Source organism: Prunus persica, chromosome G3, assembly GCF_000346465.2.
Source record: "Prunus persica cultivar Lovell chromosome G3, Prunus_persica_NCBIv2, whole genome shotgun sequence".
In the NCBI taxonomy this organism is placed as follows: domain Eukaryota; kingdom Viridiplantae; phylum Streptophyta; class Magnoliopsida; order Rosales; family Rosaceae; genus Prunus; species Prunus persica.
The window spans coordinates 1,446,952-1,572,347 of NC_034011.1; the positions used below are offsets into that span (position 1 = coordinate 1,446,952).

The following is a 125,396-nucleotide window of genomic DNA, read 5'->3' on the forward strand; positions in this document are numbered from 1 at the left end:
CTTGGACGGAGAGGATGTTCTTGCTGTGTGTTTAAACAATGCATATAAAAATAAAACAATTCTGTATAAAAGACCAGTAAGTTTCTTTTCTACAGCTATTTTTGACACCCAAGGGAAGTCTAGCTGACCAATCAAGCCACTTTTTCAAAGTAATGGACTTATTTTTGCTTCTTTTTGGATAACAGTGAGTTGAGGAGCAGAAGAGTCCGGAAAAAAGAGGGGGGGGGGGGGTCCCCACCTTTGCGGCTATACTATTTCTTTTTGAAAAATTAGGAAAAATACCGAGGACATACTTATTTTTGAAAGAAGGGTAATAGCTATTTCTTTATAAAATAAAAAAATAGAAAAAGGGGTATAGCCGGGTGGCTATATTCTTTTAAAAAAATTCAAAAAAATCCTAGTATCTTTTTAAAAAATTGGGAAAAATACGAGTATATCGGCACAGCGATACTATTTCTTTTAAAAAACTTGAAAAAATCGAGTATGGCCGCCTGGCAATACTATTTTAAAAAAGAAATTAGAAAACAACCGAGTATACCCTTTCTTTTAAAAAAATTGGGAAAAAAACTCATTATAGCCTCGCGGCTATACTATTTCTTTTTCAAAAAATGAAAAATCCGAGTATAACCGCGCGGCTATACGATTCCTTAAAAAAAAAATCCGATTATAGCCGCTCGGCCCTATGCTTTCTGTTAAAAAATTGGAAGAAACCCAGTATAGCCGGCCGGCTATACTATGTCTTTAAAAAAAAAATGGAAAAAACCCAGCATAGACGTGTGGCGGGGAGATACCTTTCCTGGCGAATTCCACCGTCGAAATTTTCAGGTTCTTTTTCGACATCATAAATATTGATAATCTCATCCGTGAAAATTTGGTTTTTTTTATTAGCGATATTATCGAATTTTGTCGAAAAACTCTTTCCTATTTTTTCTTCTTATTTTTGCTCGCAACAAAATTGTCTTTTTTCTTCTGCAGACAACAAAATACTTTTCTTGGTCTTCAGTCTTTCTCTTCCACAATCTCTCTCTCTCTCTCTCTCTCTCTCTCTCTCTCTCTCTGTGTGTGTGCATATTAAACTTCCACGGATCGACAAAATTCAGGGGGGGGGGAAACCCTCTCCTTCCTTTCTACACCGTTTCGTCCTGGGTACCGAAACACGCCCCTTTGGGGGGGGAGATCGCATCCTCTCGGATATACCATCAAACCCCATTCCGCGTCTTTCATTGCAGCTCGAAACGTTTCTAATTACCCACCGTGGGCTTTCCAGCTCTTCGTTTCTGGAAAATTATTTAGATGCCGGATCTGTATATACAGATCGAGGATAGATTTCTCGCTGTGTTTTCGGTGTTGGGGCTTTGAATCCGTAGGGTTAGTGTTTGTGTGATAGGATGGCTAGGACCAGATCGTCGTCCCGCACATTGACGTACTGTCACCCATCTGATTACTTGTAGAGACCGAAACGCTCGCCCTTGCTTGTCATAGCGTGTGTGTGCGTCACTCTGATTGTTTGGGACCGTCAGGGGGGGGCTCAGAGAGCACGAGTTGGTCTCACTTTGAGTGTTTTACTTTTTGTGATTTTGATTTGGTAGGTGTATGGTCTGTGTGATTGCTGAAAAATGCTCGCAAATGGAGGTGAAATTTGAACTTTATATTAGCATCTTTTACCCTGGATGAAAAAAAATGGTTGATCTCATTATAGGGGAGTTTCAAGTTTACTAAGTGCTCTCACGAGATATATTTATATGTTTGGTGCCTTCGATGTGCGTTTCTTTTAATAGGATTTAAAATTTCAGAGCAAGTGTTTGATTGGGCATGTAGCAAATGATAGGCTGATTGTTACAATTATGAGAGGAGGAGCACTAAGTTTTGTCTAATGGAAACCATCACAAATGTTATGGATGGTGGAAGCGTTTTAGATTTGAAGTATAACCCTGGGCTATTGTGAATTGGAAAAATGGTGAATAAATTTCTCATGGGATGCCATTTAGGAGTAACTAGATTCCCCAAAAGAGATCCTGGTTATCTGTAGTCATCCATCTTTTATTTGACTGTTTTTATCGAACCTTTTGCATTGAAAAGTGAACTCTATTGCATACCTGAGGTGTAAGAGTTGTACCTTTTTTTATTTGTTATAATTTCATGCATCTAATGATCTTGTTCATGACTTGCAGGAAGAAGTTTCTAAGTTAAATGAACAATTGCACCATTTGAAAAGTTTGGTAAGCGTTTAAATACTTATGCCTTGGTTCATCTTTAAGCTTGAGCTACTTCTCGTCTGTGGTCTTTAATTGCCTTCATTTTCATCCTTTTACTTGGGATGGGGTAGTGCCATTGCAGGCATAATTAACATTTCATAGTTTTTATGCCAGTTCCCACCACCTGACTGTGTAAAGCCACTATAAACATGTTTTCAAATAAAACATTTATAATTTATTAAAGAGCTTTAAGGTCCCCTTATCGGGCTGCAAATATTCCTTGAACCTGAACAGATTATGTTGTATGTAACCTGATTTGATTAAATATTTATGCCTAGAGATGAACATATATATTTTGGAATGCCCTGCAGCATTCTTTTTGTCTATTTTTTAAGGGTAGATATGTGTCAAGTGTCAACTAATGGTATACTGTACACGCAGGTGGAAGACTCGGAAAATGTGCAAGGTGATGCAACTAAAAAGAACATATTCAAGGGCAGGGATGGTGAGAAAGAGGTTGTTCCAGATGACCCGATTGACATTCAAAGACAAGAAAAAGTGAAAGAAGCTATGATTCATGCATGGAGTTCATATGAGAAGTATGCATGGGGCCAAGATGAACTTCAGGTATAATGGACCTTTCAAGTATATCATTATCTATTTCATTTTTAGAAGTTGTATCTCAAAGCATGTACACTGCATTATGGCCTTTTTTTACCCACGTATTCCTTTTGTGCTGTTTGCTGAAATGAGTCCTACAAGGTTTTATTTTCCTTCTGGTGTACCTTTTTTTTTTTTTTTTGGGGTCAAGCTGGTGTATCTTAAGTTGATCATTGGTAGTTTGCCGAAGTTTGACTTTGGCAAGGTTTTCAAGCATTGGTCTAACTTTCAGCCAGTATGTAACTAATTAGAAAAGTTATTACATATTGGGTTTCTGAAATTAGACTGTAATAAGCAAAATTATTTAGTGGATGGCACTGTACATACTCCCTTTAATACTTAAGTTATGGTCTTTTTAAGCAAAAAATATTTGTCTGTACTGATCTATTTATTATCATCTCTTTAAAGAGATTGTGCTAGGATCCTTTTGTATCGGGTCCTATATATTGTATGGTATTCAAACGTTATGTAAGCTCTTAAGCAGCAGTAAAATTTTAGTATCACTCGCTACTTCCAAATTTTTAGACTCATTTAGTGTTGTGAAGAATTATTTGTCCTTAGAAAATCTTTGGCCAAAGGTTGGAGAGTAGTGGCAAAGAACATAAAAGTGCAAGAGTCCAGGAGGACGTAAGGGATGGATTTTTGTTGGAACAATGTTGAAGTCCACATGTTAGGTTCAATTGACTTTATCGATGGATCTTAATGGTGGAGACTCATTGATCAATATTCTGTTGGGCATAGGAGAGCTGGAGCTCTTATGATGTGTTGTGGAGGATAAATGATGCACTAGTGGAGAATTAGTCAGAGAAATCAACAGTAAATTTAAAAAAAAATCAACAGTAAAATTTAAAAATTTCCTACACATTAAAAAGCAGATGATATGTATACAGACTTTGTATCTGCCTGATTAATCTCAGCATGTGTCTTACATATTGTTCAACAAAATAAATGTAGGTGCTAATGTCTCTAATCTGATACACTGCATTCCTTTTCCTGTGCTTGATAAACAATCCAAGGAGCATTAAAGTTGCCTGGGTGCACTGACAGTTCTATTTGTAATGACCACAAACTTAATATCTTTACCAAGTTATTTTTTATTTTTTACTTTCCATATGTTATTGATGATGTTGTTCTGTTTAGTACAAATTTCTAACATAAAAATTGTTTTCCATGTACCAGCCACAATCAAAGAATGGTGTTAATGGCTTTGGTGGTCTTGGAGCAACAATAGTAGACTCTCTTGATACGTTGTATATAATGGGTCTTCACGAGCAGTTCCAGAAAGCTAGAGAGTGAGTTGAAGTTTCTATTTTTTATTTTCTGTGGTAGCATATTCTGTGGATAGGTATTTGAACCCTTATTGCATTACTCTCTTCTTTAACCACCAAAGGCTCTAAACGCTTTTCTAATTTTTACTAGAATTTTTCTTGGAAGTTTTCTTTTATTCCTAGTTTGTAATATAAGCTATTCTCCTCGTCTTTTCGTATGGATCACATTTTCTTTGTGGGTTAAACTCACGCGCTTACCTTAAAAGCAAGTAAATAAGAGAAAAGAAGTCATGCTACTAATTATACATGGTTATAGTGTGTCCAGTGCCCTCACTTAATTATGTCAAAGTCCAAATTATTTGGGGATTGATACCTGGGCTATATTGTCTCATTGCTCCTATGTCGGGCCATATTTATGTTAACTATCAAGTCCTATGTATATATCTATGAATGTTGTTTCAGCTTCTTGTCACTTATCTCCTTCAGCTTGAACCAAAATTAATCTTTGCACAGCGATTTGACAGATTTTCATTGCACTGTGTAAACCATCTTAGATCACCTTTTCTTTTGCGCCTTCAGCATGCCTGGATAACACCTAAACGGAATTCCACCCTGCGTTGAGCGCTCTGATGTGTTTCCTCAGCGCCTCGTGGCGAGGCGCGCTTTTTAAACCATTGATTCTTACTTATTCATTTATTTTTCCCATCTATTTTTTTTTTGTTCTTTTTGCTCACAACCTCATTCTACAACTTTACACATTACATCTAATGTTTTATAACTAATATCTTTTCTGTGGCAGGTGGGTTGCAAACTCTTTCGATTTTAACTAAATATCTTTTCTGTGGCAGGTGGGTTGCAAACTCTTTGGATTTTAACAAGGATTATGAGGCTAGTGTTTTTGAGACAACCATAAGGTTGCATTATAAGGTTTAATATATAGTTGATTTTAATTATTTTCTCCCTTTTATAACAGGCTGTTTGGGCTTTCACTTTATTTTTCATGCTTTTTTGGTTTCCAAAAGCAGCTTTTCTGATGTATCATGTCTATCGTTTTTTCTGAAAACCCAGAGTTGTAGGTGGCCTTCTCAGTGCATATGATCTTTCAGAAGATAAAGTTTTCCTTGATAAGGCTAGAGATATTGCAGACAGATTGCTGCCTGCATGGGATTCACCTAGTGGAATCCCTTACAACATTATCAACTTGGCACATGGAAGACCGCACAATCCTTCTTGGACTGGAGTAAGTGGTGAAGAAAAAATACAATTTTCAGATTGTCTCTTGTTATAATATCACATTACCCTAAGTTGTGTTTATGCTTATTGATATTGTTGCATGTGCAGATCTCTTTTGTAATTTTTCTGAAACATTTTGAACAATTACAAGTAGTGTTTTGGAATTTGATTAATATTTCTGATATTTGAATTCATCATGCTCTTAGGGTGAAAGTATCTTGGCAGATTCCGGCACAGAGCAGGTGGAGTTTATTGCTCTTTCTGAGAGGACAGGAGACCCGAAATATCAGCAGAAGGTACATTTACTACCATGTGTACTAGTGTTTTCTTTACCCTGGTCAAATAGCGCATTTACAGGAACATTTTGTTTGATTTAACTCATGATGCCTGGTATATTATGACTTGTTGCTCATAGTATGTGTGTAAACTATATTCAGAACATAACTTGTATATCTGTCTAGGTTATATAAGAAAGGCATAGATCAGTGACTTTTTATTTTAGTGATGTTAAACTAATTGCTTGAATGTTGATTGCCAGGCTGAGAATGTTATAGTGCAGCTTAACAAAACTTTCCCTGATGATGGCTTGCTTCCTATTTATATTGACCCTGAAAGAGGAACGTCAGCGTACTCCGTTATAACCTTTGGCGCTATGGGTGACAGGTAAGCATAAAATTATGATATGAATTACGTAATTCTCTGAGTTTCAGGTTTCATAAGGTATACTGGTGCGATTGGCTTAAAACAATGGTGTAATCAACTTGAAACAATCCATTGCAGCTTCTATGAATATTTGCTCAAAGTTTGGATACAGGGGAATAGAACTACAGCTGTAAAGCCTTATAGGTAAGACGGTTGTCATTTTCTTTAGATGGTTATAGTCACTTTCCCACAACAAAATTCTGGTTGGTTTAAAGAGCTATGAGAAGCATGTCTGCTTGAAAGACCAATTTTGTCGTAGAACTTAATGTTAGAAATCATAAAGGGCATCAAGTGACTTTTGCTCTGGTACTAGGAAGAATCTGTATTCTTTGAGGCTACAAAATCTTGTAGTTCTTTAAGGTCAAAAAGTCCTGTAGTCCCTTTTTTTTTTTTTACCTTTTCTTTTTCTGAACTCTATTTTGAAGTGGATATGTGGTCATGGTCTTCTTTAAATGTATCTTGATGTCAAAATTCTTTTGTGGAATTTTGGAAGCAGAGATATGTGGGAGAAATCAATGAACGGTCTGTTGAGCTTGATCCGGAAAACAACACCATCATCTTTTACATATATATGCGAGAAGAATGGGAGAACTCTGACAAATAAGGTAAAGTATCGTTTGCAGCATCATAATGCTATGTCAATAAATTACCGTGTTTCATTTTGAGTGGCATTTTCCAATGCAGATGGACGAACTAGCGTGCTTTGCTCCAGGAATGCTGGCTTTAGGATCATCTGGTTATGGTCCTGACGACTCTAAGAAATTCTTGTCACTTGCAGAAGAGGTATTACTTTGAGATATAGGGCCTCTTTTGAACCCATATTTCATGTCAGTTGGACAGGCTCTATTAACTGAGATGCTCTGTGTGTGTGTGATTTGGCACACAAATTTTCCTATGTACAAGTTTTGTGGAAGCAACTGTAGTTGTCACAATTCTGTTGCATCCAAACCATGCCCACAATTTTGTGCTAGAGAGTACCATGTGTATACTAAAAATGTCAGGACATTGTAGAAACTTGTGATGTTACTTTTCAGCACTAAATCTGATATAGAACAGTAAGAACTGGTTTGTGTTAGGGCCTTTTGGTGGTTTATATGATAGATTAAAGCTTGTGAAATTTATGTTTTTAGGTTTAAATGTGACTCAAACGGCTTATATTGCTCAAGTAGAAGTTGGAAGGCAATTAGGTAGTCTTATATAACTGTTTTAGTGTGAATACTGTTGGGCAGAATAAGGGTGAAGAATGAGTTTGGGGGTTGAATCTCTGGTGGGTAGTTTGCCTAGCCAAAAAGGGGAAAAAGACAAAAGAAGCTATATTTCATTGGTTCTTTATGTAGAGAGAATTTTCATGAGTTGTGAATATTGTTGGGCCTATTGTGAATCTGTGTTGTTTTAGATGTTGTTGGTTGAGAGCATAAATAGACATCTTGTCTGACTTTTATTGTAATTCAATTTTCTTTTATTTATTATAAGTTCATGTTTCCTGATAGAAAAAAGTACAAATAAAGCTCGTAATTTTTTTAATAATAGTCAGCTTCCAAACAGTGTACCCTTTTAGCGTTTGACTGGATACTGTAAGCCTATTTTTCAGCTTGCTTGGACATGCTATAATTTCTACCAGTCTACACCAACAAAATTAGCTGGAGAGAACTATTTCTTTCGTGCTGGCGAGGTTAGTTATCCTGATTTTTGTTTATTCGATGCCACGTACTTAATATTTTTTCACATGGTGTCTATGTTTGATATTTCCAGGACTTGAGTGTGGGTACGTCATGGAATATATTGAGACCAGAGACAATTGAATCACTTTTTTACCTCTGGCGTTTGACTGGCAACAAGACATACCAAGAGTGGGGCTGGAATATATTTCAAGCATTTGAAAAGAACTCCCGCATAGAGTCAGGATATGTTGGACTGAAAGATGTATGCACTTCTCAAACTCATAACTACCATTGCGCCTCCATTCAAGTTTTCTTATGCATTTAAATTCCATGACCTTTTGTTCACGGTTGAATCTCGTGTTGGTGATGCTTTTTCTAGAGGTTGGGTGTTAACTGAAAAACATTTTTCTTTTGACCAATAATCTTTTGGGGCTGCAATATTTTATCGTATCCATTATTGCTTTCATCTCATGAATATTTGAACTAATCAAATATACTTGCTCCTTAGTAGACTGAAGATTCGAGCCGGTGGAATAATTTTTATGTTTTTTTACTGGTAACATATGGTTTCTCATTTATGCGGGCTGTTGGTGGTTATCAGGTTAACACTGGTGACAAAGACAATATGATGCAAAGCTTCTTTCTTGCGGAGACTCTCAAATATCTCTATCTTCTTTTTTCACCCTCCTCAGTCATCTCACTAGATGAATGGGTTTTCAACACGGAAGCTCACCCGCTAAGAATTGTGGCAAGGCATGATGAAGCAAATTCTGGAAGAGCAAATGGGGATGATAGACCAAAGATTAGATTGCGTGGCAGGAAGGAGGGCCGAGATTAATAGGATTTATTTTCTGTTCATTATTTTGTAATTCTAGGGTCCAAGTAGATGAAGGGCCAAATAGTAAAAATACATTAGTCCTTGAAATTTAATGTCAGCTTTTGTATGAGGAAACTATGCGGCTTTACAAATTTCACCTGCTGGTGGAAGTTGTATTCTATGGTGAGACATGTGTGCCCTTCTTTCACAGTGATGGATTTGTAACATAGGATATACAGATTATTTGTCAGTCGTCACCTCTCTCCCGTAGGAAAATGAATATTTCCTCTTAGCCATTTGGGAATGGATGAGCCTTTGTAATTTCATGGAGGAATGTTTTGTTTTTTCTTTTCCCCCCTCTATTTGACATGTCAATGACACTTATGATTTGTAAGCCCATTTGAATAAATGACTTCATGGGCAGAAATTACTTATTGAATATTTCCAGACCATAAGTGCTCTCTCTCTCTCTCTCTCTCTCCCTCTCCCTCTCTCTGTGCATGGGTTCTCTTGCTGCTGAAGTTGCAAGTTTTTTTAAAGGGAGTTGTTATTGATAGTTAAATAAAGTCATCTAGTACTCAGAATGCAATTTCTCCGTCATATTTTTGGAGTGCTAAGAACAACTTCCCTTTTTTATAGTTAACAGGTGGATCGTGTGGTAGTCATATTGTTCTTAGGATCATATATCCACCAAATGGGCTTTGCTTCAGTTGTTCTGTTGAGATTTTGGTTGACATAGGAGAGGTGAAGATAGAACTTGGTTTTAAATCTCCCTACATGCACGGCTCTAGAAGTTGAACCAGCCTTCGTCTACAATCGTAGTGTCATTTGGACGAGTAAGGTATTTGACACATATGCTAACACATCATTTCATGAACATATTTGGTTATCCTAGGTCAATAACATTCTACAGTGTTTTAATGTTAATGATTAGTTACATATTTCTAATCTTGACTGTTGGATTACATGTATGTTGCATATTAAATTTACTAACACATCTAATGAATGCAATCCAACGACTGAGATTAGAAATATATAACCAATCTTTAACGTCCATTTCACACATTAGCTAACACATCATTTGATGAACATATTGGTTATCCGAGGGTCGAAGACATTTTACAGTTTTATTAAGATAGAATAAGGTATTTGACACATTTGCTAACACATTATTTGGTAAACAAATTTAGTTATCCAAAGTCTTGTATTCGACCTTGCCGTATCCCAAAATAGGTCAGTTTATTAAATTCTTACCTTTATGAAAAAAGTCACAAGTCAGTTTTTTATTATTATTATTATTATTTTAAAAGAGAAGCCAGTATTCTAATGCTATATAAACATGCTATTTCTTTAAGAAACCCTAAATCAAATTGAGGACAAATCTTCAATTCTCGAAATACCTGACAACAGAAGGCCTCCGCACGATCCCACCGTTGATCATAAAAGGCGCTCACTTCAATCCAACGGCCACACATCTTCGTTCTTCTTCTCTACCCGAATTTTCAAGTTTCTCGTGTTCTGTTTTTTCTGCTGTACATCGTTTGGAATCACAAACCGGAATCGGAATTAATTATTCCATTCTCAGATATCGCTATCCCAGTTCTGAATTATCTTACCCTCGAATGGTAATTCCGATGATGTAAAATTTCCTTTTTTTTTTCTCCATTTCGCATTGAAATTTCTGTTTGCTTGCCCAGAAACGGGAGGAAAATTATGGAAATGTTCAATTACTAACTTCAACTAAGCAAATCACTCTCACTTATACATGCCACTCCATTTCGTACAATTCTGTCAAGACTTCCTATTATTTTTTCTTAATTTTCCTGCATTTTCCAGGCAATCAAACACAGTAATACTACCATGAGCTAAATACATCATTTGCGTGTATTAGCACAGTTCTCTGTAATTTTTATTATAATTTTGTTTCCCTGCATTTTCCTGGCAACCAAACAGAGCACTGAACCATTTGATCTTTGAATTGATAGCTTTAGCATTGACATGAAGGTGAAAAGCAGTAAATTTACACAAGTTTGTACAAAAGAGTAGTGATCTTGGAATAGTGTGATACAAATTGAGTAGTGCGCAATGGATGACATCTGTGGCAGCGATGAACCCATGCATATGAATGATAATCTGCATTTGCAATACATGCAAGATCATGAGCATCATCACGGGTTGGACCAAATAAGCAATGTAGATGGGGTGGCTGATGATCATGAAAATGGAAATGGTGGAGCTGAACTTGTCCAAGCCGATGTCCCATCTGACCCCATGAATCTTTCTGATACGCGTGATGGGATGATGGACCATGGCCCCGAAAATGGGGACCAGCTCACATTGTCGTTTCAGGGTCAGGTTTTCGTGTTCGATTCTGTGTCACCTGAGAAGGTGATTTGATTGATTATCCTGAAGTTTTATACTGCCAGTTGTTATTGTTTTGTCTACATGGGATATTTGATTTATGCTTGTGTGGCTTGTTACTGGAATTAGCTCTATTGGCGTGTTTTATTAACACATTATGCGCTTGTTGCAGTGTTTGTTTAAGCTTTGATTGATAATGGTTGTGCTCGAGATGAATTGCTTCAAGTATTTGGTTTATTGTACATTCTATGAATGTCTTTTGATTGTCTAATAGAATTCTTATGAACATGATGTTTCACATGACTGGCGAAAATGTTTGATTTTTACAAGAAAACTGATCTGGGAAGTGTAGTTTTTCTAGTTACTTAAGTAATATTGAAAATGCATCTGCATACTGAATTTTTGGCATCGAAGACTTATACAGACCTTAGAGAATTTGGAATGTAATATAAATATGGATAATGGTAAGATGGGAGAACTATTCTTGGCCGCTTGCATAGTAAATGGAGTGTTCCTAGAGTTCTAGATAATATTGTGGACCATGTAGATTTGTAAATATAACTGTAAACACAAATGAGTGAAAAATGGTAAAATGGGAGCCTATTGGCGGACATGGCCATACATAATAAATGGAGTGTTACTAGCGTTCTATATAAAACTGGGGAGCATGTAGATATGTAAACAATTACGTTGGATCCTAAACTTAGATTGAGTTATATCTGTACACATTACAGAAAGTAAAAGTAGTAAAAGACTGCCATGCTTGTTACTTTCTGGCACATGTTTCAAAAGTGTGCATATGGAAAACTGCAGTCTTTCGAATGTTCTTTTGGTACTTTGAAATCTATAATTTGTTTACTTGTGGCTATTTTGTCTTCTTAGTAGCTTAATAAAGAGAAAGCCTTCTGATTTATTTGAATTACCTTCCTCAGGTTCAAGCTGTGTTGTTACTATTGGGGGGCCGTGAAGTACCTCCAAGTATGCCTGCTGTCCCAGTAACCACGCAGCATAATAATCAGGTATCTGAACTTGGTCTCAAGTGATTTCTTAACAGTTATTTGTATTCTAGTATCTTGCTAACAAAGAATTCAACCAGGGCCTTACTAGTACTCCACAACGGTTGAGTGTCCCTCAAAGATTGGCTTCACTAATTAGATTCCGTGAAAAACGGAAAGAACGAAATTTTGACAAGAAGATTCGTTATACTGTTCGAAAAGAGGTAGCACTTAGGTATGGCATCTGCATTTGTCATAATAACCAATGAATTATGAGGTAAACTAGTTCAATTTTTGCAGGAATACTTGTTCTTTGTTGTATTTTATGACTTCAATCTAAGATTAGTGATGGAAAACCAATAAATTGTTCCAATGATATATAGTTTCAAATAGTAAGTAGTTCATGAACCAGTAGCTATAGCATGCTAGCATATAGCTTTATTCATTTCTAGGGAAGCTTGCTAGGGATGTTGCTTATGTACACTAATTCCATTGGCTGAATCTGACTTCACTTTAGGCAGAATATAGGTAATAAGGTACTTTTCTCACTGCTGGGGATGTTATTAATTGATTTACTTTATGATTCAATGTTCTAAAGTTAATTCAACATTGATACTTCTGTCAATCAGAATCAACCGAGATTTCCACCAACATCGACATTTTCAACCTTGTGTTAGATATGCTTTTTCCCTTCTGCTGTTGCCTTGTTTCACTTTGAGGGATTTCCTCATTCTAAATAGCTGTCATTAATAAATGAATTATGATGCTTTATTAGCCTTTGACAAATTTGAGTGACGTTCATGATTACTGCTGTAGGATGCAACGAAAGAAAGGTCAATTCACATCTTCTAAACCCAATAATGATGATTCTGCATCAGCCGTCACAAGTTCGGGCTCAAACGAGAGCTGGAGTCAGGATGGTAATGGATCGCAACATCAAGAGGCTGTGTAAGTTAACATGTTTTATTCAAACTTCTTAATGTCTGCAATCTGTGAATTTTACATAAGAAATTAAAAATTTATAACAAATTATTAAGTAGACCTTCATGGATGTAGGAACAATTTGGACAAGGCAGGCTTGGAAGAAAGATATTTATAGATTTTAAGGAAAGCAAAGAAGTCGATCCAGTAGCTCTTATATATTTTTAGAAATGCATATAGCTTTATTAAAACCCTGAACTATGAGAAACCAAAACAAGTATACAGAACTGTCATGTGGTTAGTGAAGTTGTCCGGTGGTTGTTGATGAAGCACCACTATTGAAGACTTGTTCAATTGTACTGTTAAATGTAAAGAATATGCAAATTGAATGGAGTCAATGGACTTCATTTAAATTGAATGAGTCATGAAATAGGACAATACATTAATGTGGAATAACAAGGTAATTCAGCTGTATAGAAGATATTGTAGAGGAACAAGCATATTTTTGTAATTAATGCATTTGAAGGTTGTAATTTTATACTAGGTTTAAATTTGGAAAGGATATAGCTGTAAGAAATTGAGCTTGTGGTGACCTGCTGAAGTACACTGCTCTGCTCATGATATGCTATCTCATCTCTGATGGCCAAGGATATTTTGGGTTTTGGGGCAGAAAAGGCTATTACGCTTTGGCAATGTTTAGCTTTGGCTTTTATTTGGACTGGTTGCTTTGAAAGAAATGAAAAGAATTTTGATGATAGGGTGCGGAGGAGGTGGATTCTGTCTAGGATAGAATCAGATATCTAGCCTTGATTATCTAAGAAATCAAAGGTTTTTTCCTTTTTTTCCTTTTTTTCCTTTTAACCTGACTTACGTTTTCTTCTTTCATTAAATGAAATTTTAAGTTTCCCATAAAATATGACATATAATCTTTGAGAGTAGAATAATTGTGGTGTGATACTTGTGCAAGTAGGGTTATATTTTCTCGGCTTCTCTTCGTCAAATTTTACACGTGTGAGCACCTTGAACTGAGACCCTAGTTTTATTGCTTTCCATGAGCATACATTGAAAAGAGCATTTACCCCTACGCCCAAGGTCTCAAGTTCGAATCCCTCCTCTCCGACGATAGTTTGATAAAAAGTTTGATAGCAGTAGGATCTTTCTCTTTGAACTCATTTTTGTAATCTTATTATTGCTATGTACTGTGGATTTATTGCCAGCTGTCGACACTGTGGCATCAATGAGAAGTGTACACCAATGATGCGACGTGGACCTGATGGACCAAGAACCCTTTGCAATGCATGTGGACTTATGTGGGCAAACAAGGTAAATACAAGTGGCATGTTTCTTCACTATTTAGTTCTGGTGGTTTGTATAATGATTGTGCTTGGTACCATATTGCATATTGTACATTTCTATCATGGTAAATGGAAGTCTGTCTTAAATACCATTGTGAATATGATTATTAAGATGCAATTGCATTCACTGCATTTGCAGTTGCCTTTAGGGTCAATACTCAGTTTTCGTTTGGATTAATCTCTAAGGTGGTCTTACAAGGAAATATCTGTTACGAAAACAGCGTGTCTTTCTGTTCAGTAATTTCATTGAAATTTCCACTGCTTTATTTTTATTTTTTTTTCTTTGCACTCTGTGAACCATAGGGTACTCTGAGGGACCTCTCCAAGGCAGCAGCAGCAGCAGCACCCCAAGCAGGACAAAACCCTTCCGTAAGCAAGAACGAAGATATCAAACCTGATTTATAAAGCATGCTTCATTCTTATGAAGATTTTGAAGTATAGAATTGTATTCTATTCTGCTATTTCTTGACTTCTTTTCCTCTCTTCTACTTCCGTTTGTTTTCCAGAACTGAAATTTGGCGGCCGACCAGGTCTTTAGAATTACGGGAAGCGGTAGTGGTCTTCGTTATAGCTTTTAGCTCGGGCCAGCCATTGTATAGAGGAGCTTTAGATGATTAGAAGTAATTTTGAAATGCTCCTTTTATCTCTCTTTTAGACGAGTTGAGTTTGGTCTCACCGCACTGCATAATATGCCAATAGGATTTTCCTGCACTTGAATTAACTAAACATTTCGGCATCGGGTTCCATCTTCTATCTCCTTGACATTTTACTTGAACAAAGTAGTTATGTCTGTAAAACTGAGCTTGAGCTTTCTATCTGATGGTGAAACAGCTGTTGTGAAAGGGTTGTGTTGGGAGGATTTACTAACACTTTCTAGCTCCAATCAATAGAATATACACAAAGCCTCCTCTTTTTGCTCCTCAACTCCAAGAGCAATATTATTCCTCTACTATGAAGCATCGAGGTTTCTCTAAAACTGTTGTGTTTATGTCGCTAACACTACCTGCTGCCATTTGTTTAAAACTCTTACTCCACACTTGATAATGATGACATTTTTATCGAAGACAAAAAATGGAAGAATAAATTCTGGGTTTTGAAGACCTGGTTTCTTTCTTCGGTATATTAATTGTTGATTTAAAACCTAATTTATTTTATACTACTGTTTGATCAAATAAAGGCTTAATTAGTATTGTGTCACCAAAATTATGGATCAAATCTTACTTTACACTCTGAAACTCGTTTTATCTCATTTAAAGCTCGTTTAGAAGTGATTCTAGATAGGTTAAAAATCACTTTAAATGGTTTTAAGTAATTTTATAGGAAAGCATATGGTGATATTTCTTCTCATAATCACTAAAAATCACTTAAAATAATAAATAAAAATATATATATCTAAAAATGATTCCGACGTATCCATAATCACTCCTACGAACCATCTTATTGTCTTCATGTCTCACTTTTTCCATTTCTGTCAACTTGCTTCGTCAAGGAGTCAAAGAATCAGTTACGTTTACCGATGCGGCATGAATCAAGTCTTACTTTACCCTATAAAAACTCATCTTTAGAGGGTCACTTTGTACATTTCTGTCAACTTGCTTCGTTTTTTTTTTTTTGGGTCGAATCAACTTGCTCCGTTAAAGAGTCAAAACAATCAGTTACATTCGACCTTTGCTTGCCGATGTGGCATGTGCGGGTCCACGTAGCGCCAACTCAGACGTAAGCAAAAACAGTGGACCGCACACATCTCTTTCTCCTCTTTCTTTTCCCCCTCTTTCTTATTAAAAAGGGAATATCCAACCTCCAGATTCTAAAATTAAACCTTTCTCCCTCACCGTCACTCACTCACTCACTCACTCACTCACTCCAACTCACTGCTTTCTGTATGATTTTTGCCTTCCCTTCTCAGACGTTCGCTCCTCACATCAACAGAAACCCAATTTCATTTCCCCAGCCTTCAATTCCAGAGCAAGCACTCCTTCTCCCTTACCCCAAGTTTCAGCGCAAATGACCACCACCACCACCATCCTCACCAAACCCAAGATGATCCATCAAAACCAAAACCTACCACCAAACCCGACCCGGCTCCCACCAAAGCGGCTTGTTCGGATCATTCTCGCAGACGCCGACGCCACCGACTCCTCCAGCGACGAAGACAGTGTTGTACCCGGAGTCAAACGGCATGTCAGAAAGATCAGCCGTGAGCTCTCCTCGCCTTCGAATTGTTCCTGTCATTCTAAGCTGTCCAAGCGACGCAACCAGCCGGAACCCGACCCGACCAGCCGGGAAAAGTTCATAGGCGTCCGGAAGCGGCCTTGGGGCCGATATGCCGCAGAGATTCGGGACCCGACTCAGAGAAAACGGGTCTGGTTGGGAACCTACGACACTGCCGAGGAAGCTGCCGCTGTCTACGACAGAGCAGCGCTGAAGCTGAAGGGTCCTCACGCCGTCACTAACTTTACCATCCCCGTTATAGCGGAGGAGACGGTTGCTGATGAGGTGGTCCCCGCTGTGGGTTCGAGCCATGTGAGTGAGGTTGGGGGAGAGGGAGGAGCTGCTGGTTGTGTTTCGCTTTGAATTTAAATCTTTTTGTGTATCTTGTCTTAGGAAATAAAAAACAAAAAAAAGCTCTTTTGTTTTTTAACTTGAATGTTAAGCCTTAATTAGTTTTTTTTTTTCTCTTCTTATTATTATTTTGTGTCACATCACATGTAAAAAAAACGTTCACACACGCCATGCCATGTTAACAAACTTAACGAATTATAACAATTTTTTTGAGAGAGAGATGATGGAAATGGAAATGTATGGAGTAATCCGTGTGTCATGTCAACATACTTAACGAACTGATAGGGACGGTGAAGATAGAAATGCGAGGGGGCACTGTTTGACTCAACAGAAACCAAGAATGATGGAAAATTGAACTAAACTAAATAATGGAATTTGGATTTACAATGGAATTGCATGTAGAATTTACGCTTTGATGTGATGAATTCATTTACACTCTCTTTGAGGGACAAAATTCATATCCACACACTCCCATTCTTCATTCAAATGGGTGCCACTAAAACAGATTTAACAGATTGTCAAAGTTGTGTCTGCCCACAAAGGATGAAAGCTTGAATGAGGCTCTGAGCAGTACGCATTTTATCTGGGGTTCCGGACACTACAACTTGGGTTTCCAAAGATCCAGACTTTGAATCATGAACAACCAAATTTGCGCCTGAGATCTGTGGATGAAATATCCATGAAAAAGGATCCCCATCAACACATTGCCAATTTTGAATGCAAAACCATTGAACTAATAACAGGACAGATAAACCCACCTGCCGGATCTGATTCAGATTACTGTTGTTCTCTCCATAAACGTGACAAATCAATGTCTGAGGAATCATGATCTCAACGGTTGTGCTGCTTAAGTAAGGCGGTTGACTTCCGCTGCTCAAATAAAATTTGCAGAAAAAGGTTAGAATGGCAGCAACAGCATTGAAGTTGTTTGCATGGATTAAAAATTAGGGAACTGTTATTGACAATCCAAAATACTCATCCTGCACTCGTCTAAGTGCATTTTCTCTTATGTTTATACAATGCACAGTTAAAGGATGAGTTTTTTTGGAGTGTCAATAACAACTCCCTAACATTATAGAGAGAAACAAGGATATATTCAAGCTCACTAAATACTTTAATCAGATTATGCGCCCATTCAGGTTTATCCAAACAGTATTACTTATCACAATCATGTTTGAATTTAGCAAATTACCACAACCATAATAGGTGAATTCACGAGATAAATAACATGGCCAGAAGTGTCAACATGTGGTGCCACTTTAATAAGTAACAAAAAATTTACCTCTATCTAATCATAAATACTTGGGAGTTCAATAGCATATAACAAATGTCATTTCCAGAGGATACGAAATATTACCTTCGTAGAGACCCATTTCTTGGAGCCATGCCCAAACCAACATCAGCAGTTCCCCTAGGAGTCCCACAGCTTACTCCCTAGAAGCATCCAACAGACCGGAAAAAGAGGTTTAACAAAAATATTAGAAATTGACAGTGATAGGTTATTCTCCCCATGATAGATCAAAATATAAAAGTCTACGGTTTTTTAAAAGTATAAGGCACCAACCTGGGGAGTCCATGCTCTTGGAGAAGGACTCTCATATGTTGGACCATGTCCTGGTCGCTCATTGCCAAAAGAATAGGGAACTCGGTCCATGTGAGATGGGCCATTGTGATCCATACTATGTGAAAATGAAGGCTGATGATCGGAAGGTTGGGATGGAAAGGCAGAATGATCAATTCCATGATGGAATCTACCAGGTGAAGGATAGGGACCGGGGGAGGCTGGGTTATGCCTTGGTCTAAAGGAGGGTGGAGGCATCTCGGGAAATGGAGACATGTAGGGTGGGCCACTGAAATTAGCATAAGGAGGTTTCATTGGGAATATGCTCTCCCGAATCCTACTTGTTATATGAAAGAGCGCATCCTGTACAGACTGCAAGCCACCAATAACCTGCCATAAAGCACCAAGTGAATATCCTGATAATGTATTTAGCAAGAATAGGATACTCAAGTCCAGAAAAAGAACCCGTGGACCAACAGAAAAATAGGGAGGAATGATATTTATATATTTTAGATCAAACAAATAACTGTGTTACTAGTTATACTTAGGAACCAAAACATGCATCCAATCCCATAAATCAACCCAATGTCCATGTAAGGCTAACAGCAACTTTCTTTATCCAGTATGGCCACATCATACTTAATTATATAATTGAAGATTAAGCCACATGACATACAGCAGGCATGTGCAGTATTATAATATTACCTGTACAACTTCATCATTGTGGAAGCCACCCTTCTGAACTTGTTCCTTTGGAAAAATCCGTATACTAGCACCAGTAGCTCTTCTCATTTCAGTAATAATGAAACCTCCTTTACCCAATAAACAACCTATATGCTGTGGATGTACAAGAAGCCTAGCCACTACTGCAGCTCCAGGTTCAAATCCAATCTCCGCAATTCGATGATGTACACGAATAACGGCTTCCTGTGCTGGGGAATATTTTTGCTCTGGATTCTGCAATGAACTTCCGACATCAAGCTTGAACATCCTTTTGTTTTGTTTTGTTTTATTTTAACTTTATAGCGTGAGTAACCAAACATGTATAAAGCCTAATATAAAGAAAATTAATGTTTCCAGTAAGTACTAATAAAATGTAAAGGCACACACAGTTGAGCTCTAGTACCTCTTGTGCAGATATGATAACAACCCGCTCATCTGAATCAGGTGCACAATCAGCTATCTTGATTGATGCACCAGTTTCACTTTGCAAAATCCGGATAATGGAGCCACCCTTCCCTATCAGACTACCAACCTTATCAACTTGGCATAACAACTTGAATACCACCTCTTCTTCCATAAGCATCCTGTGACCGCTTCCAACATTTTCAGGCCCAGGAGTAGAAGAGTAATTCCTCGAGTGATAATCTGCAGCATTAAAGCCAGACACAAAACCCCGATGAGGAATAGGGTCAACTTGCGCAGGCATACCAGTTCCATGAATCAATCCCCCTGAAATTTTGGTAGCACCAGAGTTAGCTGCATCTACCTTAGGGTTATCCTGAAGACACCCTGAAACAGACAGTAGTGCTTTCTTCACAGCTTGAAAGTCTCCTGTTATCTGCATATCAAACCCACACAAATATAGCCCTAAGAAATACATTAGCACAACAAAAACAAAACATGTTATTTGCACCCCACATAGGTGCAGCATGCTTTCCTTTTTTGTGTTAGCAAGCATCGTCCTATTTTGTCTTTATTTACCCTTTTTATCTACTGTTGAATCTTTTTCTCTTGGGTCCCTATCATCTTTCACTTGAACAAAACAGAAAAAGAGAAGGTAATTGAAATTCATGTCTGCCTAGTTTTACCAAAAAAATCATCATGTGGTCTTCTTCATTTGCCTGTGTGCAAATGTTTTAGCAAGCAGTGAAGTGCACTCACTGACATTTATGAAACATATACTTAGCAAAAGAAAGAAAATCAATCAATCAATCCATCAATCAATCAAATTTTACAAACTTAGCATATAAATAATGAAATACAGAACTCACTGCACTTGCTTGTCGCACAAAGCAATTCAGGAAACAACATGTCACACCAACACAAAATATGCGTGGTCACATGGTTTAGGTAACCCACGAATATCTAGCACTTTATTTTGTTGAGAAAAACTTCGGTGGGACTATCATGGCACGTCATTATGCTAATTGTTGAAAGAAAGTCATTTCTTCTTATAAGATCATAAACTAATAAGATTTGATATTTTGTTCCTAAGTTTATGCATTCTTTTCAGTTTTAACACACGACGTTGTTTGAGTGGTTTGTCATACCACATTAGCACAATGACGTGGTATGAGCGCTCTACATAAGTTTTTCCAGTGTTAATGCAGTTCCTCATAACTGTTATACCATTTAAGAAATCACACAAAGTTATCACTTACATCATTCAATAGAATCGTAGTAAAAGCAACAAATAAATAACCATAAAATCTCGACAATTGCACATCGATCACCAAAACAAAGCACTCAGAACACACAAAAAAGGGAACAAGCTTACAGAAACAGCAGAACAATTACAAAGTATCCACATTTTACAATCTCCATGCAATGCAACTAGAAAAAATATAAATAAAAAAAAGAATTCATTACCTGAATCAACTCATCTCCAGGAGATGCACACGGCGGAATCTGGTCTCTGGGCAAAACCCTAACGTGAGCCCCACTCTCATGCCTAATCTTCTCCACAATCTTGCCCCCTCTCCCAAGCACACACCCAACTTGACTAGTCGCCGCCAACAGCCTACAACACACCAAACCTCCGCCATTATTGCCCTTCTCTGCTTCACCGGCCTCATCCACCACAGCTCTCCTGAAAACCCTAACCAGGGCCTGCTGGGCGGGGGACCCTTCAGGCTTGTCTAGGGTTTGGGTTGTGTTATTGGGGGATTGGGCATTTGGGTCGGCGAAGATGAAGATAACGCACTCGTCACTGCCATGGGTCGGGTGTTCGATGCGGACCTTGGAGCCGGGGGTGGGGCCCAGTTTGGGGATGAGGGCGTTGGTTTTGGAGGATGGCAGGAGCAGGCGGAAGAGGGCGCCTTCCATTGATGATCGAAGCTACTCTCTATTCTCTAGTGAGCACACAGTGGATGGATACAAGTGTCTCTTTCTAAAAAAAGTGGGGTGTTCTGAGTAAATCTTTGGGTTTGGATAGACTCATCCCAGAAGCAAATATCATATGTGGGCTTTGTTCTTCAAATCCAATCTCTCTCTTTTGGACCAAAACAAAAAAAATGCAAATTTTTTCTAAGTCCACCAATCCCCCATATGTCATCTCAGTTTGTTGATATTGAGGTAGGTTATGAGTTTGTTTCTTTTTGTGATATTTGTGCGTTTAAACCAATTTCGATGGCTTAGATATGATAATAAATTTTGAAAAGCAGATCGAAGATGCAATTCTTTTCAAAAAAAACATTTGGGTGAAAGGGAAAAAAAGGCTAATAGAAAATGTCAAATTCAAAGCAAGAAATACACACGTTCGGTACGGTCTAATACCTTGTTAGAAAATAGCACGTTTTATATTTAGATATCGTCAATGTAGCTAAATTATTGGGTGCAACACATGAAAACGTTGTTTTTATACTTAATATGCTGGGGGCAATTTATATGTATAACCAGGGGCAGCCCTGGGGTAGCGCAAGTGGTGCCACCGCACAGGGCCCCCTGAAAAAAAAAATTTCTTTATATTATATATATTAATATTATAGGAATTGTATATATAGTATAGCGTGCTAGACATTTGCACAAGGGCGTGTTTGGTGGAGTTGGCTCCAGCACTTCTCCATTTAACGTAGTGCCAAAGTTGATTCTTGCTGAAGTCGGTCTATATGCTGTTTTTATATTATTTTTGCATTATAACTAAAAACTTTATAGAATTAATAAACCAAAAACCCTTGAAATAAAAGGAAACATCGAAGCTAACCATAGGAGGAGTATATATATATATATATATATATATATATATATATATCCCCCAAACACTTTCTACTCCGATCATTCTTTTTTAAAATTAAAAAAAAAAATTCTCATCTAAGAAAAGTACTTTTTTCATTCAAAACAAAACAAAAAAAACTTCATGGCTTCTTCTTTTCTTTTAAACTCTGATTTTCTGGTAAGTAATCATCATCATTCATCAATCTCTCTTTGGTTCTTTTTTCAATCCTTTGACAATTTTAGTTATTCTTTCAATTTCAGGAATTTCAACACCAAAAAGAGAAAACCCTAATTCCTATATTCATAAAGAACACTCAAAATCAAATAGTCAAATTCAAATTTCATGAATTTGTGTGCAACTACTCTTTAATTTGTGATTGCTAATTTTTTTTCCTATTAAACACAAATTCCTTATTGGAGGCAGCAAAGGACCTTGTAGGGGCACAATGAGCTTATTTTTGTACCAAACATTTAGTTTTATCAAATAGAAACATTTAAATTTTTATGAATTTGATTTCTGATTGTCATTACATATTTATTCATGACTTTTAGTTATAAAAAAATTGTTTATGACATTAAGTTATGCCAAATTTTTATTTATAGTATTTCGTATTAGATTATGTGAAGTCCAAATTTAAGTTCGCACAAGGCCCTCAAAATCTCAGGGACGGCCCTGTGTATAACCGTTCCGTAACATCGTCACAGAGAGTTATTAATTCATGTATTGTAATACGAATGGACGACAAGTTAGATGATAGTATTAATAAATAAAACATGTGCTATAAAAATTATAACACACATGTTGGTATTAAGATCACACCAAAACTCTCTCGTGCGTTAAATGTATGGAGAAACTTGCAACATGTGCATGTGAGAAAAGAGAATAGAGATGTCTATATTTGGCATGGGTGATCAAACGGAGCAGTGTCATCATGGTAATGTTTCAACTCCTAGACCTTAAACCCAACCACATGGTCATGTTGTCTCAAGACATCGCCATTGTATTACTTTGCATTCCTATATTGCACATTGTTCGCGTGCAAAAATAAAAAAATAAAATTAGCTAGTAGGGTTCTAATTGTGGTTGTTAAGAAACTTCGTCCACCTCCTAAAAGCCTAACACGATTGAAATAGCCATCTCTTGAATGAAGGAAAACTTGAGGGGATGCAATTTAAGAAGAATATGCTTTTTTTTTCTCTTTAATTAGGCTTTATTTTGGTCACAACATGTGGGTATAGCTCTTTGGCGAGGGAATTGTGCGTATGTCTTAATTTCATGGTTGATTTGGGGGCTAGGTTGGTATGAGGGAATAATGGTATATTCAATGGACTTCTGTTAGATTTGCACTTGAGAGATGGTGATAGGTTGATAAGTTTTGAATTAATCCTATTACAGTGGTGGATATTAAGTATGATTTCTCTTGTTATATTTCTCAACGAAGAATGTTAATGATAATCGTCTACGTGTGTATGAGCATTTATCAATTGTTGAGTCATACCTTGTAAGGCCCACTGTAATCAATAACTCATGTGCACACGAAGCACATCTCAATTTCCAATATATATTATAGCATGACATTCAAATCACACGTATTGAGTAACTTATTTTTTAAAGAAAGATACACCCTATTTATTTTAGAATTCACCAACAAATATACATCTTGTGGCTCTCATTGCTCCATTCTCTTCAACCAACACACAACCATTCTTGACCTAGTATTAGATTTCACAAAGAAGAATGATTCTTTTCTCTCAAAGAAAGCTTTCCCGCAATGCTTTTTGCACCATAGATTTTGTGCACACAAAAGACTTGAATGATTTATGGCCCGAATTCAAAAAGGAGAAAGAAAGCTCCAATTCAGGGACAATTTTCCTGGCCCACCCATAAGTAAATCATTCCAATCACGCCAAACTTGTGCTCAACCACCGCTTCTACTGCGTGGTTTTGTATCAACCGCCAGCTATAACTCACACGCGTCACTCATCCGCTGGGCCTGTGCCCCATTCAAATTATTATTATTATTTTTGTTTTTTAAGAGAAAATTTTCTTGTGGTGGATCAGTTGTGGTTGATTCATTTGCGTGGTTGAAATTAGAATGGTAAAGTAGCTGTCCGCTCAGATTTTGCCACGTCGTCAGTTACCGTATGGTGGGTTTGAGGAGCTTTCTTTAAAGCAACGAAGGCAATGAAGCCGCTCTTAATATGCCTTCGTCACTCTAATTTTTTTTCTTCCAATTTTATTATCTTTTTATTTTATTTTGTAATTATTTTTTTAATAATTCTTTTAACGATAAGATATACGTTTACAACCTTATGCGTCCTTTGTACCTAAGAGAATTAATCTCGATCAAATCATGCTATAATGGGAATACAAGACAAATTATAGCTCCTCGACAAAAAAAAAAAAAAGAAGACACAAATTATATTACATGTTATTCAATTATAACTCCAAATATGTCATTGTGGTTTGATTTGATGTCTGTAACTCCACCGACATTGAGTATTTATATTCTTATTCAAGGCGAAACTTCGAACATTTTGACTGTTCTAAGCCAAAAGTCAAGATTTACTTACTCAAAAATAAAAAATTCATCGTATAAGTAAATTGGGGAAAAAGAAACCATCAAATAAATATGTTTTAATGTGCTAGACAAAGCACAATATATTTTATTTTTTAAGTAAAAGACTTCAATTAGTAATTTTAACATTTTTAAACCTTGTAAAATTTTAAATATTTCTGAATACTCAAAACATTATATATAAATAAATAAATAAAAAGTTATACTTTAAAATTGGGAACAACGCAGAAGAAGCCGAGGGGTATATTTGGAAACTCAAGAACTTCCAAATTTTGCAAGGTGTTTTGGAGGTTAGGATTTGAATGATGGTGACGTAGTCAAGTAGTGCCACGTGTTTCGACAGAAAAAAAAGAAAGTAGTGCCAGGTGTTGATTCTCTGAAATGCCGCTCCAACTTCTGGTAGAGAATTAGTTGTCGTTGGGGCTCACTTCGCGCCATAGTTGGTAGCAACCAGATATTTTCCAGACGACCCTCACATTTATTATTTAATATTACTCGTCCACGTACCCTTCTTCAATAAAAACAAAATTTCTTCAACACTATTTTCATTTTTTGCCCCTTCTTTTAATCATTTTACTGGATTCACCCTAAACATCAAATAATTGCCACAATATTTTTTATTTATTTAAAAAGGAGGATTATTTGGAGAAATTATAAAATACTATAAAGTCATAGTTATGATATACATAAATATTATTATTGAAATTATACCTTTAATGGTACAATTAGTCATCCCCATTTTCATGATTGTATCTAGTGAAAAAAGGAATACAAGTGATCATTTTAACTCCACAATTAAAATTTGAACTTAGGCTTAAAGCTTGTAGTTATATATAAAGAGCATTTACCTACATACTAAGTTATAGTTCAAAAATTCTCTTCTATCACACTCTTGACCTTCTTTCTGGAAATGACTATGCTAGTGCCACAAAAAAATTTCATTCATCCAAAATATAGACGCGTTGTTGATTTCTCACAATTGATGTATCATGTACAATGATATTCTCCAAATTAGTACCTCATTCGTATCTATTAAATTTTTTTTTTATCTATATCCTTAAATTTTAAAAAAGTAACGGAACATAGAGGGGAGGGAAAAAGCAAAAATTTTCAAGTTACATGAATAATTTGTGGTGATTGCATATATCAATAATTTACTTTGTAAGAGGCTTGTAGTTTAAGTGGTTTAGAGCATTTATCATTGCCCTAAAAATGCATGGTTCAATTCTCCTCTCTCCCGATGTCGCTTGAATTAAAACATAAAAAAATAAAAAGAAATTTACTTTAAAAGCTTTCCTAATCAATAAAAAATGAAAAATAAATTTGAAGTTAGTAAAGATGTAAGATAAAAAGAAAAGAAAAGGCTAGTTGGGACTTAGATGCAATAAACCAAAAGTAGGAGGAGTAAAGGTTGCCAAAAAAACCAAAAAGTAGGGTGAGTTTATGAGTAGTTTCGAGGGGAACGAGGTTTATGTGGACAGAGACTGAGATTTCGAGAGTCCAAGGCAAAGCCAAATACAGACACATGAACACACACCCTTATTTTTCTTCTTCTCTCCTCTCTCTCATTTGTTTTGTTCTCCTCCATAATTTTATTTCTATTTTATGTTATTTTTATTATAAATTCAAACAGCCCTCCACAGCCTCCTCCACTCAAACACACACAAAAACACAAGGCTCCTTCTCCTCCTCATTATCAACCATAAAAAAAAGACAACTCAAACTCTCTCTCTCCCTCTCTCTCTCTCTCTACCTCTCTGTCACTACCTACACCATTTCATTCCCCACCGCCTTTCTCTCCATTTAATCCCCCCACACCCTCAAAACACCTCACCACCTTTCAAACCCACAACCCAAATCCTCCAGCTCTCTCGCCTTCTCCACCATGAAAGCTAGGGTTTGCGAGCTCTGCGACCAAGAAGCTTCGCTCTACTGCCCCTCCGATTCCGCCTTCCTCTGCTCCCGCTGCGACGCTAGGGTCCACCAGGCCAACTTCCTCGTCGCTCGCCACATCCGCCAATATATCTGCTACAATTGCAAGGGTCTTACCGGAAGTCGGAATATCCGGTCATTCTGCTCGTCATGCTCGCCGGATAATTTTTCTGGTCATGGTAACGGCGACGGGGACACCCAGTCCTCTTCCTCGGCTTGTTCCGCCTGCGTCTCTAGCACTGATTCCTTTGGCGGAACTGCGGCGACGAAGGCTGGGTTTGATAACTTGAAATCTGAGAGCTCCGTAACTCAGGTTTCCGGCAAGTTGTCGAATATTCCGGCGAGATTCTCCGGCGCAAAGAGGAAGTGCGTACAGAGGGCGCAAGCGCGAACTTCGACGAGCGCGGATGCAAAAGCGAAAGGTAGTTTCATAAATTGGTGCAGTCAGCTGGGGCTGAATGGTAATTATACCGCGGCGGTGGTGTCGACGGCGTCGAATGCGTTGGGATTTTGCTTGGGGCGGTTGGCGGGCGTGCCCCTGAGAGTGTGCCTGGCGGCGTCGTTTTGGTTCGCATTGAGATTCTGTGGGGGCAGGTCGGTGTCCACGCGTCAGAATCTGAGACGGATTGAGGAGTTGTCGGGAGTGCCGGCTAAGCTGATCCTGGCCGTTGAAGCGAAGCTCGGGCGGGAGCTGAGAATTAGGCGCGCACGGCGTGATGATCTAGAGGAGGGGTGGGCCGAGTGTTGAGTGTTGAGTGTCAGTGTGGGATGAATCTGGCACGTGCGAGTGCAATGTAGGAGTGTGAACTGAAGTGATTTTAGTTATTAATTAGTCAACAACAGAAGATTAGGGTTCAACTGAGAAAAAAAATTTAAATTAACTTTGTAAGTTTTCGGTTTTTAGTTTTTGTTTTCGGGTATTATTTTTAAAAATTTTATTTTGCAAAATCATGGTCCATGGATGGTTCTTTTTCTGGTTGTTGTTTGGGACAGTTGAAACAGTACAAAACTAGGAATTATTGAAAGTGGATCAATCTTGGCCACATTTTCATGATTTCTGGTTCTTAAGGTGTTTAGACCAGTATTAGGTCTTGACCATTTCTTGGTTACTAATGCTCTAAAATATTGTGTAGGCATAAATTCTCATAACAGATTATTTTACTTTACATTCGTGACTAGAGTTTGATTATCATATTCTCGTTTAATATGACGTGAACGTGAAAAATTAAAATGCTAAATTGATCTTCCCTACTGCCGGAATAATGGGCCAGTGGTTATGACCGTTTGGTCTTCACGCTGTTGGAGTAATTCCTGAGCTTATACACGAAATTTTATTGTACAATTGAACTTCCAAAAAAATAAAAAAAGGGTAATGGATTACCCATACTGCCCAACTAGGAAAGTGTTTTTGTTGTTGTTCTAAGACCAACTCTTATAGTTATTAAAGCGTTATATTAGAGCATTTTACTTCACATTCACGACAAGAGTTTGACTCTCATACGCATCTTTTTAATACGAAAAGAAAAAATAAACGTGGTTAATCGTCTATCATGTTATTCTCAACATTTCTTGGTATAAAAGAAATAGATTCCTCATGCTCCTTATCATATGTGGTACAAGATATTAAGATGTGTTACCACAGAATAAGATGGTGTGTGTGTGGTGAGTGCAATTTGGTTGACATTTCTGAAAATACATTGAACACATCTCTTGAAAGTTATCATTCATCAGGTTAACTTGCTCACCTGAACAAGCAAAACAAGCAAACTTTCAAATCATGTCTAGGAAAAAAATCCTTTTTAGACAGTGTGGTAGTGGTAGTAAATTTGCCAGGTCTCATCATATAAAGCAACCAAACGACAGCAGAGGATACTAAAAGGGAAAGTTGGGATGACATAATGGAATTAATAAAAGAGGTTGATACTTTGAGTACAAAGAAAGGTCATAATAAGTAAGGCAGATATTTATTTAAAAAATTATAAATGTGAGGACTGAAATGTGATTCTGATTGAGGCATTTCAGAAAAAAAAGGTTTGGTGGTGGAAAATTAAGAACAATAATAAGTTCTGGTTGTGGCTGCAGTTTGAAAGTTGTTGCAAAGAATCCAATGAACAGATAGAGTAGTGGGAAATTTGTTGCATCATCAAAACCAATAATAGTCACTCATTTTCTTAATAAGTGGTAAGGAAAATGCTAGGGAGACTATTTTTAGAGATCAATTTGCGTACGATCTCTTTAATAGAGGCGGGATCCATTATATTGGTGGACTCCATTTCTATTTGAGAGATGATACACGAATTGCTCTCTAAAAATGATCACCCTAACAAGTGGTAATGATTTAAGCTTTTATGTTTCCATCTTTGTTCTTCTACCCCTCATCTATAATTATCTGTCTAAACTAATTGCTTATGTGTAAAGATGTTGATCCTGAATCACATCTTTGGTTGGTTGGCTGGTTGGTTGGTTGGATATTAATTTACTTCTACATCCAAGACCAATGAAATTTGCAGGTTTTCTTTTTCTGTGGCCAGTTGATGGAGAGAAGAAATATATGACCACATGTTGGGAATCCAAAAAGCTAAGCAACCTTTAGAGACATCAGAATAATTGTGTAAGTATCACTTCTATAAGACCTTCACCTATTACTTCTACAAATACCCACATCCCAAGAAATTAGGTGAAGATTTTGGTTGAAATGCATGGGAAGAAAATTTGTCTAAATTATTGAAAGTGCTATTAGGAATCAGATTCACAATATTAATGTCCATGTTTTAATTAGAGGGGTATTTGGATTTTACTAAAATGGCCTCTCAGGCTTGGCAGTTTGAGGTCTTTAAGGTGTGTGACTAAAATCTCAAACTGTCAACAAGAATGTGAAACTCAGGCTCACAATAGATTACTTTTTCAGTTTTTCTCACTTATAAGACTTTGAATAATCAAAGATGATCATCAGCTTGCAACATTGACAGCTCTTTCAAATTCAGGCTCAAAGGCAATTAAAAATGTGGTAAAAACCCAGTACCAGAATATATCTCTCATCAAATGCATTCAAAAACAGTGCAGATCTAACCTTCCTATTTTACCAACCATACAATGCCTAGTTCAATCAAGATGGGGCAAGCAGAAAGCCAAGCATTCTTGTCAAATGTGGTTGGAAGTGTTATTTTGGAAAGAGAAAAATCAAATTTAAAAGATTTCATCACCATTTGGTTCTAGAAAAGTTACTAATGTATGTATCAGTGTTCTTGGCAGTGACTGGTTGTAAATCTCCCTTCTACAGCAAGCTTAGGCAATAGTTCTCTAAGACTAATGCCACGAGGACCCGGCTTGACACTGTTAATGTTGTCCCAAGCTGGACACAACTCCTCCTGAGCTGTTGAATTCTCTAGGCTCTTACTTATTCCTAGGTCAGGGCACCATTCTCCGGGAACCAACCCTTTGGAACTTCGGTTTAAAACATTCTCATCGATCTTGTTTAGTACCGGATCATCTGCTTGAAATGGTCTTGCAAAAGCTGCTCCACTTGCTAGCATTTGATCATAGTGTGACATGCTTAGGACTTGAGATTCCCCGAGCGCATTCGAGTCCCACACAATGTACCTCAGATCATTGTTCACTACAGAGTTTTGGAACTCAGTGGAGCTGCAGATGACTGTGTGGAAGTAGGACTCAAGAGGGTAAGGCACATTGCTGATGTACATCAGTAACTTTCTAGGAAAGTTGTCCCATCCTTTGACACAATACTCCATGAAATCTCTGGTTAAAATCATCCAAGGTGAACCTACACGACAAGATTACAATAAAACTGAGAATTTTGCCAACTTATAGAAATCATAATCTTGTAACTTGTTGAATGCACATTTAGAGCAACTGACCTCCAAATATTTTGAAAGCATCTGGCATGGATCTGTTCTCTACAGCATACATAAGTGGAGTGCTCTCCTGAAGATATAAACTAGGATCTACAACGATTCGATCCATATTTTTCTGCCTGCACCCAATCAACTTCCATTTAGAAAATTCAGGACAAGGCAAATTTTGACTTAAAACTTATGGCCTAAATGCAATTCAAGAGGATATATGCAGGCTAGTTGGGTTGATCATTTATGTCCTAAAACCTGCCTCATCAGTTAATAATTCTTATATGTGAAAGTTCATGACCTGGAGAATTTAAGTTCAGTCCTATAACTTTGCCTTTATCCATGTCACATTGTAATAAAAGAGAAAAAGAAAAATTCTGTGAAAAAATTCCGTAAGAGAAACAAAGTATTGGGAACATCAAAAGGCTATTGCTTACTCTTTCCAGCCAGTCTTGTTTGTAAAATGTATAAAATTGGTATTCCTTGGCAATAAAGTGAAAGCATGGAGCAGATCTGAACAAAAAATAAATAAATATATTCCTAGTCAGCACAAGCAAAGTCATAAAAGTTCCTAAGTATACATAATCCTATAAAATTTTGTAATTGGAAGTAGTTTAAGGTAATGAAATCCAATAATTTTTAGCATTAAGTGACAGTGACAATAATTTCTAGTTCCCAAACAATTTCAAGGACAATTATTTTGATTTGATATCACTTACCATCCTGAGGGATGAGTGGATAGTCAGAAGCACTTAAAGTGATGAACCAGTCCCAATCTGCACTGAGCTTTAGAAGCAATGCTGCAGCATGAAGTGTGGCAGCAAGAGCAGAAGACCCCATCTGGTTGAGGGCATAACTTTTTCCAACAACATTAACATTTCCAAAGGCCTGAAACACCTTCTCAGATTGAACATAGAGAGCTAGCTGTCCTCTATCATAATCTGAAGAACCAGCATCAAGTTGCAGCAGATACTGGTTTCTTGGATGATATATTGCCTTCAACAGCCTCAATATTTTCTCACTTTCTCCATTAGTACCACATATCCAATAAGCAAACACAGGGGGGTAGCCACTCCCTTTTAATGGGGTTTTCATTGAAAGTTGGTACTTGCTGCCCTCCATAGAAAACACTTTGTGAGATGATCTTGATAAAGCTCCCAACAACACTAAACAAGCTGCAAATGCAAGAAGCCATAGATGACAACCCGAGAACCATCCAAAAGTGTTTGATACTCTCATTGGGGAAAGCTTAATGTCAATTAGCTTGAAATGTTTCTGATAAATAAACTGTCAGCCACCAATGCCAAGCTTTAAAATCATTCAAATCCAAGAAACCAAACTTTTCCTAACCAGTATGAGATGCGTTTGTGTAAATGAAGCTAACCACAGTTGCAACATTACAATACCCTTGAAAGGAGAAAAAATGCATCCATGACCTTGAAACAAAACCGTACATTTGGTAAGGAGTTCATGTGAATAAGGTAAAGCATCTGTGTTGGGCCAACAAAAAAAAGAAAAGAAAAGAAAAGGGCATCTGTGAAACCAAGGTGAGGTTGGGAGCTTGATATTGAAGAAAACAAGGAGGAGAAAATTGTCCAAGTTAGAATACGTTCAACACAAGGAAACGGATTGTCCATGATGGCAGGCCTTTTGAAAGGGACTTGGAGAAAAAAAAAAGAGAGAGTTGAGAGGTGGCTGTTTTATGCTGGTTAAGATGTTAGTTTAATTATAGAGGTGGGGTTTCAAGGTCGGTTGAAAGCTTTGAAACGCAAGTTTTTTCTTCTTTTTTATTTTATTTTATTTTGCACAGTGACAGGTTTATTTTATTTTATTTTTTAATCCATGCAGCAGGTTTATGCAAGTTAATTTTTAATTCTTTGGCACTTGGCACCTAGAAAGTTTACTAAAAACCAAATCAGTGTATTCTTTCTGTGGGGGTTTTCTAGTTCCATTGACATGTTGGGGTTTTCCTTCTCTCAAAAAATTGAATAAAAAGTATATTTTTGACCAATTTGTAGTTCTGTTAGGAAATTAAATATAAGAAATTTGTCGAGGGGGGTTACCACAGTGGTTGTGACCCTCTCCCTTCCCAGTATGTTTGGCACCGAGGATCGAAACCCCAGGGTTTCTTTCCTCTTAATGTAACCAAAATAAAAAATAAAAAAGAAATTTGAAAATTTTCATACCACAGAGAACGGGTCTGGGCCAATTGGGCCAGTGAATGGATCCAAGAACTGAAGCAAAGTGTCCAAGGTTTAAGTTTGGATCCAAATCCTAGCCCACTTATATGGTTGTGATGGAGTTTCATCGCAGGCGGGTCAAACTGCATCCGACCCGTTTGCAGCTTCTCCGACTTTGCAATATGAAACAAGCAGCAAATGCTTAGTGAAAAGATTGCTAGGAGGATATTCATTTTTAGATCCTAAGCTAACATGGAACAACCAACAACAGCATATCATTATCACGTAAGCTTCGAGACCACTTTCAACTTCACACTAAACTCATTAGGATGAATCACGAGTTTGAACTCAAGTTCAATTCATTAGGCTTTTCAATTTTTTGAAAAAGAGACAATGAACAAGAAAATACCGTGACATTCAAATTAGACAAAAAAGTACCGGAATATTACATTTCAGATTCAAGTATTTTAAAAATAACCACAACAGACCAACATTCACTTCCACAACTCATATATATATACATGAACAAATGGAGAAATAACAGATACAAAACAAATTCATAGTCATATGTTATTGCTATTGAATGTTTAATCATGATGCAATTCACAAGCGTAACAGACACATGCCTCCTTGCCACAGCCCCATCTGCTTGCCCACTTTGAGTATTTCTCACCAGGTGGAGCTTCATTTTCACCTCCACAGATCATTATGGCTGATCCATTCGACTTAACAACCCCTTGCTTGTGCAAAAGGAAAAAAAAAGTTGAGAAATAATTATTAACAACCCCTTGCCGACTTGCATTCACAAAGCATGCTAATATGAAAAACAGAACTAGAGCAAGGAAGTAATTGGACATATTAATGAAAAAATTTCCATTTTCTTCACACACTTATTTTCCATTTCATTACAGTAGTGTCAGCAGCACAAGACTTGAAAATTTGCAATATGAAACAAGCAATCCTTAATGAAAAGATTGCCTGGTGGATTTTTATCGATCTTTTTAGATCTTAAGCTGAACTTACACAAGAAACAACCAACACCAGAATATTACTTTACCTTCGGCTGAGCACTTTCAGGTGCACACCAACTCATTCAAATAAATACCCACCATGAAACTTTTAAAACTCATCAAGGTGTTACACATTACCCATTGCCATACCTCCATCTGTCTACAAAGCTTGAGCAATTCTCCGCAGGTTTAGCTTCCTTATTGCCTTTACAGACCATTATCACTGATCTGTTATCCATTTTAACACCTTGCTTCTACAAACACAAAATGACAATAATTATCCTTTGACGCGCTGGATTTTTCTGTAGGTTTATCTTTTGAGGTGCTCTTTGTGAAAATCCCACATCGATAATCCGCACTCCTATAAATGTGTTTATAAACAAAGCACCTTCATGCTTTGGTAAGTGTGGTTAACATTGGAGAGTGGGACTAATGGGCTTGATAGGGTCGGCTTTGGATTTGGTTTCGATTAATAATTATATTAATCAAAGACTTGGGATTTAATTGAGACACCCAAACAAAAATAATACACCCTTATCTAGGGATGGCGAAAATTCCTGTAGGGGCGGGTCCCCGTCGAGTCCCCGACCATAACGGGGGGAGATTTCGGGGCTAAATGGGTATCGTGTACGGGAATCCCTGAACTTAAAAAATCCCCGACGGATATGGAGAGGGGATGGTATTGGCGTCCCCATCCCCGAACCTGACCCGAAAATATATATGTTTATATTTAAATAAATATATATATAATTATAATATTTATGTTTAACCCTAAGTTAACTTCCCTCTCCTAATTCTTCCTAATTTTCTATGGAATTTCATATTGATGTGATTTTGAATAGTTGAGTTGAACTTTATAGTTAATTTGGATGTGTTGAATGATAATTTAACATGAAACTTAATGTTAAAATGTATTATAAATATTTTTTTATGCAAAAAAATCGGGGATTCGGGGCGGGTATGGGGATAGTCCCCCGATGGGGACGGGGACGGGGATTCCCCGAAACCTAATAAACGGGGATGGGTTTGAGGACGGGGGCGGGGATGGAGAGAGAGGATGGGGATGGTATTGTCACACCCGGCCCCTACCCGATCCGTTGTCATCCCTACGCTTATCCCATTACTCCCACAAGAGAAATCTTCAATCCAGTGGTTAGTTTCGCTACTCTTAATGCCAAGAAAAACCTCAGTTTCAACCAAATTATCAAACTTCAAATGCCCCTTAAGGCTATCATCAAAATCAAATGAATAACAACACTCGACCTTATTTTTTAGCTCAATGATTTCTCTCACTCTTTCGTCAACCTGACGCCTTTCACCTAAAACCATGGCTTCTCTCTGTTCCACATTTGAATAGAAAAGGCCTGAATTTACTCCAATATGCTTCTTCTTGCTTCTTATCTCTTCTTTATATATTTTATCTTTTATTAAATTTTTGTGGAAATTAGGTTATGAATTTTTCCTTTTTGACATTTTTTTAATTGAATATTTTCTTTGTCTCATTAACCGTTTCAGACATATAAAATGTAAATTCGTACCCCCATTTCTTGCTCTCTCTTGTTCTTTAAATGAAGGTAACATGGGGGGATTCAATTTTTGCACTTCAACAGTTTTAAGTTTCTGGGATTGCGCTTGAAGTTGGATGCTTTTATGGTGATGGGTTATGCTCAAATCACCGTTTTTTTATTTATCAGGGACCATCTAGGCAGTGGCGGAGCCAGGATTTCATATTTGATGGGGTCCTTCATAAAACGTGTATTCTCTTTATAAATTAATTATCATGCATTTCATATTTTAAATTGGTTAAATACTAATTTCATCATCTATACTATTAAAGACTTCAAAATTAATCATTTATATTCCAACAGAGAAAAGAAATGAAAAACAAAAGGAGTTCATAAAGCGCAATATTAAGGTACCCATCTCATACATGAAAAAAATGAGAAAAATAAAAAATTCACAAAGCTTTAAACAAAAGAGGAAGAGAAAAAAAGGTTAAAACTTTAGGAGTTTATATTGCAAATATCATAAACTAACCCAGAAGATTTAAGTGAGATGAGTAGAAGAGAGATGAAGAAATGTTATGGTTTATTTATAGACAAAACGAACACAATATATTAATTTATTTTAGAGTAAATATCCTAAAACTAATCTAATATATTATAATATTATATATGATATATAATATACAAATAGAAAAGGTGAAAATGATGTGGGGGCGTGGGACCACACTGGTCCCATGCTGGCTCCGCCCCTGCATCTAGGCAAGCTGTCTGCAGGTAAGGCTTGGACCTTTGCTACTGGTCTAGTTAGGGAGGCTAGAGTATCTTTCAAGTGTTGATGCTTGCAAAGATGTAAGATTTTTCAATCCGAAAACTGATAATTTAGGACGACAAGAATCTTCTTCAAGTTGGGACCAATGTTTTGAAAGGCGAGACATTGATGCGAGGCGTTTTAGTCACGTAATGCGAGGCATAAGCCTTTTGAACATTATTGTATTTTAATAAGAAAAATTTATGAATAATATAATACAATTAAATTGTACAACTAATTTTTATTGAATCATAACAATCTTTTAAATATAATCAAATATAAGTACTAATTGTCAATCAAAGCATAATAATCAATCCCAAAACATAAAATATTTATTCAACATCAAAACAAAAACATAGTTCACTCATCCCACTCCTCAACATGAATATCATTCAATCTAGCATCACTATTATATTGATCAACTGTATGAAAAGGATATTTCCCACTATCAAATGTTGAAGGATCTTTATCTATCTCATCATCTTCATTCATAAGCATTGTTCTTATGGACTTGCTTTTGACTTTCCTCTTACCTGTACATATGAACAATGAATTAAAATTATAAAATTTAATGATAATGAATTAAACACTAATTGTAACTTTCACTATATATATAGGGTTGTACTATATATATATATATATATATATATAAGTCCATGTGTTAATATATTAATTTAAAAGAAGGTAAGTAGAATAAAGCTACAGCCGGCTGGAGTTAGAAAATGCAAGAAAGATTTTAATATCTTTTTACCATATTGTGTGAAGATGGATGGTGAAACATTCAAAATACCAGAAAATGTCTTTGGTTAATCCAAACATTAAGAATTAAATGAGGATAATATAGTAAATTCACACTTTTTCATATTAAAGAAAATTAAAATTAAAAGAAAAATCAGATAATAATTTTTTTTTTATGAAATATAACTACCTATTATTTTTTTAATTCTAAAATAAATTAAATTTTTTTTTTTTAAAAAAGGCCTCGCGAAGACGCGGAAAGGCTAGTTAGAATAAAGGTAAGGAGAAAAAAAAAACAGAACTTGCGGGTTTTTTTAATCAAAACACTCCAAGTGAAACGATGTCGTTTCATTTAAAGTTTTAAACACTGAAATTGAAACGACGTCGTTTCATTAACCCTGAATAAAATAAAAAATGCGATCGTCTTCCTCAGTCGTCTTCCTCACAGCCAATTCGCAGACTCGCAAAATCTCTTCCGGTTCCGAAGGTTCCAGATCTGGTGATTCCTTGCTCCGCCTGTCTACACCTTGCAACCCCTCATCACGCCTTCCCCGCTCTAAACGTGCTACTCGCGAAACAGCCGACCGCCCCGGGCGATTCCCTGCCTCCTCGATCCGACCCGCGCGAAGGCATGCCTTTGAAAACACTGGTTGGGACATTCAAATAGCTATGAATTCCTTTATTTTGCTTTAGATTTGAAAAATCTGCCTAGGCGGTGGCTAGGCGGGTCTAGGCGCGTCTGGCCGCTTGGGCCGGTCCTTTTTTTTCTTTTTCTTTTTTTCTGACTTTATTCTGACTTTAAAAACCTCACGCTGTTGCTTCCTTCTCTCTCACGAGTCGATCACCACCACCAGGCCGCGACGACCCCTTGCTCACACCCGCGACCCTTTCTGTAATGGAACTATGAACATCTACTAGAGAGATAGTGGGTTCTGCTACATGTGATGTGACTAGGTTAGTCAAATGCCTAAGCATATAGGCTTCACCTTCACCATCTTATGGCTCAAAAATTTCCTTAAGAAGTATACATATCAGGGCAAATGACACGGTTGTCTGAGACTAGTCATAATTCTTGAAGCCAAGTTTCAGCTGGGGTGTTCTTGACTAGAAAGGGCAGGTCTGGTGTTAATGCTTTTACTTTGAATCCTCGATCGAGAAGCGGCTTCAGGATTCTGTATCCACTTCCTGAATCCATGCTTTTTGATAGGATCATCAAGTAGCCTTTAGGTTTGAATTTTAAGAGACCGTCCGTGGCCATGACTTGTCTTTTGCCAAACTGGGTTGCTGGTGAAAACCATATCATGTAGAACTGAGCACTGCATCCATGGTTGAGGAACTCAAGTACTCGACCATGAAACTGCTCTGTTAAATTGTTTGAGTTGAGTATCTGCAGTTCCGGGAGCTTGTCCTTTTGTGACATTTTCTGGAGGAACCAGAGGACCAGGAACTTGCTCTGCAACTTCATCTATCTTTGTCTGTACGTTATGCATCTTAGTAGCCAATAAGATGTATTTGATTGTTTTCTGTTGAGAGGAATGTCTTAGACTTGGGCTTTGGGACAGGATTGGAGGCCATGCAGCTTCTATCTTGCTTAAATCTGAGTAACAACAAGCTCTGGGGCCGTTGAGACTGTTGAAGTCACTACAAGTGTTGGATATCTCATACAATGAGATAGGCTCACACACTATTGACACGACAAGGTATCTATGTTCTACACCTCTTTCTCATACAGAAGAAAGTGGTTGGAACAGTGACGAAATTGTGACTGGGGGTGCCAGTGTGAAAGATAATTGGGAAGCAGTTCTGATATTTAAAAGCTTGAGCTTGACACAATATTTTAGCCATTGTGGGAAATGCAATTTCTGGTGAAAACTTCAAGTCGCTTTTGGTCAAGTTAGTTCTCCTACACTTGAGTGGCTGGATGGTGATAAATTGCATTGGCCTTTAATTCTACGTCTATTTTACAGTTAGTAATGTTCAATACAGTGGTCCTATACATGTTACATGTTCTAGTCTTTCCCCTGTTACGTTTAAGTTGTCGGTACAGTTTTGACTGTGGAATGAACAGTTCAAGTGCAAGCTTCCCGTTATATACACACACATAAAACAATCAGAAATCTGTTTCTTGGAGAGGACGCATGACAAGGTCAATTCCCAAATTTCTGTTCTCCTTTCGACTCAAAGCAGGAGGCCTCAACCCATATTTCCTTTGTTGGGCCTACGATTAATTGGGGCCTTTACATTTGTTTCTAATTTATTTAATAATTTTAATCTATTTGAAAAATAAATAAATTCTAGTTCATGACATTTGAGTTTAGGACATTGTGGAAGATAATTTGTCATCTGTCATGTGTTTTCTGTTTTAGATTTATTAACAGAAATGAAAAAGTATACTGAAAAAAAGGGAAAATGGGTGAAGGGGTGAGGATGATGAGAGTATTGTTCAACTTTAAACTGTTAAAGGAACTAGCATGAGATTATACGGAGTTGAGGTATCTTTTCTATTTGTAATTAATTTTGGGATGGAACCTCAACTTCCTTCATAGTATTAGAGAATATATTCACATGTTGGACTCAACAACCACACGTACTCCCATGTTTTAGGCTTCAAAATTATTCACACGTGTGGGGGCGTGTTGACAATATGGGCTCAACTTCCTTCGGAGGGTAACTACTCAACTTTAGAATGTGGATTTCATTTAATGTTTCTATTTGTTTAATACTACATTTCATACCCTTTTACCCTCATAATATTAAATTGTGGTGCCAAGGTTTGGAAGGTAGGTACCAAGGGGATTCAAACCTAGACTATTGGTCTACAGGCCAATGCAATTTTCCACTGTTAAAATTTTAATCAATTAAATTTATTTTTTTAGGTTTTTCAATGTTTCACCATTTGAGGTACTTCTTGTGCGCTTGTTGTTGCTGGTGAACTCTTCTATATTTGGATTAACCTCTTGTGGTTACTGCGTTTCTATATTTATATTAACCTTATATAATTATTTGTATTTATATTGGTCCTGGTGACTAACGACCGTTCACCTTGAATTATGAATTCAAAATTATCAAAGAAATCACTTTACACTTTTGGCCAGTACAGAGAGACTGCCTAGAAACAAATACTAAATAGTTCAAGGAAAAAAGGCATTATTAGACCAAATAGCATTAATGTGATTTTGACCCCAAAATGGCATAATCATCTCATCTCCACCACCAACCCCTACCTCCATATGCTGATCTTGTGGGTTCTTCATGCCCATGAGCCATGGATGCCTCTGCATTGTCTCTATACTGTTAGTTTCGAAAGCCTACCCCTTAATTCAATAATCTGTTGTTGTAGCCACTAGCAGTCCTGTTGGTTCTACTTGGACTTGTTTGTTCTCCTCCTCATAATTCAGAATCTTAATTTTGACGCGAATGTCCTTCAAGCTTTGGTCAATCAGCCAACCCAAATCATTCAAAGAAACCATGTTCAAACTGTGGAGAGACTTACCAATCAGACTCTAGAATAACACCCTTCTCATCTCCTTTTCCCTGTTCTCCTTCCTTTGTTTCTTCAGTTGTTCATTGGCTTTCTCAATCCTCTGCCTCAGAAGACTTTCTTGGTTCACCATCTTTCTGCTTTGTTCCATCTCCGGCATGGTCTTAAATTTTTTAAGAACGCGTAGCACTTGGAGAAAGGATGGCCAAATCTCATGTTGAGTATGATATAGGCTATAGATTATGGCACATGCTGGAACATCACAAAGGTTGTTGAGTTCACTCACTTTCTTCATCATATCCTACTTCATTTTCTTGAATGTTGTTTCTCTAGTCGAGTAATTATTGATGTAGGTTAGTTTCACCTTCTTTCTAGACATGGCTCCCAGAGAAAATGAAATGAAAAATGCAAACTAGTAAGAAGATGATGCATTTGCGAGTTTTCTTAAGAGGACAGCCTATGCTATATATAGAGTAGCAATAGGGCAACCTAATGAATTCTTAGAGATTACGTTTTGAATGAGAATTAAATGCGGGAATATGTTTTTTCTATTTTCTATTTTAATACAAATAGATATTACGGGATGGGGGAATGAACATTCCACTCCAAATGAGGGAGATTTGGTATTTTATCATAACGGGAATGGGAAAAAAAGCAAAACGGGAATGGGGATGAGAATGACATATACACTTCTGATTCGACCCATTACATACCTTCTCTAAAGACAAATGAACTTATAAATGTACAGAGGCATCTGCTATTGAATTGATTAATTTTGGGCACTGATCTGTTATCCATTTTAACCCTTTGCTTCTACAAACATAAAATGAAAATAGTTATCCAAATGCTTCTACAAACAAAAATGAAAATAATTATTCTTTGACGATGCAATTAAAAAGAACCAAGCAATATATAGGGGTATATATCTATATGCAACAAGTACTTACAATGGGTTGAACAATGCTGAGTTTTTTGACTTGCATATGCAAGTAGTAATGGGAACAAAATTACCAGACAAAGGAAGTAATTGTGAGTCATTTTTTGCCCTGTGTTCTCTAATTCTTGCTTAAATAAGAATGACAATCAAAGGGTATACTTTACATATAAGTACAAATTATACTTTTATCCTTTTTATTTTATTTTTAGTACAAACGATTGGAGAAGGAGGGGGTTTGCACAAATACTCATTGGATGCATGGGGTTTCGAACCTCTGCCCATATAGATAGAAGTGAAAGAGCTCAACCAACTAAACTATACCCAATGACAATCATACTTTGACCATCAAATGGTTTCCAACAGGAGCAAACACAAAAACTAAAATACCACACACAACAAAGCTGAAAAGATAAAACTCCTTTAAAAGTCTAAATAATGAAGTGTGTGTTATAAAAATAACCTGGGATATGTGCGATAATTCTGAGCTGCACGTAAAGTAGATGAGACACAGCATTTAACGAGGTTCGGCTATGCCTACGTCCTCGGAGAGCAGCAGCAGTAACTTTTCCATTATGTAAAAGGATAGAGCTACAAGTTTAGTGTTTACAATATATGTGGCTCACTGAATTTTCTCTCTAGGAGAATTTCTCTCTGCTCTCTCTTTCCTCTTTCTTCCTTCTCTTCCTTTCTCCTTTTTTCTTCTCCTTCTTCTTTCCGTTTCTCTTCTTATTTATAGGCTGAAATAATCACTATTCATCACTATTCATCACTGTTCACCCGTGACAGACAAACTCTATCAAAGCCGCCAAATGAACAGTAATGAACAGTATGTGTGGGCTCCATTTCAAGACTTTTATAACACTCCCCCTTGGAGACCACATGACCCTAGATTGGTTGCCTCATTAAAACCTTGCTTGGAAAAACCCAGTGGGAAAATCTAAGCGAAGGAAAAAGAGTACAACGTGCATATGTCCTATGTTAGAGGACTCTTGAATGCTCCCCCTGATTTTGCATGCTCCAACTTGATTGCTTGCAGAGTTGTCGTAATCCGATGCCATGTACTAACTTTTGGAATGTATATTTCGGCAATGATTTAGTGAAGAGATCTGCCAGGTTATCACTTGAGCGGATTTGTCTGACTTTGATTTCTTGACTCTTCTGGAGCTCATGTGTATAGAAAAACTTTGGTGATATGTGTTTGGTCCTGTCACCCTTGATATATCCTCCTGTAATCTGAGCAATACAAGCGGCATTGTCCTCATTCAGAATTGTTGGAGTGTCTGTTGTTGAGGGTAGGGCACATGTGCTTCGGATGTGATGGATTACCGATCTTAACCAAACGCATTCACGACTGGCTTCATGGAGGGCAAGTATTTCCGAGTGATTGGAAGATGTGGCCACTAATGTTTGTTTTGTTGAACGCCATGAGATCGCAGTTCCTCCACATGTAAATACATACCCAGTCTGTGATCGTCCTTGATGTGGATCAGAGAGATATCCTGCATCAGCATAACCAATAATACTCTGGGCGTTGGTCGATTCACTGGAATAGAATAACCCCATGTCTGTTGTCCCACGAAGGTATCGTAGAACATGTTTGATGCCGGTCCAGTGTCGCCTTGTTGGAGCAGAACTGTACCTTGCTAACAGATTTACTGAGAATGATATGTCTGGTCTGGTACATTGTGCGAGGTACAATAAAGCACCTATTGCACTAAGATATGGTACTTCTGGACCAAGGACCATTTCATCATTCCCTTTTGGACGATATGGGTCTTTCTTAGTGTCAAGCGATCGAACGACCATTGGAGTGCTAAGTGGATGGGCTTTATCCATGCCAAACCGTTTCAATACTTTCTCAGTATAAGTTGATTGATGCACCAAAATTCCATTAGCACTGTGCTCAATCTGCAAGCCAAGACAATATTTTGTCTTTCCAAGATCCTTCATCTCAAACTCACGTTTGAGATAATCAACAGTCTTTTGAAGCTCTGCAGAAGTTCCAATTAGATTCATGTCGTCGACATATACTGCCACTATCGCAAATCCAGACTTTGATTTCTTAATAAACACACATGGGCAAACAGGATCATTTGTGTATCCTTCCTTCAGTAAATACTTACTGAGACGATTGTACCACATTCGTCCAGATTGTTTTAGCTCATATAATGATCTTCTCAATTTAACTGAGAACATGCCCCGTGGTGTGTTTCTGGCTGCTTCAGGCAACCTGAATCCTTCTGGAACTTTCATGTATATATCTGTATCCAATTCTCCATACAAATATGCGGTAATAACATTCATGAGTCTCATTTCAAGTTTTTCTGAAACCGCCAAACTTATTAGGTAACGGAATGTAATTGTGTCCATTACTGGAGAGTACGTTTCCACATAATCAATTCCAGGCCTTTGTGAAAAACCTTGCGCAACGAGTCGCGCTTTATACCTTGAGATCTCATTTTTCTCATTGCGCTTTCTTGTAAATACCCACTTGTAACCTACAGGGTTCACATTGGGTGGAGTTGGACTAATATGTCCAAAAACACTCCTTTTTTCCAAAGAATTTAATTCTGCCTGGATTGCATCCTTCCACTTGGGCCAATCTTGCCTCTGTGTACATTCATTAATAGAGCGTGGTTTAATATCATCATCTTTTATGATTTCAGCAGCCACTGAGAATGCAAATATATCATCGATGATCATCTCATTTCTACTCCACAATTCATCAGTGGACGTATAATTTATGGAGATTTCTTGACTTTCAGGTACGGTTGCCACTTTAGGGGCACTTGTCTCACCAATGACGTTTTCCTTGTCAAGAAGTACATGTCCCTCTTTAGGGGCATTTGAATTATGAATTGTGGGCTCTCTATTTATTTCATTTGGATTCATTTTGTCCATCAACTTCCTCTTTCGAGGAACTGAATCCTTTGAGCCTAGTGGTCTGCCACGTTTTAGGCGTGCAGCAGATGAACCATTTGCTGGCACATTGCTTTGTCCATTATGGACATCAATCCGTGCGGGTGCATTTGCAGCTGGGATATGAGATTTTGTCACCTTTGCTGCATCATTAAATGCATCTGGCATCTGATTTGCAATACTTTGGAGGTGAACAATCCTTCTTACTTCGTTTTCGCATTGAGCAGTATGAGGATCGAGATGAGACAATATGGATACATTCCATGATAATTCACATCGTTTTTCAGGAATGAGTTTGCCTTGTTCTTTAGACACAGATTTTTCTCCCCCTAATGGTGGGAAGATTGTCTCATCAAAATCACAATCCGCAAATCGTGCGGTAAAAATATCACCCGTCAGGGGTTCTAAGTATTTGATGATAGATGGTGAATCAAAACCAACATAAATTCCCAATCTGCGTTGAGGGCCCATCTTAGTACGTTGTGGTGGTGCAATGGGCACATATACTGTACACCCAAAAATTCTTAAATGTGAAATGTTTGGTTGATTTCCTAATACGAGTTGTATGGGAGAACATTGATTGTTGGCAACGGGCCTTAATCGCACAAGTGATGCTGCATGTAAAATGGCATATCCCCAAGCAGAAACTGGCAACTTTGTTTTCATTAGCAAAGTGCGTGCTATCAATTGAAGGCGTTTAATTAAAGCTTCTGCCAAGCCATTTTGAGTATGCACATGGGGAACAGGATGTTCAATATCTATGCCTAGTGACATGCAGTAGTCATCAAAAGTCTGAGATGTAAATTCACCAGCATTATCGAGTCTGATTGACTTAATGGGATAATCTGGGAATTGAGCTCGTAATTTAATTATCTGAGCCAAAAGCCTAGCAAATGCCATGTTCCGAGTAGATAAAAGACAAGCATGTGACCATCGGGTAAATGCGTCCACCAAGACCATAAAGTACCGAAATGGTCCACATGGGGGGTGAATAGGTCCACAAATGTCCCCTTGAATTCTTTGCAAAAATGATGGAGACTCAACATCAACCTTTGGTTGTGATGGTCTGATCACCAACTTCCCTTGTGAACAAGCTTGGCAAAAGATGTCACTTGATAACATAATGTGTTTAGTTAATAAGGGATGTCCTTTAGAGTTGGTGATGATCCTGCGCATCATGGTGGATCCAGGATGACCCAACCTGTCATGCCAAAGCTTAAAAGCATTTGAGCCAGTGGACTCTTGGTCCATGACACTATGTGCCTCAATTGTTCGTATGGTTGTGTAATACAACCCTGATGAGAGCTCACAAAGCTTCTCCAGTATACGCTTTTGGGTATCACTGGAGGTAATACAAAGATATTCCATGTTTTCCTCTATCTTTGTTTCAACATGGTAGCCATTCAAACGTATATCTTTGAAACTCAACAGATTCCTTCTGGAGTTAGATGAATACAAAGCATCTGGAATGGACAGTATTGTTCCATTTGGTAACATAATTTGGGCTCTTCCTGAACCTTCAATCAGATTTGCAGGACCTGATATGGTTGTTACCTTTGCTTTTGTAAGCATTAATTTTGAGAAATACTTCCGATCTTGAAGGATCGTATGAGTAGTTGCGCTGTCTGCGAGACAAATATCTCTGCTATAGCCTTTGTTTTGAGGGCATCCATAATTTACATCCATGCCACCAAATAAGTAAAATAAGCTGGGATCAAAAAGAAGACAACATTACAACTTTTATTGGATTGAAATTTAAACAACACTTCAGCTAATACAAATAGTACATTAAGGGATTTAATCTAATTCGGACTCATAACCTTCATTCCCTCTTTTAGTAACAAAATCAGAAACATCTAGATGCGTCTTGTTTTGCTGACGTGATATTTCTGATGAGCCATCTGTGGCTGGCGGAGCATGATCAATGTAATTTATCTCCACTTTCCTGTTCTTAAGTGAAGCTTGATAGAGATCCGCCAAATGCCTGGGCGTACGACAAGTGCGCACCCAATGTCCCTTTGCTCCACATCTGTGGCAAGGGCTTTCAACATTTCTAGGCACATGACTCATCTGTGCCTTTCCCTTATTACGGGATGCATATTTGCCATTCGTGGATGGACCACTCCTTGGTCCTAAACCCTCTAAACGAGCACCATGATTTTTTCTACTTCCTTGCCAGTGGCCACGCTTGCCCCATCGCCCACGTTTATGGATATTACCACGAGATGAAGTGGCATTCACTTCCTGAGATGCAGCATTTATTTCAGGAAGTGGTGCTGAGCCCGTTGGGCGAGATTGGTGATTCTTTAATAAGAGCTCATTATTCTGCTCAGCTAACAAGAGGCAAGATACAAGTTCCGAGTATCTCTTGAAACCGCTATGTCTGTATTGCTGTTGAAGGAGGACATTTGAAGCATGAAAAGTGCTCAGAGTTTTTTCGAGCATATCCTCCTCAGATATATTTTCCCCACATAGCCTCATTAATGAGGTAATTCTATGCATAGCAGAGTTATACTCGGACACTGACTTGTAATCTTGAAATCTCAAGTGGGTCCATTCGTATCTAGCTCTTGGGAGAGTCATCGTCTTCTGGTGATCGTATCTTTCACCTAGAGCTTTCCACAGAACCAACGGTTCATCAACCACCACATATTCGCTTTTCAGCGCTTCATGGATGTGGCGGCGAAGAAAGATCATGGCCTTCGCATTCTCTTCAGGCGAAGCATCATTCTCATCTACAATTGTTTGTCCGAGGCCATTGGCTCGTAGATGAATTTTGGCATCCAGGACCCATGATAAAAAGTTGTCCCCGGAAAGGTCCAAGGCAGCAAACTCCAGTTTTGCCAAATTTGCCATCTGAAACTTTAGGCTCGAGATCTGGGACATTAAGCCACTTATTAATAGGAATTTCATTATTCAGGTATATTAATTGATGATAAAGTGTCATGAATTTGCTGTCCAAAATTTTAGGTTCGAGATCTGAGATATTAAGCCACTTATTAATAGGAATTTCATTATTCAGGTATATTAATTGATGATAAAAATAAAATCATGAATTAAATTGCTTGCTGTATGGACGTTAATTCCGCACCATACCTTAAACGTGCGGTAAAGTAAGTGTGCTTGTATGGGCACTAATTCTGCTCCATACATTTAAATAAAAGCAAAGGCGTGGACGATAAACCCGCACCACCCTTTAAAATAAATGTAAATGTGCGGTAAAATAAATTCATAAAGTAAAGTGTTAGTATTAGTAACGGTCTCCCACTGATAATATGTTTAGTATTACCAAGGGTCCATTTTTGTTAATGGTTAGTAATTACATAAAGTAAAGTGTTAGTATTAGTAACGGTCTCCCACTGATAATATGTTTAGTATTACCAAGGGTCCATTTTTGTTAATGGTTAGTAATTACATAAAGTAAAGTGTTAGCATTAGTAACGGTCTCCCACTGATAATATGTTTAGTATTACCAAGGGTCCATTTTTGTTAATGGTTAATAATTACATAAAGTAAAGTGTTAGTTGAAAATTTTCAGAAATAAAAGGAGAGACTATCGTGCTGATAACGTGTTATAAAAATAACCTGGGATATGTGCGATAATTCTGAGCTGCACGTAAAGTAGATGAGACACAGCATTTAACGAGGTTCGGCTATGCCTACGTCCTCGGAGAGCAGCAGCAGTAACTTTTCCATTATGTAAAAGGATAGAGCTACAAGTTTAGTGTTTACAATATATGTGGCTCACTGAATTTTCTCTCTAGGAGAATTTCTCTCTGCTCTCTCTTTCCTCTTTCTTCCTTCTCTTCCTTTCTCCTTTTTTCTTCTCCTTCTTCTTTCCGTTTCTCTTCTTATTTATAGGCTGAAATAATCACTATTCATCACTATTCATCACTGTTCACCCGTGACAGACAAACTCTATCAAAGCCGCCAAATGAACAGTAATGAACAGTAATGAACAGTAATGAACAGTATGTGTGGGCTCCATTTCAAGACTTTTATAACAGTGTGCATGCATTAATTCTTGAGAGAATAATAGCAACAGGATATGGAAGAAAAAAAAGAAGTTAAATATACTATAATTTAATTAAAATACTAGGGTCTAAACCCAAAACCCTCTTTTGTAACAACAAAGAAAAAAAAACAAAAATTCTTATCCAACTGAATACAGGGTTGTTTATCAATGGTGTGTTAGTTGGGTTGACTTTAATTTTTGGTGCGCTCCTAAGTGATCCTCAATACAAACCCCTATAGTACCTTTGTGTGTAAGTTTCCTATCTCCCCTTTCTAACTTGAACAACCAAAAAAAAAACTTTGTTCTTAAAAATTAGAACACAACTCCAATACCAACTCAAATAAATTGGTGGAATACAAATCTAATTAATTGGGTGTTCGATAGAATCACTCAAAATAAATTACTATTTTTTATTTATAGATTATTATAAAATTATTCATGGTTGAGCTTTTATTTGTTATTAGGTCTACTTTTAGGATCCAAATTATCACCTTGGGTTGGCGCCACCTCTATTAGAGAGTTGGTACACAAGTTGGTATCTAAAGTTGGTCTCCCTAAAAAACCATTATCAAGTGTAATTAATTGGTGCAATACAATTCCAATACAACTCTTAATCTCTTAATCATAAAATTGAATTACTATTTTTTATTTATAGATTATTATAAAATTATTCATGGTTGAGCTTTTATTTGTTATTAGGTCTACTTTTAGGATCCAAATTATCACCTTGGGTTGGCGCTGCCCAAACTTTCCTGAATTGAATGCCACTACCAAAAACGCACAAAATTACAGATTTTGAGGGCAGCACACAAAGTAAGAGAACCTAAACAATCGCCATCTCTAAACCCAAAATCACGCACTCAGTTTTGCCTCTGTAGACTGCAGTACACCCAGCCAAACGCTAAATTCACTCTCTCTCTTTACTTTGCTTCTTCCATGGAAGCCCTTGCAAGCTCTGCGTTCGTCCCGGAGACGCACCCAGTTCTTCATAACCCTACTTCAATCAGAACTCCAAATAAGCGAAGTGGGTTTCTCAAAATCAGTCAAAGTTCTCATTTTGTTGGGCTGCGAGTTCAAGCTCTCGCAGGGGAGGCTTCTGGGTCCAGTGACAGTGAAGAGGTCAGGCCCTTGAATAATGGGTTTGGTTTAGTTTCTGAAGAGATTCTCTCTTTGTCTCAGGTATGTGTTTTTCAACTGTCTACATGTGCTTGTTTGTATATTAATCTGCAATTTTGTGTGCCTTTTTATTTTTTTATTTTTTATAGTTTTAATAAATCCTGTTTGGTTGCTATGCAGTTGTGGAAACTGAAAATGTGTGGAAATTGAATGTTAGTTGTTGATATTGGTTTTAGTTTTTTATGTGTAAAACTTTTAAACATTTGTGATCAAAGGAAAAGTAAGGAATTTGACATGTATTGGAACCGTTTTATTGGTTTTGCTGAAAAATCAGCAATCTTTATGAAGAAAGAAACCTGTCAAGTACACTTAAATTTTGAGATAAATCCTTGATATTCCGAGAAATAGACCCAGCAATTTATATCAGCAAGAAGGTGTAACTGAAAAGAAAAAAACATCTGCAAGGACTAGTTAAAGTGCTGCAAGTGCAACAATATCTGAACACTCTCAGGTTCCTCCCAACCATAGGTGATACAGCAGATTGGCCCAAAACAGCAAGACAGCCTAGTGGAGTGATAACATTTCACAAAGTGCATTTAGCCAATTCACAATCTATGATTGAGACTGAGAATTCAACTTAAACCCTTCAATTGCATTCCTCCAAAACCTACTATCAAAACTACATTCAGAAAGTAGGTGAGCTCGGGAGACCATAGAACATTTCCTTCATCCCTAAATTGCCATCCTTTGTCTTGTAGTTAAATGATGTTTGATATCTAACTGAGCTTCAAACGATGGTTGTGAATAGAATCTTGATCAGAAGGTAGTCTTTAACAGGTCTATTATTTATAGCTTTGGTGTGGAATTATAAATATATGGAAACTTTAAGAATGGAGAATTAGGTCACTCCAAATTCGTTTTGCAGTATTAACATGTCTTTTTGGTACATAGTTGTTTGTTTGCTCTCATTTTTCTAATTGCATCTGATCATATTCTGTCTTATGTTTACTTGTTTTGAAGGGTAATTTAAATCAGTCTGATAGTAGTGAGAAGAATGTGAGTGAGGCATTAAATTTAGACATGTCTTTTTCATCCCCATCTGCAAATGGAGCAGCAGGGGGAACGAGAGCTGGGCTCTTTAGAACCCCAATTTCTGGCGGGGTGCAGAGTGCAACTTCAGCTCATGGGTTACCTCGACCCGCCTTAGCTGTACGCAATCTTATGGAGCAGGTAAAGACCTTTTTTCTTCCTTTTCTTTTTGAATTTTGAAAGATACAATAATTTCTGTTCACCTGGACAGGATTTATTATAGCTAGTAGCTTATTTATTTTTAAGCTGCTAAATATATTTTACTTCCTAATTCAAGGCTAGATTTGCTCATTTGTGCACCGTAATGTCGCGCATGCACCATCGACGAGAAGGATATCCATTTGGTTCTCTGGTTGATTTTGCACCTGATTCTACTGGGCGTAAGTTGTTGAATATGTTCATTTAAGTAAACAATTTAGAGTTCTTCCTCAATAGAAAAAAATCTGCGTGTAAAGTAAAAATTTAGGTGTCAATCAGACAGAACTGTAGATCACTCCTTTTACTATGTTCTTTTTCTTTATATAACTTGAACAATATAGTGTATGCTATGAAATTCAACACGCTATATAATAGTCTGTTTTGTCTTTGTTTATGTTGGTTGACAGTTTGAACCATAGTCCTTTGTATTTCACAATTTTTTCTTTTGGTCTGTATTTTGGACCTCTGGCTGATCATTCTACTATTCACTGATGGTATACAGATCCTATATTTTCGTTTTCACCATTGGCCATCCACACACGGAATCTGTTAGCTGATCCAAGATGCACACTTGTTGTGCAGGTTAGTGATTTGATAACTCTGTCAATTTACCTATTTGTTCACCTTTTGGATTTTGTTAAGCTTTAGCTTTTGTAGATTCCTGGATGGAGTGGCTTGTCAAATGCAAGGGTAACCATTTTTGGTGATGTCTACCCACTTCCAGAGCATCAACAGGTGATTTCTAACTCATGCCTTGCCGAGGACATATTGGGGTTACCTAGCCAGAAGTTTTTGTTTTTCCTTTAGCCATAATGGTGATGTGGAACATGAAGCTTTCCCCTATAGCTCTTTTTGTTCCTGTATGGGTTCTCATTTATATTGAAATTTTAAGATATGGATCTCGTTTCATAATTTTATTTTCTCATTTAAGAAAATATGAAATGATTGATTTTGAAGATAGTAGTTAAAAAGTAGGTATTTATTTCTTCGAGCTCATATTTAGGGTCAATTCGTGGTTCATTGGGTTAATTGTATAGTTGGATGGCAGGTGACCATATGAATCTGGTCTGGAATAGCTTGAGTTTTTAAGACTAGTATTTAACTTGCAGCTGTTGCTACTGCATGTTTAGCTTAAATATGTGTATGGTAGACAATAGAGAAGGGTTTTTCTAGCAGTAGATTTATTGTATTTGACTGTGTTTGTAGGAATGGGCTCATAAACAATACATAGCAAAACATCAACAGGGGCCTTCTCAACAATGGGGAAACTTCTACTACTTCAGGATGCAGAACATAAGGTTGGTTGTTAGTTTGCCTTGAGTAATTTGTACAGTTTGTGCTTATTTTACAATTGGAAAAGCTCTCTTGTGTTTCAGGTTCTGTTCTTTGCATTGTGTCTGTAATTGCATTTTGACTGCTAGGCTCTTATGAACTATTAAATTGAATTTTACATTTACATTGTACATTTAATATTCTTTAACTTGCAAAAACCGATTTGGGATTTTGAACCTTTTATGGACTTCTGAAAATGTAATCCTTTTGTCAAGGGCCTCTTTAAAGCTTTAGTCCATTTTCAACAGGGGCTAGGTCATCTTTCTTATTAGGTGGTTAAGGTGTTGACTATGAACCACTAGGTAGATTCCATGTTTCTGCGTACTGCCTTTCTCTATTGATTGTTCTTATAAAATGGAACTTTTTGGACAGAATATTGAAAAGTTAATTTATTCGTAAAGAAGAATTAGGTGATGCATTGTGAAAAATACTAGCGAACTATATTCAGGTTAAAGTAATATCGATATAGTGGAGTCACAGCCTTGCTATGGGGAAAAGTGTATGTAAAAGTATTCCGGCTTCTATTTCTGGGCACAAATTTCTGATGTTGCCACATTGCCAGTGCAGTCTGTGTGCATTTTTTCTTAAAATTTAAAACTGATGTTTATTCAGTGTCTTTATTCCATGCTGGAACTTATATTGTTTATTTCTTGCTACCAGTGACATATATTTCATTGGTGGATTTGGCACTGTTGCTTGGGTTGACGTCAAAGAATACGAGGCCCTTCAGCCTGATAAGATTGCAGTTGACGGAGGGGAGCAGAACCTGAAGGTGTGTGCTCTGATTATTATTATTATTGTTATTATAATTATATTATCATTAATATTTCGAAATATCCTATTGAAAAAGTCAGTTTGAAATGGAAGAGCAAGAAGGGAACTAATTTGCATGTAAGGCTGTAAGGGACATTTCTTTAGTGCTTTGTATATGCCCTTGATAGAACTTGGTCAACACATAGCATGCTCGTCTTGTCCATGTAATCTTTATGCCATCTTGTAGTATTTATCTGTTTGTATGGGTCTCTTGTTTTCCGCTTGTAGATTTTGCAAATTTGCATCTCACTTTTAATATGCACAGGTTGGGGCTTTGGTGGACTTAACCATTTTTAACTCTGTATACATTTAGGAACTTAATGCAATCTTTTCGAAGCCCCTGAAAGAGCTTTTGTCTGCTGAATCTGAGGTCGATGATGCTGCTCTCATATCCATAGACAGCAAAGGAACTGATGTTCGGGTCCGTCAGGGTGCACAGGTAAGTTTTTTAAACTGACAACCTTCTGAATTTCTTATGCTATCATGTTTCTTATACTCATGATTGTAAAAAATTATCTTTTGGTTATTGCAGTTCAACATACAGAGGATATCATTTGACGAAGGCCATTCTGTCGAGACGTTAGAGGAAGCCAAGGCTGCTCTTAGGAAACTTATAAACAAAGGCCGAGTATTTAAATTATAAAAGTAAAAGACAGGCATTGCCTTATAATGCATTTGCCTTTTTGCCTTATGAGAGACAAGGAGAATGGATAAGCGTGGATGGTTGGTGACTGTAAAACAAGTTGCAGTCCTTTCAAATTTCAAATTTGAGAACAATAACCACATCCGTTTTGTCAACTTACATATAATGCTGTTAACCTATAGGAACTGTAATAATAGCACCATTATATGAAGAAAATGAGAGAACATTATCATGTTGGTAAATTTTGTTTCGTATGAGCTAAGAGCATTCACAATGGGCTCCTTAAACCACCTCCTTGGCTAAAATTTAGGGAGGAATTGAAAAAATTCACCTCCAACCATGCTTCTTATTTAGCTCTTAAAATATAGACTTCTAGGAGCTCTTAAATTTGAGGAGAGAGAGAATTTCTAGTGACTTCCTATAATTAAATGCTTATTTATTTAATATTATTTTAAGTATTTATTTAAAGCCTATAATTTTTTATTGTTGCTTTTGTGTCTACACTTTATTCAAAAATTGAATTTTTAAAACATTAAAAATATTTATGATTCTTTAAACTAGGGAGTATGGTTGGAGTTGAAATTTTAGAGAGAGCTTCTAAAATAGTTTTCTAGTGTTTTTAGCTAAATTTTAACTAAGAAATAGAAAACATGATTGTGAATGCTCTAAAATGGGGTTTTTTTTTTACAGTGCCTTATTTATTCTCACTCTGGGAATTACTGAGAAGTAAAAAAAAAAAAAAAAAGGCATCTGAGTTTCTAAGAGTCTTTTTGATATAAATACAAAATATCCTTTGGACTCACATGGGAGGAAAGACGCTAGACTTTTCTCTTCTCATCTTGTTAATGTTGTGGATATGTATCTTGTCAATGTTGTGGATATGTTTTGGAAGACCTGTAGATAGATAGTGTGCCGTGGATTTACCAAATATTTGGAGCTTTTCATCTGTCTATTCAATCCCTTTAGGGAGACAAATTTTCCATCCAAGGGTCAAAACTATGCCACCTATTAGATCAGTGGATTGTATTAGTCCACTTCATCAATGTTATATCCTTAATGATGACTATACCTTCTTAGGTGGCAGTGGCACCAAAATTCCATGACCTTGCGGCTTGTGCCTGGCAGCAGGTTCATGCCTAGTCAAATTACGAGGAGGTAGCATCGAGCCTTTATTATCCTTCTAGCTTAAATGCAAAGCCCCACATGAAATTACTAAGTGAGGAATTTTCATGTTGGGTAGCTCTCCATAATAAGTTCACCTATTTTTAATGGTCCATACATGAGATCCAAGCATATATTTGTTCCGACATTGAAAAAAAAAATACTACTAAATTAAAAGCTAATTCGTCACTCATGCATAAATTACCATATCATGCGTGACATACGTCATGTTAATTTGATGCTGCACCGCTGTTGTGTGCACCCTAGACCCGACCAATTTTTTCTTGGTGCTTCCATTTGTGAGCTTTCCCTTTGGTTCACCGTCCGTACAGAGAAACGACAGAGCGCGTGGAGAGAAGAAGGAAGAAAGAGACTTGGATTGAGATATGTTTGTCTTATAAGTCATAACTTTAGTTTTTTTGCTAAATTTAAAGTTAATTTACAGGAACAACTGTAGAAAATGAACCAGGTTATTGGAGTGAAAAGCTTATAATTTCATAAACAAGACAACAAACAACAGGTACTACAGTCCACCATTCTCTTTCCAAAATGAAAATTTACCATCTTCTTCTAAATCAACAATGAAAAGAAAGAAAAGGAAAAATGAAACAGAAACTCATTTACCTTTTTCCTTTGCCATGAACAATCTGAACAAATCAAACCAACCCAGTCTTGGAGCTCTCTACCCTCTGCCCAATAATACCTCACTTTCCCAAGAATCACAGCCATAAATCCCCAACAACCTACAAGAAGACAAACATAGCTTTCTTCCATGGCAGAAACCAGTACTAGCAGTAGCAATAGTTTCAATAACACCAATGGGGGCTCACCAATTTCCTACATGGCCCAAGACCACCTCTTTACAATCTTGTTGCTTCTTCCTGTAGATTCAATTCTTTGCTTTGCCATGGCCTGCAAGAAGTTTAGAGCTTTGACAGCCTCTGACACTCTGTGGGAGTCCATATGCAGAAGGGACTGGGGTCCCAAATCAGTTGAGGCCCTCAAGGCTTCAAATTTTCATCATCAGCTGCCTTGGATGAGGCTCTACAAGCAAGTCTCTCGCTTGGACTCTGTTTATTGCCATAAATTGTCTAACCCAGATGGGGAATTGGTGTTTCCAAGTCCCAGGGCCTCTCATTCTCTCAATTTTGTGTCTGATTGCTTGGTTTTGTTTGGTGGTGGCAGTGAGGGAGGTCAGTCAGTTAATCTTGTTGAAAGTTCTCCCCGCTCTACTTTTCTTTTGTTCGTGCTTCTGGTTTATTTGTTTATGTTTCATGATGAAAAATCTCATGTTCTGTGTTTTGATGATTGGTTGTTCATTTTATTTATTTAATGGGGCTTCTGAGATGTCTTCCTGGTGTTTTGGTTTAAAAAATTATACTGCTTGAGATTTCACCATCACAACTTTATTTTTTATTGAACTTTATAATCCATTGGCTAGATGAAAGTCATTCCACATGCATTTTTATAAACAATATAGAACATCTCATAAAATATATGTTCATAAGTAGTTTATGTATCTGAATAGGGCATGGAGTCTTCTAGTTTTTCATGCCCCCTCCTACTTGTTCCACATCATTTCTACTGGGTCTCTTTGGTTTTGGAGGCTTTCTGAACTTGTAAAATCAGTGGAGATGTTGTGAGCATTGACAAAATGTCTAATTGTTTTTACGACAAAATTATAGGGAAACTCTATGATGAGAAAAGGACCACCATGACAATAATGCTTCATATCTTGCCTTGCATGAATTGCATGTAGGAATAAGCTTTTTAGAAGTCTGACCAACCTGAACCTGACCAGATAATGAAGGTCTCTATCTCTACATTAAAGACAAAATGGTCAAACGAATAGTTGGCAACCTGCTCAACTTCTAAACCCCATCCCTCTGCTCCTCCTCCTGAATTCTAATCTTGAAAGATCAAATTTTTTGATTTTGTTGTTGTTGTCAGTTCTTGGTTTGATCGAGTAAATTATGGAACTTGAAAGAACATTTTTCCATTGATCAGAGAGGTTAGGTAGTACTAGAATCGATGCCCAGCTTCTCAAGATTCAGACTTATGCTTACAACTCTACCGTTCCTCTTAATCTGCATAACTGCAGAATATTAGAAGAACATGCTGAGAATAAATGACTTGTGGTTTCAGTTCTGATATTCAGAAAATTTAATCTATGCAGGCTATATAACCCCATTCAAGTGTCTTTTTTTTTCCTGTAGATAACCTCTTTCAAACTTGTAAGCAGGCAATGAAATTGTTATAGAAACGATTTAAACGACAACTCAAGATACTTGTGGCCACCTTTCTATAACTGAACACCAGCTCCAAATTGTATTTAGTTCCAATTTTATCATGGTTACTAAGAAAGAGAGTCAGCCATACCCTCCCTTGGAATCAGGTCGCACGTAGATAGTTGGATGTGTACCGGTTGGTCCAGTCTTGCCAGTGGTAAATTCTTATTTCCATTTCGAATTACTACAGAAATTTAGAAATTATGGAAATTGTATACTATTTACCACAATATTGCACAAACGGTCCCTTAATATGCCAATTCTCATGCCAAATAGAAGTGCCTTCTTTCATATTCAGTAATTACTTGTAACATTTAAACAGCAGAAGTTGATACTAGACCTGTAGGATCACTAGGTTTGAGGCTTTTCTTTCCTATTTCTCTTCATATCATTAGTTAACATTAGTCTTATAGTTTGAAACTAGGCCCCTCTATGTAAGTCAAGAAGGGCATGGTCAAATAGCTATACATAAGGATAGTCTCCATTTACACCAGTTGCTTTGTTACTTAGCATGCCTAGACTTGTTTTGAACTCTGTTTCCTTCTAAATTTAGCCTTTAAACCTTTGCTCACAGGTGTTGGCTGACTGAGTAGATGTTTGAAGTTATATTTACATAATTTGTAAAACATTTGTCATTCTATAATCTGCACCATGCCACTGTTTAATCTAATTCATGAATGAATGAAATTTGTTCACAAAAGGCAGAAATCTAAGACGTTCTGTATCCATTTAGGAGTGTAGTAATCCTATGAACTCTGAGAATCTACTTCTACTCGTAACCACCCAAAAAAGAAGACTAAAAAACATAGTTCTTCAGCTGCACAACAAGGTGCTGTCTTCTTTTTAGTCAGTTAACTAAGTTTTTCTATTCTTTTCTCAAAGGCTCTTTCAAACTTCAGCAGGTATAATATATCCCTTTTGTCGAACTTTGCCTATGGTTTTTTTTCATCAAACTGTGAGAAGACAACAGTAATCTGGACACCATTGAGTCTGAATAAAGTAGATTAATTTGGTTTCATTTATCAGAAGTTGAAGTTATATCAGTACAAGCTAGTCACTCCTATAAACATTTATTGAGCAGTGCAAGATTACTGTATGAATATGATAGAATTATACAACAACTAACCATCTTAAATGAATTGTCTTCTCAGTTGTCCTTGGAGCGTGCTTGTGTTTCTTGTCATGTACTTTTATTTTAATAACCAACCATTCTGTTTCTGTTGTTTGTTATTTTTTAGGACGCCATCTAGATGACACATGGGTGGCATACGTTGGTAATGATTTTCGGAGAATGTTGAAGTGGCAGAAGATCAATTCAGGCATTCCAAGTGGCAGATTTGGGCATTCATGTGTTGTTATTGATGATTTTCTTGTTCTATTTGGAGGAATAAATGACAATGGAAGCCGTCACAACGATACATGGGTGGGGAAAGTAGCATGCCATGAGACCCTTGGTATCACACTGTCATGGAGGCTGCTTGTCGTGGGGCCCGATGCACCTTCGCAGCGAGGGGCTCATGCTGCATGCTGCATTGATGGCAGAAAGATGGTTATCCATGGAGGAATTGGGCTGCATGGTGTCAGGTTGGGTGATACATGGGTGTTGGAACTCTCCGAAAATTTTCGATTTGGAACTTGGTATGAAATCGTGGCTCATCCATGTCCGCCAGCTCGCTCAGGACACACATTGACTTGCATTGGGGGAACCCGAACAGTTTTATTTGGAGGGAGAGGATTGGGCTATGATGTGCTTCATGATATCTGGTTCTTGGATATTCATGAAGGTCAACCTAAATGGGTACAAATACTCTATGAATTACAAAATGTTCCTGGAGGAGTTTCCCTCCCTAGAGTTGGTCACTCAGCTACTCTCATCTTAGGAGGTCATTTGCTGATTTGTGGAGGAGAGGATTCGTACAGACACCGGAAGAATGACTTCTGGGTTTTAGACATAAGTGCAGTTCCATCCATTACAATGCAGCCAACTACACTCAACTCTGTGCAGTTATTGGCAAAAATGTGGAAAAGGTTGAAGGCAAACGGTTACAAACCCAAATGCCGGTCATTCCATCGTGCCTGCACAGATAATTCCGGGCGTTACTTGTTTGTGTTTGGTGGAATGGTGGATGGCGTACTTCAGCCTGCTGACCCTGCCGGGCTGAGGTTTGATGGAGAGCTCGTCCTTGTGGAGCTTGTGCTCCAGCTGTAAGGAGGAATGAGTATATCATTGGTACAAAAGATGAAGATGCTTTAATTATAGAAAGGAAAGGAGACTTTTTTCGACTGGTGCGGGCTTCCTAAAATAGCCATTAGCTCCAGCATCAACAAAGGTTGGCACTGCGAATGCATCACTAGTCAACCCAAAAATTGGCACTCCAAATCCCAACAATTCTTTTAACTAGCCATGGCAGAGTTAAGAGAATTGCTGCGATTTTGGGTGCCATTTTTGGGTTGTCCTGGACCACTAGTACTTACACGTTCACGTAGCCAGCCTTTGTTGCTGCCGAAGCTGATGGCTACTTTAGGAAGCCCCCAACAATCGAAAACTTGCAATCATATTTGATCACGTGCTCCAATCTATGTAAACAGTTGAGGTACGTGCATACGTACAAACAAAGCCTCCTTTCCTAAAGCATCGTCATCATTTGGTTAATTACTTGCCATTCCAGTACACCCTGTCTTGTACAAAGTAGCTCATAACTTGCTCTGTACGTCTCTTTTGAATTGAGATTATCTGTTCTACGAGAAAAGACAAAAAAGAAAAAATTAGAATTGAGATTCTCTGACTAAATGGATTTTTCATGCATTGTTATCATCCATGGTGTTTGGAGAGCTTATTTCTAACTACGTTTGCATTTCGAGTCGATTCTGCATCGTTCTAGTCAATGAGGAATCTGCATCATATATGTTAATGAGAAAAATGGCAATTCTCCAATCCGTGGAACAGTTCTTTTATTATTATTATTATCTGTTTATACAAGCGATACTGTGGGAGGGTGAATTGAACCTAGGACCTCCTCGGGTGCATGGGTAAATACTCTAAATCCATGGAATAGTAAGTGCCTTTCTTTTTTAAGGTTAGTGTCATTTTCAGTGGCAACCTAGCCAACATCATTTTGTCTTGTGTTCTGTATTTTTTCTTGGAAAGCAAACCAACAATTTGAAGGTATGTATATCTTAGGACCAATAATGTCACTAGAGTAAGTTGATTGTGGGATTGAATTTAATTTTTACGTGGGACCATAAAAGATCACAATAAGCTTTATAAGAGAAGCATGAGAGGCATAGAGGTAAATGAGTATTTACCTTGCAGGTATAGTTTTGGGTAATATTTCTCACACTTTGTTAGGTTCTTCTAAAAGAGAAACACCATATTATTAGTTACTTTTAACAGATTAAACACAAAATGCATAAAAATTCAATTAAAGAAAGAATAATGTCAACTATAAAACTCATCTAAGTACTTTTTCATTTGCTTACAATTGGGTGAAACCTATGAAATATAGTTTTGTTTGTCACTGAGAGTTTAAAATCTTCAGTCTCGACCTCAACCCTTTTGCCAGCAATAATAGCCTGCAAAGCCATAGTCCATAAGAATACGTAAGACACCCATTTACAATTCCTTGTGAAAAGCAATACAAGATGTAAACAGCTGTTGCTGCAAAGAAAGACAACTTGACCTGTCTCCTCCCTGTTTACGCTCATTAACAACGTCTTGATTTGTATCTTAAAAGAAGAAAATAAATGTATTGATTTGAACTAATCATCAACATGTTGTACATTGATAATTCAGATGAATGAAAAATTTCGATAAACTCAAGTTGATATACAATACAAGGTTACATAAATAGGCTATATATGCCCACAACAATGAGAAAAACAGCAATAGAATATGTCCACAAGATTTCCTCTAAGTAGGTGATTTTTCCATTTCATTCCCACTGCAATAGGGAAGAAGTATTTCTAATCCGGAAAATAAATAATTAAATTTTCTATAAAAACACAATTAGATTTGAATTTGCGTTTGTTACGAGATGACGAATGGTTGTACTGGCAGAAAACAATTCTACAAAAGAACCAGCACGAACCAATCACGAGCTCAATTTTAACTTCGTTCTCCACAACTCTCCGATGACCTTCTTTGGTGCTGGATTCTCTGGTCCTTTGTCTCGCTGCCCTGATGTAAAATACAACCACCCATTCCAGAAGCCAACTAGTGTGGTTTTAACTCGAAATGGTAGTTTCCCAAGAACTGACCAGTTCTGTAATAAAAATCAGAAATTAAGAGTAGAAACCAACATTGTAGCACATAGGCACCCCTAGGGTAAAGAGGGCAGGGGTAATGAGAAACATTATGAATTAGACAAAATTGAAGAGATTTCGATAACAGCAAACAAACTTATGACCCATTATCTGGGCTATAGCTTGTTTGTAGTAACTGATGTAAATGCAGGAGTTAGATTTCTATAAATTCACACATGCCATGGATAGTTTCGGAGTGCTGCTGTAGGTCCACAACAACAAACCTAGTCATCAAAAAGATGGTCTCTCGTCACCACAAGAAAGACAAGATGGTAACTGCATATGAGAATAATTGTGAACCCACCGCAGTGAACTCTATCCACAATCTAATCAATGGAGATAAATTAAAAAAAACTCAAGATCAAGGGCAATCTTGACTCCAGCTTAAGGCATTGTGATACCTTAACCTACATACCAACAGCAACTGCCTCACTGTTTGTGTGGTTTTTTGTTCATTTGTTTGTGTGTAAACAATTAAGGCACATGTACTTTATCTTTAAAAGCATAAAGAGGTGAGCGCCAATACCAGTGTATTCAAGTTAAACTGGAATATTTCTCCAACCAAAGTCATCTTCTTAGTCACAGGGTGCTTCTCTGTTGTGCCTCCAACAATAACAATAGAATTGTTAACAACAACCCAAGCAAATTCGATATGGGAATCTGGTTTAGGCATGGGAGGTAACACTTTCCACTTCATTTCGTCATCTAGCATGTAAACATCACCATATACAACCTGAAACAATCATAAATAACAAAATGAAATTTATTCTAGAGGACAAGTCCAGATTTGAACTTTGGTTTCTTGGATTTGTTTGCTAAATTCATTCTATGTTTGTGTAGGGCTCTGAAGCTTCCAGTAAGTAATTGACTGGTTCCTTTAGAAACAGTGCATGCTTCTAACTGAGTGAGTAAAATAGGCGTAACTGTGTGTGTATTAAAAGCCTAAAAAAGATCCATCATTGATTTTTTTCATCTGTACAACTGATGATGATGTAATACATCAAGAAGAATCTATGATGGCCTAGAACCAAAAGAAACTGACATAACCATCTGGTTATTATTAACTAAACTCCGACATAACTGATCCAACAAAAGAATAATAAATATATGAAATTCTTACCTCATTCCTGCGAGAGCACTTGAAAATAGGTGATCCAGGTTTGGCCATGAAATCACCCTCTTGACCACCAATAAGATAAAGACGATCATCAACAACTATACAAGCCCTACAAAAAGATACCAATTACAGTAGAACATTGTTAAGATTTATAGCTCATAGTGTCATGCCCCTTAAAAAAAAATCAGTGGGAGGGTTCAGGAAAGAGGTCTTAAAACCAATAATTATTTTCTCAGGAAGGACCACCCAAGACAGTACAAATAATAAAGTAATTATTCCACTAGTTGTCATGTTTCACTTGTATTTACAGCTCCAGGGGGAGTTGGGAGCCAATTTTCATCCCTTGGGAATATCAAATAACAAGAAGCCCTTTCTCTTCTCCCTCTATCAACTAACTCTAGATTCTCTGAGCAGAATTTTGTAACTCAGAGTGAAAATGCTACAAGGAGACCAAAGACCTTTTGATAACAAAATTCTACAGAAGTTACTCCATTTATTCTCTTCAGGTCTGATGGAGATCAAGTAATTCTATCATCAAAATCTGAACATCAATAAGCTTACACCAGAACCCCAAGTTCTGAAGCTAGCTCTATAAACATTCTAAGCAGGGAGTGTATATCATTGTCCTTATGTTATTGCCCTAGACACCAAAGAGGATTATTCTCATTGCTACATATAAGAAAGAATCTGGAATTGATAGATCACAAAAGGAAATAGGGACCTAGAAAATAATCAAGAAGAGAGCACTCATACCAACAGATTGCCTAGAACTTTCAACAATGGTTATTGGTAAAAAAAACTTCAAAATTTTGATTTAATTTTATGTGATCACTTTCAAGGCCAATGAATGCAAAATTGTACTCAATTTCATATGCGGGAATTCCACCAAGATCTCCCATGATGAAATGCTTAGTTACATAAATGCAGCAAGAATAAGACAGTGGACATACCTATGAGGTCCACCCCTGGGAATAGGCATTTCAGTCCTCCATTCCTTTTCTAATGCTTTTCCATCTTTAACAGCAAGACTCCAATGATCTACTCCAGGTGTATATCGATTCTCTTTGCTACCACCCATTACATGAAGTCTACCTCTCCAAAGTTGAGTTGCTGGTGCATACCTGAAAATTACTGAGTTAAAACCATTCAATCTACGTGTGAACTACAGAAGAAAAATTATAAGATTTGTTTTGGACTACAAATACTTACTAATGAAATCTTACACTAACAAATTGATTTTCCAGTTCACACCATCAGTACAAAAAGTTCCCATGAGCTAAGTAGAAACCAGCAAACAAAGGCTACAACTCAACAAAGCCTTAATCCCGACATCTGGGCTCAGCTACACTACCCTATATACACATGTGCACATACAAACACACACATACAAATACACACATACATCTATAATATATACATATATACATATATAAACAGATATCCTACAATGAAATCAGGTGGTATTAAATAAGAGCAAAATGACATAAAGCCATGGTATAAATGACACTTATTCACAAACATGTGTATGCATGCAGCACAATACAGGAATACACAGTGCCCGATTTCAGTATCACACAGCATTTAACAACAGAATCGTACACTTCATTCTATTCAATCTTATTAAGGAAAAAACAAACCTAGGAACTGGTAAAGGAGGCATGTCCCGCCACTGCTTTGTCTCAGTATCAAGCACGAATGTGTGGGCAGTGGGCCCTCTGCACTGTGGCCCATACTGTCCTGTGACAATGTATATGTACCTTCCATCAGTTACCATTCCTAGATGTGAATGTGCCATTTCTTTTGGCATATCAAATCTTCCTCCCCATGTATTATCACTGAAATTGTAGATATCAACATGTGAATGTACCTAAAGTAAACAATAAACAGAAAGGAAAGCCCATTAACATAAGAAGGAAGGGTAAATCTTTTCAGTTTTGGTGAACGAGTGAATATAATAAAACATGTTTATCATAGTTCCACATAAGCGGTAGGATCTGATCTATCCCCAGTAGTTGAGTTGAGGCCCAATTCATTGATGTCACCAGTCATGAAGCAGTTTGTGATTTTCCCTCTTCTTTTTTTTTGTAGTAAACATTAAAATCTAGTTTTAAAAAATAGAATAAAAAATATGTGAAAATGTGTCTCTCTATAAGTTTTTTTAAAAAAAAAATTAAAATTTTTTTTTTATGCAGAAAATTACAGAATAAATTTACAACTATTTCATAACACCCACAATCTAGATAAATTAAACTAAAGGCAATATCCTAAAACTCTTTGACATAGATTCCCATAAAGACACCACAGTTCTACTCGATACAATTAAGTCAAAGTAAGAACCCATAAAAACACACCCTTTTCAACCCGTCTAATCTCACTTTTTAACTACTGGATTCCAAAAATTTAAAGAACAAGAACTACCCTGAGCAGTTTGTGCTACAATCTTCAATTTTCCTTCATAGCTGCTCCTAGCAATTCCTAATCCACTTGCAACACGAACATCTTCTACTAAATCTTGATATCCTTTTCCAATTCTCTGCATGGTCTATAGAATAGATACCCTTCTCTCTCATGAAGCAGTTTGTAATACAACCACCTCTTTAAAAAATTCTTCCCCCCAGATCATTGTTTGTTTTTTTTTATATAATTTCTTCAGCAAATGTAACTAATAACATAATACAGTGTGAATATTCATATTGAGTACATGTGCGTCATACTAGTCAATCTTCACTTTCAAAAGTTCCATAACCCACAAAATAATGCCCATGGCTCTTTATTTATCTTCAAAGTTATTTGCACAGGAGCATCAACCATTTATTTCGTTAAGGGACTACATTAAATCAGTTTATTTCCCCCCAAAAAAATTAAAGACAGAATTCCCATAGCATCAACAAAAACAAGATCTCAAGAAAATGTAAGACCACTCTATACAGTGGTCATTTCAACAGGGTTAAGTTAAAAGTAATGTGCTAGATCATGAAAATTTGGATGTTAAAAAGTAAGCAACAGACCATTTTAATAAATAAAAAAGGACATAGCCTGAAAAATTCAGTAGAGATAGCTAGCATGAACAATATAAAAAAATAATTTAGCGAAGGAGCAATACAAGGTTCTCACATAATCAATGGTACCGTATCCAGCAAACACGAATAGAAGATTCTTTATCTGTATAGCCGCCCCATCCAAGCGAGCTACAGGTGCGGCAGCCATATTTTCCCATTTTAATTCTGGTCCAGGCAAATCAGCAAAAGTTGCTGATAAAACTCTCCCATGAGCAGTATCGTTTTTATGATTTCCCTAAAGGTAACAGAATAGTGGTCAATATTCAGGGTTGAAACAAGGATCAGTTAGAATTTTATTTGCCAATAATTTAACATAACAGGAAAAAGTTCTAGAAGATAAGTAAAAGGACAACACGTTGGTTTCATAAAAGTGGAAATTCCTTCTACTTAACCCATTGATGGATGGAATTAAGCTCCAACAACAGAACCATTGTTTTTCTAATAGGTGCAGAATTTACTCATATGCCCAATAACAGAAACCCAAATTCATGAAATCTTCACTTTGCTTTTCTTTTCCCCGCATTTTCAAGCGGAACTGGAAAAGCATCCTAAAAGCTCAAAATAAAGAATAGCAGTTCATGCAATTTCATAATTTTCAATATGCCGAATATACTAATATCCCAAATCTGATATCCATTTTCTTCTACGGCATCTTCTCAGCACCCAAAACATAATCAAATTTGAAATCTGCAAAAACTAATCAAATAAGCAACAATGAACTTCAACAAAGCAACCTAGCAAACTTTTTTTTTTCTTTCCATTTTCCACCATGTTTCACAAACGGAACAATGCCTGTAAGAATTCACATCAAAAGACAAACCCTGCAACTATGGGGGTGTTGAAATCCACAGAAACACTAATCACAGTGTACAACTACCAACAATAAGCTTTAATGATCAACCAACTCTCGCATCCAGAAATAAAAGCACCAATTCCTTTGCGGAGCACTTAATAACACACTAAATAAGACCGCAACCAAAATATTCATACAAACTCAGCAGCAAAGATAAGCTTCAGTATAGCAACCAAACAAACTAAAAAGGCACACTTCCTCACAAATCAGACAATACTGAGATCAAATTCACATGAAAAATCATAAATCAGCACGAATGAGCTTCAACAAAACAACCAAACAATAAAAAGTATAATTTTCCCGCGTTTTGACACAAGCCAACCAATACCCAGATGACAATTCGCATAAAAACGCAAGATTTCGACAAGATGATAACAAAGAGCCAGGCAAACCTTTTCGGGTACCTCATCGTCAGTCTTCTTGGGTGTGAGGATCAGACTGGGTTTTGAAATATCAAGGGGAGGAGCCCAATTGGAGGCAATGGAGATATAGGAATTAGCAAAACGAGGCGAGGAAGCTGAGAGGAAATCAGCAATCAGAGCAAGCCCCAATAGGCCAACGCATATCAACACCAAGCGAGCCGATGTGTGCTTCGCAGAGGGCCTAACCATCTCATATATGATATGAATGAATGAAAGAAAGAATGGTAGTTTTAAAGTCAGAGAGAGATGTGAATGTTGCAGAGCTCAGCTGGGTTCACTAATGGAGAGTTGGAGAGCTACGCTTTACGCATTTATCTTCTCTCCCAATTGGAAGATGAGAGTGACGGTGACACAGAGAGAGAAACACCGACACTGATATTGCAGTGACTGAGGTTTTCTGCAATTACCAATTTTCCCGGGGTCGGAGCAAATTTATCCCTTCCTCTAGTTTCGTAGTGAAGCAACTTAATAGAAAATCATTATATAAAAATTACCTTTTTTTAATAGCGAAATTAAAAAATTAATAATTTTTAAATGGAGAATATCAATTGAATTTCTTATGAAAATTTTAACGTTTATATAATAAAAGCATTTTTGTTAAACAAAGTACTTCCTGAAGAAGTAGGCCCAAACGAGACCTTTTAACTCTCCTTGTTGATCAGTTTTTATGAGGAGGGGGAATGATTCAATCCGGTTAACGCCCAAAAAATGGTTATATCAACTAAACCAACCTAAACCAATTCAAGAACAGTTCAGTTCGGTCAGTTCGGTTCAGTTTGGGCTCACGACGTTTTATTTATTTTCTTGCATTTTGGTAGGTGTTTGTAGCATAAAAATCAATCTATCACCCACTTATAAGACAATTATAAATAAATAAAAATAAACCAATCAGCGTCAAGAACCGTGAACTAAACCGGATCTGATCAGTTCGACTTTTTTTGGTTCAAGAACTGAACCAAATCGAAAGATTCTGATTATGAACTTTCAAGTGTAAGCATGCAACCAAAATATAAACAATGAATCTCAGATATGTGGAGATGGACAAACCAAAGTAAGCATTGGAAAAGATCATATACAAATAACTCAATTATTTTTTCTTTCTATTTCACATTAACTCAGTCTGATTAAACATGTAAATCCCCTGCTTCATCAAGCCACCCCATTACAAAAGCTTTCAAAACCTAAAAGAAAAATAGAAAGGGAAAGGAAACCCAAGAAAACTATACACCATGTTAAAAGGAATAAACACCACTACCCCCATCTTAATCTGTTACAAACACGACTTCTTCACTCCTACCGCCATCACCAACATCATCAATAATAATAATAATAATAGAGGGAAAGAATATACTCTCGAAAGAGCAAAACCTAAAATAAGTCTGCAATTCAATTTACTGCTAAACTGGTATGACATCATTCTTTGATGCATCATCACATCTCAAAACAATACCCTCAAGGCTAGCTGGAAAGATACATTTGGCCCACTGGCATCCTGTCGTGATCGGCTCAGGGGGAGGAACGATCATCAGCACATTGTCATTTCTCTGGACAACTCCCATTACACTAACTGTGCTTCCTTCTTTAATGTACCTGCAAATATGGCATGGCAGTTTAGATCTACAACCACATCACTTTGCATCTATCACATTCGAACAGCTTATATAGAAAATTTCACAAATCTCATTGAATTTATACATACCATCACACAGACAGGGGCAACAACCGTTGTCATTTACATTTAATCACATACTGTCAAATTCCCATTCTCTTGTGTTTAAAAATCTAATTTTGTATTTCTTTACTTAAATTTAGTACTGGATTCATTGGATGACTCAACTATCTTAAGGGTAAAATTTTAGGTTGCATGGGAAAGAGTGGCTAGAGAGCTGAAGCACTTTTCAACCCAAACAAACCACCCAAATCCGCATATTGGCCACCCAACTTCGTGCGAATGCCTCAACTGAGAAAAAGCTAAAATCAGTAGAAAGTACAAACTGCTACTGCCCGGTATACACTTCCTAAGAACATGAAGACTAGATATTTGAAAGCACATTATAAACTCCTTATAAGGGGCATTATGTTTAACACAACTACAAAAATGATAGATTATGAGGAAAAAACTCATAGAAGCATTTATCATTTATAATTATAAGAGAAAAGGCATCAACATAAATTAATTGTAAGAAAGAGCTATTACCCTTCTTTCAACCGCATCATGCGATCATCACTTGAAAGGTTCCTCTCTCCCAACCACCTAATAAACTCTGGAGACAACTCTTCATTTTCAGGGTTCACATCAATGACAATCGAATCATCAACATAAGGAGTCACCCTTGCTCCAGAGCCAGTCTTAACCAATGCTCTTAACCCGGATTGGAAATCAGAGATGTAGAAATCTACAACACGGCCCTGTCAAACGACATAATTAGAAATTCTGGTCAAAAGTGTGAAATCTAAACCCAAGAATTTTCAAGCCTGGTAGCCATAAAAGTCATCCCTTGGCATCACCATGCAATAGCTCCTTCCAGCAACAGAATATTCAAGCAGGAAGGCAAATAAACTAGAAACAAATATATTAACAAAATTCAAATAGCAACTAGTGGATTGGCAATGGCACTGTCCAGGCACTAGAATTAAAATTAGCCAACGGCAAAATCTTAAATATTTTGAAAGTTAATGAGAAATAAAATTCAGTTCGTTAATTATGAAAACCCCAACCCCCGCCCCAATTTTAAAAAAAAAAAAAAAGGAAAGAAAAGCAGAAAGAGAAATACTATATGTTATCCATGAAACATTAAGCTGACTTTCAGTTACTCACTTCTATGGACCTGAGCCCCCAAGTAAAGCGACGATGTGTAGGGTTGGCAGCTTTTGAATCCCATCCTCGATATTCGTACAAACTTGTAGATGTATACACACATCTAGGAACCTTTTGAAAGGACGACTCAAGGGGCAGATTGCCACAAGTGACCACCTTCAAAAACAGAACCAGATATAACTTGTGAAAACTATTGATTAACATTTACATAAGAATAGCTAAGCTCAACAAAAAGGAAAAACACTCAAGTCCTTAACCCGTTTGTATTAGAACCTAGAAGATAAATGTTATAGAGATATAGTATTTCCAGCAATTAAATTCCTCCATGTATCTTCATCCCACCCTCCTTCATAGATCTCAATAACAATTATAAGCCATATGTTCAAATCCATCAACAGATTAACTTACCCCTGAGACCTTCACAAATTGCCCATTCTTCGCAGTCCTCAGCTCAGAATCTGAATAGCTAGCAATATAACCTATAATAGCTCGTCTTCCCCAATAAGTATTCCATGTGAATAGTGTAGCAACTGCACCAAAAAGGATCACAACCACAATGAGGAGATATGCATTGTGGACTGCACCTAGAATAAAACCACCAGCTATGAACCCCATCACGAAAAGTAGAATCAAAGACCATAATATTAGCTTTGGGAAGCTCTTCCTAAATGAAAACTCATCATCTTGGCTAAGAGTAGTAATGGCCTGATTGTGAACAATGGAGGAACCTTGTACTTTCATTGATCCCATTGACTCCAAAGGACCGGATACCTTACGAGGGGCCCCAGAAGCATTTAGTGGGCCAGAAGAAATGGGTCCAGATGTAATGAGACCTGTTGCAGGGAGAACAGGAGGAAGAGGTCCAGAGTTTTGGCGGCCAGTTGGTGTTACCCCACCAGATTGAGGACCAGACGACTTCTTAAGAGGTTCCCCATGCTTATTTAGCGGTCCAGAATTTGACTTCTTTAAGGAAGCTGGGCCAGGCATGCCTCCAGATGATACGGGACCTGATGTGGTATAGCCAGCACGAACTGCAGCATTAGGGATTGGTCCTGAATGTGAAGCAGCACCTCCAAAAGATCCAGTCCTTGAAGGAGGACCAGTTATAGGTCCAGATTTTCTAGACTTAGAGCCATCCATAGGGATATCAAACATCTTTCCTAGTTCTCCCGACTTCTTGATATCTCCACCAGTATAGGGCATGGCAACTGAGCTCATAGTTGGAGTCCTTTCCTTTGGTTGCTCTGGCCGGCCTGATACGTAAAGGCCATTGCTGAGCTGATGAGATGGGAATCTGGAACCCATCCAGCTCCTTTGAAAGATCCCACAAGTTATTAAACAATAAACTCAACTAGCAGATAGAATTCACTGAGGCGATCCTCCTAGGAAAAAAAAAAAGGCACAGCAACAGTTAGAAAATAACCCATTGCTTATCTAAAAACCAAAACAGTAACCCACAGCTACAGCCACTCACACTATAGTAACACATAAATGAATTAGAGATTGCACGGGAACTAGTAGTACGTTAGAGAAAATAAAGGTTTTCACTGACCAATAAAGAAAGGTCACAAAGGAACTAAAACGCGGTACCATCTTAGATTTCCAGTAAAGCTAAAACATTTCTAAAGATTATATACTTTATTTGTATGTCCTGGCAAATTTATCACAATGCACACCTAATTTATACACCACTGAAATAGTCAACACCCATGCCATCTTCTGGACAATCTATATTTACTTGTACAATCTTTACAACCATTTTCCTCTATTAAAAACACTATAGATAATAGAAAAGTGGGGTTTCGGAGAATGTACAAGAAATATCTTGTTTAGAAGATATGGATATGATTTCTGCGACTTATAAAACACCAACCACCCAAGGAACCAACAGTGTTATTATAGAAGTCAAGGAAACAAAACCAATCTATGTGTGTATGAATGTGAATGTGCTGCGCATGCATAACATCTTGTTATGAAGATTAAGCAAATGAAGTCAAAACAACAAGCAAAAGCTGTTTCAGAGTATCTTAGTTGAGTTTGAGTGGAGACTATTTTATATGTCGATTCATATAAGAATCTACATTTCAAAAATCATATGCACATTTACATTTATAAAATGAAAGCAGTATTATCATTTTGAAACGCCATCCAAACTCAAGAGAACAATATCATGGATCGAATGAATTAATTACAGGATCTGTTCAAAACAATTTTAAACAAGAGAATCATGAAATAGGTCAGAAACAATAATTACAAAATTAGGAAAAAGGAAGTATCAGAATCTTCTATTTTTAGAAAGGTTTGAAAACTAAATTTATACCTCAGGGTCAAAACAGAGTAACAAAGCATGCCTACATCAACATTTTGCACAAAAATCAAAGACATGAAAAAGATCTAGAATACAAGTACAGATTTCAAGTGGGAGTTCAGTTGGGGGTTTTAGCTATATCAAGTCCCAATGCAACAAAAAGAAAATTCAAACTTGTCGTTTTGATTTCTCTACCTCCACTTTCTCAAAAACCAGACAAACTCAGAGAAACATAAGCAACCCAGATTCAAAGAAACATAACCTTCCGTATACGGAAAATTTCATCAAAATGACACCATCTTGAAGGACCAACCATCCAAATGGCCACTCTTACAGCCCAAATCAAGAAAACAAAGCATACCCAAATCACCATTTGGAGCAAACAGTAAGAAAATCGAAAAGATCTAAGAAAACAAGCAGATATTGACAATAAAACTATCACAGTCAAAGAGTAGCTGACTGAGAGAGAAAAGCAGGGGCAGGAACCAAATGGCAATTAGGAAAATTGTTCACATACCTGAAGGAGAAGCAGTAGGAGCTGAAATCTGGAGATTTGGAGACATCATGGCTTGACTGATAAAGACAAATAGAACCAAAAAGAAAAATCTGAGACTCTCTCTAAAATCTTCTTTTGGGTTTGTGTTTGTTTTTCTCTCTCTCTGTCTCTCTCTCACTTGAGACTTGAGAGAGGCGCAAGCAACAACTGGTGGGTGGTGTTGTCTCGTCCGGCCAAAACCTCCGAACTCGAAGAAAAATGTGATTACTTTTAGTACCAAGGTAAACAAATTTTATATAAGAATTATTATATAGCTAAGCTCAGTCTTACAGTCTACACTCTACTGTACATATCAATATATATCCCCAAAAATAAAATGAAACTGTACATTTCCTATTAAAATGACATATTTCTCCTCGATAGCTTTTGTGGGGCTACTTTCATTTTCTTTTTGTTTTTTGTTTTTTTTCTTCTTTTTATCATTTATATTTTGGTCTGTTTTGGACCCTGTTGGTTGTTACAATAGTTATGTACAGTACTAGTGAGTGGTCACAGGATCATAAAAAAAAAAAATTTACCTCACGGATATGTTGGGTCTCACACTCATGTCCCTTCTCTCAACATGCTAAGTTAGGTTGGATGAAAACAATTCAATTGTATGCAATCTCTATATAAAAAATTAATATTGTAAATGTTTCAAAGATTAGAGTTGATAAGTAAGAACTAATCATTAATGAGTATATGTCAACTTAGTTAAGATATGCTCATAGGGAAATGTCAATGTGAAATGTTATGTTGCTCAATTATCAATATGTACAACGTATTTTGATAAGATGTCAAATTTTCATGTAACGTAACATTCCAAATAAACTTCAAGAGAAATATATAGAAAACCAAGTGGACGCATATTTGAAGGCAAACTCGTTTTTTTTTTTTCCTTCTTCTTTTTCTACACGTCAATTGATAAGCAATGTATATATCTGTTAAATTCGCAATTTGGTAACATAATATGCCCAATAAATTTCAAAAGAAACATCCAGAAATAATCAAATTTGCACCATATGTGAACTTGTATTCTTTGCATTGCTGGTCGATGGAGTATATTTATACTTTATCACCAACAATGCAAAGAAACACGAGTCTGCATAAAGTGCGCTCCTAAACCAGCTACATTGTTGTTAGTAATGGTCTCTTATTTGGTAACACTTTCATTTCTATGTGCCTTTTCATTTTTACTTAAAACTCCAATAGCGACCTTAAATGAAAACTATTTAGAATTGCTTTTAGTTTTTGCTTTTCTTTTTTTTTTTTTTTTTTCCATACACATTTTATCCCTCATTCATTCCTCCCCTTCCTTCTACCTTCTTTCTCCCTATTTTCTCCCATGCATTTTCTCTTATCTTTTACTAAAAATAAATACTGAAAACCAAATTGAGAGTATTACCAAAGGACCCTTAAATGCGCGGAAAGAATTCTCAAACTCTCTAAATAATCCTTCGATTTATATAATTTGTTGGCATCCGCGAAAATAAGGAAAAAGAGAATCATGAACTGGCCAGTTGCCCCCATGCAGTTCAGGAGAGATTGCATTAGAACAAGACCTTTTCCCTTCTCCAGGCTGGAAGCTTATTAACCAAAGCTTTTTGTTTAGGTTGCAAATGGCTGAGAGAGAGAGAGAGAGAGAGAGAGAGAGAGAAGGGAACTTCAACAGAAAAAAAAAACTGATGAATATATAACACTTTCCTTTATAACATAGTCTTCTCAAGCTGGTAAAATTCCCACTACATGAAGCCACACCATTACAGAAACTTTCAAACCCTAGGAAAAACAATGGATAGGAAATTTCTAAAATCTATACACAAGGAGAGAAAAAAATCACGTCATCTTAAACCATCAAGCTCATCACTGTTTATCACTACAACACCACCACTGCCATCCGCCATCAATTTTGACATTGGGAACAAAATATTTTTCAAAAGAGCAATATACCCGAAAACGTTTTCTGGAGCGCAAACAACTAAACGGGTATGACATCATTTTTTGATGAGTCTTCACATCTCAAAACAACCCCCTCAAGGCTAGCCGGAAAAATACAATTGCTCCATTGGCATCCAGTTGTCAAAGGCTCAGGCGGAGGGACAATCATAAGCACATTGTCATTTCTCTGGACAACTCCCATCACACTAACTGTGCTACCTTCCTTGATGTACCTACACAAAGGCATCACTTGCAGTTATGTAAGATGCACTTGGATTAAACCAGTAATACAACTGATTCATGCATTTTCCAAAATCCCCTCAAAAGAAGGGAAAACAGTTTTCATTAAGAATATTTATAAGAACCTAAAAATTAAATAAGCAATAGGTTTCTACCCTTCTTTCAATCGCATCGTACGGTCATCACTTGAAAGATTCCTCTCTCCCAACCACCTGACAAAATCTGGAGACATGTCTTTGTTTTCTGGGTTAACATCAATAATGACAGACTCATCAACATAAGGAGTAACTCTTGCGCCATAGCCAGTCTTAACTAATGCTCTCAACCCAGACTGGAAATCAGAGATGTAGAAGTCCACTATGTGCCTCTGTCAAGCAACATAGACAAATTAGTACAGTTCAACATTAAAAATCTTACACCTCAAAAGTTACAGCATGGCATGATACTGCCACATTGGCCCTCCAATTGTTCACTAAGACATTTTATGTGAGAAGGAAATCTTTTTCTTTTTTTAAAGAAAAAGGATTTTAAGAAGAAGCTTCGAAGTCAGGAAATGTAACTAAAATGTCTAGTATCTACATTGCAAAGGCAATCATCCAGTTCACCTACATGCATATCCTTTAAATTTCGTTCTTCTTTTTTTATCTTTATTCTTGGAAAGAAAAGGTCCCTAACTGTGAGGATAAAATGACTAAAAACATATCACAATCCTAATAAAATTATATGGCCATTAAGCATGAAAAATAAGTTATGAACACATATTTTAAGCAATAAGTATGAATCTATCATTTTTTAAGAGAATGAAGTACAATATGGACCTTTCATCTACACATTGGTCATTGGGCAAGTTGTACATCATAAACCCTGTTTTTTTAAAAGAATGCACACCCTTCCTATATTAATACATACCATTATACTAATAACTCAAATTCTTTATTTAAACTATCAACAACTGCCTAATTATGACGTTAAAAAATGTGAATAACTATGATGTGTTTAGGGGTATCAAGTACTGTATACATCTCAAAAGTTTAAAAAGTTTAGTGTTAACAAAATTGTTTTCAAAATCGAAATCCATTTATTTATAATCAGATACTTGTTGCAGAGAATTCAAAAGTTATCCATATCCATATTGGGTATGGTTCTCCCATACAATTATCCATTCAACATAATTTCAAAGGAAATTTGTCACTTCTCATTTACTCACCTCTGATGATCTAAGTCCCCATGTAAATCGACGATGTGTAGGGTTTGCTGGTTTTGAATCCCATCCTCGGTACTCATATAAACTTGTAGATGTGTACACGCATCTAGGAACTCTCCGGAAGGATGACTCAAGGGGCACATTACCACAGGTAACCACCTTCAAGAATAACACAAGCATATAACATCTAAACTTCAGCATACTATTTATGCAGAAAAAATGACAACAGGCGATGAACCACTGCATGACAAATACCAGCCAGGCTATATTCACAGTCACAACAAATCTATAGATTCTATATCACTGTTTGAGAGCACATATGAGAAGTTCTCTCTTTTCAAGGTATTTTTCATAGAATATTTTCTAATTCACATATGCTTCTATTCTTATAAAGTTCTGATATGCAAATGCAGATGCAGCAGCCACTACCTTGTAAGAGAATATGCCCAATGCTAAGCATACTCATAGAAATGTTTTTGGACCCCTCAAATACTCGGTAGTTTTAATTACTCTGAAGTTTTGGAGTTGAAGTGTCTACTGATTTTATTTCAACTTAGGGAAATAGCAAGGTTTTAGCTTGGTAGTGTTCATGTTTGCACTTCACAGCTACTAATTAAATGTTTTGATAGGGGACATGCCACTACTTTATTATAAAGGATATCCTGGGTTTTTGGCTTTGGTTTATTAGAGTTTGAGTAAAAGGTTATGATTGGTTACAATTTGAAAGCTATGGCTTAATACTGTGAAGTTTTGTTACAAATAAGCTCAACCTTCCTTTTTGATGCATGGATTCTGACTGAGATACAACATAATTCTTTATCGTCTTCAGACTAGGTACTTCAATAAAAGACTTTCCATTTGACACCAACTCTGAACCCTAAATATTCCACTTTAGGGACAGAAACTGAATGTTTTATTTCTTGGCTGTCCTGCATGACATATGTATAAACATGTAAAAAGTACAAAGATGTTTTATTTTTATTTTTATTTTTTAAATTCTCAATTAACATGCAGAAAGATATTTTAAATATATGCATCTAAATGTCAAAGTAGAAAGACTTTTTCAAAATGTCAAGGTATCTTTGCACAGTTTTCACTATGCCACTTTACAATTTTAAATAAAGTCCAACTTGTTCGTGCATTTTGTCAGTTCACACATTTATGCAAACAGATTAACTCCTCTGATCTATTCTTCCTTTGCTCGCACCATTTCAGTTTTCAGTAAAATATTTCATGTTTTTGTTCAAAGTAGTGGAGAAACACAGATGAACAACTACTGTGAAGTGAAACTTAACAACCTGAATTAAAGGTAAACAGAAGTAAATCTTCTAAACAAAGTTTTAAGTAAGGCGGAACAGACACAAGCACAAAGTGAAAAACAACTACTTGGTGATGTTATTTGAGATCCAAGGCGGGGAAGAAAAGCGCAAACTAAAAGTAGAATTTCTAGTCATAAATATCAATAGGCAGATCAACCAACAAGAGGATGTATAACTATAAGATATTATATCAGCATTGGCTATGTTACATACCCCAGAGACTTTCACATATTGCCCATTTTTAGCAGTTCTGAGCTCAGCATCAGGATAACGAGAAATGAAATTTACGATAGCATTTCTTCCCCAACAAGTATTCCATGTGAACAAAGCAGCAACTGCAGCGAAAAGAATTCCCACAACAGCAAGGAGTATGGCATTGTGGACCGCTCCAAGAATAAAACCACCAGCAATGAACCCCATCACAAATATCAGTATCACAGACCACAATATTGTCTTTGGGAAGTTCTTTCTGAAAGAATAATCATCTTGGCCAAGAGTAGTCACTGCTGGATTGTGAGCAACAGAGGAACTTTGTAATTTCATTGATCCCATAGACTCTAAAGGTCCAGATACCTTTCTAGGGGCCCCAGAGGAATTTAGTGGACCTGAAGATATGGGTCCAGATGTGATAAGACCTGTTGTGGGAAGAGCTGGTGGAATATGGCCGGAGTTTTGACGTGTCACTCCACCAGATTGAGGGCCAGAAGACTTCTTCAATGGTTCCCCATGCTTATTGAGTGGCCCAGAATTAGTCTTTTTTACCGAAGTAGAACCAGTCATGCCTCCAGAAGATACAGGACCTGATGTCGTATAGTTAGCTCGAGCTGCAGCATTAGGCATAATTGGACCTGAATGAGAAGCAGCACCTCCAAATGATCCAGTCCTTGAAGGGGCACTGGTTAGTTGTCCAGATTTCCTAGACTTGGACCCGTCCATAGGGATATCAAACATTTTCCCCAGCTCTCCCGACTTCTTGATATCGCCACCAGTATAGGGCATGGCCGTTGAGCCCATCGTAGGTGCTCTTTCTTTTGGCTGCTCAGGCCTGCCTGATACGTATAGACCATTGCTGAGCTGATGAGATGGGAATCTGGAACCCATCAAGCTTCTTTGAGGGGCACAGGACAAAGCACAAGATGGTTATCTAACGGACACTCAAAGTCCTACTGAGAGAGAGAAAGAGGGACAATCAGGTATTGTTCATCAACTTATTAACTAGCTCAATACTTGACGCTATCAAGCAATAGTTGTTATAGGTACAATGATATAACCAATCAGCCACACTAGAATATAGCGAAGTAACAATAAGCACGTGATATTATCTCAACTTTCAACTGAAGTACAACAATTGGAAATTTCGAAGATACGATAATGATTTAGATTGGACATGTTCTCAGAGATCAAGTCTTGAGAGCAAGCTTTTGTTTTGTGGTGGCACAAGCATCTCTAATACTCGGAGGTTAATTTATGATGATAAGTCCTGATCTTCAATTTTTGGCAACCTAAGAAACTAGGCAAAAATACTTAAAACTACAACAGAATTGCAAGTAAAACAAATCATCTCCTAATTACTAACATTACAGTCTGAAATCTATCATTCATAGAACAAATTTTCATTGATGAAAGATCTGAAGAAAGAAGAAGGGATTGTAGGACTACTGGCTACTTCTGGATCTCAGAAAAATTGATAGGCAGGAGAGTAAAGCTCTCAAGAATATCTTAAATGGCTCTGTCCCTTGAGCTTCTCATTTTTATCCTTTTTTCTGTAAGAACTGAAAAACCCAACATTCAAAAGTTGCTTCTTTCCACATTTTCTCATCAACCAACCAGAGTACAAAAGGGAACTAAATTGATGATCGATATCCAACAAAACAAGAAAGACAGCACAATCCTCCACATTTAGCAAAGTACAAACAAAACCATGTCATTCTCAAATTAAAAATGAATAAATAAATAAAAGACACAGCTTTCACAGCCCAAATCAGAGAAACAAAGCATACCCAGATCACCATTTTGAACTATAACCATGGAAATGTGGAAGATCTACACAAATGAAGAAAAGTTTCATCTGGGTTCAGAGCAGATTGGTGGCAATGCGGGAAGGGGCATAATGGGGATAAAAATGAGGTAAGAGTAAGAGTAATACCTGAGGAGGAAGAAGAAGAAAAAGATTTAGTTGCTGAAATGGATCAAACACAGTGGTTGAAGTGGTAATAATAGCAGTAATGATTCTGCTGGTGAGAGTGAGATCCCATCTCTATAGCAGTCACAATCTCTCTCTCTCTCTGAAATGCTTTGTTTCTTTCTCTCTCTAAAAAAAGTCTCTCTCTTTCTCACTCTTCAAAGAGCCGCAACAACTGGTAGGTTGTCTCATCCGGCAAAAACCACCAAACTCAGTAAATGACTTTGGATAAACAAAATATTATTTCAATATTACCTGAAAAGTCACCTTCCACCTTCCACCCCCTCTCTCCTCTCTTGTATTTCTCTATGTTTTTTCCATTTTGTTTGGGGTTTTTTTTTATTTTTTATTAGATTTTTTTATTTCCCTAGTTTATATTCAAGCTTTTATATGTAAGAGCCGGGAGTCAATTAGTTTTTCTCCTCTAATATCCCTAATATCATTATCTCTTAAGGGTACTTTTTTGAGATTATAACCTACCATCCTTGAGAAATACAGTTGTCTTTATTTATTAAAACTTTATAATCATTATAGAGTAATGGCGTAAGCTCAAATCCTAGGACTCATCAAAAATTACAAATCAATGCTCCATTGTTATTTTTTTCAAAGCTAGTATTGAGAATTTCTGAAGTCTATTACAGTATAGCGAATATACATACCAAAATACTAAACACCCCAAAATTTTCTTTTTCCAACTAATACAGAACTTTATATGCGGCTTGCATATTGCATTGAAAAATAACTATATTATAGAACGTATCGTGACGGTGTGATATTAATTGAAAAAATAAGGTTGGGATAAAAAGTTGAGAAGTGTAGCATTTTTCATTAGCTTAGCTGTATAACATTCCACAGTTGGAGTGATTTCATTGACTAGTACATCTTACAAGAGATGGAATTTACTAATTAGTTAGAAGTTCCATGAAGTGTCTTTCCTTTCTTCTTTATTTGTTTTAAAAAACATTTTTCAGCTCCCATGGAGGTGGAGCTGAAAATTGAAACTTACCTGATATCCATGTATGTAGGTTGGTCTGTGATTGGTAAATACTGTAAAATGGCATGTATCATCAAAAAAAGCCACACACAAAACAAAACAAAAACATGAGTTGGGGTTAGCCAGTGTGTGTGTGGGGTATGAGATTGTAGAAGGTGAGAACTAAAAGAGTTGGTTTACAAGTCAATTTTTTGTTTTAGAAAAATTATGAACTCTAGATCATCATCATTGGCACGACAGTTTCATTTCACCATAATAAAATTAAAACCCTTCATTCTCAATTTTCTTTTTTTTTTTTGACAAAAAAAACCTTTCTTGTTCAACTTCACACGTCTCCAAAAATATTCAACATTGTAATTTTCAAATTAATGGACTCTTGACCATTTCAAATTAATAGAATTTTTTTTTATGGTTTTTTTTATTTTTTTGGAGAATGGTCTCTTGAATTAATGAAATGGGTAAATGTTAAAAATATCTTACTTGAAAGAGATTTAATTGTTTTAAATTCAATAAATTTTTAATTAGACTGCTGCAATTGATTCTCATCCAATGTGCATGGGGTGCAATATCTCTATCAATTTGCAAATAAATTATAACATTCTCATTCAACTTTCAAAAAGTTGATCCACCATGCATAATAAAAATACTTATTCAAAGTATTATAATGTGCTCTACCCTCCCCTCTCTCTCTATAGCATGATGCATCTGGCAAACAATGAGATCACTGGATATTTTGAAGAGGGTGATGACTAATCTATATAGACTCTTTATGCTAAATTGTTTCAAAAGTATTAAAAGATGAGAAAAAGAAAACTCAAATCCCACCACAATAAGTAAATTATTCAGATTCGTCCAAAAGGGTTGATAAACAACTGTTGGAAGATCATATTCTTCTTCTTTTTTTGAGATAAAGGTAGATTCAACTACGTATTGTTGCTTATGCATCCCAAAGTGATTGGTGACCAGGGTGTCATTATATTTCCTTGTTTTTGTTTTCAATAATTTCCATAGATAATTATCTAGTTTTGTTGTTTTCTTTCCTTCATATTCATGACAAGGGTTCGATTTCACCGACGCGTACACAAATGTCTAAGTGGGAAAATGAGTGAAGAATCAAGAACACTCGTAATTACAGCTTAACCAACAAGTTATTTCAACATCTCGGATGCTACTTGATTGGTCCACCGCATATCTAAATCTGTTAATCCTGGGATACCACTTTGCAGTGACAGCCTAACAGCTAAAATTGAAACAATCCACCTCCTTGACAAAATTTGGCACACAGTATTCCATTCACCAATAAATTGTATTTGAGATGCGGCCCTTCTCCAATCATGTCATATCAACAAGTTTGATGCGTGAAAGCTAAGGGATCAGACCAATCCAGACAGATTAAGAGGTGTTCAATTTGTATGCAGCAATTGGAGTTCAGCTGCAAAGTAAACGTCAATGCTTGAAAATGGGATAACAGAATATTATAATTAACACATTATTTTATTTTTAATTGCATAAAATTAGTCCTCCGCAGAGCTGGATTACATGATTGAACAAGAATTTCTGGAGAGAGAGAGAGAGATCCAACCAACACGAACATATAACCACAGACAGATTTAGAGCTTTATATTCTCATAAATATTATTGCACAAACTGATGTTTCAGTCAGTCCAATATACTTAAAGGGGCCTTCGTTCCAGATGGCTTCCAAAAGGTAAAAAGTAAAAAACTGCTGAGAATCATTTTGGGGTATTTGCTAGTAAAAGAAAAGAAGAATGAGCTTGACAAGGTAAATATTTCCGCATGATCACCACAAACTTGGTTGGCCTTCCTATCACACAGTAATGTAATATTGCTGCTGATGGCTGAGGCTGTTGTCTTCTGGGGTGATTGCCTTGTCTATTGGTCTAAATTTGCTCTTCTTAACACTTTTGGTTGGTCTGCAGTGATGCCTGGTCATTTTATAGTGAGGGCCTTAACGCTCTTAAATGAGAGCCTATCTCTTAATCATTGGATCAAACTAACTAATTTGATCCAACGGCAAAGAGATAGGGCCTCATCTAAGGGCCTCACTATATAGAATTTTATCAGTGATGCCTCCCTGGTTCTAGGGTGGCCTAGTGATTTTGGTTTCTTTTTGTTACTGTGATTGTTTGTCTACATTTACCCTGCTTCAGCTGTTCATTGCCAATCATCGGGCTTGGTTTTTATTAAGCCTGCTTTTGTTTGTTGGGGTTCTGCATTTTCATTCTGGTTTGCCTTTTTGCAGCTGTTTTTCAAGTGTTCAACTGGGTCCCAATTTGATTGATTTCATTATTTTCCTGCTAAAGTTATTTCTTAATCATTAGGCTTACGACAGAGGCTGCCTTCTAAAAGAAGTAATATAGGGCAATACGCTTACCTAAAGATCTAAAAATGAGGTGATGTGAGCAACTATTTAATAAAAGTCCTTGAATTAATGTGTACATGTTGTTAGTACTTTAAATTCTCACTTATACTCCTTGTTTTACTCAAACAACTCTTTAACAATTCTAACCTAAAGAATAATAATAATAATAATAAATAAATAATTAGGGATACACGTTCATCCCTGTCTTCCTCCTCTCCATCCATCTTTCTCCCTCTCCTACCCTTTCACCATCGCTCTTTCCCAGTCTCCATGAACAGAGATAGTAAAATAAAGCATATTATTCTTGTTGGACCAAGGCTTGTCATTGTGACATTGATAGAGTCATAAGAAACCTCTCGACCAAAAAATCCATTCGACCAAGGCTTATCAACGACAGCATCCATTCAACCCCAAAAGAAAAAAAGAAACCTCTCGACTCCATGTGACTTTGTGTAGGGAATTCACAATTTAAATTCCCACTATGTATTTGCATAGGAAAACCCCAGAAATAAAAATAACCAAGAATCAAGATAAGCCTATGTTTTTAAAAAAAATAATAAAAAAGATAAGAGTGTTGCTAAACGAACCCTAAAATTAATTGAGTGCACCCTATGATCTAAGAGCATCTCCAAGGGAGATGTCAAATACCAAACATCAAATTTAAATTTGATAGCTGATGTGGCAATTTGACATTTTACATAGCTTTGCACTCCACCAGATATGTCAAATTAAATTATTATTTTATTACATTTTAGTGTTGATTTATTTTTAATTAAAAAGAAAAGAAAAGAAATAATAATATTTTATTCATTTGACATCTTGATTTTGGGATGTCAAAAATAACATTTCAACCTCTAGCCTTCATTCCACATCAGTTTTGACATATCGGTTGGAGTGATGTGAGATGTTATTTCTAGCTGTTAAATGTCTATATGGCACTTTTGACACATCGGTTGGAGATGCTCTAAGTGCACCCTAATATTTAAATCAAAATATAAAATTAACTAAACACATCCTATTTAACTACCAAAATTATCTCTGACACCCTAATATCACACAACACTAAACCCATTCATTAATTTAAATATTATGTTGTTGATGACACCAGACCGGTGAATACTCGGCAGTGGTTGGTGAACAATCTATAATTTTTCGGAATTTTATGCTGTGAACTTATGAATAAACTATAAAGGGACTATATATATATATAGCTAATAGCTAAAAGGAAAGTGAAAAATACAAGTTGCCCAATAGCTTAAAAGGTTCTCTGAGCAGTAGGGGCGAATACCATTGTGCGATTTTCTCCTTCTGATTGTAAGATTTGAAATTTTTGAGAGCTTATCTGCTTGCATGATTTTCTTTTACTACTCTGGGAATTGCCTACATCTGTTGATGAACTGTATATGCTGGCCATATATGACGATAGAAGAATCAAGATGCCCGTTGTATTCTGTTTTTGCTTTTATTTTATTTTATTTATTTATTATGAAATTGCCTGAAATAACTTTCATTTGAGATAGATTTCTGAATTAGAATTGAATATGATAAGTAGGGTAGGGTGTACTTATCAACATTACATTTCATTCACAATTTAATATATTCTTTTTGGTCATTTTATAATAGGATAAATTAGTAATTCAATAAATAGTTTGATAATAGAGTTGTACTCAGTTAATTTTAGGGTTCGTTTAATAGCACTCAAAAGATAAGCTTATTCTCTTCACCCTAATAAAAACAATTCTTTTGATATTCATTTCTTGTGTGTGTTTTTTAGTTGGCAAAGGGAATTAAATATCCTCTGTTCATGGAGGAAAGGGCGATGGTGAGGAGGAAGAGGGATGAAAGTGCATCCCTAATTTTTTTTTTTTTTTTGTGTGGGTTATAATGGTTAAGAAAGAGTTGTTTGGGTAAAACAAGGGGATACGATGAGGGTTTAAATTACTAACAACATGTGCCATTAGATTAATCCAACGGCTTTTATTAAGTAAATGCTCACATGACCTTATTTTTAGGTCCTTCGGTAAGCAGGACTGATATATAGGGTACCCTAATATATATTTGAGAAACAACATAGAACAAATGACTCGGAATGAATTGGAAAGAAGATTTTCTTATATATTTTTTTTGGTATGCCAAATTAAATGAGTTGTTTCCAATATAATAATTTTTTTTAGTACTCCTTCAATGCTTTCTTACATCCAAAAATGAAGCTAGTCAGAGACAAAAGGGTAGATGTTGTTCGTTCATTCACTCAAAAACTGCAGGGTAGATAGAATTCCCACAAAAGCAGAAGGCATCAGCAATCAAGTAACTCAACCTGACCAAAGATTTCAAACTTTGAGCCACATTCTCAGTTAGAACTTAGAAGGTTGTGGTACAATCCATATCATGCTTCTGCACTCAAACATGAACTTATCTATCTGATCATTGATGCAGAAAACCCAACGAACAAACATGGTATTAAGTACAAAATGGATAGCTTTCACGAATTTTAATGAGACTATCTACAAAAACGGAGGTGGTGAAGAAAAGAAGGTTTATGCAATGGAATATAATATATCTCAGCCAAAGCAAATCTTCTGCATGAATATAGATAGATGATAACTTGAACACACAAACTATCATAGAGGAACCCATCAAACATACATTTTGACACAACACAGAGAAATGTAATCAACTCTTTGAAAGAAATCTCCATTTCTGGAAAAGAATAATCAAAATAGACGTCCAACATACACCCTTTTCTTCATCAACCTGTGCATCTGCATAACTGGTATAAGAAGATGCATATCTGCATTGTTCAGAAGCATGTAACACTAAGTGAAACAGCAAACTAAAATATCAAATTTCTTAGTCATCTAATGGCTCCTTCAGAAACCTGTGCTTTGTCAATGGAAATTTGAATCTCTACAGGGTCGTCTGAAGATAACATAGATTCCCTAACAAAGGCTTCTTGATGTCAGTACCTAAAGCTATAACACATCAATTCTTTCCATTTAAAATTGTCCAAAATCAATGTGAAATAACACGAACACAAGTACCATGGAAATAATATCTCTTCTGCAAAACATTGTAAAGCCATGAGCATATTCTGGTGGAAGCTAGTTATTCACCACTTCCAATTAGAAAATGTTCTGCCAGCAGTATGTTCCACGTTGGACTTAATCACAGATTAATAACAAGATGTGGCCTAATAAACCAATTGAGCCGCTCAAATCTATCTGTGACTAAAGCATGGTTTCACCCTTCTTCATTTTCTTTTTTCAACCATGCGAAAACTGATAAATTGTTGTCACAGATTTTATTGCTTTATCAAAATTTATCACCATTCTAGAATGTAAACAACAAAGTACTAAGCTTTGTAATTTCTTTCCTATCCCACGTAATCACGTATCCAGAGTTTCCCCAACAACTTTGCATATCACTAACAAGATTACATGCAAAATTCTGACAAATCAACAATGCTTAGCACCACAATACTGCAACAACAGATATGAAACGAAAATTGAAAATCTCATCCATAAAATATGTCAAAATTTATATATTCATACTGAATTTAAACTTATCCGTGTTATAACCGAAACACATTATGAATAATCCACAAAAAATATGAACTTAAGCTAAACAACCGATAACTTTCCTTACCCAATTGCTTCCCAACCTAAACCCGCCAATTTTTCTTGCTCAATCAATATCAATACATTCCTCTACTGTTGTTGAGAATCGATCCCAGCGTGCCCAAAACTGCGAAAGCCAAGAGCGGACTAACATCCAAGGTATCGAAAATCGGCGGGATTATGTTGCGAAAGAGATTCAAATAGGGATCGCAGAGGTCCCGAATCGCCGAAAGGGGTTGGCGGTCCCAAGGAATATTGGGGAACCAACTGAGCAAAACCCTAACCATCAAAACCCCACTGTAGATATCGAGCCATTTGGAGAGTCCGGCGGCGACCACCGTCAACGGCGTGTTCAAGTAGCCGCTCGGGCGGTCTCCGAGCGCCGCGAAGAAGAGGGGTCCGGCGGCGGAACCGATGGAGGGTCCGAATTGGGATCCGAATTTCAATAGTGAAATTGAGAGGTTGCGGACGACGGCTAGGGTTAGGGCGAAGAGGGTGGTGAGCGTCCGAGTAGGGAGATGGGCTAGGGGTGGTGGGGACTGAGATGGGATTTGGGTATTTAGGGTTTGGAGGTTTGTGGTGAGAGAGGCGCAGAGGGGTCTGAGGGAAAATTTGAGTATTTTGTTGGGGTTAAGGTTAGGGTTGGGGCTGAATTTGAGAGCAGGGGTGCAGAAAGGTTTGAGCTTGGGTTTGGGTCGGATTGGGTTTGAGGTTTGGAAGAGGATAGCATGAGAAGTCATGACTGAAGCCATGGTTACTTTGGAGCTTTCTGTTCTGGTGAAAGCAGCGAAGTGCCCAATTATACTACCGACGTGTTTTTAGACTGTAGAGATAAGTGAAAACTAACGGCGTATAAAATAATAAAAAAATCTTCTTCTTTTTTTTAATTTTTTAATTTTTTTTCTTCGGTATTTTATTTTTTAGTTTTTGAAATACAGATATATGTCTTGTTTAGTTAAATTCTAGCAGGTTGTATGTATGTGACTATTTTATTTAAGAAAAATGCTAGCGTATATTGCGTACAAACAAATAAGAACTTTTTCAGCGTTGTTCCAGCAAGTTATGCGTATCTCATATTATTGTAATGCGAAAACTAATGATAATCGTGCATGAATTAATACTTAACAACGAAAACAATATCATTTGTGTAAAAATGTAAGAAGTGTGTAAACTTCAGTACGATTTACGCTAGCACTTTTCTTATCATAAATACAAATTATTCGGCCAACGTAACAAATTGAAAATGAATTGGTTAATTCTTTATTAAAAATTAATTAATTAGAACAAAACACCTTTGATCTCGATCTTTTGTGAAAATCCTAATTACTATTATTTTTGTTGTCTTTTTTTTTTTGTTGTCTTTAATTTAAATAGAGTTACAAGGATTTCCTTTTTCTTTTGAGCTAAACTCCAGAAATTAAAAGAGCAAAAACGAGGCAGATATAATAATGAGACAAAGAAAAAGGAATTCTCAAAGTTTGGGTAAAGCCTGACCGACTCTTTTGAGTCTAACGTATGGGCCGACGAGGCAAACAAGCCACCTGCCAGCGCCACGTCTTGAGGCTTCACCGCTTCAGCAATCAGCATCTAGACACGTGTCAACAAACTGTGAGACATCATGAAAGCTCACACCATCATATATAGTGAGATTATTATATCTTCCGAGTACATCACTTAATCTCATCATAAATGCAGCTTTCAGCAATGGAGTTGAAACTCAGAAGAAAAAACACTTGTTCATCTGCAGTTTTGCTGATTCTCTGCACAATATTGTTATTGGTCACTACTAACTTGGGTTCTGCAGATGAAGGAGAGCAGCAGCATAAGGTGGTGGAGGAAAGCAGAAATGATGATGCACCAGAAAAACCATCTTTGTGGAAGATGACCAGAAATGCTTTTCCTCCGTACACATCTTCACCTTTGAGGATCCAAAGCTACTTGGAGAAGGCCAAGGCGCTTTTGAACCAAGGGCAAGCCTACATCTTCCCTCCCAGTTTAGAGTATGTTTTTTTTTATAAATATTTTCTTTAGTAATTATTTTGTTTTTGAGGAAGAATATATGATTTAGATTGTTAATAATTGTGTGATTATTATTGATTTGGTGTTAGTTTTAGAGGGAGTGGTAATAATATTTATGTTGGAGAGGAGGCTGGGAGCAGAGGACGAGGAGGAGGAGCTGGAGAGAAGGTGAGAGAGGTTGTGGGGAATAGTTTTGGGAAGAGCAAAGAGACGGTGGACTCCTCGGCTAAATCCGCAGCCAAATTAGTTGGGGAAACAGTGCAGAAGACGAAGGAGAAAGTGCAGAGGAGCTTTTCTGACGGAGAAAGTAGAGAACCTCAATCTGAGCTCTAGGCTCCTCTGTTTGAGTAGAGCATATATAAAGTTTTTTGGGTTTTCTTGTAGCATGGATATGCTGGTAATTAAGTTCAAATTTTTGTAGTGAGTGCAGAGCTTGATTTAAATAACCAAAAACAAAAACAAAAAAAAAGGATTGGATCAATATGTATTTCGTTTGTTCTCTTTTTATATGGGTTTTACTCCACTATTTGTATAATAGTAATCCTTTGATAAGTAAGAGCATTTCCACCATGGCTGAAAAAACCTCTCCAATAAATTTTAGCCTGACGGGACATAGGCTCCATCAGTCCATCAAGATTGGGTAGCCCTACCCTGAAGGCAAGCTGTTGTCTGAGGGCGCTGAAAGAATTTTTTTATAAAAAAAATTGAAAAAAAGTTGTGAAGAAAAATTTTATGCATTCCCAAATAAATTTTTATTTATTAATTTTATATATTTAATAAATAAAATTAATTTCATATGAATAGTAATTGTTCTTGGGTTGTCATGGTAATGAATCGAAAAGTAGTTAGAGCACTTTCATCCATTTGTCTTTTGTCATGGTGTTTTCACCTATTGTCATGGTAAAGGGCAAATATTATTCACTTTTAGTTTTTTTTATTTTTATTTTTTTGGAGAATATTTTCGGTTGTCATGTGTTATTTTTTATTATATAAAATTCTCATCCCATATTTAAGATAAATTTTTGAATAAGATTTTCCAATAACATTTTCAGATTAAGTTTTTGGATAAGATTTTTGGTTGCCACGTGTCTATATTTATTATAAAATTTACATCTCAAATTTTAGATAAAATTTTTGTAGAAGATTTTCGGTTGCCACATGTCCATATTTATTATAAAATTCACATATCGTTCATCATACAATTAAATACCTACTTACTCATCATACAATTAAAATACTCCTGGTCCTCATAGTTCGACACAATTGAGTACAATGATGACTCGATCATTGGCGGAGGCGGTTCCACCGGATCACGATATGGGGGAGTATTTTCCTTCGGAGGACGTAATAATGTCATTATTTTCGACACGAAATACACCAAGGGAACCGACTGCGGACATTGTTCATTTTGAGAAGCCATGTGTGATGGTTTTTTTTTTTTTTTTTTTTTGTTTTGCCTTGAATAATCTATTAAAAAATTAAATTGGAAATGCAAGAAAATATAAAAAAGAATGACATTAAATTGAATAAAACGGCAATTAATTTTTTTACCTCGTCGCCAAGATTTTGACCTCTTTGATCATTTGTACACGACCCTCTGGCTTCGATGGAAGATGCCATAAGATGGTGAATAAAAATGAATACTTGAAAGTGAATAAAATATTGAGTAGAAAGTGAATAATAGTTTAAGGAGAAGAAAATGTATGAGGATTTGGTGTTAAAAGTGAAGAGTATTGGTTGGTATTTATAGAAAAAACATTCATTAATTTTTGGGTATTTTAAAAAAAAAAATTGAATTTTTTTTATAATTTTATTGCAAAAAAATTGGTTGTCGTTGGATTGGAAGACAAAAAAAAAAATCGGAGCGTCCAGATGATGCCATGTGGCTGCTAGCCGTTGGTGGAAACTGAGGCGCGCGGTTGCACGAGCCAACAGTAAAAAAAAATTGAATTCCAAGGCTGACGCCAATGATGACGTAAGCCAAAACTCGGGCTGGAGCTCAAACTTGTCTTGCTTCCAGGCCAACCCAGTCTCGTGGCCCCCACCGCTTGCCCGAGCAAGACTGGGCCACTAGAAACATTTTTTGTGCTTGCCCCTCCCTCCCCCCCCCCCCCCAGCCTGCACTGCTGGAATGGCTTTTAAGGTAAATATTATTTATGTAAACAATAACCGTCCTTACTTGCCCTTTTACATGACAAATAGGTGGAAGTATTGTTATTATTAGCGGTTGTCAACTCATGGTCAATTTAGCAGTAGATGAGCTAGGGAGCTATAGGGGACTTCCAAAAAAAAAAACCTTAAATCTTTTTAAATAAATAAAATAAATCAAGCTAAGAGGGGCATCCGAAAAAAAAAAGTAAGCTATTTTTTAAAAAATTTTATTAATCAAGTTAATTTTCGTTTTTTCATATCTTTTTTATTTCTGTATTACTCAATTCATACTAAAAGAATTTATAGAGATGGAGAAAACAAAGTGATATGATGTTAAAAAAACAATGCGGAAATGAAAATCATGATGGAGGCTAAAATGATTGAAACTCTATTTTTGTTTAATACAAGAGTTATATCACAACGAAATCAAACCTACACAAAACTACATATATTTTACTATAGTCATTGCCACATGAGTAATACGTGAACCAATGAAACATCGTCATTTAAGCAATGTAAGTCCTTGTCATCTTCCATTTCAGCGTATTTGGTTCATCAGATCTGATCAATGAGTGCCACTTGGATGACTAGGATTGTGCCACATCATAATTCATTTAAAATTTTTTTCCCCTAAATTTCTAAAATTCACCAAAAGTACCTTCAAGTTTAGAAAAATTTACTAAAAATTACTACGGACTCAATCTTCACTTCTACTATTTTTTATAAACTCCATTTCTCCAAATGACTTCAAAATATTTTGCAACATGTTTTCTAACACTTACAATAAATCCAATTAATTTTCAAAATCTCAACTTAATTTCTAAAAATAACCAAAACTCTAATTTTCACCACTTTGAGCCCCAAAAAGAATTTCTTTCACCCAAATAATTCCAACTAAAAATAATAAAAAATCTCCAAGGACTTGCAATAGCACAGATTACTCTGGAAGTTGTATTTAGATCCAGCTTAATCTTAGTTTGTTTTGTTTCCCTCCCCTATCACCCACAAGGACAACTAATTTACAATATTTTAACTAATTTTTAGTTTCCCCCAATATTTCAACTTAAAATTTGAAAAGAAACTCGTTAATTTTTGTGAATACGTATCATGCATCAAATTATGTGTATATACAGACATAACTATTATGTGTGACTATCTTATATACACAAACTAAATGAAAATGACAAGCTGTTAACAGTGGAAGTTGTGTGAGTCTCTGACTTATACTAACAACAATGTAATGAAATTTGTGTGACTGACTATATAAAACGGTGAATGCGCGCATACACACATATATATATATATATAATATAATTCAACAATATGAAAATCGATGTCTTTATGGTTGTTATACTTAGTACTGTTTTTCAAATAAAAATTCTATTTTTTTATTGCAAATGCGATAAAAATCAGCAAAAGCGAGGACATTACAAGACAACATGCTACAACTACCAGAAGGAAAATCAGATACCCCATGTTGATGCCATGTCTATTTTCAAATTAATTTGTTCATACAATGTTTATTTTCAAAATTGCACGTATAAATGCCTCACAATACGATACAAACTAGTACTGCAGGGGGAAAAAGAAAACCTTAAGAGCATGTTTGTTTATTATGAATGGAGGAAATTATGAATTGGGAACTTAGTAATAGAGAAATTAATGAATTGGAAGTGATCAACCAACGGCGGACTCAGGAATTTTTTAGGAGAGGTGCAATTTCAAAAGTTAAGAGCTATAAAAAAATAAAAACAACTAAATATCTTTATAATTTAAACAATATACATGTAAAATCATAATCAAAATCAACAACAAGGGACAAGGAGTATAATCTATAAACAGACACCAAATTGCTTTTTTTTTTCTTTTCTATTTGTATGTTCCACAGTAAAGCAAATAGGTACAACTATATCAAGCTTCTAACTAGTTTTTTGCTACTTTGACATGTTCAAAGTAGTAGGATTGCCTCCTATCAACCGCTTACCCTATATTAGTCCTTCAAACCTTGACATAATGTCATAATTGCAGCATAACTTCAGAATAATAATCAAGTAGAAACTTCCAGTTCCACAAGCTAACAATGACAACCAAAGGAAAAAATTACAGAGACCAAAATTCACTAATTGGAGCAAAATCAAACATACCCAGTTGGAAAAGAGAAAAAAAAAACAATCTTCTAACCAAAGTTTCATAGTAGCATTTCCTAATGAACATTGCTTAGAGAAGAACCCAATTGGACCAACTAAAAGTTGAATGTAATGTACGTCATTGAGGAAGAAATGCAGCATACCCAGATGGAATTTCGCCTGGGTAAGGACTTTGAGCTTCTGTAGAGCCCAATTGAGTACAAGTTTTGTGTGCATTTTGAGAGTGAAGCAAAGGGGGTTTAGAAGTTGGCTTAACGAAAGTTGAAGGAAAAGAAGCGGAGGTCTTGCAGTTTTTTGCCCACAGCAGCTGCAGCGCAGTGCCCAGGTGGTTTGGGCATTTCGTCAAACACGTTGCATGCGTCTTTGGTCTGAAGCAGAGGTGCAATTCTAGCATCTCTAATGGACTTTTCCGGCGATTGTGATCAACTACTTCCTCTATTTGATCTCATTCATAATTTTGAGACCACTAAATTGCTGGTTTTAACGTGAAACCCTTGTTTGTTTGTTGCGAATATTGCATTTGTGTTGGATCTTGTGAGACACGGGGTGTTACAATTCTGTCGAATTTTGGTCGGTTTCTAGTGAGAGCATCCATAGTGGGAGGGTGTATAATGAGGTGTATGTTAAATATACACCCTTTGTGATCGAAATCACCCGCAATGGAGAGGTGTAAACGAGTGTAAATTTGCATCACCACCATGAGATGCACATGTACATTTTTTTTTACATCTCATGCAGGTGGGACCTACATAAGAAAATGTGAGAAAAAGTGGACAAAAGTGGGACCTACAGCAGAAAAGGTGAAAGAAATCAATTATACATATTTAGATTTACATCTTCCTACTGGAGCAAAAATCACATTTACAACCCAAGAGGTGTCAAAGGAATGTAAAACTATGGATGCTCTGAGTTAGGTATATACTATTTGCTTATTATCGCATTCAATTTTATGATATAAAAACAATCCTCTGTTTAGGTTGTGCTTTTTAGTTTTTGTGCTAGCTCTGCGTGATAGAATGAAATTTGATAATTTAATCAAGAAACTGAAGGCGCAGATTAGTCAGTAAATAGTCCGAAAAGTAGGAGCCATCCCATCTCTTTGCAGTATGCTGCATAATAAGTTGACAAATATCTCGTACACTTAGTAGACATAAAAACTATAAACACAAACTTTTTTACAATAATGGCATTACTATAATGTACTCTTAGGATATAATGTACACCACATTGGCATATGCCACCAGTAACCCTGCTACCTTTTAAGACGTTGATTCGCACTCTTCCTCTTGCAATATCCTTTTGGCTTCACATGAAAGTTTGATCCTATTGATTGAAGTTCAGAAGATGGTGAAGAAGAAGAACATCATCATGGTATGCCGAAGCGGTGTTATATATATATATGTGTGTGTTACACCATTGTCAAACGTATATAGTGACAACAGATACATATTTGTACCTTTTGGTTAGGTAGAATATGTGTACCTTAATTACATGTGTAGAGTTTTTGGATTTTGTGAATGTGATTTTAGAGCCCCATTAAATCTAGGATAGAATATTTGGTTTACAGTCGTATGAATTCACAAAAACTACGTGTATAGGAACCAAAAAATAGATATCAAAGTGGTTCTGCAGATTCAATAATTATATTAATATTATTTTTATTTCAATATTGAAACATTAAGTTATGAAATTTTTTAAACATAAATGTTCAAAATTCAAATTCAAAATCTGAGAGTACTAATACATCAAATAAATCACTTTTAATTAGTTTTCATTATTTACATTCAAAGGCAAAATAGTCATAAAAAATAATTAATAAATGAAAATTGTGTTTTTAATTCAATAATTGTAATACGAGGGGGTTTTCTAACATTTTGGTCATTGACTGGGTCTACATTGAAATACCTGAAGTAAGAATAACATAGCTAGACTAATTCTCTCATTGATATCACAACTAAATCTTCTCATGTTTAATCGAATTCTTAAACTCACATTTGCAGTAATTGATAATGTCAGTGTTGGCTTAAGTATTACTTTTCTGTTGGTTGATCCTGTCTTTGATGAAACTTTCAAGCTTTTACGCAGTTGATCATGCATTCCATGAATTTGTAAAAGAAACATGCTGGAAGCAACAACGGAAACCCTTACCATTTTGAATCACAACTTCTACCCCTCTAAGCATATCCAACTTCACAAGGTCCATAGGCAAACAATGTCAATTTGGACAAAACAAACAGAGCACTGTTTACTACGAAACTCAAATTTTGATTTAGCTTAATCTTACTCAATTTCTTTTCCCTCCCTTATCATGGGCAAGGACAATTATTTTGACTATTTATAATAATATTTCTATACTAATATGTAGTTTCCCCCAACATTTCAACTAATAATTTGAAAAGAAACTTGTCAACATCAAATTAAGTGTTATAATACAATTATGCGTGTCTGGCTATCTTATATATACACAAACGAAATGAAAATGACAAGCTGTTAATAATGGAAGTTGTGTAAGTGTGTGATTAATACTAACAACATTGTAATGAAAGTTGTGTGACTCTATATATATATATATATATATATATATATATATATACAGTCCCCTTCAGTTGAGGGATCCCTCAAATAGTGTTATTTGAGGGATGGGGTGCTTAACCGTTGGATCTGTTTTAATGACCTTGTGTGGCTGAGATTGAATTACATCTTTTAACCCGTTTTCACACTCCTGACCCGCCACAAACTCCACTTACGCTTGGGAACGACGTACGCTGGGAAACCTAACATCTTTCTTCTTCCTCCAACTCTTGGAGACCTTTCACGCGTACCAAACGACGTGAAGAAGAAGACTCACCGTCGTCAGTTGAAGAAGAAGACCCACCATCGTCAGTTGAAGAAGAAGACCCACCATCTATGCGACAGAGGTATGCTATCATGTGTATGAAGTACAAAATTTTTTGGATGAGTTCTGATATGGTTTTAATGGGTTTGAAGATCAGTCCTCCAGATTTTTTATGGTTTTTTAAAATTTGGAATATCATGTGTATGAAGTACAAAAAAACACAATTTGATGAATGGAATTTCGATTTTGGGTTTCTGTGTGATGAGTTTCGATTTGGGTTCCATTGGGTGATTCTTAATTTGGGGGTTCTTGCTAATTATTGTTAGTTTTTTTAATGTTAACCCCAATTTATTTATTCAGGGACGAAGTGCTGCTAGAACAAGATGTCAACCCAATTCAGGATGAGGGTCCAGTAATTCACAACAGTACTTCTCAGTTACAAAGTAGTAAAAGATGATTGTTGATTTTGCTATACTAGTTCAGTATCTTAGTTCAATCTCATGGGGCTCTGTTTTTTGTACATCAGATAGAATAGAAGGTGAAAAGAAAATGAAATGCAGATGTTTCATACACTTTTTTCCCTGACAGATAGTTTTGATATGTATAGAACTATATCAGACATTTTGCTGCTTTCAGGAGAAAAAAAGAAAAAAGAAAAAAGAAAAAAAGAAAAGAAGAACATCATTTTGCTAATGTGCTACCCAATAATAATGTTACCGGCTTTCTATCAATGTGAAACATTCAAAGTGATAATGATTGTACTACTTTCTGTTTAGATGAATACTTGCTGGATGCCAACTTGTGAAATTTATTGAAGTTAATAATCAATTTAAGGACCACTTTGCTTTCAAGCAATTCTATTGTTGAAGGGCTTTGTGAATACAAGGCTAACCTCTTTGTCCCAAACTCAATATTATTTTTAATAACTGTAGTGTGGTCTTACTTTAATTTTTATTTTTCTTCTTGCATTGCAGGTTTGTAGTGGAGTAATCTAGTTCGTTCACTCTTGAAGTCCAACATCTGATGTACTCTGGATCTAATCTTTGCTGGTGTTCGTTTAAGCTCAATAAAGATTTTGTAGCTCTTTTCTGTAATAAGGATGGATTTTGTAGCTCTTTTCTGTAATGGATGTTGTACAAAATTGTTTTTCCCTTCTGTAATGAATACTCGATGTTATTAAGTTTATTTTATCTTAGTAATGAAAACTTTATTCAGTTCATAGTGTGGCAGTTTTTCCGTGTTTTCTCTTTCACTTTTTCTGAACTTCAGTGTTTCACTTTTTCAGTAATAGCAAACTCATCCAAGACATTTATTCATATAACACCAAAACTTAACTATGATATTAGAGAATAGCAGCAGAACAAATTTGTTTCCTTTTAATTGAAATGATTTCTGAATGGTTTTCTTTGTTCAATACACTGCGCATCAAAAGGCATTTACGGATATTAGTTGTTGTGCTACAAGTTGATCAACACCAGAAATTCGACGATGAGACTTTAATAAGTGGCGTCTTCGTGGGGTTGTCATTGGATGAGTATGAGCCTCTTCAAATATGGTGACTACGTATCCACCATATTTTGATTTAACAACTATTAGCCGTGCCTTACAAGACTCTCTACCTACTCCACGACACCTTTTTACAACACCGCTTGTTTCAGTTGACCAACTTCCCTCTTTATTGCAAACGTACTCTTTTCGTATGACCTCTCCGTCTTTACTCTTCTTACTAGAGTATGATCGAACACTAAACCCAGCTTCCCTTGCATACTGATTGTAAAAGTCATACACTTCTTCTAATGTTTCAAATTGTTGACCTTGGAAGGGAGTGAGCTCACCAATTACTTGAGGATAGAAAATTGATACAGAAGGATTTGTTTCCGAATCAGTTTCCATGTGAACTAATATTCCATTATTAGCTTCCATAGTTGAACAACAGGTGAGCAAATCTGTTTAACCATATAGAACATGCACAGATACACTTTAATCACAAAACATGGACATATATATGACATTCTGTTTTTTCTTCTCAAATATCAATTAAGAGTAGATAAAAAATATATTATATGTATATGAAATTCTGTTTTCTTGTCTTCTTTTTTTTCCTTAATCCAAAAGACTAGATTAAGAAAAGAGGAAAAAAAAAAAAAACAGGAAAACCCACTCTACTGCAAATATATTATGTAAGTGAAGATCAATTACCTTATGGAAAATTACATAACTACAGTACTCAATAAAAAGAAGTTGTAGAATTGTTGATGAGTTCTTAAAATCCATATTAAAACTCAGGATACAAAACTCCAAATCGAAGAACCATGGTATAATTGATTTATCAGACAGCATCTAATCAATATGCTTTCTCTAACTATTGAACAACAAGCCACCCATAGCAAAAGCCCGAGAACGAAGAATGACCTTAATTATATACATCGAGCACAAGTCTGCAGAAAAAATAAGATGGACAAGCTAGAACAACCATTTATTGTTTAAATGAATATGCTTTTTCGTACTTCATACACATGATATTCCAAAATTTTAAAAAACCATTGAAAATCTGGAGGAGTGATCTTCAAACCCATTAAAACCATATCAGAACTCATCCAATTTTTTTTGTACTTCATACACATGATAGCATACCTCTGTCACATAGATGACGGGTCTTCTTCTTCAACTGACGATGGTGAGTCTTCTTCTTCAAGTCGTTTGGTCTGCGTGAAAGGTCTCCAAGTGTTGGAGGAAGAAGAAAGACGTTTGGTTTCCTAACGTACGTCGTTCCCAAGCGTAAGTGGAGTTTGTGGTGGGTCAGGAGTGGGAAAACGGGTTAAAAGATGTAATTCAATCTCAGCCACACAAGGTCATTAAAACAGATCCAACGGTTAAGCGCCCCATCCCTCAAGTAACACTATTTGAGGGATCCCTCAACTGAAGCTCACTGTATATATATATATATATATATATATAATATGAAGTCTTATATAAATTTGGTTAGTCTTATTTGGGTGCTTGGAAGTTTACACTTTGAACTTTAAAGATGTGAGGTGAAATTTATTATTTATCCTAATTTGATGAATTGAATGACAATATTCTAAAGTATAGAAAGGAGTTCGAAGTCGATATAAGGAATGAACACATTGCCTTACCTAACTAGCCTAATCATGCATTTCAAATTCATTGCTTACCAAACAATGGATTGGAATCTTACTTAAGTATCTCGTAGTATAAAAACAAAAACAAAAACAAAAGAAAAAATTAAGTACGTCGGCTGTTCTAACTTGACCAACTCATCCCCAGTTACCCCTAAAAATTGAATCCACCATTCTTCAAACCTCCATTAACCAAAAATTATAACATTAAAAATTCACTAATAAAAATAGCTTTTGACGGTACGGTCGGTAGTACCGTATTTAAAGTCTCGTTCCTCCTCCACTCTCTCACATCTTCTACCACTCTCTCTCTCTCTCTCTCTCTCAAACACCTAAATTTTCTCTCATATTTTCCTCTTATCCAAACAACCCTCCAGAATCTCCCCTTTCTCTCTTCCCAATTTCCTTTCTCAATGGCAAGGTCCATCTCTCAAACCCTTACCCTAACCCGCCACCTCTCATCCAAATCATCGCCGTCTTCCTCCTCTCGCCTCATAACCCTCCGGGCCCAATCAAACCTTCCTTTTCACCATGACCCAACAACAGACTCATCCACCGACTCTCCTTCTGATCCCCTTTTGCGAAAGCTCGAGGACGCCATCCACCGGATCATGGTCCGCCGATCCGCACCCGATTGGCTCCCGTTTCTTCCCGGTACCTCCTACTGGGTCCCACCGCCCCGGTCAAGATCCACCGGTCTGGCTCAGCTGGTCGATAAGCTGGCCAACCCTTTGACTGAGGAGGAGACCTTGTCTATGACCACCATTAGAGGCTGGCCTTCTTCTGCTTACTTCATAGAAGGTTTGATTGAGTTTTTGAATCCTGTTCATTGGGTTTTGTTCAAAATTAGGTTTCTGAATTGTGGGTTCCCCTGGATTGTTAGTTGGAGTATCTGATTCTTTTGTGCAATTTGATAATCTGGGGTTTGGTTCTGAATTGTGGAATTTTCTGTATTTAGGTGAGAAATTGGTGCTTATGCTTTATCTTCCTTTCTATTTGTAGGTGCATCTCCACAACCGATGGAGGCGGTGGATCAAAGTTCTAATAACGTGTCCTCCAAGTCTGAAGATGAGGAAGGATGAACAATGTATTTCTCAAAACCGGCATCTGAGGTGAGCTTAATATCAGATCAGTTGCCAGATTTTATAATTGTTGGAAGAAATGTTTTTGCTCAATTAGTCAAATCAATGCCATTCATTTTGGATTCTATCTGGTGGAATTTAATGTTTTGGGCAGCAAATAATCAAACTAATTTGGGGTAAACTGGATTAACTGAGGCTATTTAGTAAAGGTTTATAATTACAGAAGTTAAGCTGCTGCATATACGATGACTGAAGAGAAATTCTTTTTCTTCCCTAAAGTAGCAAACATATTTTATGAATATAATGTAGGTTGACCAATGCCTCAATATGGAGCGTAATGAATTACAGTTTCTGTTGGGAACATCTGTTTTGAGCTTGTTCACTCTGCTTCAGATCAGGTGTTTAAGGCCATGGTTAATTCACAGCCCTTCATTAAATTATCATGAGAGGTGTGTGCAAGCTCTGAATTTGGATGCTAATAAATCATCAATTGTTGAATTGATATATTTATGTGAGAAAATGGATTTGGAGTGAATGTCAAATGTGATCTTTTAGTATGCCGGTGATTTTTACTTGGAAAGAGTTGATGCTGTGTTGTGGGGGCTAATCTCCCTGGTTCAAATGAAGGTGCTGCTTATCTTAGAATATTTGTTTTGCTTTCCTGACAAGCAGTTAATAACTATGCAGAAATAAATCTGTCCTGTTCTAGATGGACTTGTTCCTTCAATTTTAATATTGGTTAAGCAAAGCTATTGCTTGAAAGCTAATTATGCCTTGGTTGCTGGGATACGCAGGCTCATCTGGTCTTGTAAATTGTATGTAGGAAGACAAAAGGTGCATTGATGAAAGGCATTTCGTCAAGGTGAAGAGCTGTACAGATGCAACCTGGTTAGCCAGGTGGAATGACTTCTATCCAAGAGTTCAAGTTCACAACCCAAAAGGAGTTGACTGTAATTATTCTTCGTGTATGTACAGTTGATTATCGTAGTTTAATTTCAGTTGAATTGTATGTTATTTGTACCCTTCCTTGCATGTTTAATTTGCTCTATTTGGGTTTACCATCTACATTTCAGTTTTTATCTGAATGTCCGTGTAAATATAGTGAAAATTACATCAATCCTTTTTGTTCATTGATATAATAATACCCCGGCCCGTTTTCGGAATTAACTATTATGTTTTGGCTTGATGCATTGATTAATTTCTTTTGCTTGACCGGCCATCATCTGTGTGTTGTTAATAGTTCAAAAGTAGTTAGAGGAGGAAAAGGGTTCAAAAGTAGTTCAAAAGCATGTGTTGGAACAGATTTTTCTTTCAATTGTTCGATCGGGTTGTTTCTCATTCAAGAAGGGGGGCTAGTGTACGTCTGTGGTGACTTAGATTGATTGGTAGTATTTGGTAGGCTCATTCCAAGTTATATTTTATTTGAATGGCCTTGCTAAGAATTAGGTGGCGCTTTTGGTGGTCTAATATATGTATTTTGAGGCAGGCCGATGCAACACGTGTGTACGATGTACAATTTATTCTGAACTATTAAACTAATTTTGAGGTACATCAACTGAGGAAGGCACTTTACATAAGAAACATATCAAGGTCTATTATAGAAACTGCAATAAGTCAAGTTTCATGTTTGAAAACCTCTAAGAGCAATTCCACCCATTTGCCCTTAGTCATGGCAAGGAGGGAGCTAGGGCAACCACTACACATGAATAGTGGTTGTCCTTGCAAATAGTATTTTGTGTTTCCACCCATTGCCATGGCTAAGGGCAATTACTATTTATTTTTTTGTTTTTTTCACAACTTTTTTAATGAAAATAATTAATTTGGATAATATTTGCAGATAAGATTTCCGGGTTCCTACGTGTCAAGACTATTCATAATCGGATAAAATTTTCGGATAAGATTTTTGGATTCAAATTTCGGATGAATTTTAAAATTCAAATTTCAGATAAATTTTTGGGTTCAAATTTCGAATGAATTTTAAAATTCAAAATTCATATAAATTTGGGTTCAAATTTCGAATGAATTTCAAATTTCAGATAAGATTTTCATCCAATCAAATCAAGCCACGTGGTATGTCTATCTTGCCAAAATTTTCTATAAAACCAGAGGCTCAGCTCATACCTCTCACACCACATCTTTCTATATTTTCATTTCTCAGAGTTTAGATTTCATACTTCATTCATTCTCAATTGAAGAATTTAGGAGATGCTTGGAGAGGCAAGAGCGAGAAACAAATGAGAGAAACCGTAGAGCAGATGAAATCAATGAGTTGCAGAGACAAGTCGATGAGCAAGTTCTCATAGCAGTGGCTTTGCAAGATGAAGAGAACCAAGGTCGCCGCCGTGGTTCACAAGTCGGCCGCCGTCGGAATGTGGAAAGACATAGGCATTATCGGGGTAGGAATCTTTTGGAAGATTATTTTATCCCAACTTCTTTGTACTCTGATGTTGATTTTCGAAGGCGATTTAGAATGCAACCTCATTTGTTCAATAAAGTCATGCATGATATTTGCAATTATGATGCATACTTTATTCAAAAGTGTGATGCTACTGGGGTTTTGGGGCTTCTTCCGGAGCAAAAGCTTACAGCTGTTATACGAATGTTGGCGTATGGAGTATCTGCTGATCAGGTGGATGAGATTGCTCGGATGGGGAAATCCACTACATTGGAGGCTTTGGTAAGATTTTGTCAAGCAGTTGAAACTCTGTACACTAGGGACTACCTGCGTAGACCTACTCCCAGGGACATCCAACGGCTTCTACAAAAAGCCGAAGCTCGAGGATGTCCAGGAATGATTGGTAGCATCGACTGCATGCACTGGCAATGGAAGAATTGCCCAACTGCCTGGCAAGGTGATTACGGAAATAGAAAAGGCTAAAAAAGTATCATCCTTGAAGCCGTTGCTGGCTTCGACACATGGGTTTGGCATGCCTTCTTTGGAGTTGCAGGATCCCAAAATGACCTCAACGTGCTGGGTCAATCCCCGGTTTTCAACGATGTATTGAGAGGCCAGGGCCCCAATATCACCTATCAAGTCAACAATACAGTGTACCAGAGGGGTATTATCTAGCTGACGGCATCTACCCGAGGTGGACCACTTTTGTCAAATCCATTCCGAACCCCCGATCCCAGAAGCAAAAATTATTTGCTACCTATCAAGAGGGATACAGGAAAGATGTCGAAAGGTGTTTTGGCATCCTTCAAGCTCGGTGGTTGATTATTCGAGGTGCGGCCCGTATGTTTGATGAGGAGATCCTCAGAAGCATTATGATGATTTGCATCATCCTCCATAATATGATTGTGGAGGATGAGTACGATTATGATGTTTTAGAGGTCTACGAACCGGATCCAATGAACACGGCCTTGACACGGATTTATGAAAGGACCATGGGGCCAAGTGGAGAATCGTTTGAGCCGGAATCGTTGGTGAGGGATGGTCATTTGATGACCCCAATGATAGATCGATATACAGAGATGCAATCTTCGTATATTCATGAAATGCGTCAAGTTCACTTGATGGAGCTTCTATGGGCAGTGAAAGGCAATGAAGATGAATGATGAAGCATAGATGCTTTGGTTATGTGTTATTTAATTATGGTTTGGTTGTGTTGTATTTTTATTTATTATGGTTTGGTTGTGGTTTGTTATTATTATTGTGCCTTGTTTGTAGTTTTTTTTATTTTTATTTTGTTTTGTTTGAAGTATGGAATATGTCGAATAAAAAGGTAATTTATTGAATGCTTTGTTTATTAAATAACGAAATCTAATACAAGTCATTACGAATTACTACTACTAAAATAAAATACATGAATTACAACAACTTTAATAGAAAACATGAAAAATACAAATACATAAAAGGTATGCTAACTAATTTAATGGTTTCCATCATTTAACCAATCCGTGTTGCTAGACCCATCATCCCGGAAAAGTCTTCTTCTCATAACATCCATTCGTTCTAGCTTCCAAAATTATTTTGTTTCAGGGGACATATGACTTGTATCCATCGCCATGGTTTCCCGATCCGTCTTGTCCATATCTTTTTTGCGCAAATACTCCCTTTCTCGTGCATACTCAGCTTGAAGGGTCAACTCGTTATCTTGGCGTTTCTGCTCCATTTGAATTCTTATCCCGTTTTGCCTTGCAATTTCCTCCAAAAACTTTGAATTATTATTGCTTGAATTACCCACTTTCTTTGCCTTCGCGGCCTTTCGGTCAATGGGCCTCGGCTCCTTTTCGATGGGTGAGTCTTGACTCATAGGAGAATCGAGAGGTGAACCCGATGTCATTGAATCACGGAGTGGCGTCTCGTTTAACACAACGGCGGGACCCGTCGGAATAATTATGAAGCGTTTGCAATATTTCACCACCTCCCAACATTCGTGATGGTTGAAACTTTTTTGCCACCCCCAATTGCACCGAACCACATTTGTGCTTGAATCATCTATTTAACAAAAAAATGGAAATGCAATAAATATTTAAAATATTAACAACATATTGAAAATGCAAGAAATATTAACAAAATATTGAAAATGCAAGAAATATGAACAAAATATTTAAAATGCAAGAAATATTAACAAAATATTGATAATGCAAGAAATATGAACAAAATATTTAAAATGCAAGAAATATTAACAACATATTGAAAATGCAAGCAATATTAACAAAATATATATATTAGGAGATTAAACTTAATAAAACAAAAATTATAAAATACTTACCTCGTTAGTACGATTTTCCCCGCTTCTATAGTTGTCCATCGCTTTTGCTAGGGCAGCTCTCCATTTTCCCAACTCTTTATTGAGAATTTTCCACCTACTGGATAATGCCATCTCCGTATGAGTAGACCCCGAAATTTTTTCACAAAATTCGGCATGAATTTTTTTCCACATATGAAAAAAATTTCATCTCATTGCCGGACACGGGACAATGACAAATTTGGAGCCAAGCCTCACACAAGGAAACATCTTCCATGGTGCTCCAAGCCCCTCTGGTTTCGATAGAAGAAGCTATAAAAATATGAAATCAAAATACAAGATGAAAAAGAGGAAAATGTTGAGTAAAGAGTGAATAATAGTAGAAGTATAATGAAATGTATGAGAATTGGTGTTGAAACTGAAGGGTATTGATAGGTATTTATAGAAAAAAAATATATGAATTTTTTAGTATTTTTAAAAAAAATTTCCGATTTTTTTTCATATTTTTATTGCACAAAAAGGCTCAGCCGTAGGATTGGATTCGGATATGCTGATCGGAGGGCTGGGGGCGCGACACGTGGCAACTTTCCGTTGGAGCTGGCGTCGCGCTGACGTCAGCGCGCGCTTGTTCAAATTTTTTTTACCGTTGGCGCGTGCATTGCACTGATAAATGGATGAATAAACCTATCTATTCATTTTTGGTGACTAAACCTATCTATGGATGAATAAGATTTAGGCTACTATTTATACTGATGATTTTCTGAAGGATTGGAGACAATAAATGGAGAGTTTAATGGAATAAACTGATGCAGAAACTAAAGAAAATTCTTTTGATCAGAAACTTAAGTGTATTCTTTATCTCACCTGATATGTTGTGAGGAGGATCAGTATATGGAATAAGAACTGCACAGAAACTAAAACAAAATTTAATTCCATTTGTAACCTACCCATCTCAGCATTAAAATATTCATGGTTCCGATCTCATTGCTCTTCTATAAATCCTCTTACCCTCTCTCCAACATGCCACAGAGCCAATCTAGCTTCCCTTTCTCTGACCTAATATAAAAATAAAACTGATAGTTCCAACTTTGACAAAACCATGTCTAAAGAAGCTCGAGCAATATTTTCACTACTGCTAATGGCAGCATGTGCTGCAACTGTGCTGGCGGATGTGCCACCCTCGCCCTCTCCGACGATCCCAGGCCTATTGCCACCCGGGGCCCCAAGCATTTTGCCACCAGGGGCTCCAAGCTTTTTGCCACCGGGGGCTCCAACAATCCCAGGCCTATTGCCACCAGGGGTCCCAAGCCTTTTGCCACCAGGGACTCCAAGCTTCTTGCCACCAGGGGTACCAGGCTTCTTGCCACCAGGGATCCCAGGCCTATTGCCACCAGGGAAACAGGGTGACATAGAAGCGGAGTGTTGGTCTTCACTTCAGGGCATTCCGGGTTGTGTATGGGAAATTTATGGCTCAATCTTTACTGGGAAACTCTCACTAGGCCCTGCTTGTTGCAAGGCTTTCCAATCAATTGATGCGAATTGCTTGGCTAAATTGCTCCCTCCTTTCTTCCCTCCATTGCCCCAGGGAGACTGTGCTCCAGGGAATGTTGATGCTTCTAAAGCAGTTGGGTCAAAACAGTAGTGGGCAATTGAGAGGATAGTTCTTGCGGGCAAAAAATTATATTTTTGTTCTCGATTAGTCATTGTCATGCAAGTTTTACGTATACCTTGAGTTTTGCTTAGGTTGTGAATCGTGATGAATATTTTAAAGAGAATAATATCTGATGAATCTTATTGCACTAAGACTCTCTCTCTCTCTCTCTCTCTCTCTCTCTCTCTCTCTCTCTCTCTCTCTCAAATTCCCGGGGTAGGGTGATTGTATACGCTTCCCCTTTCATATTTACCGGTTATGTGTTGTTCACATGATGAGATGATTGTGGCGAGTGTTAGTCCATAAAACAGTGTCAAGATAGGGTCAGCATGCTGCTGGTCCAATATACTTCCAATTAAATATTTTCTTCCTTCCTGGCCATAAGAACAACTGTGCTGCCATAAGTGGGAAAATTTTGCATATTTCCTAGTTCTTCTTCCAAGAGAAACTCAAGATTTTTTGTGGCTTTCCATTACCAAAATACTTGAGTTTCTAATTTGCCCATAAAATTTAGCTCCTGATATTGGGATGAGATGAGATCTTTTTTTAGAGTTCAGATCAAGTGGCATTGGCTTGTAACTTTGCAATAACATTTTATTGGGATTCTGGTTACATTTACATGAGAAAATAAATTCCACTAAATCGGAGGCACTTTTCTTTTCTTCTTCTGAATTTGCAACAAACATCCTAAATTCAGATAAATGGTTATTAAATTGAGGAAATTGAAAACAATGATGCTTGAACTTGGAAATCATGCACATCAGACATTAAGTCACCAATGAGGTCCATTATAGCAACTGCAACAACTATACAGATTCCTGTATGGTATGCATACATGGGTTTTTAACCTGCAACATTTTCGTCCAAACACAGAAAATGTTATGAGCTCATCCTAGTATCTTATGGTAGAACAATCCTGTCTTTAATTCCCTATTTTTCTATCCTCGGTATTTTCAACAGTAGCTAAAGTAGATTTGCATTGCCTTACTTTCGCTCCTCAGTAAAGAACGAAGAATTTCGGGGACCAGGGTAAACAAAGTTGGCTTATATTTTGGTCGTTCCACAAAGATATCCTCCTCAAGTGAAAGTTTTGTATATAACGGGTGTATAGTACATTTGAGATGTTGAATGTGAGAGTGATGGTGTATACATACGCTGATTATACGCAAGAATTTTCCCATCATCTCTTAACAGCATACTAGAAGTATGAAACCATATGCGTACACCAATGACGAAAAAAAATGAAGCCTGTTCTTTTTCCAACTTGGTGAGGTATGAATATTCAGGTCTTTAAGATCATAGGCTTCTTCCTTAGAAACTTTTGCACCAAAGCCATGCATGACGAGTATCAGTGTCCCAAACTGAAGGGTTTTAGTCCATTTTGGTGAGAGCAATAACGCTTGTGATGTGGCCAAAAGTAAAGCAAGAGCTTGTAGTGTTGGAGTCAAACTAAATAGAGAATTAATTGAAATAAACTTTTGCAGGGTCGTTATAACTTTTGAAGCTCATATGGTCTCAGATCAGAAACACTATGGCAAACAGTTATAATGTTACTTAATAATGCTCATTAAAATAAAATAAAAACTGCACTATAACTAAACACAATTTAATTCCATTTGTAACCCAGTTACCTGAGCATCAAAGTCTTCAACTTAGCTCAGGCTTATTGCTCTTATATAAATCCTTACCCTCTTCTCTCCAACCATCAACAAAGCCAATCTAGCTAACCCTTTTCAGATATAGTGCAAAGTAAGAGTTCCAGGTTTGCCAATAACCATGTCTAGAAAAGTTGAAGCAATATTTTCACTACTGCTAATGGCAGCATGTGCTGCAACCGGCCTGGCGCATGTACCACCCCCACCAGCATTGTCTCTCTTTCCACCGATCCCAGGCCTATTGCCACCGGGGATCCCAGGGTTGCCGCTGCCAGGGAACCCGGATGACATAGCAAAGTGTTGGTCTTCAATTAAGAACGTTCCAGGGTGTGCATGGGAAATTTATACCTCAATCTCTACTGGTAAATTTGTAGTAGGCCCTGCTTGTTGCAAGGCCTTCCAAGCAATTGACCAGAATTGCTTGCTGAAAATGTTCCCATTCTTTCCTTCATTTCCTCCATTGATCAACAGCAACTGTGCAAATGCTGCATCTCCAAAAGTAGGTGGGTCAAACCAGTAATATGCAGTTGAGAGGATAGTTCTCAGAGGAAATAAGTTGATTCTGTTTTCAATTAGTCACATAGTCATGCAGAGTTTTAACCTTCTGGTGCCATTTAAGTTGCTTTGGTTTTGGAGGATTCAGGATTGTGATATGTATTTGAAGGAGAATAACAGCTAATTAATCTCATTAAAATAAGTCTCTCTCTCTCTCTCTCTCTCTCTCTCTCTCTCTCATACATCATTGAAATCCTTTCTTTCTTCCTTTGCCCAAAAACAACTGTGTAACCATCAATGGGAAAAAAAAGTTTAGCAATATTTCCTAGTTCCTCTTCAAAGGGAAATGCAGGACACCATCTTCTAATAAAAAAAGTAAATTAGCAAACCAAATGATGAATGCAGCTCAAGTAGTATTAGATGAGGTTATTTTTGTAGATTTTAGGTTCAATTCCTTTTGCAAGGAAAAAGAAAACTGGAATGTGGACAGATCATCTGTATTTTGACACTTCGTAATTAATAACATTTGATTGGGAACATACACAGGCGAAATAAACTCCACTAAAATGGAGGCAGATTTTCTAAATTTGCAACAAAATAAAATCCCGAGTGCTTATGTAAAACAATGATGCGTGAACTTGAAAATCATGCATATCAGGTGCTTATGTAAGTCACCATTGAGGTATATTATAGCAAATGCAGTAACTATACATATTCTTCTGCCAAATAACAGGATTAAAACTTCCTGTATGTTATGCATACATGGGTTTCTAGCCAAGCCAAATCAAAAGCGGAGCATATAGCCAAGCCCAGTGGCGGATCCAGGATTATGTGGTTAAGGGGGCTTAGTGTAAAAGTTCCGAACGGCAGCGGTGATCGGCACTGGGCCACCAGCGAAGAGTTGATGGAGGTTGTCGGAGGTTGGGAGGTTGGGAGAGGTTAGGGTTTGACAGGGTGGGAAGAGGAGGTGTGAAATTGGAAATGAAGGGTTTGGGACTGCTGTGCAGATTCGAAGGGCTGCATTCTTTTTTTTCTTTTTTCTTTTTTAAATATTTAAACTGGCCTAAAACGATGTCGTTTTGAGGCCAGGTCATTTAAAAAAAAATTTGACTGAGCCTTGGACCAAACGACGTCGTTTGGCAAGGCTGTTTTTAAAAAAAAGAGACGCGTAAGCTGCAGCACAGCTGCGCAGCAAAGCTTCTGCCTCCTGGGACTTTCGTCGAGCAGTTGGCGTGCATATAAGGGGGCTTCCAGCAGCTATCCAAGGGGGCTTTCATGGAGTCCCTTGCCAACTTTCCAGCCTTCCAAGGGGTCGTCCGACCCCTCTTGTCCCAACGTGCGTCCGCCCCTGGCCAAGCCCATTACCCCAACTCTATAATGTTAACCACACTTACCAAATCATTATGGTGCTTTGTTTATAAACACCTTTATTGGAGTGTGGATTTTCGATGTGGGATTTTCACAAAGGGCACCTCAAAAAATAAGCCTAAAGAGAAATCCATATTTTTATATATATTCAAAGAGTATAGCCGCCCGGCTATACAATATACTCCAAAAATACAATATTTTAAATGTATAGCCGGGCGGCCATACTCCAAAATATAACATCATACCCGTATAACCATTCGGACATACTCCAAAATAGAATAGCTTAAAAGTACTGCCGTGCGGCTATACTCAATAAATACGGGAGCGTAAGAGTATAGCCGCGCGGCTATACTCCAAAGTAGAATATTTTAAGAGTATCGCCGGCGGCTATACTTAAAAAATTATAATATCGTACAAAGTGTAGCCGCACGACGATACTGGATAAGTATAACCATAAGCGTATAGCCGAACGGCTATACTCCAAAGATATAATAACATAAAATATAATTCATGAAGTTAATTAAAATATTTCATACTAATTATTCACTAAAGAAATAATAATTAAAATATAATTACTAATTTAACTAATTAAATAAGTCGAAGATATTATTTAATTACTAAAAATAAAATTGAAAAAAATTAATTAACCTAAACATACTAAGTTTATATTTATTTTAAACAAAAAATCTCTCCCGACGAAATGTCGTCGGCACATGTGTATCCCGTCGAAATTTTCCTTTTGACCTCTCCTGACGAAGTTTCGTCAAATTTCTTTCTCTTAAATCTATGTTTTGGATATATTGAAACTAGGGAATTAATATCTATAAAGTATAAACTAATTCAAATAGGAGGGTCCCTTATTTAATTCTTTTTTAATAAAACGTATAGCCGAGTGGATATACTACATCTTTTAAAATTAAAAAAAGTATAGCCGGGGCGGCTATAGCATTTCCGATGAATACATGATGAAGGAAAGAGATTTTCAAAGATGGACTGTAAAGTCCCGGAGAAGGACATTTCAAGAAACTAGAGCCCAAACTACTACACTAGAACTGAGAGTGAAGGTCCAAACTCAATATTCTTTTCAAAATCATTTTCAAAAATGGTGAACAAAGTCGTTGAGTATGTAGACTAGTAATAAGTTATGGGTTTATCCAGAGAAAGAAGACAGAAAAAAATAGAAAAGAAAGTGTGGGATGACTTGAAAAAAAAAAAAAAAGAACAAAAGCAAAATAAAATATTAGCATAACCTCTTCGGCTGGCGGGGACTGAATTCAGACTTTGTAAGAACATATAACTAGGTAAAGTTTCAAAAGTTGAAAACACATAACAGACATGAAGAAAATGAAACAAATAAACAAATAATTCAGATGGAATCACAAATTCCATATTACGATTAGGACCAAAATGGTTAGGGAAAGGTAGATACGGTTAAAATAATAAATAGATCTAACTATGATCACAGTTATGTATCCCAAACCAAACTATAAGCACATAGCAAGAACATCCTCTCAGACAAAGCTATATGGCCACAACTGACAAAAGGGATCAGGAAAATTAGTAATTGCTTGTATATATGGCTTCCACCTTCCATTCCACCTATATAAAATCACACTATTTCCCTTGCTTAGTCACAAAGCAGAACAACTTTGTACAACAAAAATAACTTCAGTATTATAGCTCTACCTCTACCTCTACCATTATTTTCAAATATGACAAAACCTACGTATATCCTTGGCTAGCCTATGTTTTGCATGACAGGGATCTACTGCATGATCAGACAGGCTGCAAATTTCATTAAGCCAAAGCAATCGTAGGGCAACTCTTCTTTGGCAGGTCAATGAAAGTGATTGTGCATTTGTAGCTGCATCAGTCACCAGTGCCTGCCAAGAAAGAGGAGCCCTATGACTGCTTTGCTTATTTGACAAGTATACTTCTTCTAGTATGTATAGATGCTCCTGCTTGTGTTTCAATGATGGACCAGCATGAGTTATATAAGGGCTCAAAGACTCCAAGAGATGGAATAAACCACTAAGCACAAATGGCATATCCTGAGGATTATGCTGTGAACATCCATCAAGGGCCGCTTTTCAAGGATTTTGTTGGGGCCAGGGCTCATTCTGCTGCTAGATTTTTCTCCTCCTTATCCGAGCCTTGAAAGCGCTCTTTCCTAGCATATGAGATCCTTCCACTCTCTGTGTCCATGAAAATGTCCAACGAAGTTGAAGCAGGAAAAAAGTAGATGAAAGGAGATGCCTCCCCATATTATTGTAAGGGGCTGAGAAAGAAGGACTAACAGCATATCCTAATCTTATTCGTCTTCTTTTCTTTTTTGCCTACGTGTGTATATTAGTAATTTCTGTCTTGAATACAAATAAAGAGTCTAACTTCTATAGTGAGCCATCATTATAGGATCTCCAAATTAGTTTGACTTTAGTTAATCTGCTGCACTTTCAGTCCTTCCGTGGGTATCTCTTTCTAACCATGCCATGATTGTGCGCAATGCCTCATTCGTTAATTTGGTAATCATTTTTCAAATCTTTCTTTTGCGAACGATGTACAAAAAAATCATCACAACTAAAGAAAAATAAGGCCTACCTGAAGGACTTCATGAAGTTAGAGCGCAGCCCATGTGATCAAAAGTTCTGAAAGTGCTTGCAGTTGTGTTGTGTCATCCTCACCTCCTTACTAGTTTCCTTCCTAATTACGCTCTTAACAAAATAAACAAAAACTAACTAATTATTTTTAGAGCTAATTTAGTTTTATTAGTAAGGCGTATATTCAATCACAGGAAGGCTAATCTAGTCAAGCTGAGTACAGAAAGTTTTGCTTGAACCATACCAGATCTGACCAATTCAACACCAAATGTGATGATAGGTAAATAAACATGACATCAACTATATAGATTTTAAAATTTTAGGTTCCAATCTCTACAATATTAATCAAATGTCTCAGAGACATATATTCCAAAATCACTAATTGACTTTATGTTTGGGAAACATAAGTGACCAGATCAATTTTTCTTTTTTGATCCATGGACTAATCTGTCATGCAGAATCCTTTGCCCCATGTACCTGCACCACAAGCACAACAAACGAAACCAAAATGCAGGTTTAAGCAGCAATTAGTATAAGATTTTAGTGAAGATTATGTATACTTGCCTTCCAAGCATCATGACAGTAGCTTCAGGATTAGCACCCGGGGTGTGATAAAACGTTGAATCATCAATACCAAGAACTCTATATCCTTTATCAACAACCCTCCCAACTTGACACCCTCCATGATAGTGCCATATGGTCTGTTGGAAATTTTGGAAATAACATATATTATTAAAGCCTTAAATTTTGGAAATTTTGCAAAATACATACAGTTTAGGAAATTCTTGCAATGAATCTAGATGGGAATTCTGAATTTCCACAATCATCATACCTTTGGTGCAAATAAACTATAAGATAGAAAACAATAACAAAAAAGGAATCTTGGGTGGGAATCACAGACAACGATTGCAAAAAATGGGCCGCCCAGCGCCTAGTCGCCGCCTAGGCCGATTTTTCCAACACAGTTTAAAACTCCCACAAACTATTTCAGCTGCTCTCAAATGATCCATAACTCTAATTAACAAGCACAAAATGACATACATATGGGAATCACATACAACCATTTCGAAAAATCGGCCGCGGAGCGCCTAGGCGGCCGCCTAGCCCGATTTTTTTCCAACACTGTTTAAAACTCCCACAAACTATTTCAGCTGTTCTTGAATGATCCATAACTCTAATTACCAAGCACAAAATGACATATATGTATATATATATATATATGCATAGTTCGAGTATGAAATTACCAAAATTGCATCGATGTCATCCTCAGGTGAGAGCTTCTGGTCTCTCTACGAGCTCTCTTTTCCTCAGTTTTCGCTGCTTTCTCTTTGCCTTTTCCTGGCTTCTTCATCTTCTTCCCCATGTCTGGAAACACTGCCAAAGAGGCCCAGACTCGGCGCGAGGAAGAAGAGAGAGAGTTATCTGGACGACGCTAATACTACGATTTTTATTATTTAAAAATAGTATAGCCGCGCGGCTATACTATTTGTGACGCGTGGCAATGTGTGAGAGCTAGCGCCAGGCGGGTAGTTTTTGTTTATGAACAGTATAGCTGTTCGGCTATACTCGGTTTTTGTTTTTAATAAAAAGAGTAGAGCCGCGCGGGTATACATAATTCTGAGTGGTTTATCTTCTTTCTACAAGTATACAACAAAAGGTAAGTAATTACAATCCCATCTAATACAGGAATCCTATAATTATACGGGATAACAATTCCTAGTTTGCAAAGTTTTTTTTGAGGATGTACTCAACATTTGCAGGATCTGTGGTGATAACATAATTTATGAACAAGTTAAGCGCCCTATAAGTTTTGTGTTTGTATCCAAAGTCAGTCATGTAATCGTGCAGCCTATAGAAGTTCATTAGAGTGTTTAAGAAGTTTGTGACAACAGGATGGTATCTCTTTTTGCTCTCAGTACCCAATCTTCTAGCATGGGACTGATCATAATTGTAGCTAAAATTACTGCTAAACTTATTGCTATGGGAGGTATCGGAGTGGAAAGAAAATCCATGACACTGAAGACAAAAGTCGAGCACAGAGTGAATATTAGAGCATACCTCGAGGAATTTCTTCCAGCAAGTGAATTCATTCCATAAGGGTGCTTGCTTGATGACGGTGCTTAACTTCTCAGATAGCAAAATTACAGCTCTCATGGTCTTACATATGAAACATTTCATTGAGAACAAGTAGACACCTGCCTTTCCTCATGAAAACTACACCCTAACTGTCTTTTCATTATTCTCATTAGAGTGATTCTGTAAAGCACATGCCTTTCTGTCACAGAGAATTCAAGAAGAACCCCATCGATTTCAATCATGCTACAGCCCGGGACCTCCTTTTTTATCCCTGTTTCTTTCATTAAGGATTTGATTCTCTTTACGTCATCAAATCTACTAGCTTTGACATATATATCACACAAGTTCACATAAAAAGCATGGTTCAGAGGTTCCAAATCAATTAAATATTGCGCCACCCTTTCTCCTAACTCGACCTTTCCATGTATTTGACAGCCTCCGAGCAATGCACCCAAAACAAATGTATCTGGCTTCATTGGCATGCTTCTTATAAGCATATCAACCCGGCACGACTAAGCATATCAACCATGTTTGCATAGTGATAGAGCTGCGGTTCAATTAAGTAAACACGCTTCATCACACGAAAACACCAGTAGACCTGAAAAATCATTTGTTGACAGCTTCAGTGACTCCATTTGACCTGAACTACACCCTGACAAGCTTCCCAATATTTCTGATACGCTTCCATTGAAATAGTTCCTTGACAGATCAAGAACCGCCAACTTACAAAGATTTCCCAATGAGTTTGGCATTTTCCCTTCAATTTGATTAGCAGACAAGTCAAGATTGACAATGGATGCAGAATTATTCCAGCGAACTTTGAGTCTGAGAGGTTAAGATATCTTAAACTTTTAAGAGAACCTAAGAAGCTAGGAATCTGTATTCCTCAAAAATCATTGTTGCTTGGATATCCATGTAGCTCAGATGCTTTAAATTTAGTAGAGAAGTATTTACCTTGCCACCCAAAGAGCTTTCTTGATACAAACTGTGATTCAGATACTCATCTGAATAATAATTTCCAAGGTGCAGCTCAGGGACATGACCGGTTAAATTGTCGCAGACAACTCCAGTCCAATTGCAACAATCTCCCTCACCAACCCAAGATAAAAGCCTATTTGAAGGATCCTTAAGATCTTGCTTGAAAATTAGAAGTGCTTGTCTCTCATTTTGTTTACAAGCCACACCCAAATTTCCATTGCATAAGCTAATGGTAGTAATGGTTGCAATGCTTAGAAATCTGAAAACTGAAACAATTCTCATGGCTTTGTCCGTGAGCTTATATCTTAATAACTCATTTAGAACGGTGCAATATATATACACATACTACTACACTAGAACTGAGAGTGAAGGTCCAAACTCAATATTTTTTTCAAAATCATTTTCAAAAAATGGTGAACAAAGTGTGGGATGACTTGATAAAAAAACAAAAGCAAAATAAAAGATTAGCATAACCTCTTCGGCTGGCGGAGACTGAATTCAGACTTTGTAAGAACATATAACTACGTCAAGTTTCAAAAGTTGAAAACACAGAACAGACATGAAGAAAATGAAACAAATTAGTAATTGCTTGTATATATGGCTTCCACCTTCCATTCCACCTATTTAAAATCACACTATTTCCCTTGCTTAGTTACAAAGCAGAACAACTTTGTACAACAAAAATAACTTCAGTATTATAGCTCTACCCCTACCATTATTTTCAAATATGACAAAACCTACGTATATCCTTGGCTAGCCTATGTTTTGCATGGCAGGGCTCTACTGCATGATCAGACAGGCTGCAAATTTCATTAAGCCAAAGCAATCGTAGGGCAACTCTTCTTTGGCAGGTCAATGAAAGTGATTGTACATTTGTAGCTCCATCAGTCACCAGTGCCTGCCAAGAAAGAGGAACCCTATGACTGCTTTGCTTATTTGACAAGTATACTTCTTCTAGTATGTATAGATGCTCCTGCTTGTGTTTCAATGATGGAGCGGCACGAGTTATATAAGGGCTCAAAGACTCCAAGAGATGGAATAAACCAGTAAACACAAATGGCATATACTGAGGGTTATGCTGTGAACATCCATCAAGGGCTGCTTTTCAAGGATTTTGTTGGGGCCAGGGCTGATTCTGCTGCTAGATTTTTCTCCTCCTTATCCGAGCCTTCAAAGCTGCCCTTCTTTTTCTTATTGAAATACAGGCTAATGTTGCTGCAGGTTGGAAGGCCTGTAATCTATGGCCTTGCAGCAAACGGAGAACGCGGCGTGAGACGGGGTTATTGAAATGCTGAAAAATGAGTTTGAGCTCACTATGGCCCTCTGTGGCTGCCCTGGTGTTATGGATATTACCAGGAGCCATGTGAGAACAGAATGTGACAAACTCCACTCCATGCTTTAATTTGTTTTAGAAGCATCAAAATGAAATTATGCAGAGAGATGGATGAAATGAGAATGAGGCCATCAATTATTTGGGAAACTGCTTCAATTAACAGCTATTGGATTTCAACTTGTTTTTTCTTCTCTCTCATATTGTAATTCAAGGCAGGTTAAATTTATATTTACTATGGAAGTGATAGCATAACATGTGTTTACGTGCCGGAGAGAGCCATCTTTCGGAAGTCAATTTCCTATGCAAGGGGCATAGCTTTGATCAGCATTTCAAAACGATACATTCAAGGTGCTTGGCGGGAGGCCACCGCTGCGATTTCATCCTAATCGTAAGGAGTAGCCGCCAGGGAGTTGGGCGCCGCCTGGGCCGCCTAGCGCCCGCCTAGCCCCCGCCTAGGCCGCCTAGCGCCCGCCTAGCCCGCCTAGGCTGGTCTGGGCTGGCGTTTTTCCGTTGAGGCGTCGACGCTTAAGGTGGCACTGAGGCGCTGCATGAAGAAAGACCGAGAAAGAGAGATGAAGTCGAAAGAGCGAGGAGTGCAGGCTGCGCTGGGAAGAAGAAGACATATAACCTAATTTTAATATAACTAACGGGTTGGGTTTTGTAAAATGGGCTTAAACATTGTATTAAAATGGGCCTATATTAAAAAAAGTAAACTTTTTTTAGCAGTTTTTTTATTATTTAAAATATCAAGGATACAGAAAATACAAAAGTAAAAGTCGTATAATATCAAGGTTTAAAAATGTTAAACTTGTTAACCACCATTATAATTACGGCTACTTGAATCTCATTGAATATTCAAATAATATTTACTGTCAAAGTATTTACATATATAATGCAGCTTGCACCATTCAGATGATATTATCTTACAAATGACTGATCACGTTCTATTTAATAGGGCAACCTCATAGTAGTGGGAAAAATAAAAACAAAGAAAAGGTTTCAATGTCCATGCAAAGATTCTATATGTTACCTCCATTATGAAACTAGAACCTGCATGAAGAAGATCAATTGGAGCTACTATTGCACTCAACTTTTCTTCAATGCTTAAATCTGAATATTCGCCTTCCATCAGTCCTGACAACGATACTTCTCCTGGATGGCTCTCATCAATTTTGGTGTATACTATCAACACGTTATCTTTACTTTTGCCATGGTTCATATTGCTAAAATATGAAAACTATGAGAGAATATTTGTTTGTGCGAATTTTCTGTATATTCTTTTCCTTGTAGGAGGTCATATTTATAATACAACGAAACCTGAATGGGCAAGTAAATAATAAATTCCTAAATCTATTTGCAGTAGGAAATCAGGAATTAAAGTAAATCAATTACAATTATAATAGGAATTTTTGGTGTGTAAGGAAAGTAAGTCAATATCCACAAGTCACGCCAACACTCCCCCTCACGTTGGTGCATAGATGTCGCCAATGCCCAACTGATCTAGTGAATTGTGGAATGCTTTACTGGAAATCGCCTTTGTCAAAATATCCGCCAATTGATCCTCGGATTTCACAAAAGGAAACTGAAACACTTTAGCCTCAAGCTTTTGTTTGATGAAGTGTCGATCCACCTCAACATGTTTAGTACGATCATGCTGAACCGGATTCTGTGCAATGGCTATAGCAGCCTTGTTGTCACAAAAGAGATTCATTGTGGATGTAGGTTTATACCCAAGTTCAGTAAGCAACTTTCTTAACCAAAGAAGTTCACAAATCCCTGTAGTCATGCCTCTGAACTCGGCTTCTGCACTGGATAAAGCTACTACATTCTGTTTATTGCTTCTCCATGTCACCAAATTACCTCCCACAAATGTGAAGTAACCCGATGTGGATTTTCTATCTGTTACATTATCTGCCCAATTTGCATCTGAATAACCATCAATATTTAGATGACCATGCTTTGAGAACATAAGTCTTTTTCCAGGTGCAGACTTCAAATATCTAAGTATCCGAAGAACTGCATTCATATGGTCTTCACTTGGAGAGTGCATAAATTGACTGACAACGCTCACCGCATAAGCAATGTCTGGTCGAGTATGTGACAAATAGATCAATCTTCCCACTAACCTTTGGTATCTTTCTTTGTTAGTTGGAACTTGATCCGGATATTCTCCAAGATGATGATTCTGAACAATAGGAGTATCCGCAGGTTTACAATCTAGCATTCCTGTGTCTATCAACAAGTCTAAGACATATTTCCTTTGAGAGAGAAATATGCCTTGCTGCGATCGAGCCACCTCAATTCCCAAGAAATACTTGAGTCCACCTACATCCTTCATCTCAAACTCCATAGACAGATAGTCTTGTAGCTGTGATATTTCCTGTTTATCATTCCCAGTAATAATCATATCATCAACATAGATTATTAATGCTGTTACCTTCCCTTTTCGATGTTTCAAGAATAGAGTATGATCTGAGTTGCACTGTTTGAAACAATTGTTCTTCATTGCCATGGTGAACCGTCCAAACCATACACGTGGTGACTGTTTCAATCCATACAATGCTTTTCGTAACCTGCAAACTGTTCCAGTCTGAGTAGTATTATATCCAGGAGGAATGTCCATGTACACCTCCTTCGTGAGTTCGCCATGTAGAAAAGCATTCTTTACATCAAATTGGTGTAGTGGCCAATCCAAATTAGTTGCAAGGGACAATAAGACTCTGACGGTGTTTAACTTTGCAACTGGAGCAAAAGTTTCTTCATAGTCTATACCATAGGTCTGTGTGTACCCTTTTGCCACAAGTCTTGCCTTGTATCGCTCGATAGATCCATCTGCATTGTGTTTTATAGTAAACACCCATCTACATCCGATAGTCTTTTTTCCTCGGGGTATAGTCTCTAATGTCCAAGTCTGATTTTTCTCAAGGGCCTTCATCTCCTCTTTTATAGCTTGGACCCACTTAGGATCTTTCAATGCTTTAGAGACCTTGGTTGGAATATGGATAGCAGACAACTGATGCACAAAAGCCTTGAGTGGTTCAGACAGCTTCTCAGTGGATACATGATTTGCAATTGGATACTTGGATGTCTTGCCAATATCAGGTGAATAACGGTTTGGTGGCTTCCCACGATTTTGCCTGAAAGGTAATTGATATCCAATAGTTTTATCATCTAAATGCACAAGTCTAGTAGGAGTAGTTACCTCAAGAATATTCTCAAGAGATTGGTCTGTTGGTACTGTTGAGTTAGATATTTTCCAAGTTGCTCCAATTCTGCTCTTCACTTAGTATCTCCCTCTGAAGTGTAGAATTGGATGATGGGTCATGGAAAAACAGCTCAGATTCCAGAAAGGTCACATCCAAAAGTGACATAGGTTCGTTGGGTAGGAGGGTGATAACAGCGGTAGCCTTTCTGATGAGTGGCATAACCCACAAAAATACAACGAAGCGCACATGGATCAAGTTTGCTACGTTGATTTTTGTGGAGATGAACGAAAGCCACACATCCAAAGATTCGGGGTGTGAGTACCAAAACAGAAGGCAGAGGTCTGTGTTGTGCAAGCACCTGTAAGGGAGTTTTAAAGGTCAATACACTAGAAGGCATGCGGTTGATTAGATGAACTGCGGTGACAATAGCATCATCCCAGTGATGGCGAAGAACATGAGCGCCAATCAGAAGTGCTCGGGCGGTTTCAAGAAGATGTCGATTCTTTCATTCAGCAACATCGTTTTGTTGTGGTGTCTGAGGACAAGTCGTCTCATGGATAATTCCATGTTGTTGGAAGTAAGTCTGAAAGTCATGATTGACAAATTCTCCACCATTGTCTGAGCGAAGAATCTGGATTTGAGCATTAAACTGAGTTTTCATCTGTTTGTGGAAGGACTGAAAATAGGAAAACACTTCGTTTTTATGCTTCAGCAAATAAAGCCATGTCATCCGTGTACAATCATCGATGAATGTGACAAACCATCGAACACCAGAAGGAGCAGTCATAGGAGAAGGTCCCCAGACATCAGAGTGAATTAACGTAAATGGAGTAGTACACTTGTTCATACTCAATGGGTAGGGCACACGGTGACTCGTGGCCAAAATACAAGTATCACATGTGAAGTCAGAGTCCTTGAAACCTGAGAATAAATCTGGTGTAAGATGCTTCATATAACTAAAAGACGGATGTCCCAATCGACGGTGCCACAACCAGATTTGCTTTTGTTTGCTATCAAAGGGATGTGTCACGCTGTTAGCCATGTCGGGACTGAAGTCATCGACATAATATAGCCCCCCTCTCTCTAGTACCACGACCAAGAATCTCCTTAGTGTGAATATCCTAAAGCAAACAAAAACTCGGGTAAATGAGTACACAACAATTCAATTGTTCAGTAAGCTGACTAACTGACAACAATTTAGTGGATAAAGATGGAACAAGTAAAGTATTAGACAGTGTGAGAGAGGATGAGAGTGCAACAGTGCCAGCCCCTGTCATAGGATAAGTAACACCGTTGGCATTTGCAATACAGGTTCGTCGAGGTTGTGTAGTATTCAGAAAATCATCAGGATCAAACGTCATATGATCAGTTGCACCGGAATCAATTATCTAGCTCTTAGAAGCAATCTTATCGGAAGTATGGAATCCATAACCAGTACCATTACTGGTCATATTGCATTGTCCTCGATCTATAAGAGTAGCCCACCAATTGGGGTAGCCATGCGATTTAAAACAAGTCTCACAAGTGTGTCTCGGATCACCACAATATGCGCAATCTGGTCCATGTGTCGGGGTCGTTAGTCTAGAAGTCATAATCTGTGCAGCGGAAGATGCATAGGATACAGGTTGAGTAGGAATTGGGATCGGAATCTGAGCCTGAGTCGGGGCCGGAGTCGGAGTCGAAATCGGGATCAGGGTCTGAATCAGAGACAAATTCGGGGTTGGGGTCATCACCAGAGTGGGGGTCGGGTTCGTCTTCGGAGTCGGGGTCGGGGTCGTCGTCGTCATAGTCGGGGTCGTCAAAAGAGGATCCTGATTCTGGATCAGGTTCGGGGTCAAAGTCTGCATCTGTAGGAGCGGAGCCATCTGGGCACTCAACTCAACGATGATTGGTGGAGAATGAGAGAAGGAGTCGGTGGTGCTACCTCCATGAGGGTTGAAAAAATCATCAACCCCCATAGCAGCGGCGGGGGTTTGAAACTAGAGTCAGCAATTCCAAGAACTAGGCTCTGATACCATGCTAAAATATGAAAACTATGAGAGAATATTTGTTTGTGGGAATTTTCTGTGTATTCTTTTCCTTGTAGGAGGTCATATTTATAATATAACGAAACCTGAATGGGCAAGTAAATAATAAATTCCTAAATCTATTTGCAGTAGGAAATCAGGAATTAAAGTAAATCAATTACAATTATAATAGGAATTCTTGGTGTGTAAGGAAAGTAAGTCAATATCTACAAGTCACGCCAACACATATAAGTCAACTTTTTCATTTTGGAATTTCCTGAATTGCACCCAGAATCATCATCACTGCTACATGTACCACTGTCACCGAGGTTATCATTAACTACTCCAGAGTCTTCGGTATCTAATTGGGATTCCTCCACTTTCTTTTCAGAAGAATTAATGCGCACACGATATGTGGATGATAAAATCTTTTCAAACAATGTAATATCACTTGAAAGAATTGAACCAATTAAACACTCTAGTTCCTCTATTCCACTGGAAAGGTTCAATTTAGAAATCTACCAAACAAAAACAAAGTCCATCACTAATTCAAGTGTAATATCACATGAGAGATTATGATAGCAATATTTTCAAGAAAATTACCTGCAATGACTTCGCCAACTCAGAATCTTTCAACCCATGAATTCCTCGCTCTAGTAGAACTCCGAACAATTCACCCTTTAAAGTACCAGGACGTAAACCATACTTCACTATATATAAGGCTCATTTCCTAGACAACAGAAGATTCAATTTGAAAAAACAAATTGCTTACGGGTGCTTGCTTGATGACGGTGCTTAACTTCTCAGATCGAAAAATTACAGCTCTCATGGTCTTACATATGAAAACATTTCATTGAAAACAAGTAGACACCTGCCTTTCCTCATGAAAACTACACCCTAAATCTTTTCATGATTCTCATTAGAGTGATTCTGTAAAGCACATGCCTTTCTGTCTAGATATCGTTATTCAACTGATACAAGACCAATAATACTTCCTCCATTACAATTTACATCTGGTCATCCTGTCACAGAGAATTCAAGAAGAACCCCATCGATTTCAATCATCCACAGCCAGGGACCTCCTTTTTTATCCCTGTTTCTTTCATTAAGGATTTGATTCTCTTTACGTCATCAAATCTACTAGCTTTGACATATATATCACACAAGTTCACATAAAAAGCATGGTTCAGAGGTTCCAAATCAATTAAATATTGCGCCACCCTTTCTCCTAACTCTACCTTTCCATGTATTTGACAGCCTCCGAGCAATGCACCCAAAACAAATGTATCTGGCTTCATTGGCATGCTTCTTATAAGCATATCAACCCGGCACGACTAAGCATATCAACCATGCTTGCATAGTGATAGAGCTGCGGTTCAATTAAGTAAACACGCTTCATCACACGAAAACACCAGTGGACCTGAAAAATCATTTGTTGACAGCTTCAGTGACTCCATTTGACCTGAACTACACCCTGACAAGCTTTTACTACGGAGTCCTAGAGAGCCGCCGGCTATACTCTTTATATACCTAGGATCCTTTTAAAAAAAAAAAAAAAAAAAAAAAAATCTCTTTTCCCCTGCACCAAAGCCATGCATAATGTGTTAAGATTTCAGAGGGATGGACCCTTGGCCCACCACTAGCAATATCGATATTGTCTCCAACTTAACCACTTGTTTAGCAGGTGTGAGGTTTTATACAAAAGGCCTCGATATTATTAGGAGTGGAACCATTTATTATATGGGACTTTCTATTTTGTTAAGTTTCCGATGTGGGACTCCTGTATTCTTCAACATCATGCATGACAAGTATCAGCGTCCCAAACTGAAGGGTTTTAGTCCATTTTGGTGAGAGCATTAACGCTTGTGATGTGTGTTTGTGCAAATAATCTCACGGGAGAATATTAACTTCTAGATCCTTCAACCTTCGATCTTCCTTCTCTCTCCTCCTCGATTCCTGTAAAAAAAAAATTGGAGTAAATAGACCACACCCGGGGGGTGTTGGCCAAAGGCTCTCCGATGCCTAAGTTAGTGCGAGTGTTTGTAGGAAAACAATTGCTAAGCAAAGGGTACGGAGTTGTATGTAGGGTGTAAACCGGGTGGCCAGAGCCGTGTGTGGTGGCCGGAGCCGTGTGGAGAAAATATGAAGAGGGGAGAGGGAGAGAGAACTTCGGGTATTTTTCTCGGGTATTAGGAATAGGTTTTCTGAAGTACCTTGAATGATGAATGAGGTCGTCTATTTATAGGAGCCTCGGGGCTAGGGTTTCGTAGGGATCGAGTCGGACTTGATAATATCCGAATTAATGATATTATCTCTTAAGAAGATAATATTTGAATTAAATGATATTATCTCTTTAAATAAAGATAATATCATATTAATTAAGATATTTATCCCAATTAATTAATTAGCCAGATAAACTGGTTTAATTAATTAATTTAAGAGATAATCTTCTTTTCCACGTGGCGTGCCCTGATTAATTAATTAGCCAGATAAACTGGTTTAATTAATTAATTTAAGAGATAATCTTCTTTTCCACGTGGCGTGCCCTGATTGGAGACGAAAATATATGCTCCCACAATGTGGCCAAAAGTAAAGCAGGAGCTTGTAGTGTTGGAGTCAAACTAAATAGAGAATTAATTGAAATAAACTTTTGCAGGGTCGTTATAACTTTTGAAGCTCATATGGTCTCAGATCAGAAACACTATGGCAAACAGTTATAATGTTACTTAATAATGCTCATTAAAATAAAATAAAAACTGCACTATAACTAAATACAATTTAATTCCATTTGTAACCCAGTTACCTGAGCATCAAAGTCTTCAACTTAGCTCAGGCTCATTGCTCTTATATAAATCCTTACCCTCTTCTCTCCAACCATCAACAAAGCCAATCTAGCTAACCCTTTTCTGATATAGTGCAAAAGTAAGAGTTCCAGGTTTGCCAATAACCATGTCTAGAAAAGTTGAAGCAATATTTTCACTACTGCTAATGGCAGCATGTGCTGCAACCGGCCGGGCGCATGTACCACCCCCACCAGCATTGTCTCTTTTTCCACCGATCCCAGGCCTATTGCCACCGGGGATCCCCGGGTTGCCGCTGCCAGGGAACCCGGATGACATAGCAAAGTGTTGGTCTTCACTTAAGAACGTTCCAGGGTGTGCATGGGAAATTTATACCTCGATCTCTACTGGTAAATTTGTACTAGGCCCTGCTTGTTGCAAGGCCTTCCAAGCAATTGACCAGAATTGCTTGCTGAAAATGTTCCCATTCTTTCCTTCATTTCCTCCATTGATCAACAGCAACTGTGCAAATGCTGCATCTCCAAAAGCAGGTGGGTCAAAGCAGTAATATGCAGTTGAGAGGATAGTTCTCAGAGGAAATAAGTTGATTCTGTTTTCAATTAGTCACATAGTCATGCAGAGTTTTTACCTTCTGGTGCCATTTAAGTTGCTTTGGTTTTGGAGGATTCAGGATTGTGATATGTATTTGAAGGAGAATAACAGCTAATTAATCTCATTAAAATAAGTCTCTCTCTCTCTCATCTCTTTCTCATACATCATTGAAATCCTTTCTTTCTTCGTTTGCCCAAAAACAACTGTGTAACCATCAATGGGGAAAAAAAAGTTTAGCAATATTTTCAAAGGGAAATGCAAGACACCATCTTCTAATAAAAAAAGTAAATTAGCAAACCAAATGATGAATGCAGCTCAAGTAGTGTTAGATGAGGTCATTTTTGTAGATTTTAGGTTCAATTCCTTTTGCAAGGAAAAAGAAAACTGGAATGTGGACAGATCATCTGTATTTTGACACATCATAATAACATTTGATTGGGAACATACA

At 37.0% G+C, this 125,396-nt stretch overlaps 15 protein-coding genes, 1 long non-coding RNA gene and 1 pseudogene across 21 annotated transcripts; 9 read left to right on the forward strand and 8 right to left on the reverse strand.

The window, feature by feature from the left end:
• Positions 2,176-8,988, forward strand: LOC18784439 (mannosyl-oligosaccharide 1,2-alpha-mannosidase MNS1). The gene is made up of 13 exons (XM_007214971.2): positions 2,176-2,219; positions 2,637-2,822; positions 4,035-4,147; positions 4,972-5,037; positions 5,192-5,363; positions 5,563-5,652; positions 5,895-6,019; positions 6,137-6,202; positions 6,555-6,663; positions 6,743-6,841; positions 7,650-7,730; positions 7,811-7,981; positions 8,321-8,988. Exons 2-13 carry the CDS (start codon positions 2,766-2,768, stop codon positions 8,555-8,557), a joined length of 1,386 nt encoding a protein of 461 aa, XP_007215033.2. The 5' UTR covers positions 2,176-2,219; positions 2,637-2,765; the 3' UTR covers positions 8,558-8,988.
• On the forward strand, positions 9,885-15,092 carry LOC18781755 (GATA transcription factor 24). 2 transcript variants are annotated; one of them, XM_020558723.1, is made up of 8 exons: positions 9,885-10,161; positions 10,522-10,924; positions 11,830-11,916; positions 11,994-12,127; positions 12,709-12,840; positions 14,031-14,136; positions 14,472-14,537; positions 14,675-15,092. In XM_020558723.1, the coding sequence occupies exons 2-8, from the start codon at positions 10,622-10,624 to the stop codon at positions 14,678-14,680; spliced, it is 834 nt and encodes a 277-aa protein (XP_020414312.1). In that variant the 5' UTR covers positions 9,885-10,161; positions 10,522-10,621; the 3' UTR covers positions 14,681-15,092. The 2 variants fall into 2 exon arrangements, with proteins under 2 accessions (XP_020414312.1, XP_020414311.1); XM_020558722.1 differs by having other exon boundaries at positions 14,472-15,092.
• Positions 15,744-16,836, forward strand: LOC109948212 (pathogenesis-related genes transcriptional activator PTI6-like). The gene has a single exon (XM_020560507.1). It carries the CDS (start codon positions 16,173-16,175, stop codon positions 16,740-16,742), a length of 570 nt encoding a protein of 189 aa, XP_020416096.1. The 5' UTR covers positions 15,744-16,172; the 3' UTR covers positions 16,743-16,836.
• On the reverse strand, positions 17,072-21,482 carry LOC18782445 (KH domain-containing protein HEN4). The gene is made up of 7 exons (XM_007214883.2): positions 20,884-21,482; positions 19,418-19,852; positions 18,997-19,248; positions 18,295-18,681; positions 18,088-18,164; positions 17,489-17,600; positions 17,072-17,392 (listed from the first exon to the last, which is right to left on the reverse strand). The coding sequence occupies exons 1-7, from the start codon at positions 21,337-21,339 to the stop codon at positions 17,249-17,251; spliced, it is 1,863 nt and encodes a 620-aa protein (XP_007214945.1). The 5' UTR covers positions 21,340-21,482; the 3' UTR covers positions 17,072-17,248.
• LOC18781671 (B-box zinc finger protein 32) lies at positions 25,920-27,646 on the forward strand. The gene has a single exon (XM_020558960.1). The coding sequence runs from the start codon at positions 26,692-26,694 to the stop codon at positions 27,484-27,486; it is 795 nt and encodes a 264-aa protein (XP_020414549.1). The 5' UTR covers positions 25,920-26,691; the 3' UTR covers positions 27,487-27,646.
• Positions 29,707-32,630, reverse strand: LOC18783351 (beta-glucuronosyltransferase GlcAT14C). The gene is made up of 4 exons (XM_007215383.2): positions 31,318-32,630; positions 31,036-31,111; positions 30,614-30,729; positions 29,707-30,519 (listed from the first exon to the last, which is right to left on the reverse strand). Exons 1-4 carry the CDS (start codon positions 31,835-31,837, stop codon positions 29,975-29,977), a joined length of 1,257 nt encoding a protein of 418 aa, XP_007215445.1. The 5' UTR covers positions 31,838-32,630; the 3' UTR covers positions 29,707-29,974.
• On the reverse strand, positions 39,971-40,699 carry LOC18782760 (annotated as a pseudogene).
• Positions 48,893-53,624, forward strand: LOC18783420. Its single transcript, XM_007215462.2, has 9 exons — positions 48,893-49,370; positions 50,328-50,537; positions 50,674-50,776; positions 51,097-51,176; positions 51,252-51,329; positions 51,801-51,892; positions 52,587-52,698; positions 53,053-53,178; positions 53,272-53,624. The coding sequence occupies exons 1-9, from the start codon at positions 49,128-49,130 to the stop codon at positions 53,380-53,382; spliced, it is 1,155 nt and encodes a 384-aa protein (XP_007215524.1). The 5' UTR covers positions 48,893-49,127; the 3' UTR covers positions 53,383-53,624.
• On the forward strand, positions 55,013-59,675 carry LOC18782213 (F-box/kelch-repeat protein At1g51550). Its single transcript, XM_007215330.2, has 2 exons — positions 55,013-55,736; positions 58,070-59,675. Exons 1-2 carry the CDS (start codon positions 55,316-55,318, stop codon positions 59,038-59,040), a joined length of 1,392 nt encoding a protein of 463 aa, XP_007215392.2. The 5' UTR covers positions 55,013-55,315; the 3' UTR covers positions 59,041-59,675.
• Positions 60,581-67,019, reverse strand: LOC18782092 (kelch repeat-containing protein At3g27220). 2 transcript variants are annotated; one of them, XM_020560313.1, is made up of 7 exons: positions 66,567-67,019; positions 65,365-65,544; positions 63,888-64,117; positions 63,201-63,371; positions 62,254-62,359; positions 61,660-61,866; positions 60,581-61,093 (listed from the first exon to the last, which is right to left on the reverse strand). In XM_020560313.1, exons 1-7 carry the CDS (start codon positions 66,771-66,773, stop codon positions 60,923-60,925), a joined length of 1,272 nt encoding a protein of 423 aa, XP_020415902.1. In that variant the 5' UTR covers positions 66,774-67,019; the 3' UTR covers positions 60,581-60,922. The 2 variants fall into 2 exon arrangements, with proteins under 2 accessions (XP_020415902.1, XP_007215427.1); XM_007215365.2 differs by having other exon boundaries at positions 66,555-67,019.
• LOC18782126 (uncharacterized membrane protein At1g16860) lies at positions 67,651-72,509 on the reverse strand. Its single transcript, XM_007215223.2, has 5 exons — positions 72,228-72,509; positions 69,811-70,784; positions 69,403-69,558; positions 68,782-68,993; positions 67,651-68,174 (listed from the first exon to the last, which is right to left on the reverse strand). Exons 2-5 carry the CDS (start codon positions 70,705-70,707, stop codon positions 67,982-67,984), a joined length of 1,458 nt encoding a protein of 485 aa, XP_007215285.1. The 5' UTR covers positions 70,708-70,784; positions 72,228-72,509; the 3' UTR covers positions 67,651-67,981.
• Positions 73,910-79,366, reverse strand: LOC18781993 (uncharacterized membrane protein At1g16860). Of its 2 annotated transcripts, XM_020560315.1 has the most exons (6): positions 79,093-79,366; positions 78,947-78,989; positions 77,160-78,112; positions 75,631-75,786; positions 74,579-74,790; positions 73,910-74,416 (listed from the first exon to the last, which is right to left on the reverse strand). In XM_020560315.1, the coding sequence occupies exons 3-6, from the start codon at positions 78,045-78,047 to the stop codon at positions 74,224-74,226; spliced, it is 1,449 nt and encodes a 482-aa protein (XP_020415904.1). In that variant the 5' UTR covers positions 78,048-78,112; positions 78,947-78,989; positions 79,093-79,366; the 3' UTR covers positions 73,910-74,223. The 2 variants fall into 2 exon arrangements, with proteins under 2 accessions (XP_020415904.1, XP_020415903.1); XM_020560314.1 differs by lacking the exon at positions 78,947-78,989.
• On the reverse strand, positions 86,000-87,047 carry LOC18784351 (ylmG homolog protein 1-2, chloroplastic). The gene has a single exon (XM_007215873.2). The coding sequence runs from the start codon at positions 86,872-86,874 to the stop codon at positions 86,200-86,202; it is 675 nt and encodes a 224-aa protein (XP_007215935.1). The 5' UTR covers positions 86,875-87,047; the 3' UTR covers positions 86,000-86,199.
• LOC18782589 lies at positions 87,787-88,697 on the forward strand. Of its 2 annotated transcripts, none has more exons than XM_007214980.2 (2): positions 87,787-88,122; positions 88,231-88,697. In XM_007214980.2, exons 1-2 carry the CDS (start codon positions 87,812-87,814, stop codon positions 88,472-88,474), a joined length of 555 nt encoding a protein of 184 aa, XP_007215042.1. In that variant the 5' UTR covers positions 87,787-87,811; the 3' UTR covers positions 88,475-88,697. The 2 variants fall into 2 exon arrangements, with proteins under 2 accessions (XP_007215042.1, XP_020415962.1); XM_020560373.1 differs by having other exon boundaries at positions 88,237-88,697.
• On the forward strand, positions 95,040-96,511 carry LOC109948217. The gene is made up of 3 exons (XR_002270824.1): positions 95,040-95,357; positions 95,636-95,813; positions 96,250-96,511. It is a non-coding gene; the product is annotated as an uncharacterized LOC109948217 (long non-coding RNA).
• On the reverse strand, positions 96,626-98,090 carry LOC18781763 (protein FAR1-RELATED SEQUENCE 5). Its single transcript, XM_007216136.2, has 2 exons — positions 97,910-98,090; positions 96,626-97,221 (listed from the first exon to the last, which is right to left on the reverse strand). The coding sequence occupies exon 2, from the start codon at positions 97,196-97,198 to the stop codon at positions 96,701-96,703; it is 498 nt and encodes a 165-aa protein (XP_007216198.1). The 5' UTR covers positions 97,199-97,221; positions 97,910-98,090; the 3' UTR covers positions 96,626-96,700.
• LOC18782845 lies at positions 98,358-100,664 on the forward strand. Of its 2 annotated transcripts, none has more exons than XM_007215043.2 (3): positions 98,358-99,216; positions 99,418-99,527; positions 100,321-100,664. In XM_007215043.2, exons 1-2 carry the CDS (start codon positions 98,829-98,831, stop codon positions 99,495-99,497), a joined length of 468 nt encoding a protein of 155 aa, XP_007215105.1. In that variant the 5' UTR covers positions 98,358-98,828; the 3' UTR covers positions 99,498-99,527; positions 100,321-100,664. The 2 variants fall into 2 exon arrangements, with proteins under 2 accessions (XP_007215105.1, XP_007215106.1); XM_007215044.2 differs by having other exon boundaries at positions 98,359-99,216; positions 100,292-100,664.

Excerpts from the sequence above, each read along its gene's own strand:
- LOC18784439 (XM_007214971.2), top strand. The coding sequence starts at position 2,766 with ATGATTCATGCATGGAGTTCATATGAGAAGTATGCATGGGGCCAAGAT. Across the intron at positions 6,020-6,136 it reads TTTGGCGCTATGGGTGACAG|CTTCTATGAATATTTGCTCA; the intron begins GTAAGCATAAAA and ends AATCCATTGCAG. Across the intron at positions 6,842-7,649 it reads TCTTGTCACTTGCAGAAGAG|CTTGCTTGGACATGCTATAA; the intron begins GTATTACTTTGA and ends CCTATTTTTCAG.
- LOC18781755 (XM_020558722.1), top strand. The coding sequence starts at position 10,622 with ATGGATGACATCTGTGGCAGCGATGAACCCATGCATATGAATGATAAT. Across the intron at positions 10,925-11,829 it reads ATTCTGTGTCACCTGAGAAG|GTTCAAGCTGTGTTGTTACT; the intron begins GTGATTTGATTG and ends TACCTTCCTCAG. Across the intron at positions 12,128-12,708 it reads CGAAAAGAGGTAGCACTTAG|GATGCAACGAAAGAAAGGTC; the intron begins GTATGGCATCTG and ends TTACTGCTGTAG.
- LOC109948212 (XM_020560507.1), top strand. The coding sequence starts at position 16,173 with ATGACCACCACCACCACCATCCTCACCAAACCCAAGATGATCCATCAA.
- LOC18782445 (XM_007214883.2), bottom strand. The coding sequence starts at position 21,339 with ATGGAAGGCGCCCTCTTCCGCCTGCTCCTGCCATCCTCCAAAACCAAC. Across the intron at positions 18,682-18,996 it reads ACAATGATGAAGTTGTACAG|GTTATTGGTGGCTTGCAGTC; the intron begins GTAATATTATAA and ends GCTTTATGGCAG. Across the intron at positions 18,165-18,294 it reads CAAGAGCATGGACTCCCCAG|GGAGTAAGCTGTGGGACTCC; the intron begins GTTGGTGCCTTA and ends GGATGCTTCTAG.
- LOC18781671 (XM_020558960.1), top strand. The coding sequence starts at position 26,692 with ATGAAAGCTAGGGTTTGCGAGCTCTGCGACCAAGAAGCTTCGCTCTAC.
- LOC18783351 (XM_007215383.2), bottom strand. The coding sequence starts at position 31,837 with ATGAGAGTATCAAACACTTTTGGATGGTTCTCGGGTTGTCATCTATGG. Across the intron at positions 30,730-31,035 it reads AACAAGACTGGCTGGAAAGA|GCAGAAAAATATGGATCGAA; the intron begins GTAAGCAATAGC and ends GATTGGGTGCAG. Across the intron at positions 30,520-30,613 it reads TGCTTTCAAAATATTTGGAG|GTTCACCTTGGATGATTTTA; the intron begins GTCAGTTGCTCT and ends CTTGTCGTGTAG.
- LOC18783420 (XM_007215462.2), top strand. The coding sequence starts at position 49,128 with ATGGAAGCCCTTGCAAGCTCTGCGTTCGTCCCGGAGACGCACCCAGTT. Across the intron at positions 51,893-52,586 it reads TTCAGGATGCAGAACATAAG|TGACATATATTTCATTGGTG; the intron begins GTTGGTTGTTAG and ends TCTTGCTACCAG. Across the intron at positions 52,699-53,052 it reads GAGGGGAGCAGAACCTGAAG|GAACTTAATGCAATCTTTTC; the intron begins GTGTGTGCTCTG and ends GTATACATTTAG.
- LOC18782213 (XM_007215330.2), top strand. The coding sequence starts at position 55,316 with ATGGCAGAAACCAGTACTAGCAGTAGCAATAGTTTCAATAACACCAAT. Across the intron at positions 55,737-58,069 it reads TGGTGGTGGCAGTGAGGGAG|GACGCCATCTAGATGACACA; the intron begins GTCAGTCAGTTA and ends GTTATTTTTTAG.
- LOC18782092 (XM_007215365.2), bottom strand. The coding sequence starts at position 66,773 with ATGGTTAGGCCCTCTGCGAAGCACACATCGGCTCGCTTGGTGTTGATA. Across the intron at positions 65,545-66,554 it reads ACGATGAGGTACCCGAAAAG|GGAAATCATAAAAACGATAC; the intron begins GTTTGCCTGGCT and ends TGTTACCTTTAG. Across the intron at positions 64,118-65,364 it reads GATACGGTACCATTGATTAT|GTACATTCACATGTTGATAT; the intron begins GTGAGAACCTTG and ends TGTTTACTTTAG.
- LOC18782126 (XM_007215223.2), bottom strand. The coding sequence starts at position 70,707 with ATGGGTTCCAGATTCCCATCTCATCAGCTCAGCAATGGCCTTTACGTA. Across the intron at positions 69,559-69,810 it reads AATTTGTGAAGGTCTCAGGG|GTGGTCACTTGTGGCAATCT; the intron begins GTAAGTTAATCT and ends CTGTTTTTGAAG. Across the intron at positions 68,175-68,781 it reads ATGATGCGGTTGAAAGAAGG|GTACATTAAAGAAGGAAGCA; the intron begins GTAATAGCTCTT and ends CCATATTTGCAG.
- LOC18781993 (XM_020560314.1), bottom strand. The coding sequence starts at position 78,047 with ATGGGTTCCAGATTCCCATCTCATCAGCTCAGCAATGGTCTATACGTA. Across the intron at positions 75,787-77,159 it reads AATATGTGAAAGTCTCTGGG|GTGGTTACCTGTGGTAATGT; the intron begins GTATGTAACATA and ends TTATTCTTGAAG. Across the intron at positions 74,417-74,578 it reads ACGATGCGATTGAAAGAAGG|GTACATCAAGGAAGGTAGCA; the intron begins GTAGAAACCTAT and ends GCCTTTGTGTAG.
- LOC18784351 (XM_007215873.2), bottom strand. The coding sequence starts at position 86,874 with ATGGCTTCAGTCATGACTTCTCATGCTATCCTCTTCCAAACCTCAAAC.
- LOC18782589 (XM_007214980.2), top strand. The coding sequence starts at position 87,812 with ATGCAGCTTTCAGCAATGGAGTTGAAACTCAGAAGAAAAAACACTTGT. Across the intron at positions 88,123-88,230 it reads ATCTTCCCTCCCAGTTTAGA|TTTTAGAGGGAGTGGTAATA; the intron begins GTATGTTTTTTT and ends ATTTGGTGTTAG.
- LOC18781763 (XM_007216136.2), bottom strand. The coding sequence starts at position 97,198 with ATGGAAGCTAATAATGGAATATTAGTTCACATGGAAACTGATTCGGAA.
- LOC18782845 (XM_007215043.2), top strand. The coding sequence starts at position 98,829 with ATGGCAAGGTCCATCTCTCAAACCCTTACCCTAACCCGCCACCTCTCA. Across the intron at positions 99,217-99,417 it reads TTCTGCTTACTTCATAGAAG|GTGCATCTCCACAACCGATG; the intron begins GTTTGATTGAGT and ends TTCTATTTGTAG.